General features: G+C 38.2%; 3 protein-coding genes and 1 long non-coding RNA gene across 7 annotated transcripts; 2 read left to right on the top strand and 2 right to left on the bottom strand.

Moving 5' to 3' along the window:
• Window positions 1-47,007: 47,007 nt before the first annotated feature.
• LOC308513044 lies at window positions 47,008-63,550 on the top strand. The gene is made up of 3 exons (XR_013995505.1): window positions 47,008-47,159; window positions 58,476-58,520; window positions 62,643-63,550. It is a non-coding gene; the product is annotated as an uncharacterized lncRNA (long non-coding RNA).
• Window positions 63,551-68,935: 5,385 nt separating this feature from the next.
• Window positions 68,936-94,421, bottom strand: PUS7L (pseudouridine synthase 7 like). The gene is made up of 9 exons (XM_081082828.1): window positions 94,003-94,421; window positions 92,055-92,980; window positions 85,036-85,195; window positions 82,921-83,113; window positions 77,875-77,973; window positions 76,131-76,212; window positions 74,018-74,298; window positions 71,019-71,072; window positions 68,936-69,844 (listed from the first exon to the last, which is right to left on the bottom strand). The coding sequence occupies exons 2-9, from the start codon at window positions 92,962-92,964 to the stop codon at window positions 69,518-69,520; spliced, it is 2,106 nt and encodes a 701-aa protein (XP_080938954.1). The 5' UTR covers window positions 92,965-92,980; window positions 94,003-94,421; the 3' UTR covers window positions 68,936-69,517.
• Window positions 94,422-94,601: 180 nt separating this feature from the next.
• IRAK4 (interleukin 1 receptor associated kinase 4) lies at window positions 94,602-121,795 on the top strand. Its single transcript, XM_081082829.1, has 12 exons — window positions 94,602-95,142; window positions 101,075-101,244; window positions 103,806-103,951; window positions 104,730-104,906; window positions 106,276-106,436; window positions 107,961-108,025; window positions 110,538-110,652; window positions 111,003-111,112; window positions 112,783-112,966; window positions 116,281-116,343; window positions 121,104-121,262; window positions 121,396-121,795. Exons 2-12 carry the CDS (start codon window positions 101,084-101,086, stop codon window positions 121,429-121,431), a joined length of 1,377 nt encoding a protein of 458 aa, XP_080938955.1. The 5' UTR covers window positions 94,602-95,142; window positions 101,075-101,083; the 3' UTR covers window positions 121,432-121,795.
• A 7,725-nt stretch (window positions 121,796-129,520) lies between these two features.
• Window positions 129,521-141,559, bottom strand: TWF1 (twinfilin actin binding protein 1). Of its 4 annotated transcripts, XM_081084901.1 has the most exons (10): window positions 141,444-141,553; window positions 139,515-139,592; window positions 137,154-137,332; window positions 135,861-135,956; window positions 134,473-134,577; window positions 133,644-133,664; window positions 132,740-132,865; window positions 132,313-132,463; window positions 132,062-132,183; window positions 129,521-131,667 (listed from the first exon to the last, which is right to left on the bottom strand). In XM_081084901.1, the coding sequence occupies exons 1-10, from the start codon at window positions 141,466-141,468 to the stop codon at window positions 131,497-131,499; spliced, it is 1,074 nt and encodes a 357-aa protein (XP_080941027.1). In that variant the 5' UTR covers window positions 141,469-141,553; the 3' UTR covers window positions 129,521-131,496. The 4 variants fall into 4 exon arrangements, with proteins under 4 accessions (XP_080941027.1, XP_080941028.1, XP_080941029.1 ...); XM_081084902.1 differs by lacking the exon at window positions 133,644-133,664; XM_081084903.1 differs by lacking the exons at window positions 133,644-133,664; window positions 137,154-137,332 and adding an exon at window positions 140,110-140,172 and having other exon boundaries at window positions 141,444-141,497.
• Between the last annotated feature and the right edge of the window lie 2,620 nt (window positions 141,560-144,179).

Below are 144,179 nucleotides of genomic sequence, written 5' to 3'. Positions count from 1 at the left end.
GTTCCTCTTTTCCCCCCCCCCATAACTCCCCTCCTCCCAGTTCCCGCCCCACCCTCTGCCCTCACTCCCCACCCACTATCCTCATCCATAGGTGCACGATTTTTGTCCAGTCTCTTCCCGCATCTCCCACACCCCTTTCCCCCCCAAGAATAGTCAGCCCATTCCCTTACTATGTCCCTGATTCTATTATAATCACCAGTTCATTCTGTTCATCAGATTATTTATTCACTTGATTCTTAGATTCACTTGTTGATAGATGCATATTTGTTGTTCATAATTTGTATCTTTACCTTTTTCTTCCTCTTCCTCTTCTTAAAGGATACCTTTCAGCATTTCATATAATACTGGTTTGGTGGTGATGAACTCCTTTAGCTTTTCCTTATCTGTGAGGCTCTTTATCTGACCTTCAATTCTGAATGATAGCTTTGCTGGATAAAGTAATCTTGGTTGTAGGTTCTTGGTATTCATCACTTTGAATATTTCTTGCCACTCCCTTCTGGCCTGCAAAGTTTCTGTTGAGAAATCAGCTGACAGTCGTATGGGTATTCCCTTGTAGGTAACTGAGTTTCTTTCTCTTGCTGCTTTTAGGATTCTCTCTTTATCTTTTGCTCTTGGCATTTTAATTATGATGTGTCTTGGTGTGGTCCTCTTTGGATTCCTTTTGTTTGGGGTTCTCCGCACTTCTTGGACCTGTAAGTCCATTTCTTTCACCAGGTGGGGGAAGTTTTCTGTCATTATTTCTTCAAATAGGTTTTCAATATCTTGCTCTCTCTCATCTTCTGGCACCCCTGTAATTCGGATGTTGGTGCGCTTGAAGCTGTCCCAGAGGCTCCTTACACTATCCTCGCATTTTTGGATTCTTTTTTCATTTTGCTTTTCCAGTTGGGTGTTTTTTGCTTCCTCGCATTTCAAATCATTGACTTGATTCTTGCGCTCCTCTGGTCTGCTGTCGGGAGTCTGTATAATATTCGTTATTTCAGTCCGTGTATGCTTAATTTCTAGTTGGTTCCCCAATATAACATCGAGGGTCTCATTAGTTTTCTTGTAGATCTCATTAAGTTTATCGGCGGCTTCTAAACAGTTCTTGAGAGACCTTAAAAGTGTGGTTCTGAACTCTATATCTTCCATTGACAATTTTGTCCTGTTTCTTTGTCTCCGCATTTTGTTATGCTTCCTTGGTGCACCCCCTAGTGGTCTTTGTGCGCAGTCTTATAGTTAAACCTTGATTGTTGTAGCTAATACCAGGGAGGGTTTGACCTCCAGGCCAAGTGGCTATGAGAATCAGCTGTGTCTGCAGTGAGGGAACTTCTGTCCTCTAGGGAGGTGCTAATCTAGCCTTTGCCTGAGGCTATCCGGCAAATGCTTCTGTGCAGGGCTTGGGCGGGGCGGGTCGCACAGGACCAACAGGGTGGGCCGGAGAGAGCAGTTATGGCGGCTCTCAGTCCTGTCCCCAGGGGCTCTGCCTCTCTGAGTCCCAGCACCCGCTGCAACCTCGGAGAGAAAGCTGCACTCGCTCTGACTGAAGCCAGACAGTCCCGCTTCTCCCGTTTGAGTCTGGGTCCCTAAAGACTCGCCTGTATCTGGAGCTCAGAGTCTGCGACTCCCTCCCGATTGAAAACGCCAACCGCGCCCTCCGCTGCCAGCCCGCTCCGCGCACTCCGCACCTCAGAATTTGACTTCAGCACTGCGCCTCCTCTGAGTGTCCGTACGCATTTCTCTTTCCTCCTAGTTGTAGGACTTCCACTCAGCCAGTGTTCCTGTGGTTCTGGGTGATGTCCGTTCCGTTTTTTAGTTTCACTTTTGAAGTAGTTGTACAAGGCAGCAAACTCCGGCGTTAACCTATGCCGCCATCTTGGTTCTCCATTTTAAATTGTACTGAGTACCTCTTCACAGATAGAGCAAACATTTTATAAAAACAAAATAATCCCAATTCCTCCCTTTTATGCCTTATATTATTGCTGCTATTCATTTCACTTATAAAATGCAAACTTAAGCATATATATGATAAATACGTACCTCACATACTAGAAGATATTGTTTATTGTTATTATTTTGAACAAATTATGTGTTACATCTATTAAGATTAAGAAAAATAAAAATGTATATTTACCTTCACTTCTGCCTTCTTGGATGTTCTTCATTTCTGTATAAAGTACTGAGCTTCTGACCTATATAATTTTCCTTCTCTCTAAAGAACTTCTTTTAACATTTCTGGCAAGGCATGACTATTTGTAATAAATTCTCTCAAATTTTGTTTGGCTGAGAAAGTTTTTCTCCTTCACTTTTGAAGGATAGTTTTGTAGGTTACAGAATTCTAGGTTGGTGGGGGTTTTTTCTTTCAGTACTTTAAATATTTCACTTCCCTCTCTTCTTGCTTGCATGATTTCTGAAGAAAATTTGGATGTTATTTTTACTTTCACTCCTCCGTAGCTGTTTTTCCTCTGAATTTTTTAAAGATTTTTTCATATTTCATTTTCTCGAATTTGAATCTGATATGCCTATGTATAGGGTTATTAGTATGTTTGCTTGCTTTGACATTTATCCCACCTTGTGTTCTCTGAGCTTCCTGGATGTGTGGTTTAGAGTCTTACATTAATATAGGAGAAATTCTCAGTTATTAATGCTTCATAACTTGCTCTGTTCCTTTCTCTCTTGTTTCTCCTGGAATTTCCATTACACATATGTTACATCTTTTGTAATTGTCCCAAAGTTCTTAGGTATCCTGTTCTTTCATTTTTTTTTTTTTTAGGTTTACTTTGTCTTTGTTTTTCAGTTTTGGAAGTTTCTATTGTCATGTTATAAATATCAGAAATTATTTCCTCAGCTGTGTCTAGGGTACTAATAAGGCCATCAAAGGAAATTTTCATTTGTTAGTGTTTTTCATCTCAAGCATTTCTTTTATAATCTTTCTTAGAATCTCTATCTCTCTGCTTTCATTATTTATCTATTCTTGCATGTTGTCTAATTTTTCCCGAAGTCCTTAACATATTAATCATACTTTAAAAATATTTCTGTTCTGATAATTGCAACATGCTTGCTGTATCTGACTCTGGTTATAATGCCTGTTTAGTCACTTCAACTATATTTTTAACTTTTAAAATGACTTGTAATTTTTTGTTGAAATGTGGACATGATGTACTGAATTAAAAGAATTCTGGTAAATAGGTCTTTAGTAATGTGGTGTTAAAGTATGGGGGAAAGGGAAGAATTCTATAGTCTTATGATTAGATTTCAGCCTTTTAATGTATCTGTGCCCCTGAACTCTGAACTTTACCAGTACTGCTCAATTCCCCCACCCCCTCAGATGGGACAGGATGGTTAGACAGGTCAGGATTGGGGTTTTTAATTACCCCACTTTATAAGGTAGTGTAAGTTGAAATAGGGTATTTCCCTTCTCTCAAATGGAAAGCTGGCTGACTAGACTTGTGTATTTTCCTTCTTGCTGCTAGGTTAGATTCTGTTGAAATCCATGTAATTAGGGCTCTAGTAAAATAGATTATTTTAGAGCAGACCTTACTGAAAAGAACAGAGTACTCTGGCATATTTCAAAATGGTTTCTTTTCTTCTTCTCCTGTTAGAAGCATCAGGAAATTTTTCTCCAGTACTTACTCTTCAGACCAGGTAGAGCTCCTAGAGATAAAACTCACAAAAGTATGTGACTAGGTCCTCACAGGCCTTTTAAATCTCAGACTTGTTCACACTGAGATTGCAGCAATTCATCAATCACAGTTCAAGTTTTTTTACCTTGGCACTGATTCCTGAAGAGGTTTCTGCTCATGGCTTTCTACTCTAGTAAATTGTGATTCTCTACATCTGCCTATCTGTCTCCACAATTTTGAGGATAGCAGTCTATCCTGTAATGTCACTTCTCTGATGGAGCTAAGAAATGCTGTTAATTTTTCAGTCTATTCAGTTTTTTATTTGTTAGAACAGAGTGGCAGTTCTAAGTTCCTGATGTGCCAGATCAGAAACTGAAGTCTCAAGAGAACCAAGATGGCGGCATAGGTTAACGCCGGAGTTTGCTGCCTTGTACAACTACTTCAAAAGTGAAACTAAAAAACGGAACGGACATCACCCAGAACCACAGGAACACTGGCTGAGTGGAAGTCCTACAACTAGGAGGAAAGAGAAATGCGTACGGACACTCAGAGGAGGCGCAGTGCTGAAGTCAAATTCTGAGGTGCGGAGTGCGCGGAGCGGGCTGGCAGCGGAGGGCGCGGTTGGCGTTTTCAATCGGGAGGGAGTCGCAGACTCTGAGCTCCAGATACAGGCGAGTCTTTAGGGACCCAGACTCAAACGGGAGAAGCGGGACTGTCTGGCTTCAGTCAGAGCGAGTGCAGCTTTCTCTCCGAGGTTGCAGCGGGTGCTGGGACTCAGAGAGGCAGAGCCCCTGGGGACAGGACTGAGAGCCGCCATAACTGCTCTCTCCGGCCCACCCTGTTGGTCCTGTGCGACCCGCCCCGCCCAAGCCCTGCACAGAAGCATTTGCCGGATAGCCTCAGGCAAAGGCTAGATTAGCACCTCCCTAGAGGACAGAAGTTCCCTCACTGCAGACACAGCTGATTCTCATAGCCACTTGGCCTGGAGGTCAAACCCTCCCTGGTATTAGCTACAACAATCAAGGTTTAACTATAAGACTGCGCACAAAGACCACTAGGGGGTGCACCAAGGAAGCATAACAAAATGCGGAGACAAAGAAACAGGACAAAATTGTCAATGGAAGATATAGAGTTCAGAACCACACTTTTAAGGTCTCTCAAGAACTGTTTAGAAGCCGCCGATAAACTTAATGAGATCTACAAGAAAACTAATGAGACCCTCGATGTTATATTGGGGAACCAACTAGAAATTAAGCATACACGGACTGAAATAACGAATATTATACAGACTCCCGACAGCAGACCAGAGGAGCGCAAGAATCAAGTCAATGATTTGAAATGCGAGGAAGCAAAAAACACCCAACTGGAAAAGCAAAATGAAAAAAGAATCCAAAAATGCGAGGATAGTGTAAGGAGCCTCTGGGACAGCTTCAAGCGCACCAACATCCGAATTACAGGGGTGCCAGAAGATGAGAGAGAGCAAGATATTGAAAACCTATTTGAAGAAATAATGACAGAAAACTTCCCCCACCTGGTGAAAGAAATGGACTTACAGGTCCAAGAAGTGCGGAGAACCCCAAACAAAAGGAATCCAAAGAGGACCACACCAAGACACATCATAATTAAAATGCCAAGAGCAAAAGATAAAGAGAGAATCCTAAAAGCAGCAAGAGAAAGAAACTCAGTTACCTACAAGGGAATACCCATACGACTGTCAGCTGATTTCTCAACAGAAACTTTGCAGGCCAGAAGGGAGTGGCAAGAAATATTCAAAGTGATGAATACCAAGAACCTACAACCAAGATTACTTTATCCAGCAAAGCTATCATTCAGAATTGAAGGTCAGATAAAGAGCCTCACAGATAAGGAAAAGCTAAAGGAGTTCATCACCACCAAACCAGTATTATATGAAATGCTGAAAGGTATCCTTTAAGAAGAGGAAGAGGAAGAAAAAGGTAAAGATACAAATTATGAACAACAAATATGCATCTATCAACAAGTGAATCTAAGAATCAAGTGAATAAATAATCTGATGAACAGAATGAACTGGTGATTATAATAGAATCAGGGACATAGTAAGGGAATGGGCTGACTATTCTTGGGGGGGAAAGGGGTGTGGGAGATGCGGGAAGAGACTGGACAAAAATCGTGCACCTATGGATGAGGACAGTGGGTGGGGAGTGAGGGCAGAGGGTGGGGCGGGAACTGGGAGGAGGGGAGTTATGGGGGGGGAAAAAAGAGGAACAAATGTAATAATCTGAACAATAAAGATTTAATTTAAAAAAAAAAGAAAAGAAACTGAAGTCTCTTATTTTATCAGTATTTTTAAAGAATATTGTCACTGGATATAGAAGCCTAGATTGGCAGTTCTTTCAGCACTTGAAGGATGGTTCACTGTTGTCTAACCTCATGGTTTTTTGTGAAAGACTAGTCATCACTCAAAGAATTGTTCCCTATATGAAATGTATCATTTTTTGTCCAGGCACTATAAGATTGTTTTTTAAATCTTTGGTTTCCTGAGGTCTGAGTATGATTTGTTTAAATTTGATTTTCTTTTATTTTATCTTGTTTAGGAGTTTTCTGAACTTATTAAATATGTACATTTTATCTTCTCCCAAATTTGGAAGATTTCCAGCCATTAATTTGTCAAAAGATTTTACTTCCCATCCACATGTTCTTATTCTGGAATTCCAATCACATGTATGATTGACCTTTTGATATTGTCACACATGTTTTCTTTTATTTTCTTTCTTTTTGTTCTTCAAGTTGCATAACATTTCCTTACCTGTTGTCAACTTCCTCTGTCATCTACATATTATAATGGAGCCCACCCAGTAAATTTTTTATTTTCCAGGTTCTATTCTATTTCATTTCGTTATATTATGGTTTCTAGTTGTCTGCTGCCAAACTTTATATTTATTTCAAGTATGTTTTCCTTTCTTCATAAAATAGTTTAAAACTTTTTTCTAATAATTCTTATATCTTAGCATCTGTTAATTATTTCCCATGGATAATAATCCAGGTTTTCTTGGGGGTATGATGAATAATTTTGGATTATACACCGGACATTGTAAATGTTGTCTAGACTCTAGTTTCTGTTATAATTCTCTGGTGGATGTTGATTATTATGTAGCAGGCAACCAACATGGTTAGGTTTAAACCACAGATTCTCTCTTGTCTTTTGTGGATGGTGGTTCAAATCTTGGATCAGTTTTAAACATTTTCTCTGCTTGTTTGAGCCTGTCCATAATAAAAAATGAGCCAGAGATATCTGCAGATTATACACAGACTTAAGGGATCTTCTTTTCTGGCTCCCTCTGCTCTGAGAATCTCTTTTCACTCACTAGGCCCCAGAAGCTCCTTTGCTGGTTTCTTCGATTGTAAAGATGGGCTTCCCACTGAAGTCCTTAGTCCCTCATGCATCCACTATTGATATGCTGCCTTGAGGCCAGGGCCCATACTTGGGGCAAAGTATATAAGGAGGGGGAAAAAGGAAAATACACCCTGTGCATTTACTTTTGACTCACTTTCTCCTACTTGGTTTATTTTGCAGAGTCCTCAGGTAGTCTTCCCGCCGCCCCCCCCCCACCAGATGTTTTAGTTATAATTAGTAAGAAATATGGACTATAGTCTATTTACATGATCATGTAGAACCTAGAACTCTTATCCTTACTATTTAAATTGTTTATTAAACTATGGGTCATGACCACTAGTGGGTCATATAATCAAGCTAATGAATTGTTGATTCACATTTTAAAAATTAACTGTGTTAGGGACTAGACTATATTATTATATCAGATTATACTAGTTACTAGGGGCCCGGTGCACGAAATTCATGCACTGGGTGTGTGTGGGGGGAGTGTCCCTCAGCCCAGCCTGCCCCCTCTCACATACTGGGAACCCTCAGGCATTGACCCCCATCACCCTCCAATCGCATGATTTGCCCCTTGCCCAGGCCTCTGAGAGAGGTGCCAGGCCTGGGCAGGGGACCCTCATTTCCCCCCATCACTAGTTCTGCCCCCAGCCCAGGCCTGATGCCTCTGGCCCAGGCGTCAGGCCTGGGCAGGGGACCCCCAGACCCCTCCGATTGCTGGCTCTGCCCCTTGCCCAGGCCTGATGCCTCGACCAGAGGCGTAGACCCCCATCACCCTCTGATTGCCTGATCAGCCCCTTGCCCAGGCCTGATGCCTCCACCAGAGGTGTCAGGCTTAGACAGGGGACCCCCATCTCCTCCCGATCACTGGCTCTGACCCCTGCCAAGGCCTGAGGCCTCTGGCCCAGGAATCATGCCTGGGCAGGGGACCCCCATCTCCCTCTGATCGCTTGCTCCACCCCCCGCCCAAGCCTGACCCCTCTGACCCAGGCTTCAGGCCTGGGCAAGGGGACCATCATATCCCTCCAATCCCCATCTCCGCCCCCCACCCAGGCCTGATGCCTCTGGCCCAGGCATCAGGCCTGGGCAGGGGACCCCCAGCCCCCCGCCCAGGCCTGATGCCTCGGCCAGAGGAGTTGACACTCATCAACCTCCGATCACCAATCACCGGATCGGCCCCTTGACCAGGCCTTACGCCTCCGGAGAGGTGTCAGGCCTGGGCAGGGGATCCCCAACTCCCCGCGGTTGCAGGCTCCGCCCCTGCCCAGGCCTAACGCTTCTGGCCAAGGCATTAGGCCTGGGCAGGGGACTCCCAGCTCCCCGCGATCTCCCGCTCTGCCCCTGCCCAGGCCTAACACCTCTGGCCGAGGCATCCGGCCCGGGCAGCGGGGTCCCGCAGTGGCAGCAGCCCCACGATCGTGGGCTCTACTTTAGGCCCAGGCAAGGGACCCCTAGCTCCCGGGACTGCCAGCTTCGACCGTGCCCAGCTCCCATCGCTGGCTCCACCCCTACTTCCTGCTATCACTGGCCAGGGCGGCAAAGGCGCCTGATTCTCCGATCATGGCTGGGGGGCAGGGCACAGGCGGCCCTGGGGCCGCCTGTGCCCTGCCCCCCACCTCTTAGCTCCCCCCTGGGTTTCCAATCACTGTCAGTGGCAGGGGCCTTCTTCCTGCTTTCCCTTTCGCCTCCCTGCATTGTGCCTACATATGCAAATCGGCCGCCATCTTTGTTGGCAGTTAACTGCCATCTTAGTTGGCAGTTAATTTGCATATAGCCCTAATTAGCCAATGAAAAGAGTAGCACCGTACACCAATTACCATTTTTCTCTTTCATTAGTGTAGATAGCATGTTAAAAAAAAGTAACTTGTTTTATAATTTTTTTATTTTTTTTTTATTCAGCACATTTTTGAATACCTGTTATGTGTCAAAGGCTGTTCTAGATTATGGGAATATAGTAATGAACATGCATGCTTTTAAAAAAATGATTGTGAGAACAAAAATATTTTTAAAAATTAGTTCTACATATACTATGTTAGACAAATAAAAGAAAAAGTCTTCCATATCTGTATAATATTATGTGTAGGATTTCTGTGGAGAATATTGGGAAAGTATGACCTCCCCAAGTTTACCACTCTACTGACATCCATGTGGTGACAGTTGCACCATATCACAAGAATCAGAAATCTAAGTTTTCTAGGCAGTGATCAGCAGCAAAGTGAATGGTAGACCAAATTAGAACTAACAGCAAACAAAAAGTAGGTACATCATGGGGTTTATTACAGGGCTTATGTAAACAAATTTCTTTCCCTCAAAAAATGTACTGGTAGTTTCACAGAGATTATTGCTGCTGATGATGATGTAGAGAGTTTATATCACATCATAGAATGAACAGCTAGAATTGCTAAAAATTCTTCTATCACTCCCACAGTCAGGAATTCTCTATTGACTACATTTATCTTTACAATGCAGGCCCCTTACATGATGCTTGGTCTCTCTCTTTCCTCTCTGCCATATTCTCTTTTTTGCTTCCTCCCCCACCTAATCACATTCCTGTGTATTTCTTATGCAAGACAGTACCGGTTTTCCTTTCTTCCACATAAACATTAGGACTCATAGCTACCCATCACCCTCCCCTCCCCTTTTCCTTTGCATTTAGAATCAGATCAAATTCGGAGCCTAGGTAGGCTGTTAGGAGCCCTATTTGGATCCCTGCCCTCGGGAAAGGAGTAGAGCAAGGCCCAATGACCCTCGTGTCCCCATAGTGCCCAGGAGGAGAGGGAAGAGACATGAGGGTATGGTTTTTCTCACTTCAAATGCCTCTGGCAATCTGTTGGATTGCCAACAACTAAATGGAGCGGAGAATTACATATGGTCATACATGAGAGTCCATATAGTCATGCATGGTTTTTCCTGTTCTAAATTTCATGTGTTATAGACATGCTTGTTTTTAGTAGAAATGCTACTCACGTATTTCTGAGATGGCATTAATATTGGGATGAAGGCCACACAGCACAGTTTCCCATTCCATGCATACAGCAGAGATGGTTACCTGAATACCTCCTTGGAAACCATTTCCTCCACCCTCAAATTTTTTTTTGGCAAGGCCTTAAGGCAACACTGCCAATTAATCAGTATTGAAATAGGAGATGAGTTGTATTTGCCCTCTCTACTTTTGGTCATGGCAAAAACTTTCCCAGAAGGCTGTGTTTTTGCCAGTTTTTACAAATAAATTTGCTGACTGAGAAAACAATGTCCATTCTAAATCTTTCAAGTGTCTCTAGGCACCATTTCCAGCCATCGAAAAAATTAACTGAACATGCGTAGCTTTAAAAAAAATGTACATTTAGGCAAACACAAAGATTCTTTTTAAAGAACCAATATTACTTCCTAGTCTACATCTATTTTGTTAAGGCAGATCTGGAAGCAATTTAGTAAATTTACTGCATGTAAATTATAATTAACTTTAGACAGAAATCATTTGGTGTGTTTTTTAAAGAGGTAGATAAACTCAAGGACAAGGAGATCAGGTTCAAATCTTAATCCCAAAGTTAAGTGAGGCAAAAAGAGACACAATATGTTATGCCAACTCTAAATATATGCTAGGCTGTATGAATTGCTATGTTACTGTCCACAATGCTGTGTTACCATTTCGCAGTAACAAAATTTTACACATTTATGGCTTTGATTACACAGAGATTTTATGAATATAATTTAAAATCAATCTGCTCAGTATGTAAAATTGAGATGAATTAGAATTTATACACCACAAGTACCAAGCCTGAAAATGCAATATCATATTTAATCAGCTTGTTAATATGAGTATCAGTGAAATTTGTTAAATAAAAATAACTATTCATAGGATGCAGGTGGATAAGTTGAAGCAGAAGTTAAAATTCTGCTTTTAGCTCTGGCCAGGTGGCTCAGTTGATTGGAGTACTGTCCCATACACCAAAATATTGCAGGTTCGATTCTCAGTCAGGGAACATACCTAAGTTTCGGGTTTGATCCCTGGTGAGGGCAAATACTGAGGGCAACCAATTGATGTTTCTCTCTCACATTGATGTGTCTCTCTTTCTCTCCCCACCTTTCCTCTCTCGCTAAAATCAATAAAAATATATTCTCAGGTGAGGATAAAAAAAATATCTGCTTTTAAAAATGGAGCTTTGGAATATCTATTCATATTCCCTAGCTCACAGATTTTAATGACTGAAGAATAGACCCTATGCTTCTATCTCCCCACCCAATAGATGGCAAGAAGCATGTAATCTATACTAATAAAAGGGTAATATGCTCATTAGACCAGGTCAACCAGCTATCTTCCGGATGTCCGACTTCCTTCCGGACAAAGCCATGGTAGTGGGGGCCGAGGCAGAGGCAGTTAGGGGCAATCAGGCTGGCAGGGAAGGGCAGTTGGGGGTGAGATCAGACCAGCAGGGGGTTAGGGGCAATCAAGCCAGCAGGGGAGGGCAGTTGGGGATGACCAGGCTGGCAGGGCAGGGCCGTTGGAGGTGATCAGGCCAGCAGGGGAGAGCAATTAAGGGCGACCAGGCTAGCAGGGGAGGGAAGTTGGGGGTAACCAGGCCAGCAGGGGAGGGCAGTTAGGGTCGATCAGGCAGAGAGGTTAGGGGCGATCAAGCAGGCAGGCAGGTGAGCAGTTAGGAGCCAGTGGCCCCAGATTGAGAGAGGGATGTCCTATTGGAGAGGGTGCAGGCTAGGCTGAGGGAATCACCCCCTCCCCCATGCACGAATTTCATGCACTGGGCCTCTAGTATAGTATAAAGGACAAAATAAGAATAATAGATCTTGAAATTATGTCACATATATCCAAAGTTGTTGTACTCCCCATATATAAATACCAGTATAAAAGTTCATCAGTGACCTTATAGCTAAAATTGATATAATAATAAATCATATCAGCGGGTTGTTTTGACAAATGAAGTGGGTTATCACAGAGAACATCACTGTTGCACTGAGGTATGTAGGTTCTGCGTGTTTGTCTAGACTTTCTTACCTGCTCTATGACTCAGGCTCACAGAACGGCCTTGAAGCACTCACAATTCAAAATGATCCCTCAGCAAATATGACATGCCATGGACTTTGAAATCTTCTTCTAAATCCTCAGATGCCAAGAGTTTGCCCTACACAAATGGACACCATTGAAACAAGAAGGAGGGATTCAGAGGGGGAAATCATTACATCTGCTGGAGTTAGAAGACACTGTGTTAAACAAAATTAAATAGCCTACTCACACAGAAATTTCAGAACTTTGACAATGTGAATCGTGAATATTAAAAACAACAACAATAATTTAAAAAAAACCTCACTCTGGCTGGCGTGGCTCAGTTGGTTGAGCATCATCCTGTGCACTGAAAGGTTGCTAGGTCGATTACTGGTCAGGGCACATGTCTGACATGATCCCTGATAGGGAGCTGATCAATGTTTTCTCTCACATCCATGTTTCTCTCTCTCCTTCTCTCTTCCTCTTTCTCTCAAAATCAATAAAAATAATTTTTAAAACAATAAAACACTCATAGACAGACAACAGTATGGTGATTACCAAAGAGAAAAGGGAGGTGGGGGGAGGTGGAAGAGGGGATAAATGGTGATGGGAAGAAACTAACTTGACTTGAGGTGGTGAACAAACAATATACAGATGATGTATTACAGAATTGTACACCTGAAACTTGTGTAAATTTATTAACCAACTTCAGCCTAACAAATTCAATAAAATGGAGGGTTCTAGTATTGTAGAATTTTCCAAATTTATGGATCACAAAGACACTTTTTCACAGAAGGTAACTACTGATGGGATGCTATTGCTCAAAGAATTCAGCCTGGGAATTCTAGCTTCCAAAATAAATGCTAAACTCCTAAGCACAAAAACCTTCCCAGCATTGCTCAATTCTATCTTTCTGTGATTCCCTGGCATCATCTTCTCTTTTAGTCATCTTCACCCTAGGTTTGTAACTGGCTCTGTATGCCCTGTCCTCTTCTCCCCCTCCCGCCCCCAAATCAACCCTTCCCAGTACACAAGAAACTATAGCTTATCACTCAAGACACTGGAAAAAAAATCATACTTTTCTTCTCTGAAGACCTTCTGGAATTATTTATTGTTCTTTCCTCTATACCAGTGGTTCTCAACCTTCCGAATGACACGACCCTTTAATACAGTTCCTCAGGTTGTGGTGACCCCCAACCATAAAATTATTTTCATTGCTACTTTATAACTGTAATTTTGCTACTGTTATGAATTGTAATGTAAATATCTGATATGCAGGATGTATTTTCATTGTTACAAATTGAACATAATTAAAGCATAGTGATTAATCAGAAAAACCATATGTAATTATATATGTGTTTTCCGATGGTCTTAGGCGACCCCTGTGAAAGGGTCGTTCGACCCCCAAAGGAGTCACGACCCACAGGTTGAGAACCGCTGCTCTATACCATAATTGAACATTGAACCTAACTACATTCTAGTACATTTCATGTGTAGAAAATTATTCATTTGTGACTATTTCCCTTACTAGATTGTGACCTTCTCAGAGGCAAGAATTGAATCTAATTCCTCTTTCAATAGCTAGCACTCAGGAAAGTTGCTGGCCAACACAGTTTCTTCTCAATTCACAGTAATTAAATGAAAGAATAACATAATTGAAGTTAAAAAGCACAAATACATAGAATTCATCAGTCAAATTTTGACTATCAATGATTAACATCTGGAGAGTGGAAACTGCAAAAAGGAAATGGAAAGGATTTTAGAGAAGTTACAAATGTCTCACTGAAATAGCTGGCTATTGGAAGCATGCTGACTAGAGAAAGAAGTAATTAAAGAGATGATGAAATGAGAGAATTAAGGGAAGTCAAAGGATTCATGAAAAGAGGCTTGATTAGTGAAGTTACTTTGAAAAGGTGGGAAGAGAGACTGTGGAAATAACATGCAAAAACCATAAAATCTTAGCAAGTTTGTGTGACAATGACAGGTTTACTTAGGTCAAATTGAAAATACTTTATTCTGTATGGGAATGAAGAATTCATAAGTTAATAATTTTGCCTATAAAAGTATGGTGCAGAATATCAGAAAAAGTATTTATTCAAATATTTACTTTAATAACTTGATAATTATTAATAAATTTTGCTTATAAACTATTTTAATTTGTATATTGTTTTAAAGCTGAAAATTTAGATTCCTTGAAATATCTGAGTTTATAAAATAAAACAGGTATAAAAGGCTTTTATCATAAATATAGGAGGGACATTGACAAATTAGGAAATGCCCTGGGTAAATATAATTAGAGTTGGGAAGATCCAGAAATCAATGGCATGTAAAAAATGGTTTTGAAGTATGTATGCATAATGTAAAAGAGAAAGGTCTTAAGAGGGGGCATAATATGTATCATCACATGTTTAAAGAACTTTTCTGGGAGAAAGATTATAATTCTGCAGGCTCCTAGAAGGTGGAACAAGAATTGGTCTGTGGTAGCCTCATTCCTGTAGGCAGATAGTGGCTTGATAAAAAGACAACTTTTAGCAAGTAGCACTGAATAACAAATTGGCTGTCTTGTGAGGTAACTGGCTTTCTGAAGGGAGAATTGTCTAACAAAACTGTCAAAATATGAGGATTTCATGATTATTTATGATTCTTGCATTGGAAGATGATTAGACTGCTAAAGTCCTTTCAAACTCAAGTTCTAGGTTCAATAGTAGTTTATGTTTAGAACTCTGCTTCTTATTTTAAACAAAATTTAATCAAGTCAATGATGTTAAGGACCAAAGTACATATTTTATAAGGTCCATTTTATTTTTAATGACATGTTTAAGCAGGTTAAAATATAAATACATTTTTTGAAAAATACTTGATTTTTTAAAGATTGGTCTTCTCAGCCATCCTTAATTCTTAAAAGGATAAAAAATATTAGTTACTGAGATTTGTTAAATGAATTTGGAGAAAATCCACTTATGATTCATTTAAATGAATTTGGAAGAGGTTGACTAATGTTTTTATACCTTCTGTCTAGACTAGAAGCTTAAAAAGCACACCTGTGACTCCCCAAGCCTCTGATAAATCATGTGTGGTAAGACAGTTTTGCACGAAGAATAAAAAACTCATCACCCACAATACCCACAACTATGAATATAGAGACGGGGGGTGCTGAGAGTCATCATTATGTTAGGAGTCCAAGTGCTATTTCCATGTGACGCCAACAGAGCCTCCAAGAGCTTTTGGCCTTTGTGTCAGTACAGAATGTATATTCCAGAAGTAACTGAGGGAGGGGTCATTGTGGAAAGGAAAAAAAGTGTGAGCCATCTGTTAGTTTCCACCCCATAAAACCTCACCACCCTTATTCATAAATCAATCCCAGGGGCCCTGCTTTTTTCTCTTCTCCCCTGCCACTCTCCTGCCACCAATATTTGAGGTTCTGTTACTCTTCCATTTTAATGTTTGGAAATACTGGCATTCAAGCAGTAATACTGTATGTATTCATTGTGTTTTAATCTACAATGCAATACAGTTATTTTAACATCTCATGGGGTACTTACTAATTTATTCATTTACTAGGAAACTGTTCATTCCAATTTTGCCACAATATAGAAATTAATAAAATGATCCGTTAAGTAATTTAAAATGTTGGATGTGATCTTTAAACTTTGTTTTTTAGCAGTTTAACAATTATATCAAAGAAATTGTTTTAGTTATTACCAATATATTATCAAATCTGAGGATCTGTGTTTAAAATAGCAATAAAGGGTCTGAATTTTACCCATTCTATCTCCCCAAAGCCCTGCCTTTGAATTGCCCATTAGTTCTAGAGACAGCTCTGTGACTTAACTGATGAGAAAGATATGTAAATAACTAATTCAAGGCAGAAATTGGGAATAGACACAGAGGAAAGATTAAAATCTAATAAGAGTAGGGTAGACAGAGGTAGAAGAGGGTATGGGGGATAAATGGTGGCTTGACTTGGGGTGATGAATATACAATACAATACACAGATAATATATTATAGAATTGTACACCTGAAACCTATATAATTTTATTGACCCATGTCACCCCAATAAATTCAATAAAAATGTAAAATAACAAATGAATAAATAAATACATACATGCATACATACATAATCTACCAGGAGTATTTGGAGAGACATTGCAGAAGAATTGACATTTGCGTTGTACACTTAAAAACAAGTAGAGTTTTGACTAAAAATTTGAAAGAAAAAAAGTGGGGAAAACGTAAGTGAAGGAAAAGTTGGAAGAAAATTCACAAAAGCTTAGATGTAGAAGTATGTTTTACAACCAAGTCACAAAAGGTAGACTCTTGGTTTTATTTCCTTAAAGGTCTCTATTTCTCCCTCACTCTATAATGGTCGTTTGGCTGGGAACGAGGTGGCACTGCACAGAGTAGGTTCACAGGTTGTAAAAAAAAGGCTTTACCTCAGCTCTGAGTAGGCTTGTCATCCCCAAAATAAGATGAGACAAGTGTATTGAATACAGGCAATGTTACTATAAATACACAAGCACTGATAGCTAAATTGCGAGAGTCATACAGAGGTAAAAATTTTATTAGCAAATTAGCTTTGCTCATTCTTCTTTACCATTGGTACACTAATAGTCACTGAAACTTTCCCAAGTTGATAAATCCAAGAGAATAAAAGATAATCAGATCACAAACCACTCTGGAGCTTTTTGCCTCCTGTATAAAATGAAGAAAAAAAGTTGTAACATTTCTTTACTCTCTTTATATAAATGCAATATGCACATATTCTCTCTCATCTTGTCTTTTTGCTTTCCCCCTTCCCTCTTGTTCTCTCTCTCCCCCTCCCTCTCTCGCCTATATAATAAAGAGGTAATATGCAAATTAACCTTCATGCCCTCACAAGATGGCTGCCTACAACCAGGCCAGCAGGGGGGTTAGTGAGGGACAACCAAATGACTGAACAAGCAGGCTGCATGGGGGGCGGGGGCAATTGGGGGAGACCTTACCGGTAGCAGGGGGCAGTTAGGGGTGACCAGGCCAGCAAGCAGGTGAGCAATTAGGAGCCAGTTGTCTAGGATTGTGAGAGGGATCAGGCCTAAACTGGCCATTGAACATCCCCCAAGGGGTCCCAGATTGGAGAGGGTGGAGGCTGGGGGGGATTGGGCCTAAACATCCCTCAAATTTTGTGCACAAAAATTTGTGCACTCGGGGGTAGGGGCGTCCCTTAGCCCGGCCTGTGCCCTCTCCCAGTCTGGGACTCCTCAGGGGTTGACCACCTGCTGGCTTAGGCCCGCTCCCCAGGGGACTGGGCCTAAGATGGCAATCAGACATCCCTCTGGCAGCCCAGCAGCCCTCGGGGATGTCCACTTGTCAGCGGGGAGCAGGCCTAGACTGCAGTCGGACATCCTTAGCACTGCTGAGGAGGCAGTAGAGGCTCCAACCACCACTGCTGTACTGGCAGTCATCAGCCTGGCTTGTGGCTGAGCAGAGCTCCTCCCATGTGAGAGCACCCTGATCACCAGAGGGCAGCTTCTGCATTGAGTGTCTGCCCCCTGGTGGTCAGTGTGTGTCATAGTGACCAGTCATTCCCAGTGGTTCTGCTGTTAGGGTCAGTTTGCATATTACCCTGTTACTATATAGGATAGAGGCCTGGTGCATGGGTTGGGGCCGGCTGGTTTGCCCTGAAGGGTGTCCCAGATCAGGATGGGGGTCCCTCTTGGGTACCTGGGCAGCCTGGATGAGGGGCTGATGGGTGTTTGCAGCTGGTCACACCCCCTTCAGGGTGGGGGTCCCCACTGGGGTGCCTGGCCAGTCTGGGTCAGCGGTTGAGGGCCGTTTTCAGGCTGGTGGGTGACTAAAGCTCCCAGCCTCTCCTTTTTTCTTTTTTTTTATTCTGTGATTTATTTACCTTCTATAGCTGTCACTGGAACTGAGAGCTGGCTCCAGCTCTGAGGCTGTTGCCGTCTGAAGGCAGATATCTGGGTTTGTTTAGATTCTATAATTGAAACTCTGTTACTATCACTGGCTGCTCTAAGCTCTGAGGCCGGCCTGGCTGAAAGCAGGTTCCTGGGGTTTGTTTAGGTTCTATAATTGCAACATTGTTGCATCCGGAGCTCAGAGCTGGGCTGTGGCAGGCGGGGAACCTTGGCTTCCTCCATCACTGGAGCAAGCAAGCCTCCTGTTCGCTTCAACTGCCTGGCTGCCGGCCGCCATCTTGGTTGGCAGTTAATTTGCATATCTTGCTGATTAGTCAATGGGAAGGGTAGCGAAGTTACGGTTAATTACCATGTTTCTCTATTATTAGATAGGATATATATAATATATTAAAAATGACATTTTTAACAACAATTTTAAAAAACTACCTAAAACTTAGACTAATCTGACATTTTTTATCCAAAGGTATTTTGTCTCTAAGTGAATATTCATATAGTATATTTACATATAGTCTACTAATTAAACTAAAAATATATGTCATATGTATGTATGTGTATCATTGTACCATATGATGTGGTTATGAAGAGTTTATAATTTAAAATGGCTGTCAAATGTGAGCCAACATCACTATTTAACCTGGAAAAAATAGCAAAGACTGCCAGAGAAAGAGAAGTCTGATAGGTCAGTTAGGTCAGTAGCCTTCCGAAAGCTCATCAGAACGCTCCTTGCCTCCAGTGTTCAGGTTCAGAGTAGTGATTAAGCCAAGTCTAGGGAATTCATTCTCATAGACAGTAACTACTCAAAACACTTCCTCAGGCCACACGGAAAAACAAGGTGAGTTCTCACCTCCCTTGAAGAAGTGGTGATCTTGAACCCAGAGTCCATAAGTGTCACATAGGACTGTCAGGACTGGTTTCATGGGGGGTGGGATTTTGAGGATTTGGCCCGGCCCCAGATAGACTACTTCCACTTAGAACTCTCAATCTGAATACTCACTCTCCTGGTAGGTTGGACTCCAGGCACTCACAAAACTTTGTTTTATAGTGCTTCTTAATGCTGAATGTTTGCAAGGAAAGTGAGAGTTGAACTATCCAAAAGCATGCGGATATGCTGATCTAATCCATTAATTAGAAAGTCCTGGAAGGTTAGCAAAGCACAAGGAAATGATCAGTTAAACAATCCATATGAATTGAATCTCAAATAATTTTGTATTTCATACACATAAGGACATTTGTCTTCTCTCAAACATGTTAACTGTTAACTTGTTAAAACTATTTGGATAGTATTATAATGGGAATAAAATAAATAACTTGACCTAAATTATTGGCAGTTGACTGTACTGTTATACCATAGGTCCTTACAATAAGATACTGGATACTCTGTTTATAGAAAATGTCATACATTTCAGAAAAGCCTTATGTAGTAATGTTTGTACCACTATAGAAAGGAAGAGGTCATATAAAAATTTTCATTCAGCAAATCTTAGCGGTCAAAATACTTGTAGATATCTTGAATTTTCTGACTCTGCAGGTTTTAACAAACTTTGCCTTATGTTCTTACATCTTGGACATTGCTAATGATATATATTCCTGGGAGAGATATTTAAATTGCACTGCAGCAAAACAAAGAAAGCCTTTCTAATCAGACAAACCACACTATAAACATGCTCTCTTGGAATTAAACTAAGCAAATTTTATAGAATTGTTGGATTAAACTAGCCTTTAATTATACCAGAACTATTAGTTCTGCGATCATTAAATTGTGGGTTGTCAACATTTCCTTTTAACTCCTTACATTTAGTAATTAATAACTTGATCAGAAAATTTTACTTTCAGCTAAGGCTTGATATGGAATGACCATAATTTAATTATGAAAGCAGTAACAACCTCAACTAAAACATAAAGAGCCAAATAGAATTTTCTAGAAAATCAGCTTTTATACCTTTTTCAATGCTTAATCTTAGATTGTTAGTACTTAATGCAGATTGTGCTCATATGTCATTCTTATGAAATCAAATTTAAAATCACTTCATAAATAAGAATTTTCTGTTTCTTTTCACATTTTTATACAGAAATGGTTAGTCATAGAGTAAAAATGTATTACACACACAGTGATTATAGAGAAAAATAGATGATCAATTTGTTATTTTAAAGTCACAACCAATGCACTGTTTAATTGATGAAGTAATTGGCTTTGAAGCTTTTGTGTGTGTTTTTTAAAAAAGCAATCATTTAAAGAAGACAACATGGTATTTGGAACAGATTACTATAACTTTTAAAGCAGAACTAATTTTAAATGACAGAATTCTTTCAAACTATTGTGGCTTTCTAGACAATATATATATATATATATATATATATATATATATATATATTAATTTCTTGTGAATACATGAATAAATTACATAGTCTCCCAATTAGAGTGAAGTTTGCCTGTATATATATTTTTCATTTTTATTTTTAAATTATTTGCATTGTTGCAAGTATTACAGATGTCCCCTTTTCCCCCCACTGACACCCTTCCCACTTCCCCCCAGGCCTTCACCACACCATTGTCTGTGTCCAAGGGCATAGCCCCAGTTAATATTGAGTGTGTATTTTTAACTGTCTTTAATGAGGATTATATTAAATATTGAATAACAGAAGAATGCAACTATGTCTGAAGGCAAGGGAAATTATTTTTTAACTTTTCTTCTCTATTGCCACAGTGATAAAGAATGTCTTATGTACTGACTTACAGAAATATTAACTGTCTTACAGTATTTATATACTCTCCTACTGTAACTATATATATAGATAGTGACTTAAATATCTAAATCTTATAAATGTTGTGCTTAAATTTTAAGTATGGCTGCCCTAAATTCTGAAACTACATAGTTAATTCAGAAAATTGAGTGAACTGCCCTAAATCATGCATTGAATGTCCCCTGTATATGGATATGAGGTGTACAGTTTGTGCTCTCTTCCCAAGGTCTGCCAAAGTTTCTTGATTGTATAGTTCAATTACTCAGCAATTTGGGGGAATTAATTAAAGATGGTAAAGAGAAACCCCCAGGAAGATATTGTAAAATATCCCAGGCTAAAAAGATTACGAGGTTTAGGCTTGACAAATGTGAAGTGACATCTGCCAGGTCCTTTTGTAGAAACAGATAAAGGAACTTGTTCATCAAGGAAAAAAAAGAATCCTCACCAGGAACCAGTGAGAGGAAAGACACATCCACACATCGTCTCAAAAGAAGCAAAGCTAAGCAAATGATTCACACTTATTGCTCTTAGGAGATGAAAGGAAATGGTTTTTAATTCATTTTTTGTAGACCACAGATAAGGAATCTTCTAGATCAAAGCCTACCAACATAATGGAAACTAGCTGAATACAAAGTAGATCTAAAGACAACTGTCAAGGGTTTAATGTGCAAAATACCCTGGCTATACTAGATGATCTTTAAAGACTCTTTCAGCTCTATTGTTATATAACACTATATTATGAAACAAGAACTAAAAGGACCTATATCTCTTCATGTTGTTAATTTCTAGTTGGGGGGAGGAGTAGATGTGGGGGAGTGTGCCCTGCCTAGCTATGTAAGACTGGGCTATGGCAAATGGCTGGAGTATTAGTATTTTTAAAATTATTTGAGAATTTCCAATGCTATATCATTTAAGGAAAGAATTCATGGGTTTTGAAAGGAAACCAAGATGGTGGCATAGGTAAACACCAGTTTGCTGCCTCGCGCAACAACTTCAAAAATACAACTAAAAGACAGAACAGACATCATCCAGACCCACAGGAAGGCTGGCTGAGTGGAAATTCTACAACTAGAAGGAAAGAGAAAAGCTTACTGAGACTCGGAGGAGGAGCGGTGCGGAGGTGAAATGCTGAGGTGCAGAGGCACACCAAGAGCAGGCTGGCAGCTGAGGGGGCGGTTGTCTTTTGCAGTTGGGAGGGGGTCTCAGGCTCTGAGCTACAATTCAGGGCGAGTCTTTGGGGACCCAGACTCATACAGGAGAGGCGGGACTGTCTGGCAACAGTCAGAACTCGAGGGCAGCTTTCTCTCGGAGGTGTTTGCAGCGATGCCGGGACATTGAGAGGCAGAGCCTCTGAGGGTGGGACTGAGAGCAGCCGTGACTGCTAGCCCCGCCCTGTTGATCCCGTGAGACCCACCCCACCCAAGCCCTGCACGGAGGCTTTTGCTGGGTAGCCTCAGGCAAAGACTAGATTAGCACCTCCCTAGAGAACCAGGAGCGAGTGTGCCCAGTGGTCAGAGTGGGACCATCCAGTTTGCACCTCCTCGGACCCTTAAAGGACACACTCAGGGGGCAGACTCAGTGAACACCAAAGCCCCATTGAAGCAAGTCTTGCCCCGGAGGCATGTCTCCAGCACAGAAGTTGTCCCACTGCAGACACAGCTGATTCTCACAGCCAATCGGCCTGGAGGCCAATTCCTCCCAGTGATAGCTACAACAATCAAGGCTTAACTACAAGACTGTGCACAAAGACCACAAGGGGGGTGCACCAAGAGTGTCCTCCTCAGGTAATTGGGGAGGCTGAACCACTGGACCCTAGAGGACACTTAGCACAGAAAACCACTTTATCAACACAGGGAAGCATAAAAAAATGTGGAGACAAAGAAACAGGACACAAATGACAGAAATGGAGGAAAGCAAACTACTGGATATAGAGTTCAAAACCACACTATTAAGGTTTTTCAAGAACTTTCTAGAAGCCGCTGATAAATTTAGTAAGACCTTCAAAAAGACTGGTGAGACTGCCGATAAATGTAGTGAGATCCTCAAGAAATCTAGTCAGACCCTCGAGGTTATGATAAAGGGCCAACTGGAAATTAAGCATACACTGACTGAAATAGAGGATATTATACAGACTCCCAACAGCAGACCAGAGGAGCGCAAGAATCAAGTCAACAATTTGAAATACGAAGAAGCAAAAAAACACCCAACCAGAAAAGCAAAATGAAAAAAGAATCAAAAATACAAAGATAGTGTAAGGAGCCTCTGGGACAGCTTCAAGCGCACCAACATCCAAATTATAGGGCTGCCAGAAGATGAGAGAGAGCAAGATATTGAAAACTTATTTGAAGAAATAATGACAGAAAACTTCCCCTACCTGGTGAAAGAAATAGACCTACAAGTCCAGGAAGTGCAGTGAACCCCAAACAAAAGGAATCCAAAGAGGACCACACCAAGACACATCATAATTAAAATGCCAAGAGCAAAAGACAAAGAGAGAATCTTAAAAGCAGCAAGAGAAAGAAAGGCAGTTACCTACAAGGGAATACCCATACGACTGTCAGCTGATTTCTCAACAGAAACTTTGCAGGCCAGAAGGGAGTGGCAAGAAATATTCAAAGTGATGAATGCCAAGAACCTACAACCAAGATTACTTTATCCAGCAAAGCTATCATTCAGAACTGAAGGTCAGATAAAGAGCTTCACAGATAAGGAAAAGCTAAAGGAGTTCATCACCACCAAACCAGTATTTTTTTTTTTTTTTTTTTTTTTTTTACAGAGAGGAAGAGAGAGGGACAGAGAGTTAGAAACATCGATGAGAGAGATCGATCAGCTGCCTCCTGCACACCCCCCACTGGGGATGTGCCCGCAACCAAGGTACATGCCCTTGACCGGAATGGAACCTGGGACGCTTGAGTCCGCAGGCCGACGCTCTATCCACTCAGCCAAACCGGTTCGGCCAAACCAGTATTATATGAAATGCTAAAAGGTATCCTTTAAGAAGAGGAAGAAGAAGAAAAAGGTAAAGATACAAATTATGAACAACAAATACACATCTATCAACAAGTGAATCTAAAAATCAAGTGAATAATCTGATGAACAGAATGAACTGGTGAATAGAATAGAATCAGGGGCATATAAAGGGAGTGGACTGGCTGTTCTTTGAGGGGAAAGGGGTGTGGGGGATGCGGGTAGAGACTGGACAAAAATCATGCATCTATGGATGAGGACAGTGGGTAGGGAGTGAGGGCAGAGGGTGGGGTGGGAACTAGGTGGAGGAGAGTTATGGGGGGAAAAAAGAGAAACAAATGTAATAATCTGAACAATAAAGATTTAATTAAAAAAAAGAATTCATGAGTTTTAATGACCAAAGGTGATAATTGTTGGGAAAATGTTCACTATGTTAATATTAATTGGGTGATTGAGTCTATTAAAATTTGTTAACCAAATTTCAACTACTAGGCTCATATCTTTATAATATTTTCCTCATTGTATTTCAGTTGTTTTGTGTGTGTGTGTGTGTGTGTGTGTGTGTGTGTGTGTTTTGTGGCTTTTTACACATGCAGAAAGGAATCTTATTAGTGGTGTTACCCACCAGTAAATAAATTGGTAGCTTTGTTTTGTGAAGACTTATTTGAATAGTCTCCTACAGTGATGAAAGTGTAGGGCCCCATAGCCCCATTATTCTAATCAAAGAATAAATAATCTTAAAGAGACAGATCTTCCTTATTCTGTGGAGACTCACTTAAATGTTCACCTAGCAGTGCCATGGTCCTGCCAGAAGCATGTAACAAAAGCAATTTTGTTTCTGAGGGATTTTTTTGAAAAGCTGCCCCACTCAAGTGTGGAGTAAGTTAGATACTTGGCAAGATCTGGAGGCAAGGAAGCCCCAGGATGTTTTTTACAAGAGGAATAATACTAGGGAAGAGCTGGAACCTCAGAGGGACAGACTGGACCTTTGGACTTCCTGCTTAAATAAAAGGGCTTAAATGCTGGGGCTTGGGGACAGGCTGGAGAGTGGTGCACAGGAAGGGCAGAGTAGGTGTTACAAACTCAGAAGCCCCAAGATGCTACACAGATAATTACCTGAGTGATGGCCACTTGAGGGTTTGCCTCATTTAAAAGGAGAAGCGGCTTATTTTTTACCATGAAAAAGTGTTTTCACCTAGAATTACCAGAAATTTTCATGGGAAAACTCTGTTTTTACATGAAGCCAATGTATTTAATTAAAACACTGTGAAGGCCATACCAAGAAAATCTACAGGGGTGGATTCATCTCAGAGTGGTTTGTAGGCAATGTCTGGTGTGAAGGACACTTTGGTTGCAAATGGACTATCCCCTCAACTAGACTGTGAGCTCCTGGAGGGAAGAACCTTGTCTTCAATAGCCAAAAAAATGTACCTATTATCATAGTAGTTACTTAACACAGAGTTTCAATTTACACAGTGTATTTTCATACATATGTTGACACTACTAAACAGTTCCCTTGTAGGGGAATAGCAAAGGAGTGTTTAGCAGCAGAGACGCGCTAGTTTCCTGATTTTCAGGGTCCACGGGGGCCTATGTTTTGCTTGCTCACTTGAAGATTTGGATGCACGTTCAAGTCCTCCATGCCAGTCAGAGTTCCTTTCTACCCCATTTCTGTCCTTACCTTATCTTCATTCACATTCACCCCACAGTTGTGGGAGGTGATGGGTTGTGGGCTTGACAGATAACAAATTAGGGAGCCTCAGTGGGATGGGGGAAGAGAGGGAGAGAGGTCACATGCCTTGGGTGAGCTCCTTCCTTAGCTTCCATTGGATTCAAAATCAAAATAAAACATCTTTTTTAAATGCTATTCTAGCTATCTCTGGAGTCTGTGCATTGAAGTCTTGCTACCAATTATTAATGGTCACCTCGCCTGACTAAGGAAGTTAGGAGGGAAAATGCCTGGACCACGTCTTGCCTGTGAACAATCTCACTCACAAACTATTGTGCATGGGATCTAACACATGATAAATGCTAAATAAGTGTCTATTAAGTACTATTAAGTATTGTGGAGCTTAGAAATATTTTGTTTTTGTTTTTATCAGGACTGACTTATTATTAACATAACTCATATATTTAGAAGACTTTAGTCAGTTTATGTTGTTTGGGCTCATATGGGGATAGGACGAAGGAATAATAGAGGAGAGAAATAATTTCTATATCATTGCCTTTTCTCACATCAGCAGAATGAAAATCTCCTGAGGATGCAGACCATCTGGCTCCAGGGAAACTGTAAAGCACACTGAAGCTGCTTCACCCGCAGAAACAGTCACTGCAAGCATTTCAGGAACTCTTAGCCAGTAGGTGAGGAAATTAAAGTCCAGGTGGCAAAGGAGAAAGTAAGAATGAAGATACACAATAAGTATGGCCATCCCTGAGGTACTTATAAGAGCAGTTGTGCTTCGCTGATCTCACTTGAAGGCACTAGAAAATGCTGTGATAAACTGTCCAAAATAAGTTCTCAGAAATTCTGAGCAAAATAGACAGGTTAATTTCTACATTACCTATTTTAAAAGATAAGGATGATAAAAAATTTTAGATATGTGCAAAGGACCTAAATAGGGAAAGAACAACAAATTAAATCCACAGAAAGTAGAAGACAGGAAATAATAAAGATAAGAGAAGAAATCAATGAAGTATAAAATAAACCTATAATAGAGAAAGAAAAACAAAGCCAAAAGTTCATTCTTTGAAAAGACTAATAAAATTTATAAATCTCTGACAATATTAACCAAGGAAAAAGAGAAAAATATCTAAATTACAAATATCACCACAAATGATTTATAGTCCCTACCAATATTTAAAGTTAAGAAAAATTAGCAAAAATTTTTGCCAATTAATTCAAGATTTTAAGTGAAATAGACACATTCCTAGAAAAACACAACTTACCAACACTGACAGAGAAGAAACAGAAACTTTGAATAGTTCTATATTTATAAATATATATATATATATATCTTCATCTATTAAATAAGATAAATAATAAGGAAAAATCCTCCCACAAATAAAAAAATCTAGTCACAAGTGGTTATTGGTAAATTTTATTAAACATTTAAGAAATAATATTAATTTTACCTAAATTCTTCCCCAAAATAGGAACTAGGAGACACTTCCCAACTGGATGAAATTTGATAAGGAAAAATAATTATGAAAGTAGATTTTTACAATAGCTTGGAGCAGTATACATCATCAATAAGCTTCAGACACACACACAACTTTGTGACTTTCAGAACATCTTTTTCCCTTACCCTGATTTTGAACTTTAAACAGAGTTCAGAAAAAGAGCCTTATTGGTATAACTCTATTTGTACGAATAAGATAAAGGAATTCACACATTCAATACTATTTATTGATCACCTTTCTTCTCCCTGATTTTTACCTGCTCTCCTGACCCTGTGCTTTACCCTCTATGTATATACAAACACACACTCATTTGCTTTCTTTCCTCAAAACTACTCCTGAGCCCTGTAATGTCCTCTGCCACCCTACTGCTTTCCTTAACCTTTCTTGAAAATTTAACCTGATCTTTGTCTCTAATTTTTCACATCCCATTTTGTCATCAGCCTCAGCAATCTGATTTCAAATGGTACCTCACCATTTAACTTCTCTCAGGTCACCCATGAACTCCAACTTTCCAAATGCAATGTAATCTTCTCAGTCTTGATTCTACTGGACCTTACTGGTACTGTTGCATCGACACTTAGTGTGCACTGCTTGTTGAAACTTGGCGCCCTTGACAACCTTGACAAAAATCCCTTTTGGCTTTCTAATCGTGTTTCTTCCTCTTTGGAGTCTTCCTCCTCTGATTAATTCATATTTTTCCTTCATGAACCAAAGGGATATCCAAACTACAGAAGTACAGTTCAAAACAGCCTTCAGAAATATTTAAAGGAATGCAAATGTATTGCATATATATATATGAGGTGGAACTGCTTAAATATATTTCTAAATAGATGCTCTGTTCAACTTTTACCGTATGCAATATTCTTATTTAACAGAATAATTTGCATGTCCATAATTACTACACTACAGATTTAAAGAAACTGTATCTTTTTAGTTGGTTTAATATCACGTACTATTTTACTGTAAATTGGCATGCCACCAAAAATTTGAAGGATTTTTTAAAAAGTCTAAAAAGTTAATATATCCTAGTATGCTATCAGAAATTCTAATTTAATGAATTTTCCTGAAAATGAATTAATTGGAATTGCTTCCAACTTTACTTTCCATTGAATTGAAACATTCTTAATGATTTTAAATGCATAATAGTGAGTTGTATTACTATCCTTAAAATACATAATGTTCAAAAGAGAAAATATATACAAGTTTAACTTCTATCTTGCTGTCTTTTGAAAATTTAGGTTCATCTTTTATGCTTGCAAGATAAATCACAATTTTCAGCGTTTAGAAAAGTAAGTGACAAGGCAAATAAGATATACTACCATTTTTCAAACCCTTCAAGCCAAAGCTCCAAAACAACACACAGACTGGGGTAGAGTCTTCCTAGAAGCACTTCACAGTTGGCTCTTTATATGCCCGAAGTAAAAGCACAATTGTAATCTCCACCTAATAGCCCAAAGCCTTTCCCTAATAGTCACTCTGGCCTGAATTAAACTACACATGAATATACAAGTCAATAATTAAAGAAAGAGTACAGAATACGGACCATAAGAGTCCTACTGAGATGCTAGAAAATTATGAGTTTTCTAAGGGCCAGAAAAGTATTTAAATTAAATTGCGCTTTGGAGGAAAAAGAGCTGAGCAGTTTCTGCATTTGTTAAACACTTATCTTGGATCAGAAGAGTATTAGTCACCTCATTATAACCTCCTAGTACCTTTTAAAGTCCAAATGTGTCCTCAGATTAAGAAGAAAATGTTGTATGAAAATAACCATCTGTAAAGTTAATATATAGGTTCTTGGTAGATTCCCTGAAAGCAGTATTTACAATCAAGCTGTGGAAATTTACAAAATACTAAAATATATGTTTAATTCAGCCAAACAAATAATTTTAGTTATTTGTCTGCAGATTGCAATCTCACATAGGTGGTCATTGAACTCATCTCATAATTTATATTCTCCTGATTAATGATTTAGTCAATTCCAAAATCAGAGACCATCAAACACCTAAATTTAGAATAATTATTTTAAACCTCCAAATCTTTCTAAAAATATTTTAAAACATTATTTAACAAAAAAATAGATTTTTATTCTTTAATTTGACTTTATCTCTAGTTTTTATGATAGTCCACTCATCGAGTGAATGTAAATTATTAAGGAATGAAAATTTTCTAAGTAGGAAAGAACTCTATGAACAAGGAAGCACTTAGGTGGAAAGGTTTAGCTTGGGTTTTTAAATAAATGCTCATGTTTTAAAGGGTATTTAGTTATTAAATTGAGAAAGAGTTTGTAATCCTTCACTGTATTTCAGTGTAAAAAAAAATGTCTTCACCAAACATGAGGCCCTTCTTATAAAGAATTCTCTCTTCCTATATAAAATGCCCCGCTGCCCTTTGGGTCACTGTGAAGACGGGGTCTGTGAAAGGCAAATATGTGCACTGCCATGTAACCTGATCCTAAGAAGGAGCTCACTAATTCCAATTCAGATAAGTCGTCCAGAATGGAGCACGTTATAAAACTGCCGGTGCCTTCTTGGAATGGGTCGGCATACTCATAGTTTCAGGACCAAATAAAGGATACCCCACTAGTGCCCATCGTGTCTGATTGAGGTAGATTTGAGCGTTTACGGGAGGTGTTTGGACTGTTTCCCATTAATGATAATACAAAGCACAAGAGGCAGCTACTGCCTCTGCCTCCCCACCCTCGGTTCACCCCTGTCAATCTTAACCTCAACAGACAGTCCTCTCAACTGACAGGAGCAGAAGTGCTCCACCATGAAACTCTATCTTTTGACAACGTCTTTCTGAAAATCTAGCAGAACCAGGATAAGATGAATGAGGCAGGGAAGAAAACTGAATCCAAGTTTCATCTTGCTAACCATCGTCTTGCCTTACTTCATCCCAGGTTTCTTGTCTGGCCCTGAGCACAGAAGAGAATGGGCTAAATTTGTCTCGAGTTCCCTTTCCTACCCTTTCAACTCCCACACTCCTCTCTCCCCATCTTCCAGGTCACAGCACCACAACCACCTTCAAAGCAGATCCCTGTTTCCTATTAAAATGGACTTTCTCAGTTCTCAACTGCAAAAAAACTCTAGTTCTTTCCAAATGGATAACTTGAAGCAGCAACTGTAATAAGTTAATCCATTTTAATGAAGACGGATAGAAAAGTCTGAAATGGCCCTTCATTCCCCACACCCAAATAAATACATTTCAGCAATAATTTGGAATAGTAAAAGCTATTTTCTGGCCAAATAAAAAAGGGAAAAACTGGAAGATTAGGTGAAACCTGACTATCTTCTGCCTTTTCTCCTCTAGTCACATAACATAGCTTCTCTCTTAACTCCCAATGTAGCACGCTGTCATAGAAAAAGTCAGACACCAGAGTTTGAGGCCCTCTCTGGAACTCACTAGGTGTATTTCCTAGGGCAACTCATTAATCTTCCCAAGCCTTAGTCCCATCAATTACAAATGGAGTTTATAAAAATATCTAAGTCATAAAGTTGTGTGGATCAGATTGGCTTTTATATAAACCTGGAAAGCAATAAAAAATGTTGCTTTTGTTATCTAATAGTCCTATCACAAACCCCAACCATCCCATTAACTAACTCTAATTTACCAGTAATGATTAGTTTGTAGTTTTAATTAGTAAGCAATCAGATTCTTGGCTGTCACACTTTAAAATTTATTACGGTTTTAGCTCTTTACAATTGATAATGTTTTCCTAATAAACTACATGTGATTCACTTTTCAGAATAAATAACGAGGCAAAAATAACTAAAGCAAGGCCTTGGCCTGTGGCCAAGCTGTTGTCATTGAAGCTGAGTTTGGCTTGTGTGAAGGAAAGATGGTTGAATTTTCCGACAGTTCAAAAGCTGAAATATAGCAACCTTTGGCATAGTTGTAGGAAACAAGGAAGAAGTGGAGCAGATCCCACCAATTTCCAGGAAAGTTATTACAAAAGAGGAGGTGAATAGTAAAGTTAGAAAGTCATGAAAAGAAAAGGTAAAATCACAAGTAGTGACCAAATCTCTAAGCAGGCTTAATAGTAGCTATGGTTAGTCTTGACGTGTAACTTTTAAGACAATGGTCACAGGTTGACCTACCCAGCAGCAATTACTGACAATACAATTACACATTTTATTGTAAAGCTTCCATGAATCTTTTCCTCACTGATTATTAATCTAAATAATGTTTTTGGCAATAAGAAAGTACAATGGCTGGCTAGCTCAAGGTCACACAGTCCTAGAACAACCTAAAGAACAGATTTCTCACAACCATTTTTGATGTTGCTAAAAAAAATGTTTTATCACAAAAATGTTATTCCATTCAAATGTCAAAATAAGTGAAGTTTCATTTTTGAAATAGAATCTCCTTTAGTTTTTCTTTTTTCCATAATAAAATCACTTATCTTGAAGGGTCATGAACTCATTTTATAAGAAAATACTTCATGCGGATTCATATCATCATCTGTGACTCATTCTCTTCTGAAAACATGCTATAAATGGAATAATACACTGACAACATTGCATTGACTATGGGGCATGATTTCAACTATTTTAAAAGGAGATAAAGTATAGAGTTGGATTAATAAAAAATGTGCATGAATGAGTTTCCTATAGCTTTTTATAAAAATGACCTCATTGTTTAAATAACATAAATTTATTTTTATGATATATTTTATCCAACAACTTCAATATTAAAAGTTATTGGTTTGATTTTTCTTTTTATTTCAAACTTCAGGTGGAACTTTTTTAACTGAGACCCAAGGATCTCTTCTGTATTTATTTCTGCTCTTTGGGCTATGAATACCATTGTACTTTTAATGGAAAATGGTCATTTTAGTTAAAAATATTTAACTACAGATTTTAGATTAATGGTTCAGGATTCCATTAACAAACTAATTACCTACCAAAACTAGTAATTTTTCTCCCAATAAGTAAGAAGTATATCTCTTCAATTCTTGAAAACATATAATGAATTTGCGGATGTTTCAGGGATAGAAGGGAGTTAACTTGGGTGATGCAAAAAATAGAACATCTGTAAGATTTTGGCTATGATGACAGAGTTTAAAAAAAAAAAAAAAGGATTTGAACCAAGAAAATAAGTAATGATACCAAATAGAGTGAATATGTATTATTCAAGAATTCCCAGGCTATTAGAACAGTGCAAATGTGGCCAGAAAAAAACTCTGTTAGGAGGTAGTAAACCCTTTTTTTTTTTTTTTTTTTTAGTTTTATTCATTTCAAAAGGGCCGGATCCGGCCCGCGGGCCGTAGTTTGCCCACAGCTGCCTTTTTTTTTTTTTAATTTATTGCTTAAAGTATTACAAAGGGTATTACATATTTGTCCATTTTATCCCCCCGCCCTAGACAGTCCCCTAGCCTCCCCTATCCCCCAGTGTCTTATGTCCATTGGTTATGCTTATATGCATGCATACAAGTCCTTTAGTTGATCTCTTACCCCCCTATCTCCTGCCCCCCAACCCTCCCCGGCCTTCCCGCTGCAGTTTGGCAATCTGTTTGAGGCAGCTCTGCCTCTGTATCTATTATTGTTCAAAAGTTTATAATGGTCTCTATTATCCATGAATGAGTGAGATCATGTGGTATTTTTCCTTCATTGACTGGCTTATTTCACTTAGCATAATGCTCTCCAGTTCCATCCATGACGTTGCAAATGGTAAGAGTTTCTTCCTTTTTATTTTATTTTATTTTTTTTATTGCTAAAGTATTACAAAGGGTATTACATATGTGTCCATTTTATCCCCCCGCCCTAAACAGTCCCCCAGCCTCCCCTATCCCCCAGTGTCTTATGTCCATTGGTTATGCTTATATGCATGCATACAAGTCCTTTAGTTGATCTCTTACCCCCCTACCTCCTGCCCCCCAACCCTCCCCGGCCTTCCCGCTGCAGTTTGACAATCTGTTTGAGGCAGCTCTGCCTCTGTATCTATTATTGTTCAAAAGTTTATAATGGTCTCTATTATCCATGAATGAGTGAGATCATGTGGTATGTTTCCTTCATTGACTGGCTTATTTCACTTAGCATAATGCTCTCCAGTTCCATCCATGACGTTGCAAATGGTAAGAGTTCCTTCCTTTTTAGAGCAGCATAGTATTCCATCGTGTAGATGTACCACAGTTTTCTAATCCATTCCTCTACTGATGGGCACTTAGGCTGTTTCCAGATCTTAGCTATGGTGAATTGTGCTGCTATGAACATAGGGGTGCATATATCCTTTCTGATTGGTGTTTCTGGTTTCTTGGGATATATTCCTAGAAGTGGGATCACAGGGTCAAATGAGAGTTCCATTTGAAGTTTTTTGAGGAAACTCCATACTGTCTTCCATAGTGGCTGCACCAGTCTGCATTCCCACCAGCAGTGCACAAGTGTTCCTTTTTCTCCACATCCTCTCCAGCACTTGTCGTTTGTTGATTTGTTGATGATAGCCAGTCTGACAGGTGTGAGATGGTACCTCATTGTTGTTTTGATTTGCATCTCTCGGATGATTAGTGACTTTGAGCATGTTTTCATATGTCTCTTGGCTTTCTGAATGTCCTCTTTTGAAAGGTGTCTATTTAGGTCCTTTGCCCATTTTTTGATTGGATTGTTTATCTTCCTTTTGTTGAGTTGTATGAGTTCCCGATAAATTTTGGAGATTAGGCCCTTATCAGATATGACATTGGCAAATACGTTTTCCCACACAGTGGGTTTTCTCGTTGTTTTGTTGATGGTTTCTTTTGCTGTGCAGAAGCTTTTTATTTTGATGTAGTCCCATTTGTTCATTTTCTCTTTAGTTTCAAGTGCCCTAGGAGCTGTATCAGTGAAGAAATTGCTTCGGCATATGTCTGAGATTTTGTTGCCTTTGAATTCTTCTAGAATTTTTATGGTTTCCTGTCGTACATTTAAGTCCTTTATCCATTTTGAGTTTATTTTTGTGTATGGTGTAAGTTGGTGGTCTAGTTTCATTTTCTTGCATATATCTGTCCAGTTTTCCCAACACCATTTATTGAAGAGACTATCTTGGCTCCATTGTATGTTCTTGCCTCCTTTGTCAAATATTAATTGAGCATATTGGTTCGGGCCGATTTCTGGGCTCTCTATTCTATTCCATTGATCTATATGCCTATTCTTGTGCCAGTACCAGGCAGTTTTGAGAACAGTGGCTTTGTAATACAACTTGATATCTGGTATTGAGATCCCACCTACTTTGGTCTTTTTCAGGATTGCTGTAGCTATTCGGGGTCTTTTTTTATTCCAGATGAATTTTTGGAGAGTTCGTTCTAGATCTCTGAAGTATGCTGTTGGTATTTTAATGGGAAGTGCGTTGAATTTATAGATTGCTTTGGGTAGTATGGACATTTTAATGATGTTGATTATACCAATCCATGAACATGGTATGTTCTTCCATCTGTTTATGTCTTCCTCTATATCTTTTTTCAACGGCCTGTAGTTTTCTGAGTAGAGGTCTTTTACCTCTTTAGTTAAGTTTATTCCTAGGTAGCTTAATTTTTTTGGTGCGATGGTAAACGGGATTGTTTTTATAATCTCTCTTTCTGAAAGTTCACTATTGGTGTATAGAAATGCCTCAGATTTCTTGGGGTTAATTTTGTATCCTGCTACATTGCCAAATTCATGTATTAAGTCTAGTAGCTTTTTGATGGAGTCTCTAGGGTTTTGTATGTATAATATCATGTCATCTGCAAATAAGGACAGTTTTACTTCCTCTTTTCCAATTTGGATGCCTTTCATTTCTTCTTCTTGCCGAATTGCAATGGCTAACACTTCCAGTACTATGTTGAACAGGAGTGGTGAGAGGGGGCATCCCTGTCTTGTTCCTGTTCTTAGGGGAAATGGTGTAAGTTTTTGTCCATTGAGTATGATGTTGGCTGTGGGCCTGTCATATATGGCTTTTATTATGTTGAGGTATGATCCTTCTACTCCCACCTTGCTGAGAGCTTTTATCAAAAATGGGTGTTGAATTTTGTCAAATGCTTTTTCTGCATCAATTGATATGACCATGTGGTTTTTTTCTTTCAATTTGTTTATGTGATGTATCACGTTTATTGATTTGCGGATATTGTACCATCCTTGCATCCCTGGGATAAATCCTACTTGGTCATGGTGTATGATTTTTCTGATGTACTGCTGGATCCGATTTGCTAAGATTTTGTTGAGGATTTTGGCATCTATGTTCATGAGGGATATTGGCCTGTAATTCTCTTTCATTGTGTTGTCTTTACCTGGTTTTGGTATTAGGGTGATGCTGGCTTCATAGAATGAGCTTGGAAGTGTTCCTTCCTCTTGAATTTTTTGTAGTAGTCTGAGGAGGATAGGTTTTAGTTCTTCCTTGAATGTTTGGTAAAAGTCCCCTGTGAAGCCGTCTGGTCCTGGGCTTTTGTTTGCTGGAAGCTTTTTGATGACTGCTTCAATTTCTTCCATAGTTATTGGCCTGTTGAGATTTTTAGATTCTTCCTGATTGAGTTTTGGAATGTTGTATTTTTCTAGGAATTTGTCCATTTCCTCCAGGTTGTCTAGTTTGTTGGAGTAGAGCTGTCCAAAGTATTTTTTAACAATCATTTGTATTTCTGTGGGGTCTGTTGTTATTTCGCCTCTATCGTTTCTGATTTTGTTTATTTGGGTCCTCTCTCTTTGCTTCTTGGTGAGTCTGGCTAGAGGTTTGTCAATCTTGTTTATCCTTTCAACGAACCAGCTCTTAGTTTCATTGATTTTCTGTATTGTTTTTTTGGTCTCTATGTCATTTATTTCTGCTCTAATCTTTATTATCTCCTTCCTTCTGCTCACTCTGGCGTTTTCTTGTTGCTCTCTTTCTAATTCTTTGAGTTGTAGAGTTAGCTGATTTACTACCATTTTTTCTTATTTTTTGAGATAGGCCTGTAGAGCTATAAACTTCCCTCTCAGGACTGCTTTCATTGTGTCCCATAGGTTTTGGATTGTTGTGTTTTCATTGTCATTAGTTTCCAGGATGTTTTGAATTTCTTCTTTGATTTCATTGGTAACCCAATCAATATTTAATAGCATGCTATTCAGCTTCCAGGTGTTTGAGTATTTTGGGTTGTTTTTATTGTAGTTTATTTCTAATATTATGCCATCATGGTCTGCGAAGATGCTTTTTATGATTTCAATCTTCTTGAATTTGTGGATACTTTGCTTGTGACCCAATATATGGTCTATTTTTGAATATGTCTTATGAGCATTTGAGTAGAATATATATTCCCTGGCTTTGGGGTGAAGTGTTCTGAAGATATCTATTAAGTCCATCTGATCTAGTGAGTCATTTAGGATTGCTGTATCTTTGCTGATTGTTTGTCTAGAGGGCTTATCCAGTGTTGTCAGTGGTGTATTAAAGTCCCCTACTATGATTGTATTGTTGTCGATCTCTCCTTTGATATCTTCCAGGAGTTTTTTTATGAATTTGGGTGCTCCTGCATTGGGTGCATATATGTTTACCAGAGATATATCTTCTTGTTGTATTGATCCCATTAGTATTATGAAGTGGCCTTCCTTATCTCTTGTTATGGCCTTCACTTTGAGGTCTATTTTGTCCGATATAAGTATTGCTACCCCAGCTTTCTTTTCCTTTCCATTTGCCTGAAAGATATTTTTCCATCCTTTCACTTTCAGTCTGTGTGAGTCCCTTCTAATGAGGTGGGTTTCTTGTAGACAGCAGATGTATGGGTCATGTTTTTTTATCCATTCAGCCACTCGATGTCTTTTGTTTGGAGCATTTAGTCCGTTTACGTTTAAAGTTATTATTGAAAGGTACTTGTTTGTAGCCATTTCTGTTTTTGTGTGGCTGTTTTCTTTCTGAGCTTTTTATTTCTTATTTTTATACCAGTCCCTTTAGCATTCCTTGCATTGCTGGCTTGGTGGTGATAAACTCCCTTAGCCTTTTTTTGTCTGTGAAGCTTCTTATTTCCCCTTCAAGTTTGAATGATAACCTTGCTGGATAGAGTATTCTTGGATTCAGTCCTTTGCTTTGCATCACTTTGTAAACTTCTGTCCATTCTTTTCTGGCCTGATGTGTTTCTGTTGAGAAATCATTTGACAATCTAATGGGAGATCCCTTGTATGTAACTTTCCGTCTCTCTCTTGTGTTTTGCTTCCTTGTCTTCTAATTCACTAATTCGGTCCTCCGCTTCTCCTAGTCTACTGTTGATACTTTCAATGGAGTTTTTCATTGCAGCTATATCACTCTTCATTTCTTCTTGGGTCTTACGTTGTTGATTTTTTCATCTGTTTCTTCTAGCTTCTTGCAGAGGTTGTCGATTTTTTCCTCCATCCGGTTTATGCACTCTAGGACCCTTATTCTGAATTCTTTTTCTGTCATGTTGCATGCCTCTGTATTACTTAGCTGCTTTTCTGGAGAGTCCTCCTTCTCTTTCCTTTGGGGGTTTCTTTGTCTACCCATGTTTGATCTCACTGACATATCTAGACGTCGAGTCGTTCAGTGGTTGCTCCCTTGGTGGCAGTGACTCCTTGGTCTGTGGTTGCTCTTCGGGCGGTTGCGGTAGCAGCTGCTCTTCAGTTGGCAGCAGCTCCTCTGGTGGGTGCTGTTCACAGCTGTGGTGGCTCTTCTGGCTGGTGGGGCAAGGTTTCACATACAGCTGCTGTTCCTCAGCAGAGGGTGTTGGTGCTCAGGAGGTTGCTTTTGCTTGGATCTGCTGCATTGATTTAAAGGCACAAAATACAACACAACAAGGCACCACGTACCAGGCACTATACACAAATATATTCACGATATTAATAACCCCAAATAAAGGTGACCACCTGAATTAAGAGAATTAGGGGATAAGGAAGAAGGAAGAGAAAAAGATAAAAGAGAAAAAAGAAAAGAAAAGTAGGGACCAAAAAAAAGGAGTGCAAAAATGAAATTGGGAAAAAGGAGGGGGGAAAATAAAAGCGAGAAAAGAAAAGAAAAGAAAAGAAAAAGAGCGAAAAGAGAGAATGAAGTGGAAAAGGGGAAGAGACATTTTTATATGAGGAGAATACTTCTATAGAACAGCCATTAATCCCAACAAATTCCAGCAACAGCTCCCTGGAGATGAATGCAAACTAGAAACAACCAATAATATGACGATGAAAATAGAATGGAGAACACTAATCCCAAAATAAAATAAAGAGAAAATAAAATGGCACTTTAAAAAAAATGGTAAAATGGTAGCAGTAATAATACTGGTTAAGAATAAGAAGGTAGTAATTAAAAGGGTAAAATCAGGTGATGGAAAAAAGAAGAAAGAAAAAAAAAAGAAAAAAAATTGGTTTCTTAGTTAAAAGGTGAAAAAAGGAAAAAAAAATTGCAGTAGTGAAGGTCCTTCGGTTCTTCTATTCTTCAGTGTGGCTCGCCTTAGACCTGCCAGGTATTCAGGAGAGTGTTGAGTTTCCCTGCGATACACTGTCCCTCTGTGTTGTAAACCACAGTCCTTATTTTAAAGCAGGCCGCATTTGTTTCCCAGACTGCCTTATTTTGTGTTTAGCAAAGAGTCAGTTTGTGGGTCAGCCTCTGGGTGGCAGTGTTCTGGGGTTGGCCTCTGAGGCTATAGGGCCTCTCTGTCCAGTGGAGGTTCACTGCCCAGAGCTGGCTGCGTAATAGTTAGTTACCGGGGCTGTGTTGTTGCTGGGATTGAAAATCCCTCTATAGGCCAGACCCTGTTAACTCCCAGGGACTGATCAGGTTATTTTAATCCTTGATCTCCTACAGGGTGGAATCTGGGTGTGGCTGTGCTCCTTGCCTGGGGGCTGGGGGGAGGAGTCTCACTCTCCGGAGAGGATGGCTGCCCCAGACCTGGGCTCAGGGGTGTCTCAGCACTCAATTTGCTGCCACCTCTCCCGGCCCCACTTCTCTCCTCAGTCTCTCCCCGGATTCCACTCCTCCGCACACTCTCCCTCTCTTCAGCACAGGTGAGTGTCTGTATCCGAAATGTCCCATGAACAGGATTCAGTAAAAACAAACAAACAAACGCCGGCCGCGGAAACGGGAAAGGCTTGGTTTCTGTAAGCTTCTTCTCTTACCGGGACTGCATGGTCTGGTCAGCTCTTCAGGCTGCCCCCTTTAGGCTCAGTCCTCCGTGATCACAGAACCCAGCTCTCAATTCTCCTGGCAGCGCCAGGAATCCCGCGGTTCTCCTTTCCCCTGTCAGGGGCTGTGCCTGTCCCAAGGGACGCAGCTGTCTGCCACGTGGTCTCCCTCTGACTCTCTGGGTTCAGAGGTCTGGCAAACTTTCCTGCCCAAATCCCTGGTTTTTTTTACCTTTCCAGGGGAGTTCTGCTCTTCCCAGCTGCAAACCGTCTCACCAGCTGAGCAATTTCGCCAATTCAGGGTGGATGTTACTAGTTTCAGCTGCTCACTCCATTTGCTCCGGGACAGGACCTGGGACGCGTCTGCCTATACCGCCGCCATCTTCAGCAAAAAAAAAAGGAGGTAGTAAACCTTTTGTCCTCTTTTCAGGTCCAGGATAAAAATACATCTAAGGCCAAAAGGAAAAGAAAAATCACAAAATACAGTTATACTATATGTTGTTAAAGAAACTTCAGGATATCTGAAGCATGACCTTATCATTGTGTATTGATATTAAAAACTGACAAGAAAACGTTGCAGAGTGGATCAGAAGTTGAAATGTCTAAAGACATTTTAGTAGTCATCATTATATCACAATGATGATATTATACGTAACTTGTTTCTCTGCTTATTTTCCCAAGTTTTCTTTAAAGTTTTCTAGATGATTTTTATAACATACATACTTTTTAAAGTATAAGAACATGGAGTTTTCTCGAGCAAAATGTTGGTAGTATGGTAGATTTATTTTTTTACAAACAGTGCCCTCTCTAAACTTGTTTTCTTTTTTTTTTTTTAATATATTTTATTGATTTTTTTTTTTACAGAGAGGAAGGAAGAGGGATAGAGAGTTAGAAACATCGATGAGATAGAAACATCGATCAGCTGCCTCCTGCACACCTCCTACTGGGGATGTGCCCGCAACCAAGGTACATGCCCTTGACCGGAATCGAACCTGGGACCCTTGAGTCCGCAGGCTGACGCTCTATCCACTGAGCCAAACCGGTTACGGCTAAACTTGTTTTCTTATCTAATTAAAATGCCAAGAGCAAAAGACAAAGAGAGAATCTTAAAAGCAGCAAGAGAAAGAAACACAGTTACCTACAAGGGAATACCCATACGACTGTCAGCTGATTTCTCAACAGAAACTTTGCAGGCCAGAAGGGAGTGGCAAGAAATATTCAAAGTGATGAATGCCAAGAACCTACAACCAAGATTACTTTATCCAGCAAAGCTATCATTCAGAATTGAAGGTCAGATAAAGAGCTTCACAGATAAGGAAAGGCTAAAGGAGTTTATCACCACCAAACCAGTATTATATGAAATGCTGAAAGGTATCCTTTAAGAAGAGGAAGAAGAAGAAAAAGGTAAAGATATAAATTATGAACAACAAATACACATCTATCAATAAGTGAATCTAAGAATCAAGTGAATAAATAATCTGATGAACAGAATGAACTGGTGATTATAATAGAATCAGGGACATAGAAAGGGAATGGACTGACTATTCTTGGCGGGGAAAGGGGTGTGGGAGATGCGGGAAGAGACTGGACAAAAATCTTGCACCTATGGATGAGGACAGTGGGTGGGGAGTGAGGGTGGAGGGTGGGGCGGGAACTGGGAGGAGGGGAGTTATGGGGGGGAAAAGAGGAACAAATGTAATAATCTGAACAATAAAGATTTAATTTAAAAAAAGAAAAGAAAAGAAAAGAAATCTAAAAAAAAGGAAAGAAAAGAAAAAGCCTGATAATTTAACAATAAGTTGGATTTAATTTTAAAAAAAAAAGAAAATTGGTTTAAAGATTATATACGTCTCTAAAATGAACTAATCTCATTAAAGCAAATGACCATTCTCTTTAATTTGGTTCACACATAATTGAGCATCTACTCTGTGCCAGATATTATTCTATGAGTTGAGGATACAAAAGTGAACAAATCAATAGAGTTTTTATTACAGTGGTAGGAAAGAGATCATGAACAAATGGGCAAGTTAAGTGTAGACAGGTGCTATGAAAAAAAAGTAAATAGAATAAAATGGAAAGGTATATACACCGCGAAGAAAATCTGGATACTCTTGGTCTCCTGGTTGTTTCTGGATACCTCGGAATTAACATTCCACACTACCCTCAATTTGGACTAAGGGTTCTCTAGCACAGAAAGTCAATAACAATATATTTTAAAAAAATACTCCAGCATAAATAATCATCCATGGATACATAAATTAATTAGAGAAAATACCCTTACTTCCATCTCATTAAGAGATGTATCACCAATAAAAGTGATTATTATATTAACCATTCATTTATCAAAATGTATAGTGTATGTTCATGTTTTTATCATTTTTGTATTCATCAAATATAATCATAATGATAATTTAATTCAGAAACTTTTGTTACTTAAAGCTTTATTGTCACAGGACATAGGACTTAAAAATGAAGTCCAGCCCTGGCGGGCGGCTCAGTTAGTTGGAACATCATTCTACACACCAAAAGATTGTGGGTTCCATCCCTGGTCTGGTCTGGGTGCATTTGGGAGGCAACCAAGCAGTTTCTTCTTCACATTTCTCTCTCTCTCTCTCTCTCTCTCTCTCTCTCTCTCTCTCTCTCTCTCTCTTCTCAAATCAATCTATAAAAATAAAAGCATAATATGCTAATTAGACCAAACATCCTTCCAGGATGAAGCCGAAGCCGGGGCTATAGCCCCGGGATTGAGACAGCTGCCACTGCTGCGAGGGAGGGATCAAGGCAGCCCCGTCTGCAAAGGCCTACTCTTGTATGATTTTTGTGCATCGGGCCTCTAGTAATAACATATCTTCGGGTGAGGGTTAAAAAAAATCCCAATTTATATACACATTTTTATAGCAAATGAGTGTGAGAGGGTGCTTGTTTTAGTTTGGATCTGCAAACAAGAAGCCTAAAGTGAAAGTTGTGAGTTTAATGAGGACTGCCAACGCAGGTAATCAAGAATAAAGAAAAAGGAAAGGGAGGCAGAGAAGGAGGGTGACAAATATACATGAAGGTCAGATTTGTTGTACCCAATACCAAGGAGATACAGGATGGGAAAGGAAAGCTATTTAACCTAACAATCTTGATCTTGAGCACATCAAAGCAAAAGTCTATGTGTACTGGCAAGGGGGTTGACTCTTCCCAGTGCCAAGAGGCTTGGACTTGAGACATTTTAGCCAATCACTTCAAATTTTTCTCTCACCTAAAGATACAAATTTCTCTGCTTTGTATCTCTTATTTGATGTATTTGGTATTCTAGAAATACATATATTCTAAGGGAAAAAATGTAGATCTAGTTTTACTCTTACAAAACAATTCGTTCTCCCAACTTTACATTTTGATACCATAACCAAACTTTCCAGTTCCTAAAGGAACAAAAAAACTAAATATATAGCCTTACAGATGTTTAATTTAAGGATTTTAGAACACCAACTGTTTCATTAATCCTAGACTCCATTCAAGTATCCAAAGCTCTTGAGTTATGAAGGGCATTTTCAACAGGAAGACAAATAATTACATTACCTTTAGTCTGGGCATCTGATCAAGGAGTTTCCTGTCACCTTTGAATTTCTATTTAGATTAACAGTCAGATAGATGCCCTATCATCTTTTTAATCAAGCTAAACAACTCTTCCATCAAGGTTACAATGAAATCAAAAGAAATGCAGGAACACACATTTTATAGGCAGGAAAGATGCAGGTCATGACAAAGTACAAGTAACTATTAACTCTTAAACTAAAGGCTCTCATTTGTTTAACAAAATTTTACAAAACTAAATTTAAAAAAACCACTAAAATGTACTTCAGGTATATCTTTCAGGCCTATAGCAATATGGTGCCAGTTTATAACTTAATTCACAACCTATATTAGGTTATAAAGCTCCATAAATAGTTTTGTGTTTATTATCTGGTACCCACCTAGTCTTCTTTGGCTACATCTAGGAAATGTTATGTTATTTTTACTGAAGTGCTACATCTAGAAATTTATGTTCAAAATCAAATTACATGAGTCATGTCTCTCTAGAAATTCCTAGTTAAAACAACTACTCTTTTAGCTCTTGCACTGTTAGACCATGGCAATAATTATAGAAAAGGGCCTTCCCCTCTTGAAATTGTCTCTAGTCTCAAAAAGCTGAACTTGAAATTTGAAACAGGAGTAGCATGAAGGTAAATGGGATGATTGGAATGAGGCAAATTTTGGTGTTTCTCTAAATGTTTCAACACTCTAGTGTCAGGAGATAAGCCAAGAGTCTTTGTTTCCCTACCTCTCAACCCTTAACTAATTTTTCATGCCAAAGGTCCCGTGGCCTGTTTCTTATTGAAAGATTGTTTAAAACTCCAGAGGTGAAATATTTTCTTGAAATTGTCCCTAGTTCCAAAAAGCTGAACTTGGAAATTATTTGTTGAAAAACTGAACAATTTTCTACTGTGTTTCCTGTTAAGTGGAGGCCTCTCAAGAATGTTCAACCCTCAGTAAGAAAAGTCTGGGTAGACACATCAGCTCTGGGTACATCATTATTTTTCAGGATGATTGGTGATTAACAAATGCATTATATCATCAACTTGCATTTATTAAGGGCCCAAATGAACATAATGTTATGCTGCATTCTGTATGAGGCAAGTTAAATAGGCACAGTCTCTACCCTGTAGGAGAAAATTATTCTTATTTATAAGAGAGCAGCATGATATAATCCATGGACCATTGACTGAGAGCAGATTTTACTCATCAGAATATCACTAACTTGATACATATCCTTTAGCTATTCCCAAGAAAAGGAAAATCAAGAACTGGAGAAATTAATCTTGTCTTTTGTCTAAGTATTTCAATAAAGGCTTTAAATCACTGCTTCATGTCACTAAGATGTAACCCAGCTACCATAAAATAAATTTTAGGGAACTATCTATTTCATCAGTAAATTGTGCTGAGTATAGCAGAGAATCCCAAAGAGTAGTAAACTTATGTTGATCTAAAACTACTATTAGGTGGTACATGAAAGAACATTTTAATAATAATATATGTAGGTTAACGTACATATTAGAAGTGATTTATGCATTTAATCCCTAAGTCTTTGATATAAAATTTCCTTTCAGATAAATTTACTAAAGTTTAAAAAGTGATCATATTTTTAAAATATATTTAATGGCATGCAGATATGGCAAGAATTGTGAAGGTAGAAAGAAAGATAATGTTGGGAACCATTGAATTAAAGTATGAATTTAACATGCAAGTAGCAATAGAATAATGCCAAAATAGTCTAGTTGGATTTTCACATGAATTGTCTTGTTTGAAGTTGTGATGTCATCTTTTTTCACTGAATCATAATAGCTAAAATACAGTCTAAGAAACTATGAATACATCAACACAACCTATCAAAACTGCTCATCAAGTAATTCAAAATGTACATAGTAAGAAAACAGAAACCATTACAATTACAATAATATAAAAAACAATAAAATACTTAGAAATAAATTTAACAAAAAAGTGCAAACCTTGTGTGCTGAAAACTATAAAACATCGTTGGGACAAATTTAATACCTAAAAGGTAGAAATATATCCTTTGTTCATGATTTAGAAGATTTAACATTGTTACTATGTGGTACTCCCCAAATTGATCTATAGTTTTAGTGCAATTCTAGGAAAATCCCAGCTGGCTCTATTGAATAAGTGGACAAGATGTTTCTAAAATTCATAGGAAATTATTATTTTATAATTAAACTGTATATGTTAATAACCTATAAATAAAGGTGCCAAGAAATTATGTTCTTTAAGTAAAAATACTTGCCTGCTAAACTGATAAAATTATTATATAAATTCACACACAGACATACACTCTTCAATTTTGTGTTTTGTAATATAGGTTATGAGAAGCTCACAAGGGTTATAATATGTGAGTTAGTCATTAGATTTTATCGCATTTGGATTTCTGTTTGAAATAGTTTATTTACACTGGCTAATCAATACACATAGGATGACTGGACACAATTTAACATGATTCTTTACAAGAAGAAAGTTCATTAATCATTCCCCTTCCAGAAAGAGACCTTATGATCCTTTGTTAGAAAGAAAACAAAAGAGCAATTGCTAGGTTCCAGCCCGTGGACTGAAACAGGCTCTGCAGGCACTCCCCAGCTTCCGTTCTGTGATATAACAAACCCAGTGCTTAGCCCAAGAAAGTCCATTAAGTCAAAATGTGGACCAAGTGAAGTATACAGGAATCAGTAGCAAAACTCCCACAAAGTCCATCTGTAACAACACTGTGGAGTGACCAGAGGCAAACCTACACAAATTTAAATACACATCAGGGCATCTCACACAGGCCACCTTCAAGATTCCAGACAGGACCCTATCAATGTGGTCACATGGTCATTTGTGTTAAGCTTATATTTTTGTATTCTGATTCTTAAAGAAGAACCCCCTCCCTCCTATGTCAAATAAACCTCAGGCCCCCACAAACCTAAACACACCACTGGTCTTCACTCTTCTGAATATCCTTTCTACTTATTTATGTATTTTGGGAAACTTCCCTCTACTGTTGGCTCTGTCAGCTCCTCCTCACTCCTGGGTATCTGCCTCCCGTCACCTTGGTAAGCCAAAGGAAAGAAGAGAGGGACTAATAACTTCTAACTCATTTAAACTTCTAATTTTAAAAAGAGAAGAATAGTTTGGGGAGAATCCCAATTTATTGCATGAAGTGTTAATGTCTAACATTGTGTACTACAAAACACATTATCAACATTATAAATTCCTGGCTATAACAGAGGAAGAAACCAAGAAAGCTCTCTTTGTATTATCATCCACCCTTATTCTAAAATACAGCTGCTTCCAGAGGCAAAGAAAGGAAGGGAGTGGGCAGCAGATGCCTCAAATTGTCCTTACAGTTTTATTTTGGTTACATTTTCATAGCAAGACAGATGAGAAAAATGTTAAGATTAATAAATAAAAATAACAATTTAATAAATGACATCTGTTTGAAAGTAACCTTAGAGATGTCAATCTTTTCAAGTGTGAAAGCATTCTCTCTCTCTCTCTCTCTCTCTCTCTCTCTCACACACACACACACACACACACACACACAACCTCTAAGCTTCTCTTCACAAAGTAAAGTATAAATTGAGCAGAGTGCTTTGATTGGGGGTTGGGACGGAAGAGACTGTAGCACATTTTTCATCTCTTGTAAATACAGGTGCACACACAAAAAAAAAAAACCAGAAAATTGTGCAGAACAAGTGATACAAATAACAAAATAAGAGATCACCAAAGTTGAAACATTCCTAAATTAATATTTACTTTAATCTTATAAAGGATAGGTTTCTGGGCATTTCCTCATCATTTTAAAATATATTCACAATATGCAACTATCAAAGAAATGTATGATCTAATATCCATTCAGTGTTGTAAAGATTTTCTCCTGCAACATGTTTATGTCTTCCTAATTCTCCTTGATGCTAGCCCAACCTCCTGATAAATTATGCTCATCAAGATTCTAGTTCATATGGTTTGTTTTGAGGAAGTGCCCTATTCTCTCTTTTTTTTCCTCTCTCAAAGCAGTAATGTAGGAAATATAAAATTACCTAAATGCAACTTTACTAAAAAGCTTTATTTTAATTTCAGATAATTTTAAGCAATTCATGTTCTTTATACTTGACCTGGCTTGGTAAATAAATAATTAGAAATGATGACTAATGTTTAACTTTTACTATTTACTTTTTTTCCCTATGCCTTATTTCAAATATATTTTTATTGTAAAGTTGACAAGATACACATAGTAAGTTATATTTTGTAAATACATTGCAATTTTTATATTAAAAATTTGCAGTGACTACCCTACAATATTTTCCAATGACTAATCAAAATAATTACATCCTTTAATCTTTGTTTTCAGAGCATCATCAACCTAAAGTCACTCACATACAGTGGTAGAGAATCATTGCCTCCCAACAGTCCTTCTCCTTTTCTTCCACAATGAAGAGCTTCTGACATTTTATTTGGACTCAGGGATGCCCAGAATATGAACTGCATTTCTTGGTCTGTCTTGTAGCTCAATATGACATATGGCTGAATTCTAGCTAATAACAGGTAAGCAAAACCTTGCTTTTAAAGTAACTGGCCCACACCTTTTGCTCCTTTCTGGTTTCATTTTTCCCTTCCTGTCTTTTAGAATGTGGGTGGAATTGCCAATTATAATCATCATAAATGTTGGGAATGGAAATCTATGTATGGCAGAACAAGACAGGAGGAATCTGGGTCCTGAGGACTTTGTGAAACAGGTCTCCCTTACAGCATTGCACTGCCCATTTTGGACTTTTACTTGAGAAGTAAATAAATTTCTTTCTTAATTAAACCATTGTTATTTGGGGGTTTCTGTTGCTGGCAACTGAATATTACCATATCTGATACATGATGATTGTATCAGCTAATATTCTGGGACATTAGTGCAAAATACTAAGATCTCTGTCTAGCATGTATGTCCTGTTAAAAGTCTCAGTAGAGATAAACATTTTGAACACTATTTACAAGGTTCATAATGGCAATGAATTGATAGTTATGTTTGATATTGAAAAATGCATACCTGAATTTACTACTGCTAGATACAAAAAACACAGTAAATATACTCAAGGAAAACACTTCCTCAGGTTTGTTTTTAGAAATAAAAACTTTGCACATGATTTTCAATAGGCGTGAGTTTTTCAAATCATTTTTGTTATCAATTGGCCAATAATTCAGCTCCCTCATAATTTTGAGGGGGAAAAACAAATATACATATATATGAATAAATAAAATAATGAGGTCCAGAAACACGTCACGAAAAATAAATAGTATGGTTAGTTGAACCATTCATTCATTTATTCAATGAACATTTATCAACTTTCGGTATATAATTTCTTAGGCTAATTTATTCTTATACATATAAATAAGTCTGTGCCAGGGCATTTCATTTTATATTTAAAGAGAAGTAACTGCTTCATTATTTTACTGAGAATTATTATACTTGCTCTTTTAAACTTATAACTAAAAATAAATCAGTCCTAGCCAGTTTGGCTCAGTGGGTAGAGCATCAGCCTGCAGACTGAAGGGTCCCAGGTTGATTCTGGTCAAGGCCATATGCCCGGGTTGTGGGCTCGGCCAATGCCCAGTAGGGGGTGTGCAAGAGGCAGCCAATCATTGATTCTCTCTCATCACTGATATTTTTGTCTCTCCCTCCCTTTCCCTTCTTCTCTGAAATCAATAAAAATATATTTTAAAATAAATAAATAAATCAGCTTTGTTAAGATCTGCTTAAAGCCTGAGTTAATAGTATAGTGAGGATATTTAAACCATTCTGATTTATTGAATGAAAATTCCAATAGTTATGTTACCATTCCATAATTGTAGATAATTTAATGTATTAATTCATAATAAGTACGTTGACATGTGAGCAGTCATCATTCTTTTGATTGACTACTTGGTGTTATTTTTGATTAAATTACAAAGGCAGTACACTGAGGAAAACAATAATCTTCTTCTTAATCATAATGTGCACGTTGTAGAATGACTAATTAGGGTATTTAACCAGAGCTTAGTTTGAAACAAAAAAGGATAAGGGCTACAAGAGCAGAACTAGGAATGTAGTTATAAGAAAGTAAATGTTAAGGTTGTGACTAAGAAAACCTAGCCAAGCAAAAATCCAAGTCAAGAAAATTAACAAAGGCAGGCCAGAGTTGGCAAGTACCTTGGACCCTGATTACAAATCAGATAGATGTGGCATCTGGGAGGACTTGAAGCCATGCTAGAAAACTGAGATAAAAGATTAGAGATTCTGGGCAATACAAGTTCAGAAACTCAAGCCAATGAGTTTAGCAGTAAGGTTTCAGGTTCCCATTAGATGACTCTGAGCAATAGGCCTGGGTAAAAATGGGGTTTATTATTGAGCTGAAGAGTCTGTAAACGTTGAGCTTCCTGTAAGTTTAGCTCAAGGCCCGAATTTGTCTCATAGCAAGAGACTGACCTGAAACTTCAGATATCCTTGCCTGGGAAGAAGGAGTGAGAAAATAAACAATAAGGTAATTCGTGATATAGGAATCCCAACTCTAGGTATGTTAGACTTTCTTGAGCTAATTTATGAGCATGACAGAGTTTTATTAAGTACAAGACAATAAGAGTTGTCAAATGGATTCCTTAAAGTGAAGAGGTAGGCCAATTTATGAAAGCTCTGATACTACATTATTTTTTAAAATCCTCACTGGAGGATATATTTGTATTGATTTTTAGAGAAAGAAGAAGGGAGAGAGAGAAGTGTGAGAGAAACCTTGATCGGTTGTCTCTCCTATTTGCCCCAACCAGGGAAGAAACACAAAACCTAGGTATGTGCCCTGACCCAGAATTGAGCCCATAGTCTTTTGGTTGATGGGACAATGCTCCAATCAACTGAGCCACCCAGCCAGGGCTGATACTACATTCTTACTTTGGCAGAATTAAGAATTGCTTACTAGCCTTGTGTCTTCCCAAGGATAATGCATAATTTGTGTTATTATTGGGAACCTAAAATAAGACATTTGCTTGCAAATGTGAGAATATGAAGTTTTACTCTTTAGGCTCTAGCCTGATAGCCAAACCCTGACAGGAAAAATCCTTCAACCCAAGAAATTGAGTCATCTTGGATCATAACAGCCACATGAATGCTACCATGAGAAAAAAGCAATTAGGATTCAGAGGCTTGCAATATCATAAATTCCCTACATCAACACAGAGAAAAAATACTTCAGGTCTTTTATAGACACTGACCTTATATTAAATATCTACATATTTATCCTGATGTAGGATTTTAGTCTACCTACGTTTTCATATAAATTTTTATCTTACCCAAATGTTACCTACTAATGAAATTCCATCCTCTTTTAAACAAAACAAAATTCTAGTGGTTTTTTTTTTAAATTTAGATTTATAAAAAGAGGCAGAGGTGAAACTTTTTTTAATTTAATCCATGTAGTATTTATAGAGTGAACTCTATATAGGTGTGATTATTAACAGATAATTTTCAACTCATTCTGCTATAGTGAGTGTAGAAAAAAATAGTGAAGTTTGAACAAGCAATAGATAAAGAAATAATGCTATAAGATTAATAGGACAAGATTCTTCAAAGAAAAAAAAAGAGAGACAGAGAGAAGAAATCTAAAGTAAAGGGATAAAATTACAAATGGGCCTTCGGACAAGCTGTAAGTACTCCAAGCAATGAAGGATGATTGAAGACTTGAATTAAAAACAGATTCAACCAACAAGAAACATATTTTGTAAGGAAGGACAGATGTAATGGCTTGAGGGGAAGAAAGGAAGTGAGCGATGGAGCAGTGAACATGAAAGGGTGACTCAGCTATGCAGTCACAGAAAGGTGATCAAGAGAAGATGAGGTTGGAAAGTACAAAATAAATCGAGACTGACTTTGCAAGTCAAGCAGGAAATTTCAAAGTTTGATTAGATTTAGTGAAATGGTAGCTAATACATAATGAACTCTCTCCTGTTCTTAAAATTCTTGAGGTGAGAAGAGGGGAAGTTTGAAGATAAATGAACAGGGAGAAATTCAAAGAAACGAACAGTTGTCTCCAAGTAAAAAAGCCTAAGTAGGAAAGATTGCAAGCAAGAGACAACTCATCAATCACCTAATTTAGGTGATTCATCAGTATGCAAAGTTTGAGTGAGTGGTCTTAAGTTCAAGCCTTGACTTGAACCTCTTTTTGTGTATATGTGATTTTTTAAAAAATATGCTTATTATTATTGTTGTTATTATTGATTTCAGAGAGAGGAAGGAAGAGGGAGAAAAAAATAGAAACATCAGTGATGAGAATCATTGATCGGCTGCCTCCTGCATACCCGCTCCTGGGGATTGAACCCATGACCCGGGCATGTGCCCTAACAGGGAATCAAACCATGACCTCCTGGTTCATGGGTTGACACTCAACCACTGAGCCACACCATCTGTGCACTTGGCTCCACTTCTTGCAATATTATCTCTTGCCAGCTCTTAGTTTCTTTAAGAACAAGGTCTTCATCTATAAAATGAGGATAGTAACATCTACATATATAAAAGCCTAAGTGACAGAACGACCGAACAACCGAACAACCCGAGTGATCGCTATGATGCGCACTGACCACCAGGGGGCAGATGCTCAACACAGGAGCTGCCTCCTGGTGGTCAGTGTGCTCCCACAGCGGGAATGCCACTCAGCTGACCCACCTGTCCCAGTGGCCCACCAGCCTGGCAGCAGCCTCTCACTCCCTCAGTAGTCCAGCTGGTCCAATATCCGGAGAATGGGCCAAGCACTGACAGACCAGCAGTGCCAGCACAATCCCAACAGTGCCGCAGGCCTCCTGGAAGTTGACCTTGGGCACCACTGCCACTTCCTCTCCTAGATGCTCCGCAAGGAAGAAACGATATAAAAGCGGCCTCCAGGTGGCTCCCGATAATCGACTTGAATGTCAGCAGGACAGATCTGGAACCCAGGCTGGCAAGGGCATCCCACTGCTTGCCCAGAGGGCTGATCTCGTCCTGGGCTCCCCCCCCCCCCACCCCTTTGGACGGGCACCAGATGCAGGATTCACGGCTGGCAAGCACCACTGCAGCGCAAGCCTCTCCAATCAGGACTGAATGGGCTGGGATAAGGGAGAGCAGCAGGCAGGAGCAGTAGGCGGCATTGGACTGCCGGTTTTGACCAATTCCCACAGGCCTTGCTGAGGGACCCAACCCATGCATGAATTCGTGCACTGGGCCTCTAGTATATTTAATAGAATGTTATCAGGATTAAATCCAATAAATTGTGCTAAGGTGCTATATAAATGATATCATTATTTTTTAAAAATAAGAGCAAACATTTATTGTAGAGTATTTTTAAGCAGAAGAGGAAACTATTTAGAGAAATTAAGTGACATGCCCACAGGGAAATAGTGATAGAGCAGGGATTCACCCAAGGCATTCCAACTAAAGAGTCCATGATTCTAAATACTTGGTTATACTGCCTCATTCCCTGGTTTCAGGGAATTTGCAACTGAGTTGAGGGGAAAATAGTGGAGTGCTGAATAATAAGACAACAAAAACCAATGTCACAAAGGAACCCATGATTCTGTGTTAAATGACTTTTAGAGACAGGAAGGTTTAACCTGGAATATTTTTAGGAGACCTACTAGTTAAGAAAAGAGTTGACTGCCCTAACCGGTTTGGCTCAGTGGATAGAGCGTCGGCCTGTGGACTGAAGGGTCCCAGGTTCGATTCTGGTCAAGGGCATGTACCTTGGTTGCAGGCACATCCCAGTAGGGAGTGTGCAGGAGGCAGCTGATCGATGTTTCTCTCTCATCGATGTTTCTAACTCTCTATCCCTCTCCCTTCCTCTTTGTAAAAAATCAATAAACTATATTAAAAAAAAAAAGAAAAGAGTTGACTTATGCTTATGAGGATGATTGGAACTGGCTAATCAAAATGAAGAATAGAGATTTTTTACAAATAGCAAACAAATGAGGCTAAACATATAAGGCATAAATATTAAGATTACTTAGTACGTTTATGCTAGAGAAAGCCAAAAATTATAGTGTCATAGAAATTTAAAATGCTGCTTACATTTCATTGAAACAAAGCAAAACAGCTGCAAATAATAATTCAATTCCAACATATAGACTATAAGTCTTAAAACAATTCATTATTTACTATTTAAGGGATGGTTTGAAATAAGTGACTATGAGATACACTAACCAGAGACCAAAAATTAATAAAAGAAAATGTAAGCCAAAATAAACACATTAATCTTTTCAAAGAAAGTATTTTATCTTTAGACAAAGTAATACTATTAGGAAATAACCTTATTTTTAAATAGTACTCCCTGATTTTAATGCTTTAAGGCTTAATAAAGTTCTATTCGGTTTTAAAAATGCTTGTTTTATTAACCTTTAAAGAAATTAAAGGAAAACTTAATCTAAACACTTTTTTATACTATTCATAAGAACTGTTAAACCTTATCACAACATGATCTTACAAAGTGTAAAACTGTATTGTATCATCTCTACTTATTTTGGGGGAATTTTAAAAAGCATTCAGAGAAAAAACACAAATATAAACTGTATAAGAGAAGAAGAAGCTGTGCTTAAGTTAAATAAAATTTACAAAAGCTTTAAGGTGTTTTTAGGGAGTACAGATCTAGAACAAATTCCTGCCCTCTTCATCTCTCTGCATCCTTTCTCTTTGTTCTTTTGGCTCCTGGCAAAAGTGTCAACTGTGAACACTATGTCTGTTGTCCTAGAAGTGTAAGGAATATTGTTCAGGATGGTCCCTGGGCAACTTTTGGGTAAGACACTACCTCATTATTACCAAAACATTTCTTCCATTAAAGCATTTCTTATGACAATGCAAACAGTATCTGGCAAGAATACTATCTTCTACTATTAAAATCATGATTTAATCTTTATTATCAGCTTAGCTATCTATTTTCCTGGTAGGACTTATTTCCCTAGAATATTTATTTGTGGGAATGAAAAGTTAGGGAAGACCCTAGTACAATGATGGCGAACCTATGACACGCGTGTCAGAGGTGACACGCGAACTCATTTTTTTGGTTGATTTTTCTTTGTTAAATGGCATTTAAATATATAAAATAAATATCAAAAATATAAGTCTTTGTTTTACTATGGTTGCAAATATCAAAACATTTCTATATGTGACACGGCACCAGAGTTAAGTTAGGGTTTTTCAAAATGCTGACACGCCGAGCTCAAAAGGTTCGCCATCACTGTCCTAGTATGACTTACATATATTTTAGGATTCTTTAGTAACAAAAACCAAACCTGGCTTACTTAAGTCAAAAGAAAGTATAATAAAATAAGTATCTCCCAGGTTCTATGGGAGAACTGAAAAACAAGGCTGGAAAAAGTGAAAACAGACAACTCAAGAAGGTCTTCCGGAACTGTGTAGCCATGACTGCTGAGATATGAACAACCGTTTCTTCTCTCTTTGCATCACGTCATTCAAGAGTCAGTGTGCCAGGAGAACAACTGGTTAGCCATATTTAAGTCTCTTACCTCACTCTACCTCACTCTTGATAATACTGGGGAAGGTCAGAGAAAGCATTTGGAAAGAAGAGACAAGTAACTTATTTGGTTTCTTTTGCAGGAGCAAACCAAGCACTTGGATTTCAATCGTGTCAATACTACACACAAGGGAGATTTAATTTGAAAAGAGCAAATCAGGGTGTCCTTGGAAAAGGGGAATAGAGTCTTGGCATCAAAAAAAAAAATCAAATATCATGGCTACAACAGAAAGTCTTTATGGAAGGTTCTCAGGTGAAGCAGCCCTGGATGCCCAAAGGCAGTGCCCCAGAAAGAAAGAAAGAACAGCTGCAAATGCATTTTCATTCAACACAATCTGTTGAAACAACTCAGTTACAGCCATGGTGGAAATGACTAAACATGGACTATATAAGCCAGAAACCAAAACCCAATAAAGATGGTATGCCCAACAAAGCTAACAGCATTAAATAGAAATGTAATGGATAGACCAAAAATATACTACTGGATACCCTCAGTGTCTCCTAGGCATTACCACCCTTTTTACACCCCCCCCCTTTTGCATCCCCGCCACACACACACACACACAACACACACACACACCCCTCTGAAGAAGACTGACCACCTTTAGTGTTTCCAGAGTGATCCAATGGCCTAAGCCCTAAGGGAAACTCCCAGCTGATTGTAAGACAATCACTTTCATGTTTTCTTTGAAATCAAAGTTAAGCACAATTCACTTATTTTATACTTAATGCCAAGGAATCCTCATCTGTAAGTACCCAGGCTAAGTAAATTGTATAAATTCTCCTTTGGCTTCTCAATACCTGAAGAACAGAATCCCTGGCCTGTAAGACCCTACGAGATCTGACTGGGACCTTTCTGAATCTTATCTCAGCATGTAACCCATTGCCTCCATTACGCCAGTCTTCCCTTTTTCCCCTTGAATATGCCAAGTTAATTTCCTGCGCATTACCTGGGACTTGGTACTCCCTTTGAAGGCTTTCCAATGATTCTTTAAATGGTTGGACTATCTAACGCTTCACTGTTTGGTTTCAGTTGGCACCTCCTCAGAGAGTCCTTCCCTGAATTCCCTCTCTATAGTCACTTTCTATTGCATCATTCAATGTGTTTCTTCTGTAACACCACTATTAAAATGTATCTTTTTTATTGTTCATTGTTTGCCACCTCCTCCTAGAAGAGTCCTTTTTTGTTTTGTTCATTGTTGTTTTCTACTCTTAGAAAAGTTCCTGAAACACAGTAGGCACTCAATAAAAAATTTCTTAAATGAATGAACTAATCTATGCAAAGCATAACTATTTTATATCTGGAGTTTTTTCTGTAAAATGGAGACAACATTGCTGTGGAGGTCAAATAAAAAAAGAGCTCTTTGATATGGTATTATTACTAACGTATAATTAGTTGTACTTTAAATATTAGAGATAGAAATGTTAAGTACTCAAGTAGTTACCTACCAGGCTGTGAACTCCTCAAGAACAGGGACTATATCTATTCTTGTTATCACTTGTTATTTTATGCCCAGTATAGTGTCTGCCATGTAAATATTTGTTGAATGAATGGATGAACCAATGAATGAGCAAAGCATCTCTCTACCTCCAGAAAGACTATCATCTAGAAGGAATAAATGTAGTTGTAGTCCTTCATAAGGGATTACATAAATATTATTGTGTCCTTTCTTCATTTACTTATTCGTAAGAATTCTTGAATACCTACTATGGCTAAGACTGTTTACAATGCAGAGGATACAATGATAAGTACAAGTAAACCAACCAACACATAATGTTCCTGCCCTCATAAATCTCATTGTATGTTGAGAGAGACATTAATAACCACAGAGATAAATTTATAGAGCTTCAACTGAGATAAATGCTAGGGAATGGGTTTGAATTACTTTGGAAATTATTATGTGTAACTATTTAAACCAGATGTTATAAAGCTTTCCAGACAGAACATATATTTTGGTTATTAAAGAAAATAACTTATTGAAGCGGGAGCTGGATCCAGGACTACACTAAATAAATTCATATTTTTGGCTCATCCACATAGGTTTACTAAATTAAATTAACTACAGAGCGATTCACATGTTCAAATATTTGTTTCCAGAGTAAATGTCCTCTGTCTTCATCCTAAGGTTGCCTTTAAAGTCACCTATATTTGAAATGTCTCTTCATGCGTTCAAAATGAGTATTTCCTCTTCTTAATGTGTTTTAGCTTGAATTTCTCCTAATCTGATTTTAAGACCATAACTCCTGGTTTCTGTTTGCCTTTGCCTTTGTTCACAACTTTATATTCAACTATTAATATACTAGAGGCCCAGTGCACAACATTCGTGCACTTGGAGGCGGCAAGGGGCGGGGGCGGGGGGGCGGTCCTTCTGCCTGGCCTGTGCCCTCTCACAGTCTGGGACCTCTTACGGGATATCCAGCTGCCAGCTTAGACCCACTCCCCACTGCTCAGAGGCGGGAGAGGCTCCGGCCACCATCACTGCGCTCGCCAGCTGTGAGCCCAGCTACTGGCTGAGTGAAGCTCCCCCTGTGGGAGTGTACTGACTACCAGGGGGCAGTTCCTGCATTGAGCATTTGCCCCCTGGTGGTCAGTGCTAATCATAGTGACCAGTTGTTCCTCCATTCAGTCAATTTGCATATTAGCCTTTTATTATATAGGATTTGTTTTAGATGGGCCTGCTGCAAACAGTGTAAAAGTATCAAGTGTTATTTCTTTCTAAGAAGAAAAAAAAAACATTTCTGGAATTAAGCCAATTTAAATGTATTGATATGACATATATTTGGTCTAATTTGTATCCGATTTTTTCCATTGACAGCTTGGGTCAAAAGCTAAGATTGACAGTTTGGGTCATACAAGAGATTATTGTGCTAGCCAGTTTGGCTCAGTGGATAGAGTGTTGGCCTGAAAGGATCCCAGGTTCAAATCCAATCAAGGGCATGTACCTTGGTTGCAGGCTTCTCCCCAGCCCGGGCCCTGGTTGGACTGTACAGGAGGCAACCAACTGTTATGTTTCTCTCAGATAGATGTTTCTCTCTCTTTCCCTCTCTCTTCCACTCTCTCTAAAAATTAATGAAAAAATATCCTCGGGTAAGGAGAGAGAGAAAAGAGAGAGAGAGAGAGAGAGAGAGAGAGAGAGAGAGAGAGAGAGAGAGAGAGAAATATTACTGAGGGTAATGCCTGTCTCACCTCACAAAGGTGAGACAGCAGAAGTAGGCTAGGAAAGCTTTCAGACCTTGGAACTGGTCTGAAACTTAAGAAAAGAGAGGGGGGAAAGCAAGGCCAGTTGGATAGGAAGAGCCTCAGACCAGTGCATCTCTGAAAACCAGGGTGGCCAGTCCTAAAGGGGAGCTCTAGGGAAAAGACTGCCCTTGGAGAGCCTCATGGGCAGACATGGCCAGGCTCTGACATCCATGTCACGCTAAGTCACTGGCTGGAGTAGCCGGCAGAACCTGTCAGCTCCAACGCTGCGGTGCATTCTGAGGGGCTGCAGCACAGGCTGTGTGCTAACCACAGGCCTCCCAGCAGGGTCACTCTTGAGAAAATATGAGTAAAAGAGCTACATGGCTGCCAAACACCTCTTACAATATTTTATTCATGTATAACCTACACACAGTGAAATGTACAGGTTGTAAGTGTACACAATCTAAGGAGTTTTGACAAACTTATAAATCCATTTACTCCATCCCCAACAAGAAAGAGAATATTTCCTTTACAGAAAAAGGTTCCCTTGGGTCCTTGGATCCCACCTCTCTTTCTTCTGTCCCTCATTGCCACCCAGCCATGCTCCCCTTTGCGCGCACACACACACACACACACACACACACACACACACACACTGTTCTGATTTTTATTACCATAGTTTATTTTGCCTGCTTTGAACTTCATATAAATGGAATCACAGCACATGTTCTCTTTTATTTCTGGCTTCTCATGCAATACAATGTTTTTGATATTTATCCATATTGTCATATATATCTTAAAATTTTTATTTCATTGTATGAATATACACCATTTCTTCATCTATTTTCCTTTTATAGAGATTTGGGTTGTTTCCAACTACTGGCTATTAAGTTACTATTAACGTTTTTGTACATCATTTTGTACATTTTTTATGGACATTTCCATTCATCTTTGATACTGAGGATTGGGATTACTGAGTCATACACTAGGGTATGTTTAAATTTATAAGAAACTGCCAGTTTTCCAAATCATTTGTACCATCTCTTACACAAACATCTGGCTGTTTTGACTGATATTTAATTAAATTTATATACCAATTTGGGATGAACTGACATCTTAAAAATATTGAGTCTTCCAATGATTGTCAGATTACTCTTCATTTTCTTAGTTTATTTTTCTTTTCTCTCAGAAATGTTTTGTTCTCAATGGTGCAGAGAACATGTAAGCTTTTGTTAAGTATATTCCTAAATATTTTATGCTTTTAGGCTACTGTAACTAGTATTGCATTAAAAATTTTTTGTTCAATTATTCATTGCTATTATACAAAGCTGACTTTTGTACATTGACTTTGTAATCTATGAACTAGCTAAAGTCATTTATTAGTTCTGCTTGTTCTTTTCTCTTTGTAGATTCCTTTGTGTTATCCATGTGTACCATCATATTGTCTTCCAAAGGTAAAAACTTAATTTTTTCTTTTCCAACTTTACTTATGCATTTTCCTTGCTTTATTGCACTAGGACCTCTTGCACAATAGAAGTGGTGAGTGCAGACATCAGTACCTCTTTTTTGATCTGCAGAAAAACAGTTCAATATTTCACCATTAAGTTTTCTTTTCATTGTGGATATTTTCTTGCTTCATTTAATATCTTGGGGTTTTTTTATTTTAGTTCCAAGACTAAGTGTAAAGGCCCACTGTTGTTTCATTTATTTCTCGGACAGTACAAGTTCCTTCCTTATTTGACGGTTGGAAGGAAAGGCGGTTGATTCTGATTCTTTCTAGGGTTTGATTTGCACTTAGGTCAGCCCACAGTTTTAATTAGGTTGAGTTCACCAGCCTCTCTGCTTAGCTATGAAGAATTCATTTCACCCTAGAATTCAGTTCATGAAGCCTTCCTTGCATACAAAACTCTTTTACAATTCCATAGAAAAGTATCATTTTTATTTTGTTCCAGTTTCTTGTTACCACAAACATGGTCTTTTATATCCTTTTATGACCTGCTAACATTTTGTTATTTTCCTATGTATGTGTTTACATCTTCAAATAATTGGGTGAATTAAATTTAGTCCTCCTTATATTTTTTGTCCTTTATTGTTTTTCTAATTGTATATTTTTTGTGTGTGTGTCCTTGTTTAAACCTCATCTTCGTTTCTCTGATGGTTTTGCTATTGTCTTCTGCATCTTCCTGAAATCTACTCTCTCAGCTTTCCTCTTCTACTTCTGTCATCTTATATTTCCTATGTTCTTTTCTTCCTTATTCTATTGCTATTTTGTTGTCTTCCTTCATAGAACTGTTTTCTTTAACAACAAAACAATAATAATAAAAGTGCTTGTCACAAGCTTTACCTTGTTTATGGCGACTTTTACACAGTCTGTTGACAAATGCTGCTGCCATCTTTCACGTTTATCTTACAGTATCTATGTCATGACTGTACCAGTTTCTTCTGCATTGTTGTATGAGCTGAACTTTTCTGGACCAGCTAATTGCACAAAGTTCTTGGTGAGGAGAGACCAGGATATTCTTTCATGATTTATAACCCAAAAGATTCTCTCTTCTGCTTCCCACAAATAAAACACATCATTGTGATGCTTCGTTTAGCCCCAAACCAGGTTTAGCAAATTTCTGCCACCAGCCTAGCTAACTCAATTCCTCAAACCCTTCCGAACAAGAGATATAACGTTTTCTCTTTCAGGTAGCTACCTTCTCTTCAGAAAAAGCATTTGCCCCCTGCTTTTGAGATCTGCTGTTACTGAACTCTCTTCCTACTTTTTTTTACTTCCTACCATGAAACTTCTTTCAGGTCTCAGCTGCTCTTGGTAGCTAGCTCTCACATGTAAGTTTGATTATATTGTTTGTAGGTTTTAAAAAAATTGTTTTCCTTATTGCTTGTGTATGATTTCCAGGAGGGGGAAAGCCCACTTGCATACCACATTCTTATCAAAAGTCACCTGAAGGTGCTTTGGTAGATACCTAAGTTTTGTGGGTTTTTTTTTAATGTATCTTTATTGTTGAAAGTATGACAGATGTTCCTCTTTTCCCCCCCATTAACCTCCTCCACCCCGCATCCATGAGACCTAAGCTTTATTTAACTCATGTCTTATAAGACTTGTTGTTTAGTTTACTCTCTTGGATAACATTAAACCAATTATAAAAACAGTAACCATGTACTTAAAATGTTGAGTTCTCTAATTTGTTTTATTAAACACATGTGAGATATTTTCCAATAGCTTCTACGAGAAATCCTATTCCACTGCAATTACTAGAGAAATTCAGCTGATTATTAAAATACTTTACTTGATTAGTCATCTAGAAAGTGACTGTGCAATAAATTAAGCATTTGAACATTGCAGAGAAAATTATAGCACAGCTCCCAGCTTTTCTTACAGCCTTAAGACATGAAGAATACCTAGTAGAGTTGGATGAGCTAGGAGGGGGTTATAAGTACAGGGATATATTTCACTGTGAAATTAGAGTAGGCATTGAAGTTGAAGGCTGGCTCCCAGTGAGTTTCCTTTTGGGAACTCTAAGCAACCATCAGTACAAAGGTCACAGAAGTATCTTATGAAGCCAATCATTTACGACTTTTTGTGGCTATGGAACTGATCAAGTCAGTTGTCAAATGCAGAATGAGAGCATGGGGGCATGAACCCAAAAGAAAGAGAAAAGTAAAGGAGAAGCACACAAGGAAATAAATATAGGTAGCCATATGTATATACATATTATATTTTCTAGTACTTGTGGTTTTTTTAATATAGCCTTAAAATGCAGAGTGATTAAATGAGGACCTTTTCCTTCATACTCTTCCCCTACCTCTATCTGGTTCTACAGTGTTCTCCAACCTTTTACCCTCGCATGTAGAAATCACACAAAGTAGCCTGGAGAGGATTTAGAAGGTATGAGTTAGTGAAAAGTAATATTGCCCTGATATAAGAAAAACAAAACTACTAGGGAAGGTATTAAATAGAGGATTTATATAAAGTTCTATAATACAGTAGTTCCAAATTTTTAATGAGAAATTCCATCTCTAAGAATAATGTATAATAATGGATTTTGAATGTGAAATAGTTACACACACTTCCTGGTCAAAACTTATGATCAAAAGAATAATAAGTGTTTGTGACAGTGCCCAGAACATAGTAAATGCTATATAACAACATAAAATTTTATAGAAAAAAAATTTAAATCTTTTTTATAATCATTCAAAGTTTACAGTACTTGAAATTATGTTTGAAGAAGCTAACAACTCTATCTATTCTAGAATAATTCAATGTTAAAACCCAAAACACTAATTCAAACTGATATGTGTACCCCCATGTTCATTGCAGCATTATTTATAATAGTCTAGATATGGAAGTAACCCAAGTGACTATCAATAGGAGAGTGGATAAAAATATTGTGGTACATATATACAATGGAGTTGTGGCACATATATACTATGGAATATTACTCGGTCATAAAAAAAATCATGAAACACTACCATTTGCAACAACATGGGTGGACCTACAGGGCATTATGCTATGTCGAATAAGTTAGACAGAGAAACACAAATATCATATGATTTTATTTATATGTGGAATCTAAAGAATAAATAAATGAACAAAGAAAATAGAAACAGACTCATAGATACAGAGAATAGACTGCTGGTTATTCAAGGGAGGGCTGGTGATAAAAATGAAGGGATTAAGAAACAAATGACTCAGTTTGCTTATAATTAAACACATATTTGCTGCTTTTCCTGTTCATCATTCATTCCTCCACTTCAAGCTGATGTGGATCCTTTACCTGCTGCCTGAAGTGTTTTGGTTTTTTGTTTGTTTTAATTTCCACTAGTGAGTCACTACATGGTTGGGAATTTTATCAGTTATTTTACTATATTCTATCATTGCTCTGAAGAGTTAGCAATCACTCTCATCATTCCTTGAGAATAATCATTCTCTGGCTGCTGGTAAGCTTTTTTTTAAGCCTTTTATTTTTATAACAATATAATTTACTAAGGAATGATTGTGATATTAAGCATTTTTATTTTTTAAGTATATTTTTATTGATTTCAGACAGGAAGGGAGAGGAAGAGAGAGATAGAAACATCAATGATATGAGAGACTCAGGGATCGGCTGCCTCCTGCACACCCCCCAAACAGGATCGAGCCTGCAACCCAGGCATGTGCCCTTGAATGGAATCAAACCTGGGACCCTTCAGTCTGCAGGCTGACACTCTATCCACTGAGCCAAACCAGCCAGGGCTCATTTAAGCATTTTTAAGCCTATTTACTACATGTCAGGCACTGGATGGATGCCTGAGGCATCAAGATGAATGACCTTAAATAGTAGATGAGCCAGATATTCAATCAAATAAGTATATTGTGATGTGAGCAATGAGATAGTAGAGGCATATACAAAGTGTTATGGGTGCATGATTTCACAAACAAGACTTTTAACCTAAACAAAGAAGACATTCTGCCAGTGGGAATGAGAAGTTGAGGTGTGTACTGTGGAAAACTTGCTGTATTAGGAAAGAGCAAACAGAGCTGAAATAAAGGCATGTTTTTTATTTGTTTGTTTTGTTTTGTTGTTTTTCAGGAAAAGCAGCAGATGAAGCCATACTGTGCTATGTTTAGAAATTTTGACTTTTACTCCATAGCCACTGGGAAGCCACTGAAATATTATATGCCATAAACACAATAACAATCAGACTTCTACTTTAAGGAGGGTAACTGACATGGAAAACAGATAAAGTGTATACATGGAAAACAGATAAAGTGAAGCATGGAGGCAGCCAATTAGAAAATTATCATAATAATCAAAATGAGAGAGAATATGTACATAAACTACACAATCATCAAATGCTTCACTATGAAATTGAAGTTTTATCTTTCATGCTTGGGAGAATATTCTCTGAATCTGAATGACTGCTTCCCAGATTTTCTAATGGTTCCTAACTATATGAAATGTGCACTGTTATAATCTACGTTCCATAAAAATTACTAAATTTCCCTTAAGATATGTCATGGGAAAATGTAACCTAAATTAATTCCTTTTGAAAAACATATGCAAAAATAAAGCCATTGTATTATAACCTAGAAATATTACAAAGGTTATTTATAGAGTCTTCCTCTTCCCCTTTTAGACAAGAACACTGGTCCTTTATGGTCAGGAGTGGGGGTGGAAACAATAATCAGCAAAGAGTAAAACCCTGTTGAAGTGAAAAATTCAGAATCTTGACTTAACCAGTCTAAGAAAAATGCCAGTAAGGCTTATCACAAACGGGTGACTTGGAATAGAAGCATCAAGAATTGAGTCGTAACCTCTCCACTCCCCACCCCATCCTGCTGCTCAAACACCCTCAGTTAGGAGTGACCAGCTTTGATCTCTTCCCTTTAAAAACAACCGAATAGCTCTTGTTTTCACTCCATGATAAAATTCCCTCCTTGTAACAGGGCTTTATTTCTACATTGGCATTTGATACTTATTAAAGAAACTGACAACAGAAAAAAAATGTAATGTCTTATATTTTGTAGTATTTTCCAATATGTCTAAATTTAAATAATTTCATGGGTATCCTGACTTCTTTCCAGGAGTAAAATTTTTCTTTAATAAGACAGGGTTTATGTACACAGGCAAAGTAAATTAGCTCCTGCCTCACAGTTGCTAAGAAAACGAATTGCTTAAGAAGATTAGAGTCATTTTCTTTACTTAAAGGTATTCCTGACAACCCACACTGAAATTACACAAGATTAACTCCATTAACACCATTTCCCATTCTTTAAACTAGTAACTTCTAGAAAGCAGCATTTAGACTGAATAGTTCAAAGCATACTTTAAGAGGAGATCTCAGATGCTTAGAAATGCTAATATAAGTATCATTTAAGGATTCAGAATAAGGTTCTGAGAGGTCAAGCAACATTATTGGTTATATAGTGAGCCATAGTGAAATGGAAGAAAGCTGCTTGTTTTTTGTCTTTGCCATTTAGTCTGTATTTTCTTTATGTAGACAGCATTTCAAATCAAATGATAGCTTAAAGGGTATAACACTATAATCCCTTAGAGGCAGGGATATTATCTGATTTTGTTTTGTCTTTATAGAGTGCCTTTCACTTAGGGGCACTCAAATTTTTGTTGATTATTATGTCATATATTTGACACTGCTTTGTGGTTTATCAAAAATACATAAAGCCGAAGGACTTCTATGCAAGCATATAAGCCTAACGAATGGACACAGACACCAGGGGGGTGAGGGCATGAGTGGGGAGGGGGACAATGGGAGGATACACATATGTAATACTTTAATCAATAAAGAAAAAAATTAAAAAATACATAAAGCAGAGGGCTTAAAAAACCCAGATTAAAACAGTACCATGAGATATCAAGCTATCTCTAAGCATCTTTCTGAATCTGAAAGCAAAGCCATAGCACAGGCACTAAAATTTACACTATTTTTGTTAACTATTGTTATGCTATTGAAATGTGCAATGCACAAATATCTCTCTCTCTCTCTCTCTCTCTCTCTCTCTCTCTCTCTCTCTCTCTCTCTCTCTCTCTCTCTCTCTCTCTCTCTCTCTCTCTCTCTCTCTCTCTCTCTGGCAATATATTGGCCTGAGCCAGAAGCATTCTGAAAAAAATGCAAGCGTCATCCATCAATTGCTGTACCTGACCCTCTCTGCAACTTAAGTATTCTTCAAGGTTTTTAATTGCAAAATTAATACAAAAATCTATTCTTGTTTAAAAAAGCCAAACATTTCAGAAGTAAATAGGGGGAAAATGAAAAGTCCTATTTTCCTTATTACTCCCCATATTTTGCTCCAACCTCTTTTACTGTCCTTATATTAATGCAAGAAAACTCTGCATTGTGAGACAGGGATTCATTTTCTTTTTGGTCCTTTAATGGTAGTTCCCAGGTGGAAAATATACAATGAGGAACACTGGCCAAGATCTTTCTTAAAGATCTTAATTTGAATGAACTGCTAAATTCCCAGGTTTAGAAATAGCTATTTCCACTAACCATAAAATAAATCTAAGTGTGCTGAATTATAATTACTTTATGTTAAGACAGAATAAGATCAGATCTCAAGGGAAAGTCATTAACCATTTAATTGTAAAACTGTTCATCAGAGAGCACAGTGAGGTAATATCAATGATAATAAAACTAGCTGACATTTATTGAGAATTAACTAGATGCCATACCCTGATCTTATTGTGTCATAAGATTTTCTAAAATAAAGGTTCAGCAGTGAAATTTTAAGACATGGCATGTGATCATCAGTACGTGCGTTCATAATATCTTGAATTTGTATATTTTCCATTATTTTGTTTGATGCAATACTGCCCTGGACTGAGAAATGATTACTGACATTACTTCAAATCTGAATTCACAATAGAGAAGTTCAGTGGGTGGGTAAAGCCACAGACTAATGCAGTGGTGGGGCCCCTCTCTGAGTTCAGGCTCTCGAAGCTATGCCAGCATTTCCCAAACTTCAAGCATTCTTGTTCTGCTGCTGGTATAGCTACACTAGTATTTCCTTAATGCCTTTAAATGGATTCCCCTCCTTTAAAATTAAGCTTATTTTTTAAAGAAACATCATGTAAGTGGAAAACTTATATGGATTATTTGCCATAAATAAAAAAAAATAACTAGAAAAATAAATTCAATAAAACAAAGCAATCTTACTAAATTCTGACTGATATTGTTGCCTGCTGGTATTCCTGAGCCTGAACCCTGCACTGTCTGTTCAAAAAGTACATCAGCAGTGCCCTAGCCCAGTGGTCGGCAAACTGCGGCTCGCAAGCCACATGCGGCTCTTTGGCCCCTTGAGTGTGGCTCTTCCACAAAATACCATGTGCGGGCGCGCACGTACAGTGCAATTGAAACTTCGTGGCCCATGTGCAGAAGTCAGTATTTTGTGGAAGAGCCACACTCAAGGGGCCAACGAGCTGCATGTGGCTCGTGAGCCGCGGTTTGCCGACCACTGCTTTGGCTCAGTGGATATAGCGTCGGCCTGCAGACTCAAGGGTCCCAGGTTCAATTCCGGTCAAGGGCAGGTACCTTGGTTGCGGGCACATCCCCAGTAGGGAGTGTGCAGGAGGCAGCTAATCGATGTTTCTCTTTCATTGATGTTTCTAACTCTCTATTCCTCTCCCTTCCTCTCTGTAAAAAATCAATAAAATATATTTTAAAAAAGTACATCAGCAAGTGGTAATGACATATGTAAACCAGAATCAATCAGCTTTCTCCTTGTCTTAAACAGAATGATTGGTTAAAGAACTGAAAGAGAATTGGGAAAAAGGCAACTCTCTCCAATGTACTTTTTAAATGACATCTAATATTATTCCAGGTAAAATTTCAAATTTTGCCTGTGATTATGATACAAGTCCCAAGATATTCTGGAAAATACACCAAAATGATTTGGAAATTTCCTGAAGGATCAATCTTCTTTATTTTTATTTTGGTCTTAGAATCTCAAAAGGAATCTTGTTTCTCACTACTCCAATATACCAAATAATAAATGGCAAGTAATATCAAGTTGGTAGGAATGAAAGTTATTAACCAAAAAACTTATTTTCAGAAGGCAACTGTTAGGTAGATGATAACAGTGCTGATTTAGGAAGCACAATTAAGTTCAACCACATACTTACTAGCTTGTTTGACATTGATAGGTCAGTAAACCACTCAGTATTTTCTCATCTACAAAAACAGGAGAACACTACCTATATAACTCATGGGTACATGAATTAAAATGAGAGAAATGCTTGGCACAACAAACACTCAATAAACGCTATTTGTATCAAAAGTTACATATGACTTTCAGCTTATTATAACTCACAAATATCCAAGTGTTTTAATCTAAATAAAAAGATCTCCATTTGTTTTACCTTAGTAATCCTGAGGCACAATGGCTCAGTTTCAGATACAACTTTGAAAATTAAAATTCATCCTTCTGAAAGCCTAAAATGCCCCAGAAAAACTGATCATTAAAAGCCTGGTCATCATTTGGTCCAAAATATCTTAAAAGTCTTAAACTAAAAAAAAAGTAAACATGGCAAATGTTATTGTTATACAAAATAATTATCCACGTGTACAGTGTCTGAATACATTTTACAATGGCTTGAAACTAGTGACCCTTTCTTAACACATGGCCAAAGTAATAGAAAGATAGCTAAAATTATAGTGCCATCTACAGGCAAAGAAACAAATACCAATGACAGCACATTTTAATGCTTTCACATTTTCTAATTGCTGCTACTCAATGTTTTTTTAAAAAAAATGGGATTTAATAATTTTTATAATTCATTTTATGATTATAGTGACATAATTTATTAATGTATTTATATAATTTGTATTTTATATAAATTTATATAATTTATGTATTATATAAATTTATATAATATAGTAAAATAAAACATTTTCTCTAAAATTTTTACTATTTAATATATCATCATTGCCATTAAAATAGAGGCAATTTTAAAAATCCATGGAACAACAATCATCACTTTTTGTGTCCCACCTAGACTTATTAAAATATATGACAAAACAAGAACTTTTTAGCTTAAAAAAATCCAAAAACCCTATCATCTCAACAGAATGTCATTTTCATCTTTGTTTGTTGTTCCTTTCCAATCTATGTCTGTAGACATTTATTTAATAACAAGTGTCAGGCACTTTTCTAAGCTGCTTTACATATACTGACTCAGCAAATCATCACAATAACCCTAACAAGTAGGAATATTACCATCCCCACTTTATAGATATTGAAGCTGAAGCTCATAAAACCTAAATATCTTTTCCAAGGCCATGCTGCTGTAAATGGCTGAGTCAAGGTTCAAACTGGGGGATTTTGTGTCCACTATCTATGCTTTTAATCACTATGCTAAAATGTCTCTCCTTAGAAAAAGCTGCACTCAGTGTATGGACCGCATTTGTAATATATGTTCTGCTTTTAAAGGGTAACATTTTCTCATAACTAAAACTATGATCATCATTTTTAGTAATTAACATGTTTTGCCATCAAATTGATAGATCTCATTTTACTTACTTTTGTTATCTAATGCTGGACTTTCAAACTATTTCTAATTTCTTTCATTATATATAAAAATGCTACAATAAGCAAATTTTGCATTGTATGTAGCTCGTTTCCTTCTTTTGCATTTTATTTTCTTATGCTAATATTCCCAAAATGGTTTGACTGACTTAAAGTATATAGAAGTGACACATTACTGATACATAATATATACTGCTTTTTAAATTTTCATTATATAAAGTTACCAGAGCCCTAGCCAGTTTGCTCAGTGGATAGAGTGTCAGCCTGCAGACTGAAGGGTCGCGGGTTTGATTCTAGTCAAGGGCATGTACCTCGGTTGCGAGCACATCCCCAGTTGGGGGTGTGCAGGAGGCAGCTGATCGATGCTTCTCTCTCATCAATGTTTCTAACTCTCTATTCCTTCCCCTTCCTCTCTTTAAAAAAATCAATAAAATATATTTTAAAAAAATAAAATAAAGTTACCAGAAATTAGAGACTGCTCGGATCTTCCTATTTCCCCCTAAATTTAATTTATTAATATAAAGTGGTTAGCAATGGTTTACTAGTATGATATGAAATAGTTAACCTAACAAATATTTAAATTTTTAAATGGGTCAAATGTTTTCTTCCTCTAGCAACATAAAAGGTAGAGATAATCCAATTATTTGTTGCTGAGGAGATTGGTGCTATCTTGATTCTTTAAGTGAGCCTCAAAAAAAAAAAAAATCAGTAATATACTCAAAGTCACTAGTAAGTGTCAGGCATGGAGTCAGCCCAGATCTGCCTGACTCTAAAAATCTACGCTTAGATAATGGGGGGAGGAGGAAAGGGATGGGTCAATGTATGACAAGATAAAGAAGTTGTATAAAAAATTTATTTCAATCTTCATTGAAGATTATTTACCTCATAAAAGGGTAAACTACCCCGAGGTAGCTATCATACAGGGATTACATTTCCCTGATGTATTTTTCTGATCAATAATTTCAAATATGAAAAAATGACAATAGCAGTTAACAAAATGATTCATCTATCTTTATCTCCAACTACATGCTTTCATTACAATCTGGTTTCATTTATATTCTAAGCAAGAAGCTAAAGGATAGAAACATTACTCTAAAAGCATTCTTTAACTGTTATCTTACAGTATTATATATGCTCTCCATAGTCCAGAAAGATTGCAACTTTTATAACACAATAAAGGTCACTGAAATGTCAGATAATAGATAAGAAGCACAGGCTTTGGAGTCTTCAATTCAGCCCCTGACACTTACTAGCTTATATGTCTTCTGGAATGTTAGTAGCAAATTCCTACTTTATTGGGATATTGCTTAACTAAGGGAGATAACAATTATAAAACTCCTAGACATGGCAGATGCTCAAACAAATTTTAGCTCCCTTTCCTTTGAAGAATGACAGATACATGGAATATCAAGGATACTGGTTTTAAAAGTCATGCTTCATTATTTCCCTCAGACAAACAGTAGCATAACATGAAGCGTCAAGATCAAAAGAAATCAAAAGAGATAAAGTCGCTTCATCAATGTGGGAACCTTCTGCTTTGACATCAATATCATGTTCTTCTATTAGTTGGTATGACAGATTGCGGGGTTGTTTCAAAATCTTTCTATAGCATCCTGGAACGTTCAGTTTCAGAGTAGGTACTTTAAACCTACATGTCTGTAGTCCATCTCTGTTAAGTACTTCCTGGTACCACAGCCCTACTTTGTTCTTTGGGTACTGAACATTGTATCCAAGCACTGGAAGAACCACCTGCACAAGGGAAGGGGGCAAAAAGATACATGAAACAGCCTTCAGAAAAATCAATGATCAAATTTTAAATTTACTTTTATGACTGGGTCCTAGATCTGTAAAAACAGTCTCAGAATATAAACGTACAATCAGCCTAAAACATACTATTGAATACCATACTACTTTATTTTTTATGCTAGCAGACAAAGAAAAGAGCTACCTAAAATCAAGAAGGATTAATAATAAACAAGATAACCAATTCAAGTCAGATATTACTAGACAAACCACTGCTAAGGTAGAAGAGATGGAACAAGAAGTTTAGGTACATTTAATTAACTAACAGACTTAATCTCTGTGCAGTCATACAATCCTGAAAGCAGATTCTTTCTGTAACAAAGAGTACCCTCTACTGCTCAACTGGTATTTTAGTTGATAATTTCACATCCCTCTTACTAATTTAAAAACATGAAAGCAAATAGCGGACAGCAAAAGTAATGTTTATTTTCTCAGCCGCTGATGAGTAGATACTGCATTCTGTGGGGTTTTCCTCCTTTACTGATGACCTCTAGACATTTTTCTTGAACAGTACCAGAGGGTAGTCAAAAAAGAAACAAGGTAAAAAACTCAAATCCACACAATATTAATGTCCAAATTCATTAGGCTAATTGAAAGAAGCCAAACACAGAAGGCCATCTATAATAATAAAAGCATAATATGCTAATTAGACCAGACAGCCAAACGACCTTCCGAATGTCCGTCTGGATGAAGCCAGGGCTGTCAGGGCCGAGGCAAGCCGCTGTGGCTGCGAGGGCCGAGTCCCTTGCACGATTTCGTGCATCGGGCCTCTAGTATACTATATGATTCCATTTATATGACATTTTTTAAAAGGCAAAACCATAGGAATAGAAAGTAGATGAGTTGTTGCCCGGGGATGGAGATTGACTACAAAGGGCACAGGGAAATTTTGAGGAGAGATGAAACTATCTTGGTTGTTGTAGTAGTCATATGGCTGTATACATTTATGAAAACTCATATACATGTAAACTTAGGAGAGTGAATTTTATTTTATATATATATATTCTAAATTGGAAAGTGGTAAAAAAAAAAGTGGGGGGAGGGGAACTGGTCACATTTTTCTTTTGGAGACAATGTCTACATTTAGATCTAAGTGATACTAATTTTTAAGCAAATTTACCTGATGTATTGCATATGCATTAGCCGATTCCTCTTCTTCAGTTACTAGGTGAACCTATTTTTAAAAAACATGATGAAAAATATGGATGATTCTCAAATGTTTCAAATTTCTTCAATTTTCCCTAATTTTGTTATGTAAAATTTGACTCCTATGCTGAATATACATATATCCAAACAAGACCTTTTCACAGTTTATTTCTGGAGGAGCAGACTACATAAAAATTAGAATTATTCTTCCTGCTTTAACCACTGATAACTGAAGTTGGCACACACAGATTTTGGAGGGCAGCTTAACACGTCTTTACTTTTACCTCAGTCACCAACAATCTTTTTCCAAATTACAAAGTTGTTCTTTATTATGCTGAATCAAAAATCTACTTCTGTCCCCAACAAATATCAGACTCTATGGGGAGTGGTGTTTCTCAAAATGTGCTTCATAGAACAGTTACGGGTATCACATGTAGGAGGTGTGTGATGTATTACATTTGAGAAATGTTGCTGCAGGACATCACAGAATAACTAATTTCTCTTGCAAAGGAGAGCTCAAGTTCAAAGGCAGCAGCATCATTCCACAAGGACTGACAGCATCTCCATCTTCCTAAAGCACTCATCGTATATGATAGTGTCCAGATCGCTTCTAAATCTGCTTGCTTTCTCCTTGATTCTCTACCCTTATCAATAAAGTTCCTCCTCTTTTTTTGGTTTTTCATTTGAGTTGCTTATTTTTAGGTAAATAACCTGTTTAACTGTGATACTCTGAAATGGATATAAAACTCCAGGTGTGATCTGACCAAAATAGATGGGGTTATGATCTCTCCTGTATCACTTCCAGCTTTTTGTCTTTCACAAATTCATAAGCATACCTACAATATTGTTATTTAAATAATTTATGAAAATACCAAAAAAAAACATGGTCAAGTACAAAAGACCATGTTTTGCCTTAAGAGAACTCTCTCCAGGTTAATATCAATCTACAAACATGCTTTTGCTATATGGCTGCTCCCCAAATATGAATTCACCTGTTTAATTGTGCAACTCACATTTCTCTAGCTTGCCCATAAAAAAAATTAAAAGAGAATCTACCAAATGCCTTGAAGTAAAGTTATACTTGTTAGGCTAGTAATCCTATCAAAAAGGGAATCAGATTCGTTTCCTACCATTTTTAATTATAGATGTACAACATTACATGTCCTATATACTAGTACCACGTCTTAAAAATCTTATTCTGCTTTTTTCCTTTTCCTAATTTAAGTTTTGAGCCTCTAAGTCCTGCCTGTTCTTTTCTCAATGCTAACTAATAAAGCATAAATGATTGGCCTTAAAATTATAAACAATTTTTGCTGCTGATAAAAGGAAACTTCAGGATATAAAGGAGAAAATGTTCTCTTTTCTCCTACAGCTCCGAAAGGAAAAGCTGATACAATTCTGACCACGAAACTCCTTACTAATGTTATGTTGAACAAAGAAACCTACAAGACGCATGTATTTCAGAGATCATTGCTATATCTTGTCAAAGTAACCTTTAACTTCTGCAAATCTGAATGAAAAAATGGTTGACTTACTAAATAATATACTGCCCAGGTAATATTTAAATGGACAGGTTATCTAGAAGGTGTATAAAAACTTAGAATTTTTCATTATTTATTAGAAGAGGATCACTGACATTTCTCTTCTTCCATTCACATAAGTTAAAATAAAACGTAAGATACTGCTAGGTTTCTTTCTACACAGTTTCAGTCGGTGTCTGTTAAATGACCATTCTTAGTAATTTATCATCCTAGTGATTACTTTCTTACCTAAATATTCAAAAGTCATGAATATTGAAATGATAAAACTTAATGAAATAATAAAACTTGCTCAGCCTTTACTACCTCTTTTCTGGTAGCAAATTTTCCAGAGAGCTCCCCTCCCAGATCTCAGATGCAGTGAGGGTGGGACGGTTTCAGGAAGGAGTCCTGGCAACACCGGCTTACGAATCACATACTCCAGTCCACAGCTATGGGTTTGGGGAATTGTGACCCAAGCAAGTCACACCATTCTCACTGAGACTCAATTCCATGGCTTTTATTAAAACTGTTGAGGTAAAAAAGTCCTCTTTTCTGGAGAAGTTGTGAGAAATAAGTGTAGAGTTGCTGATAACCATCTTGCCATTAAAGGAATAAAGTTTAAGCCAGACTGAGAATGAATCTAACAGAAAATCAGCTGACAGTTAAAGAAAATGAGGGATGAGGTAGGACATTGCCTAAGACCCTGGATACAGCTGGGCCTGGATCAATCATGGGCTTCCAGGTGTGAGGGCCAATAAATTCCTGTCTGCTCTTTCTTATGTTAGTGGGAAGTGGGGTTCCTTTATTTGAAATGAATATAAATGTCTCTAAGACATTGTTAAAAAGTAAACAAGTTGTGAAATTGCACTTATATAAAAGAAACACAGAACATTGCATGTCCTATATACCATTATAACAAAAATCTTTTTCTTTCATATTTTAAGCTTTTAGCCTCTAAGCCCTATCTTTTCTTTTCTCGGTGTTAACTAATAGAATAAAAATCTCCTTTCCTGTGGATATTTATGTGAAAGCATAGAAAAATATCTAGAAGGACACAGGCCCAAAAACAGAAGTTGGTTTTCTGGAGGCAGCGGAGGAGATCACAACAGAGTCATGGCAAGGGTAACAGCTACATCTGCAATGTTTTGGTTTTATTTTTAAGGAAACTGTTTTGTGCATTATTTGTAATCTTTAAAAGAATGTGTTCTTCAAAGGAAGTTTTACTATCTTTGTACCTTTCACTTAACACCACTGACTATTTTATTTTTTTCATTTATTGACATGTATTGAGCCTCAGCTGACAGCAGAGTAGAAAAGGAGATGAGCAAATATAAGTTAAAAAGAAATAAAATTCATATTCAGGTTTAAATTGTTTCTAAAATAAGGGCTTCAGAAAATTAGTGTTCCTGCTAAGGTAACTACTCTTGGGAAATCCTGATCAAATGACACTTACTTTATTATTTGGGAATTGCTCATCATCACCATCTTCATCCAAACAGACCAAATCACCCTCCACCACTCTTGATCCATAGGTTGCAAGTCTGTAAGATACGGCCTCATTCCAAATTTTGCTGCTATATGCATGAATGTAGAAAATGCGCATAGAATGAGGAAAGGAGAACCAGGCCTGGATACAACCCTCCTCGGTCATGCTAAAGCGATGCAGTGACTCCAACAATGCTCTCTCTCGAACTTTGAATTCTGGCATCAATGAAAGTGTGCCTTTAGCATCCTCTGCAATAAGGAGAAAATCAGTTAGTCAACCACTTTCATTTAAAGGCCAGTTATAAAGACCTTTATTATGCTTTCTAAATGAGAGTCAATGAATTGCTGCTCTTTTACACCTGAATATGAAGATATTCAGCACCAACTATAAATCTAACTACACTTGAAGAATTCTTTTTTTAAAAATAAAGACCATTAATCATATGAGCCATTCACATTCCCAGCTTTAAAAAAAACAACAAAACCAAAAAAAACAAAAACAGCCCAGCCAGTTTAGCTCAGTGGTTGAGTGTCAACCCATGAACCAAGAGGTCACGGGTCGGATTCCCAGTCAGGGCACATGCCCAGGTTGTGGGCTTGATCCCTAATAGGAGGCATGCAGGAGGCAGCCAAAGGAAGATTTTTCTCTCTCATTGATGCTTCTATCTATCCCTCTCACTTTCTTTCTCTCTAAAAATCAATAAAAACACATTAAAAAATAACAAAAAGTACAGTAGTAATTCCTACTTCAGAATGAAGATAAACTAATTTACAGTTATTAGAGGACTTCATAAAAGAGTATTAAATAAACCTCTGAACCTAGGGATTTAAAAAGAGCTATTATGGACATTTACAGAGAATTGTTTGAATAAGAAAGGGTGATGTCTGGATTCCTAAAGCATAATATTAGGTCTCGCTGGTGGGATGCATTTTAAAATTAGGGACTCTACTGTAAAGATGCTGATGCCAACAGGGCCTTGGAATCAGCATTTTAATAACTGTATCAGGTTTCTTATGAACATTAAAGTGTAAATATCATTCAAATCATTGCCATAAGGAAATTATCTTCTTTCAATAGAGACAAACAACTCACTTTGAATTTTCTTTGGTATCACTTAGATTACTCATAACAATTTGAAATGCCCATATTATTTATAGACTGTGCTTTGGCACAAAAATATTTCTCTCCTATGAATAATTACATGTTTTTATAATATGTACATACTTAAAAATAATGGAGATTTTTGAAAACTGGAATCATTTATTTTAATATTAGTGAAATTTAGTATGCACATGTATGTAGATCACAGATTTGAATGAATCTAAAATGGTATGGTTGCTGTTATTATTACTTAAATACAAGTAAGATTTGTTCAGTATTTAGTATGTGCTAGGCACTATTTTAAGAGCATTACATCTTTTATTTCATTTAAATGTCATAATAGTCTTCTAGGTACTATTATTAGCTTCATTTTCAGGTGAAGAAACCAAAACAATGAGGCTAAATCATTGCACAAGCACATACAGGTGGCAAGTACTAAAGGTGAGCGTTACACTCATATAAATTGACTCTAGAACCCACACTCATAACTAGTTTTCTTTAGTGTTTCCTATTAAGCATTCTGCATATATATCATCCTATTGAACTAGAGTTTTCAAAATCAGTAGTCAGGGCTGAATGGCAACTAGACCAGAACCAATGCACAAAGTATCAGACATAACAAATGTTCTTTTATTTAGTTTATTTTTCCATCTCCTCTAGTTGTAGTGAATTATATACTTCCATCAGTACCAGTTTAGAATTGGGAACTCCTATCTCCTCAGAGGATTTAGGCCAAGAAAAACTAAGATGCCATCTCTCCCTTCCAACCTCCCTGCAAGCAAGATTTAGAACAGACAAAAGGCCTTAAGATCGGATCAAAATTGGAGTACATGGGGCATGTAATAAAATGATTAAATATAGAATATATTAAAATCTATTTCTTATCACACTTATGTAGTAATGAATGCCCTTCTGCTGACATAGCATTTATATTATGTATCTGCATGGCTATGTATGGGGTAAAGGAACTTTTAAATACCAGTTTGAAGAAAATATTTCTTTGCTTTATTTACAGGATCATCCAAATCTTCCGGTGTAAGAAATAATTTTACAGCCTTCACCTTTAAAAATCAAGCAAGCAAACACATGTTACATAAAAATGACAAATTACTTACTTTAAGAAAAACATGCCTCTTCAAAGAATAGGCATTTAACAAATGCCTATTTGATGCTACAATTTTATCTTTAAACTTCCAAAAATTAAATAGTCAATGTTGCCCTAGCTGGTTTTGCTTGCTCAGTGGTTAGAACACGGCCCACAGACTGAAGTGTCTGAAGTTCGATTCTGTTCAAGGGCTTGAACCTCGGTTGCAGGCTTGATCCTTGGCCCCAGCTGAGGCTTAAGGGAGGCAACCAATCAATGTGTCTCTGTCACACTGATGTTCCTCTCTTTCTCTCTCTCTCTCTCCTCTCTCTTTCTTTCCCTCTTGCCTCCTTCCCTTCCACTCTCTCTAAAAATATCAATGGAAAAAATATCCTTGGGTGAGGATTAACAGCAACAAAAAATAATCAATGTTACGTTTAGAAATAAACTTCTATACAAAGCAAGCTTATATACAGGTTTAAAATATTGTGGACCAGAAAAAGTGCTCTCCCATATCTTCCACAGTTCTTCTTCTGTCATTCTTTACCTCTATTATATGAGTACAAGTGTGAAGTAATGACATAAAACTCAAACTTGACCAACACACACAACAAAAATAGGGAAGAAAAGAAGCATAAGGGAATGGTAAGCCATTAATTACATTCATGTTCTCAAGTCTCAGAATTCATTAGTTTTAAAAATAATTGCCCAATTCTTTTTTGAAATTGCCAACTTTAATATTTTCTTTTAAAACCTAAATAGATGAAAATATGTTCTTAAAAAAAGAGACATCTACTAGTTCCTGTATTTTATCACTGTCTCTAGAACTGTGATTTATTTCTAAGTATATGTCTTTGAGAGGCAATACTGACTACAAATTTGCAGATGTGGTCTGCATCATTAACTGTCAACTGTATTTCCACATACAAGACAATATTCACATGCACAATGCTTCTCACAAGTGCTGTTACTATTCTTTTCCACTCAAGAAAACATACTATAACACAAATGAGTATGGCACTATCATATGAATAATCTTGCCTTTGTGCAAGTATATAATTTTTATAGATTTGTAAGTTTTGCATATTATGTGCACTTCATGCAGTACAAAACTATGCGTATGCATATAATATGTAATTATATATAAAATATAGACTTTAAATGTAGATGTAATTTTAATAATTGGGCAAATGTGGCCTCTTATATGTGACATTCATTTATACTAGTAGTTTCATTTGAAACTAATCAGATAATTTTTCAAATCTGCTGTTCCCTTTTTAGTCTCTAGCTTTGGATGAATTCCTATCTTTTATATAATTTGATACCAGATTTCTAAAATTATAGGGTATTACTTTACTCTAAATCTCTTATCCAGTTCACTCAGAATGTGGTCAGTGTTGGTCAATTCTCTGTTCAGTCTCAAACAATACTGCACATGGCACACAGTTGGCTTTCTTATAGTACGATGCCAAGAATCTAGTAGCTGCTCAATATATGTTCAGTGATACAGAATATGGTATATATGTGTGTGTGTGTGTGTATACATGTGTATATATGCTGGGCTAAGAAAGCAAGGAGCTGGTTTATGAGTAAGTGCAACTGTGAAAACAAAAAAGATCATATTTTTAAGAATACGTACCATTTCACTCCTCAGCAAAGCCAATCCAATTTGATCTGTGTGAACTTTCCTTCCTATCCCAAATCTCTGCGGCCCATAATAATTCACAAACCCTTTATGCTACGAATAGAAATAAATCAATTAATTAAAAGTATATTGGTAGGGACTGCATGCTTGTGCCCACCCCCCCTCCAAAGTCATATGTTGAAATCCTACCCTCCGATGTGATGGAATGTGGATGTGGGGCTTGGGGAGATAACTAGGTCATGAAGATAGAGCCCTCATGAATAGGATTAGTGCCATTATAAGGAAAGGCCACGAAGCTAGCTTATCCTTCTTTCTGCCATGTGAGAAAACAATGAGAAAACCATGTTGGCACTGTAACTTCATGCTCCCAGCCTCCAGAACTATGAGAAATAATGTTCTGTTATTTAAAAGTCACCCAGTCCAGGGTTCTTTGTTATAGCCCTGAACTAAGACAAATAAATACAATTATTGCATCAGAATATGTAATCAAATCTTTCTCTTCATATTTATTTTAATAAAGAATCCTGTAATCAGCAATATACAAATGGGGACCAAATGGTCTGAGAGATGCTAGACAATTAAAGAATAAAAAGGAGAATTATAAATGATTAAAAGTTAGAAAATAAGCTGAGTGAAAAAGCTTTTAAAATGTTAGCTTTTCATTAACATTATTGAGGGGTTTCCTGGGATGTGGAACTTTTGGTGCTAAAATGGGGCAAGTTCTGGGAAAACTGGGATGAATTAGTTACCTAGCATTGTATCTGATCTTTGCCCTGAGCTCTTTCTGAATTTGAGATTCTGCTGTCTGGACATGTTTGGAATAAGAAACAGATTTATTTTCAAACCCAGTTCATCTTTCAGCCATCTCAGTTTCTGAAAGCCTGGGCCAAGACAATAACACGGTGTCACTTCACCAAGAATAGAAAATTTTAATTTATTACTACAACCATTTAAAGACATTGGTCAGTGGTTAAATATATTCTCACAAAGGAAACACCAGGCCCAGATGGTTTCTTGAAAGAGTCTTCCACACTCACTCTATGAAAGAAGTATCTATTTATTCATTCAACAATTATTATTGAGCACCAACCCCAGGACTGTTCAATAAAGATGCTAAGACAATTTGTTATTGGCATGGTACAAAAGGCACCCTTACCTCATGCTATTCACGAAAATCAATTGCAGATAAAAATAAGCACTCCCTGTATTAAATCTCATAGTTAACATTTTAACTATTTCAAATTTGAAAAAAACAACAACATAGGATAATATCGCAGAATAGCCAGAAGAATTTTAACTACCTCTTCTAATTACTTAGAGTTGGAAATAACAAGGTTTATAGCAATGAGAGACACGACCTTCTAAAACAAAACTTCAAAGACTTCTTACCAGTATTTTCAGGGCTTCTCAACTCCCTTCCCTTATTATGAGAACTAAAGAAAAGTTGGCTAATGCAACTATTATTCCAAATGGGGATTTTTATAATGAGCAATTACATATCCATAAGTACCAAATGAGACAGACAATAAATGCTATCAGAGTTTAGACCCCTCTTTTGGTGTTCTGAGCGTCCAATTTCAATGTGGAGAGGGAGTTCCCACACCAACAAGCAATTCTCTGACATCAGTTGTGTGCCCCACCATTCAACTCAATTCTGACAATATCTACTCAGAGATAGCATCAGATGCTAAAGGTTAAGTGGTCAGTCATACAAGATTGCCCACCCCCACCACCTTCAGAAGCCAGGTCAGTCACAAACCCAGGCTGCACATGTGCTTCTGATGACCTGCTGTGAACTGAAGGTTACAACAAACACTCCTTGGACTTCAGACACCAGCCGATAGTTCAGGTTGTTACCTGTACTTCTGACCAGCTTGCTTTAAATTAGAAGTTCCCAAGACCCCTACCTCGCGTTCCACTAACTTGCTAGAGAGGCCTGCAGACTCAGAGAAACATTTTACTGACCAGATCACCAATTTATTATAAACTCAGAGTTATGTGACCCAGGAATAGCCAGATGGAAGAGATGAATAGAACCTATGTGGGAAGTGGTGCAGAGTTTCTATGCCCTCTCCAGGTGGACCAATCTCCCTGCTTATTCAACTGGAGTTCATCAGTCCAGAAGCTCTCTGAATGAACCCTTCTTTTGGGTTCTTTTGGGTTTTTATGGAGGTTTCATTACAGAGGAATGATTAATTAAATCACTGGCTGCTGACAATTGATTCCACTGTCAACCCCTACCTCCTCCCAATTCAGGGGGTGGTACTAAAAGTTATAACCCTGTAATCATAAAGTTGGCTCCATATAAAACCAGCCCCCATCCTTAGGGTCTTTACGAAAGTCACCTCATTAACACAACAAAAGACAACTCTATCACTCTCAACATTTAGGAAACTCTAAGGGTTTGGGAACCTGTGAGCCAGAAACTGTGGATGAAGACCAAATATATATCTGAAAAATATATTTTAGTCATATGAATGACCAGATATATATTTCTTATAAATCACAATATAGCACCTCCTTCCTTTTGTAAGAAAGATTATTTTAATAACAGTGTTTCAGGGGTGAAAAGAATTTTAGGTAGGTCTAGAAAAAAAAGGAAAAACTGTTAGGCAAGATAGATAGCTGCTAGGGCTGGAGGAGGGGAAAGTGGGGGCGGGGGGGGGGTGCTTATCTCACCCACTGAACAAAGAAGTCAGTAGTCTTGGGACTTGCCAAGATAAAATCGCCAGATGTTCTTATACATTCTGGGAAAAGCCACAACAATGCAAAGTGGGACCTTGAAATCTAGTCTATTGCTCAAGGTATCTGGCAGGGGAACCTTGAAACCCATAGGGGGGAAAGTACAGGATGTCCCTCCAAAATACATATACCATATATATAGTATTTATTAAAATACTTTTCATTTTCAAAATGTAATAGGAGCTAGAGCTATCAGCTGTTAAAGTGTGTATACATTTGGGGGGGAAACCCTTATAAAACCCTTGAATCCTCACCAAGCAGGGCACTCAAGACTAGCTGAGCTGCCCATTTGTGCTTTATGCTTTATAAATTCGATTGCTTTGTTTCCTTAATAACTTCATTTACTTTGTTCAATACTGCTTTCTGTCACTAGTCTGGAGAGAGAGAGAGAGAGAGAGAGAGAGAGAGAGAGAGAGAGAGAGAGAGAGAGAGCGCGCTGAGGAGGGGAGAGCCCTCTCAGACTCAAGTGGCTCCTCCGGTAACAAAACTGCACATGGAGTATAAATTAAGAGAAATCCTATACACAGGTGAGTGTGCTGGATTTAAAAATCTTTAATTGGAGGATATTTTCCTGACTCTAAGACATAACATTGATTAAAAAACAGTTTTTGTTTGTTTTCCTAGGGGGGAGGCATAACATTGTATAAAAAGGTCTTCATGCCAAAACCGGTTTGGCTCTGTGGATAGAGCGTCGGCCTGCGGACTGAAAGGTCCCAGGTTCGATTCCGGTCAAGGACATGTACCTGGGTTGCGGGCACTTCCCAGTGGGGGATGTGCAGGAGGCGTCTGATCGATGTTTCTCTCTCATCGATGTTTCTAACTCTCTATCTCTCTCCCTTTCTCTCTGTAAAAAATCAATAAAATATATTAAAAAAAAAAAAAAAAAAAAGGTCTTCATGGCCAGAAACTTAGATAAGTTTTTCTCAATGTTAGGTACAGAATAGAATCATTTAGGGAGTTATTTTTTAAAATACTAATGCCTAAACTGCATCCCCAAGTGTTCTTATTTAATTGTTTTTTTTTTTGGGGGGGGGGGGGGGCGGTGTAGAGATTCACTGCTGAGAATTTTTTAAGCCCCGCACACTGAGAATTACTGTCCTAGATAAGGAGCTGGCAAACTACTGACTGCCAATGAGTAAAATCTGGCCCAACACCTGTTTTTGTAAATAAAGTTTCATTGGAACATGGCTATGTTCAACCATTTACGTATTGTCTATGGCTGCTTCCACACAATAGCAATAGAATAGTTGCAACAGAGACCATATGCCTACAAAGTAAAAAAATATGTATCACTGGACCTTTATAGAAAAAATTTGCTGGCCCATAGTCTAGACCAGTGGTCGGCAAACTGTGGCTCAGCAAACCACGGCTCGCAAGCCACATGCGGCTCTTTGGCCCTTTGAGTGTGGCTCTTCCACAAAATACCGACTTCTGCGCATGGGCCACGAAGTTTCAATTGCACTGTACATGCGCGCCCACATGTGGCATTTTGTGGAAGAGCCACACTCAAGGGGCCAAAGAGCTGCATGTGGCTCGCGAGCCGCGGTTTGCCAACCACGGGACAATCTGATTGAAGGCTATGGTTGTATACATATATTTAAGTGCCTGGCAAATGTCATTTAAAAATACATAATTTTTTTACTGTAAGACATAATATAATGTATATGTCATTTGTATATATGGCAACAAAATTCAAAATTAAATTGAAAAGAAAAAAAGAATATGTATAATTCTAAAAGATTATTTTCCAAATCACCAAAGATTTCTGAAAAGAATTACTAAACAAAGTTTCCAAAAACATTAATCCCTTTCCCTAAAATATTACCCTATATGGGAGATGCTGAAAAACATTCTTCTTAGTTAGCTTTATTTTTCCCCATCTCTGGGAAACTTTACACATTTTATTTTTTAAATTATATTAAAGTTGTTGTTTAATACAAAAATGTACTAAAAAGAAAATTTAAAAATAAGCCAAATGGCCCTAAATATCATTTAAAAAAATAATTATACAGGCCCTGGCCAGGTAGCTCGGTTGGTTGCATTGTCGCAATATGCAAAGGTTGTGGGTTCGATATCTGGTCAGGGCACATACAAGAAGCAATCAATGCATACATAAGGAAGTGGAACAATAAATATCTCTCTCTCTCTCTCTCTCTCTCTCTCTTTAATCAATAAAAAATTATACATGTAAATAAAAAGAAAAGGTAAAAAAGAAAAAGTTTATTCTCTCACTTCAATGTAAATAGAGAGACTATCAAAATGTTCCTATAATGCTCTTTTAAAATTGAGTTTTCTTACCTTAACATTTTCTATTGCCTCCAAAATTCTCTCTCTCAGGTTTGCAGAATCATTTACTTGGTTTTTTAAATTTCTGATGACAATATCAAAGTGATTTCCTTTGAGCTGACCAAGTCTAAGGGAATCATCTACAGACCGAATATTAAACACATTCATTCTTTTCTTTTTAATTTCTTTTTCAATATCTTTCAACCTATAAATGATAAATAATATAGACTCAGTTAAATCTTACATTAAAAGATATTATAAGTTTTGAATGACAGTTGCCAGGTAATCACTTACATCATAACACTAAAACAAAAACTTTTTCCATCTTCCAAAGTTAATGTTAATTCAACAAATGTGCACTAAAACCCCATTATTATAGGATTATGTTAATCAGTTATTTTAAAAAACTGGGATATATATTCCTAATGTTATCAACTCAATCTATGTAGACTTTTTGACTTTTTAGTTCAAGTGATATAATTTCTTAACTGTTCTTTTGCTCTTCTTATTCTTAAATTTGTTCCTTTCCTCTCTCTTCCTCCAACATTAATAAGAAAAACTACTAGCACCAGAGGATTTCCCCAAAATTATGCTCTGAACTCAAACTTTCCATTCTTCCCCAACATCTAAAGAATAGATCCCAACTATTTGCATAACTTTTAAGAGCATGTAAGAACTGATGTTAGTTGTTCTTTACATTCATATTTACTGTAGTTCTTAATGTTAAACTGTTTTATCAGACAAACTGTTTAGCTTATTACCTCTCCAAATATAGCTTCAAATTTTCTGCATTGTCTAAAACCTTATTATTACTTGACAGGTCATTAAAACACCACACCCATAAGCCAAATCAAAGAACTCTCTCCTAGGAACCAATAATACTTGTCTTTGGGTAATTAAAAACCAGCTTTTGGGGACCCTTTCCCACTCCCCATGTGGGAGTCCATTCTGTGGGACTCTTTCCCTCTCCCCATGTGGGAGTCTGTACTTGTTCAATAAATCTCCACCTCTGCTATTAAAAAAAAAAAACACCCCAGCTTTAACATCAAATACCTTTTAACATCTAAAGTCCTTCTCTCTTACCTATACTGCGCTTTTGATCATAAAAACAAAATTATATACTTTTTTTGGCCCCTCATATTAGAGCTTAGAAGCATTCACCTGCAAATAGTGCATACTTAAACATCTATGACTAAGGATTATACATCTATATTACCTCAAATTAGGTTCAATTTTGGCCCAATGATCAACTTTTTGAAAAGAAGCTACAGGACACAGATTTAAGTACAATAATATTAATCACAGTATTATTTACAGTGAAATATTGAAACAAATTTCTATTTCCAAAATTAGGGAAAAGTTAAATAACTTAGCATAAATAATGGAAATAATTTTGAAATATTTCGTGACATAAATTTTCTTAAAAGGATCTTAATTTGATAAGTAAAATGTAAATTGCAAATACAATATAATTTCCACATATATAAAAAGTCTTTGTACAATGTGTATATATAGGATAGTCTCTGAAAAATACATGGAAGGTATTTTTTGTGGCTCAAAATATTATTGTGGTTCTTTCTGAGTAATGGAATTATCAGTGACTTTTAATTTCTTTTTTATATAGCATTTTTTTCTATTTTCTAAATATACAATAAACATGTCTTTCTTTGACAATACCAAAAATACTTTTAATAATCAATTGAGCTCAAGAGAGGCTAAATTTGAATGCTTTACTTTCTATTTAGATTTATTTTAAATATAAGGAAGCACAACAATAAAAGTATAAAAGTATTATAGTAAGTAGGAAAAAAAGATTTGTAAGACACTGTCCTGAATATAAATGCATATTTGAATATAGAACAGGATTTTAGAAACAATTTGATCATTTAAAATCAGCCACTTCTCAAAGTTAAAATTACCTAAATTTGCAATGTAAATTTACTAGAAAACTATATAGAAAATAATTATGTTATCAATGCGGAATGTGTTGCTCAATAAGTCTATACTCAGTAAATTAACATTAACGAGGTTTATATGCTCCTAGAATTATTCAGAGTTTAATCCTATATTTTCTTTTTTGATGCAATAAGAAAAAAATTTATCTCTTATCAAGTAATGTTTTATTACCTCTCTGGAGTCACTTTTCTAACAACCATTGCTTGATAGGTGATGGCTTTCTTGTCTTTAAGGCCTGCATAACTAAAATCTGAAGGAATCAGACCAAGTACGACAGCTAAAAAACCAATTGCTTCAAACATTTCTAGATTTTCTTTTTGTAGGGTAAAGGCTGGAAAAAAAAATCCGAGGTTACAAAAAAGGCAGCTACCACACATCAAGTACATCCTTAGCAGACTAACAGATTAATATAATGAATCAAATCATTAATTTAAATGAGTATTTTTTAATAAAAATACAAAATCAGTGTCATAGATTTCAGTGGTCATTTTTAAAATGCCAATTGGCTCATTAAAGGTTTATAGAAAAAAAGTCCAAATTCCTTAGTTTGACATTCATATTAGGCCCATTCTCCCTTTTCAGTCCCCACATGTGCCACTTCAATTCATATACCCTATAATACTGATAGAGAATGTCTCATAATCCTTGAGTGAACTAGAGCCTTTCACAGCTTTGTACTTTTGCACATCTGAGTTTCTCTGTCTAAAATATATGTTCCTTCCACTTTGTTTGCCATACTTCTATTCATTCTTCATAATCCAACAGCAGCAGCAGTCCTCCCTCATATTTTTTCCAGGTTACCAACTCTGAATGCTCCCAAAGCAGGGATCATGTGTGTTTTATCAACTATTATATCCTCAGCTTAACACATAAGTATTCAAATACTTGTTGAATCAATGAATAAGTGAACTCCACAAGGAGATGATTGCTTCATCTTGCATGTCTCCACAAATTGTCATTATCTGTCTCATGACACTTAATACCATGTATTAAAATGTATCTCTTTATGGTTTATCCACCCCATAGACTTAGAGTTCCAGGCCAGCAAGCCAGTGAATAAAACAATGCATGCTTCATAGTAGATGGGAGTGAGATTGTGGCGATGAGAAGGAGGTCCAAGCCCACCAAAAAGGCCCCCAATACATTGACCTATATACCCTGCCAGCATTGACAGTGACAAAATACAGCAATCCTCAGTTCACCATATATACCTATAAGATATTTCAGCCCTGGCCGGTATTTCTCAGTGGTTCTAGCATTGACCCACCGACCAAAGGGTCACAGGTTTGATTCCCAGTCAAGAGCAGGTTCCATCCCTGGCCCTGGTTGGGGTGCATTTGGGACGCAACCAATCTAGGTTCATAGGTAGATAGGTACATACATACATTTTTACATCGTTCTACTTGCTGGGTCATGTTTATGTTTAATGTCCATTTTTCTTAGAACACTCTTCAGAGAGGCCCATAGCTGCTGTTTAAAATTACAATTGCACACTTTGAGGGCAAAGTGGGTTTACAGTTATTTGTATGGGAAATAATACAATGATTAATAAATAACAATCTGTTTATATAAAACCCTAATATGCAACTAGACCGAATGGCGGAACCGAACCGAACTGAACAATTGGTCGCTATGATGTGAGCTGACCACCAGGGGGCGCGCGCGGAACATGGCAGGTGTTGGCAGCAGGCAGCAGAGTGCGGAACATGGAGGGCATCAGCTGCAGCAGGATGGTGGAGCAGGTGAGCGGGGGGCGCCAGACCAAGGCTGGGTGTCGGTCGCTGTCATCGGGGTAAGCCTCTAGTAGTTACTGAAAATTCTTTGCTCCCACGTGCCGTGGTCCTGCCCAGAGCTCGCACCTGCTGCCAGTGCTGGAGCCGCTGCTCACACCCTCTGCTGGCACCAGCCCCACTCGCACCTGCAGCAGGTGCCAGAGCTGCCACTCGCACCCGCTGCCGGTGCCCAGCGCCAGTCCCGATCACCTGGCACCGTCAGCGGGTGCAACTGCTGGCCCCAATCACCCCTGAGGGCTTCTGCACCTCCCCCTGCTCCTGAGGGGTGATCAGGGCAGCAGACGCTGCTCGCACCCACTGCTGCCACTGGCCCCAATTGCTCCACACAGTCCGGGGGTGCAAGCAAGGCCGGCACCATCAGCGCATGGAAGTGGCGGCTGTGGCAGGAGCAGGGCTGCCAGCAGACAGGGGACTGGGGACCATGGCAGGAGGGGCCAGGCCCGGATGCTGAGGATGGGCCAAGACCTGCCCCTGTGTCCACCGCAGCCTCACGGCCCACAGTTCCTTTCAAGGTGCACAAATTCGTGCACTTGGCCCCTAGTGCAATAATAAACTTCATGTTCTGTGTACTCAGAACTGCAAACCTACTTTTGCCCACCCTGCATATGAAATAGCTAAACAAAGCTTGTAATATCCATACTTTGGAACATCATGTAGAATTTAAAAGAATGGGGAAGAGCTACATGTTCTTTATATGTCTATGTAAATAATCTCTAAAAACAGAAATAGCAGGATTCAAAAATACACATAATGTATATCACTTATGTGAAAGTTTTAAAAATCTGCAATGCAACGTAGTATATTTTCAATGTTTCAGTTTTTATAATAAAAATATATTTATATTTTTACCTAAATCCTTAAGAATTGTTAATGTGTAAAACTATAATTTCTGAAGAATATTCAAACACTGTCCACTATTTTCAACTTTTTTTTTTTATCACTAGGGTCATTAATTTTTGTACCACCATAACAGCTTCCTAGATTCTCCAAATTTTCTATTACAGCAGTGATAAATTAAATGTACTATGACTCCTGTTTCTTAAAGAACTGATAAAAGAAGTAGAGGAAAGGAGAGGATCATACAAGTTAATTCTGTGTGCTAAATCACAATTTGCTTTTACACTTTCAGGGTATCTTGACCAATGGATTTGAATATAAACCTCTGATTTTAAGTTAGCTGTTTTATCAGTTGTTTCAAATAAAATAAAATAAAATTAAATTAAATTAAAACCCTACATTTAAAATGTAGAGATTATAACCTCAGAAATAGTTTAGCCATTGTCATGATAGGATTAATTATAGAATTTAAATAAAATAATCTGGGAAGAAAGGTCAATAAAACAAAAATGATCCCTGCTTTGGGAGCATTCAGTCTTGGAAAAGAATTTGAGAAAGAAGTGCTGCTGTGGTGGGGCCTGAAGAAGGAATAGAAGCATGACAAATAGTCAAAGCAATAGAAAGATCAAAATATCAAATATTTTCATATCTGTCCATAATGTTTTCTCTTTTTCAACTACATGCCTGTGTGAACTGAATTCTGTTCATTTGCTTCAGTCAAAACAAAATATTACACTAGACTGCAGGAAAAGAAATGAGAATACAGCTGACTTTTTTATGTCAGATATTAGAAAGATTTATAGAACTATAAAATAATACAATCCTCACTAATTTTTAGTTGAAAAATATGATCATTTTTCATTAAGTGAGGAGAAAAAGATCAAAAATATGAACAATGCAATGGCAATAAATACATACCTGTCAACAATTCAATCTAAAAATCAAAATAAATGAACAAGGAGTGTAATGACCAAAAAAAAAAAACCTGATAAATAAAATAGAACCAGGTGGTCAATGGGAGGAAAAGGGGAAACATATGTAATACTCTCAACAATAAAGATTTAAAAATAAATAAATAAAATAAAAATAACATAAAACCAGAAGCATGGAAACATGGAACAGACAGATGAATCTCAGAGGGAAGGGGAGTTGGGGGCTGGGGGGCGAGGGGGGGCGGAGATTAACCAAAGACTTATAGGCACATAGGCATTACCCCTGGACACAGACAATAGGGCGGTGAAGGCCTATTGGGGTGGGGTGGGATCCTGGTGGAGGAGGGCAATGGGAAAGAAAAAGGGGAGGACATCTGTAATACTCTCAACAATAAAGATTTTAAAAAAGAAAAATTAAGGGCATTCAGTAGAAACCACAGAAGGATCCTGCTATGATAGTAGAACTATATATGACAGGCTTACAGCAATGTTTACGCTCTACCTCCTTTAATAAAACTCAAAATGAATCCTCAAATGTATCTGCAAATTACTTCCTACTTGCTAAAGCAAAGTTCAACGCTCTTTAAAAGAAGACAACAAAAACTGGGTACTCAACAAAGTAACACACAATGTTTGACCTAAAAAAAATTACTAGACATGCAAAGAAGCAGAAAAATATGACCCATACCCAAATAAAAGTCAGGCAATAAAAATATACCCAGAAATGACAGAGATGGAATTAGCGGACAATAGGTCTTTAAAAATAAAGACCTAGTCAAAATAGGCTCAAAGATTATAGGAAAACGTGAACGTATAAGAAATTGAAGACCTCAGAAAAAAACAAATGAAACTTCCAGAGCGGAGAAATGCAGTATATAAATGAAAACTGCATTAGATGCTTAAATCTTTCATAAAGTTCCTTCTTCAATAATGTGTTCTAGCAAAAGAGTATGGCGCCGTCTAAAAAAAAAGTAAACATAGACTTGCCATTTGATTCAGCAATTCCACTTCTGGGCATACACCAAAAAAGGCCCTGAAAACAGGGACCTGAAAATATATTTTTACAGCCATGTTCATCGCAGCTAAAAGAGTGAAACAGCCCATATCCATTGGCAGATGAATGGGTAAACAAAATGGGTTATCTTCTTACAATGGAAGATTACTCAGCCTTAAAAAGAAAAAAAATTCCAGCACATGTATAACATGGATGAACCTTGAGGACTTTAACCTAAGTGAAATAAGTCAATCACAAAAGGGCAAATACTATTGTATAACTCCATTTACATGAGATATCTAAAGTATTCAAATTCATAGAGACAAAAAGCAAAATAGTGGTTGCTAGTGGCTGGGGGGTAGAGGTGAATGAAGAGTTAATGGGAATAAAGTTTCAATTTGAAAAGATGAAAAAGTTCTGAAGGTGGATGGTGGTGATGCTTGTACAACAATATGAATGTACTTAATGCCAATGAACTGTACACTTTAAAATGGTTAAAATAATAAGTTATATGTTACATATATTTTACAACAATTAAAAAATAAAGCTTTTAAAATGTTTTTATTGAATTTTTAGAGAGGGATAGAGAGATGGAAACATGAATGAGAGAGACACATCGATCAGCTGCCTCCTGCACGCCCTGACTAGAGATTGCGCCTGCAACCCAGGCATGTGCCCTGACTGGGAATCGAACCAGGAACCTCTTGGTTCATGGGTTGATGCTCAACCACTGAGTCACAACAGCTGGGCCAAAAAATGAAGTTCTTTTCGAAGTGTTTCAAAGTCCTATTTTTTGATAGAACTACTTATTAAGGGATTTTTTTAAAAGATGACCTACTTTTGTTGTTACAAAATTTGGGATAGGCAATGTTTATCTCTTTTTCTTTGTTCTTGGACTTGTAGGTACACTGGTTATCTTCATACTATCCTCTGGTGAACCATCAATTCCTCCCTTTAACGTATCCCTCCAGTCATTCATAGTTTTTGTAAATCTAATGTAAACCAATATGCACAAAGTTTTCAAAATTTTTTTGGTTTAACTCAAATTAATACGTTTAGAATTTCAAATAATAAAAATCTATAGATGCTTAAATCACTATAAGCAATTCTTCCCCCTACATATAAAGCTAGCTTTGTTTTCCCTTCTAAATAGATCAGCATTTATTGCATGCCTCATGTGTCAAGTCCTATGCTAGCAGCTTTCTCATGGAAAAGACAAGTCACACAACCAGACAGAAATTTTAAGGAGAGAAGGCACTAACATTTGAGTAACTATTATGCATTAAACATTTTCATTAATTATTTCCTCTAATATCACTGTGAATTACAGTTTATTACCCCATTAGAATATTATTATGAATTATACTTTATTATTACCCCATTTTAAAAGTACAACCAAAAGTTAGGAATTAAGTAACTTGCCCATGGTATTATTTTTCTCCATTTTTTACATTTGTAGAAACTAAGTCTTAAAGATATTAAAAAGTTCATAAATATTTTTATAAAATAAAATCATAATGTAAAATAAAACCCACACAGTTTCAAGGCCCAAACTCTTTCCATTTACACCACCGAGTCCCTATAAAGTACAATCTTATTTCTGTTGCACACACATCTGGACAAATTTGGGTTACTGTTTTATCTGAAATACTTTTCTATATAAATTTATAAAACATGACCATATGAAACATCTCCCATCCCTCATGGAGGATATAGGCCAATTAAACATGGTCAGCCAAACTTGTAGAGTGAGATTTCATCAGTTCCATCCCTCCTAGGAATTGAATATATCCCCTAAAACAGCGATTCTCAAAATGTGGTTCCCAGACCAGCAGACAAAGCACCACATCTTCTAAATCATAAACTCTGAGAATAGGACTACAGAAATCTGTTTTAAGAAGCCCTTTTGGTAATTAATTATAACACACGCTAACATCTGAGAACCTCTTCTTGAAAAGATGGACAGAGCCAAAGGAAGGAGCTCCCTGTAAGTTTTCAGGGTTGTGAGGTTCAACTGTCTTAGAATACAAGGTATTCTCTTTACTTTCCCCACCATAGCAAACATACAAATACTTAATTTTAATTAAGATAACTTCCAAAATATTACATCAAAATTTACACCAGCCCTAACTGGTTTGGCTCAGTAGATAGAGCGTGGGCCTGTGGACTGAAGGGCTCCAGGTTTGATTCCAGTCAGGGGCACATGCCCAGGTTGCTGGCTCCATCCCCAGTAGGGGGCATGCAAGAGGCAGCCAATCAATGATTCTCTCTCATCATTGATGTTTCTATCTCTCTCCCTCTCCCTTCTTCTCAGAAATCAATAAAAATATATTTTAAAAAGAATTTACTCCAATAAAACTAACTAAATACAAAATAACTGCTTCAATCTTACATATTTCAGACTGTTAACTATAAATGTCTGTGTTATCCTATCACCAATAGGGATTATTTCTACAAATTAGTGTAATTTTAAAGTCTTTATCGCCCATTAAGAACAGGCCCATATATTTTTTTTCAATATCCCTCTGGATAAGTCCATTCAATTCATTTGAATTATTCAGCTTTCACTGTTTTTTTACTGTCACAGTTTGAATTAAGCTTATCAAAGAAAATGGTAATAATTTATCAAATTACCTGTGTATATAACTTTTCTTTCCTGGGATTCAACAGACCTTTTCCTGTGCTTGTGTGCTTTTTCACGAAATCTTACCGTTATCACTGTATTTGGATTACCAGCATTGTAATTAGCTTCAGGAAAAGATTTGGTTTCCACAAGATTTCCAAACTTTTTGTTGACAAAATGGTGAACAGCTTTTCTGTGGTCTTTGTTTGTATCAGGTTTAAAGGTAAATTTGGAATTTTCTTTCTTTGCATCCAAGTATTTAAAAAAGTCAGATGCTTCTTCTTCAGATACCAAGTGACAGAGTTCTTTATACTCAAGATTTGGTTTTACAACAATTTCACTGTTTTTTCCTACAGTTATTAAAAAAGGGAACTTCTGCCGAATAGCACTATGCAAAATCGCCCTCCGGTTTTTGTCAAGGATTCTGCCCAGTGAGAATTCAGGAGACGGTCCAGTCAGCTCACTTTCAGAATTCCATTTCTCTTTTATATCACAGGCAAACTGATCCAGTAGTTCATTAGTTTTTTCATCCAACAAAGAGCCTAATGCATAAACTTTTTCTTCTTCACCTTTGGAAGTTCCATCATGGATAGCATCTTCCTTTTCTGAACCAGACTGATGATTCTGGTCATCATCGGAGCACCGGACCAATATACTGACTTTCTGGTTGCTTCCCTCTTCAAAGACTAAATTTTGCAGACCTAGTTTGGTTTTTTTGGCAAAATTATTTGGCTCAGGCAGTCCTTTACTCATCTTGTAAATAAGTTCATCAGTGGCCTTATTAACTAACTGTCCCCGCTCATCAATCTCAATAACAACAAAGTCACTTGGCGAGCTTTTTATGGTGCCATGAAATCCGACATGATCAGTAATGAAACATAAAGAACTAAACCTTATTCTAAAATCTGTATCCTCTTCCATTCTTAAATAACAAGGCCTACAAAAGAAATAAAAGTTTCTTCCATTAGTTACCAGAAAGAAAAGTTGCAGCTAGCCAAACTAAATGTTTGCGGCGTTTATTTAATTATCTTTATCCCTTACAATCCGTAAGAACAAGAACCTTGTCTGCCTTACTCACTGACTATCTCATAGTTAGAACACTGTCAAGCACATGTGGGCAAGCAGTCAATAGTGATTGCTGAATGAATGAAACGAGTACCCAATAAGAACTGGAAGAGTGAAGAGGAAGAGAGATGAAGTCTGCCTCTGATAAACCAGGAAACACATAATGCCAAGAAGTGGCCATCTGAGTTCACCTCAACACTGTCCAGGCGATGGAAATGATGCCCCGTAGAATCATACGCAATGTCAGACAAAATACGCTATGTGCTAGAAACCCGAACAGCCCAAGTTCAGAGCAGCAGGAGAAAGCGTCTCCGAGCCCCGTTCTGGAAAAGACGGTTGGGTTAGTGACAAACTATGGAAGACACTTGATGCCCTGCCAAGGCCTTAGCATCCACTGAGGGGTCCAAGGACGGCCGCGGGAGGTGTTCGGGTGGGAAAATGACACCGTCCCCGGAAAGATGGTTTAGCTCGATGGCTGCGGGCTCTGAGCAAGGCACACCTGATGAAGAGTTAGGAGCTGGAAAGCAGTGTCACCAAGAGCACGGCTGTAAGCCTGGCCTTGGAAAGAACAATGCTGCACTCTTTCCCCAGCAAAAGGAAGGACGGAGGCATTCTAAGCTGGAACAACTTGGGGGGGGGGGGGCGGGGGGGAGCGTTTCCATGAGGGAGTGACAACCAAGCAGCCTGGTGAGAGAGGGTCCACGTGGAGCTGCGCACCAGGTTCCTCAGCTGCAGATTTGCTGACGAGGGTGCCGGGTGGAGAGGGAGAGGACAGTTTGACACACACACACACACACACACACACACACACAGTTGGAAACAGCTGGTTGAGGGCAGATTCCGGCAAAATGATAGAAATGGAGGCAGGGAGCGCCTTTCCCCTCCTGCTCTTACTTCCCTAGACGCCAAAGCTCGGCTGAGCTCACTCCTACATCCTAGTGCCGTCCCCAGGCCACGGAGCTCACGTCTGCGGCGTCATGCGCTGCGGCGCGTCCAAAAGTGCCCCAGACCCCGCCGGCACCTCCACCTGCCTCTCCCTCCCCCACCCCCGCCTGCCCAAGGCGAGATATTGGCCCAAGTCGCCTCCTCTTGGGGGTCGAGAGTAGGGGGCCCCAATGCCAATCACGTCATCGCCCCACACACAAGCCCGGGATCGCGCAAGGAGCCGGACCCCGTCTACCTCACATACAGGTGAAGGCGTCCACCGGCACAAGCCAGGGCGCCTGCCGGGAAACACAATATTTAGCCGCCGACAGTGGCGTATTTAAAGGGACAGGCTCCGACAGTGGCATATTTAAAGGGGCAGGCCCCCCACTTAAAGTAGCGCCTCACGCGAGACCTAGAATTTCTCACGTTGTGGAGCCGCCTGAAGGCTCGGAAAGGCAGGGAGGGCGGGACTGAATGGAGCCGGGGCGGAGCCTACAAGGTTGGGTCCGCCCCGCCCCGCCCCGCCCCGCCCCGCCCCTTCCCAGTGCACTGGCTCCCCCTCCGCCGGCTCAGCTGGGCAGGGTCCGTCCGGCCGGTCCCCGCGCTCCGCGCTCGGACAGGTAAGGGGTTCAGGCTGTGTGCGCCTCCTTCCCCGCAGGTGGTCGGAGGTCCGCTCCGGCCACCGACCCTCTGCCCAGGGTTGTTGAGGGACCGTTTCAAGTCGCCTTGTCTTCAAAGTGAGAAAAGTTGGAGAGGAAGTAGGGCGCGTGGGCAGAGCTTGCTCCACAGTGAACACTGGGGTGGGTGCTCGGGCATCAGAAAGTGCGGCGCACCCCAGAGGAACCCGGGCGAGGAAGGGCCTCGCCCAGCGGCCCCGGGGCTGGGCCGGACCCCGCTCCCCGCTCCCCGCTCCCAGGGGATGTGTTCCGAGAACCCGGCTAGGAAACCTCTTCCCCTGAGAACCAGGAAGTGAGGCCAGCACCCTGCCGAGATGCTCGGACGTGCAACGTGCAAAGCATTGCTTCTCCAGGAGAGTCGAATTAGCTCGTTTCTCCTGCTTCCAAGCTCCCAGGAAATTAGAAAGTCGAGAGGGGTTGTGGGGATCAGGTAAGTGCAATGTCAGACTGGCAAAGTGTACCTGATAAAACAAGGCTGACAGCATCTGAAAAGCTTGGCTGTATTCTCAGACCTCTCATTCCTGCTCTCGGTAGACCCTCACCACCATGCTGAAAACTGAGCTTAAATACAGCTCTGTACATTTATTTTTTTTAATGTGATATAAGAATAACTTATGCCATAAAATAATTATCCCTGCATTTTTTTGATCACCTGTTATTGACAGGACTAGGTCCTTGACGTTTGCTGATTTTAAAGCTAATAGCAACTCTTAGGTATTACCATCTCTGTTTTGCAGATGAAGAAACCCTGGTCCAGTGAATTGAGTTATTGCGCTGGTCACAGCTCGTTTGTGGAAGAGCTATATTGGAACCCAGGCCCATGCAACCTCAAAATCCATCTTCCCTCCACCTCTCAACACTGTCTTCCTCTGACCAGAGTGCTAATGAAGCACAGTCTGAATTAATTCGTTTGACAAGAATTTTTTTTTAATCCTATCTGGGGCACAGTCCGTTGTCTGTTTCAGAAGGTGCATATGAGTGGGAAGGCGTTGGGTTCCACAAGCTGACACTGGTTTTAGTATATTTCTCAGTGATCAATTTACCTTGTATTCTTGTCTGAGTTGTCTTGTTTGATAATGTGAATGATGTTCCTTTACCATGAAAATCAATGGTATGGGAAAATAGTCATGGAGATATTTATTTATTTATTTATTTATTTATTTATTTATTTATTTATTTATAAGCAATATGTCCCATTGCACTTCCATTACTCTTAAGTACACTAAAGTAAAATCTTGAACAGTTTGAAAGAGGTGATATTTAAAAAACTTAGTTTTGCACAGATCACTTATTTTCACTATTGGTGATGCAGTAAAGCAAATGAAAGAACCACCAGAAAGTTCATTTTCAAGAGATAACCACAGTTAACATTTTGGTGCATATTCTTCCAAATATGTGTTAGGGGTGATATATGAATGTATATTTACAGAAGAATTTTAAATTTTGAGATTTAAAACTTTAAGATATATATATGTGTGAAGGGCTTGTTAGAAAGCCTTCCTTTTTCTGGCATCCCTATGTCATCACCTCTGCTAGAAATCTGGGTGCTGTAGAGCTGATTTTAAGATAGACTGTTTTTATTCTCAATTCCCTGTGTCTTAGCTCTAGCTTTTAGGATTACTAAGCAGTTCTACTTTTATGAGCTTTGTCAGTCACACAGTAGAAATCTGAATAAATAAGAAAAAATAATGTATATAGAGCAACTGCAAAATCTATAGGCTTTTAGGATTTCTTTTTTTCTTTTTTTAATATATATTTTATTGATTTTTCACAGAGAGGAAGGGAGAGAGACAGAGAGCCAGAAACATCGATGAGAGAGAAACATCGATCAGCTGCCTCCTGCACATCCCCCACCGGGGATATGCCCGCAACCCAGGCACATGCCCTCGACCGGAATCGAACCCGGGATCCTTCAGTCCGCAGGCCGACACTCTATCCACTGAGCCAAACCGGTTTCGGCGGATTTCTTAATTTAAAAAGAAAAATCAGTCTTTCATTTAACACAAATATTGTGAGTAGCTGCTAAAGTTGAATTTTGTTGGATCTCTGTCCAGAGAGCAGATTGTATAGGAGATAAGGTAGACAGATCTATAATAATAAAAGCATAATATGCTAATTAGACCAGACAGCCGAATGACCTTCCGGAAGTCCTTCCGGACAAAGCCGCAGTGGCGGGGCCGAGGCAGAGGCAGTTAGGGGCAATGAAGCAGGCAGGCGAGTGGTTAGGGGCGATCAGGCAGGCAGGCAGGCGAGTGGTTAGGGGTGGTCAGGCAGGCAGGAGAATGGTTAAGGGCAATCAGGCAGACAGACAGGCCAGTGGTTAGGAGCCAGCGGTCCTGGATTGGAGGGATCGGGCCTAAACTGGCAGTCGGACATCCCCAGAGAGGTCCCAGATTGTGAGAGGATGCAGGCCGGGCTGAGGGACACCCCCTCCCCATGCACGAATTTCATGCACCAGGCCTCTAGTAAACAATAAGTTATGATAACTGCTTTAATAGAAAAACAACTAGGTGACAGTTTGAAGCAAAAGACATTAGGGAAAGTCATAGTTCCTTTTGCTTTGGACTTGATGGGATAGTAGACACTTACCAGGTGGCCCTCAAGGTGCCGGGGCAATTCTTTTAGTTAGCTCTAGATGACCTTACCTCCTGCTTCACAGAAAAAATAACGATGTGTGGGAATTCTTTCTCTCCCTTCAAATATACCTGTACTCAAACCTCTGCTTCCCTCTTGCTAGATTCAGAAGAGGTTTCCTTCTGTTCAAGGCTGACCTCTTAACCTATACTCTATTCACTATCCCCTTTGTATCTTCATCCAAGGTTTAAGTCTTGAAACAAATATTAAATCAGCAGTTCTCAGGGGATGGTTGGGGTCTCTCAGTCTCTTTCAGGAAGTTCATAAGATCAAAGTCACATTCAGAGTGAAAGATTCATTCAGAGTGCTATGGATTTTTGTGAATAATATATAGATGATATATCTTGTTGACACTATTACAGATTTCCACCACCACCACCCATCCCACCTCTACACAGTCCCTCCACCCCACCCTCACCCCGGGCCTTCACCACACTATTGTCTGTGTGCACATGGGCTATACCTCTATGTCCTCTGGCTAATCCCTTCACCTTCTTTCATCCAGTTCCTTCCACCCTCCTCCCCTCTGCCATCTGTCAGTCTGTTCCATGTATCCATGCCTCGGTTTCTATTTTGTTCATTAGATTCCACATATAAGTGAGATCATATGGTATTTGTCTTTCTCTGACTGCCTTATTTCACTTAACATAATAATCTAACAAAAAAATAGGCATAATTGTGATTCATTCCTACCAGACGGCTATTGTGTTGGCTGTTGTCATTTTTCTACTTGACAATCTAAGGGTAAAGCAGTCAGTGCTCCTGACTAGTCAGGTATTCCACGTTTAAAACATTCTTGCGGCACACCAGTTGAAAATTGCTGTACTTGGTAATAGGAGCTACAGAGAAGAGAAAATCTTTGTTTTCAAGTTTTTCAGTCTAGCAAGGGATAAAACAATTATGAAGGATAAATGTTGTAATAGGTGTGTGCAGAGTGTGACGAGATCCAGAGAAGGAGCATCAAGCTGAGCCAGTCTGAAGGAGCTGTCTTAAGACAGATTTGGGTGAGGTGGGAGAAGAGAAGAATGAGTGGAAAGGATTAAGGATAATTCTCTCCCATAAAAAAAAAAAAAAAAAAAAAATCCAGGCATCAGTAATAGCACAGGAGGGCTCAAGCGAGGAGTTTGCTATGGCTGGATCATAGGATACATGCCATTAAGTAATAAGAGATGAGGTTAGAGAGGCAGGCAGGGCCAAATCATCATGTGCCTTACATACTATGACAGGAGTTTAAACTTTGCACTGAAAGGTACAGGGGAGCCATTTCAGAGTTTTCAGGAAAGGTATTATGTGATCTTACTTGGTTAAGTGGATTCCTCTAAAATGAAAAATTGAAGGGAGATCAGTTTGAAAACTTTGTAATAATCTAGGAGAAATGAAAACCTGGAAATAGTATACAATCAAGGAATGGAGAAGAAAAGATTAAAAGATTTAGGAGGCCAAATCAAAACAATTGAATGAGAGATATGATAGAAGAAAGAAAGAAGAGTGAGGGAAGCAAAGAAGCTGATTCCTGGCTTTTTTGGCTTGGCCAATTAGGTAGATGGAGGAAATAAGTTCTGGTCACATTAAATGTAAATACCTACCTCTGTCATCATCTAGGGGAGATGGCACTAAGTAGATATATGCTCCAGAACTTAGGAGAGAGATTTAGGTAAAGAATATTTACTATATGAGCATTCTCACATATTAGTACAGGGGTGGGCAAACTTTTTGACTCGAGGACCACAATGGGTTCTTAAACTGGACCAGAGGGCCGGAACAAAAGCATGGATGGAGTGTTTGTGTGAACTATTATAAATTCAAAGTAAACATCATTACATAAAAGGGTACGGTCTTTTTTTTTTTTTTTAGTTTTATTCATTTCAAACGGGCCGGATTCAGCCCGCGGGCCGTAGTTTGCCTACGGCTGGTCTAGAGAGTAGTTAAGGTGGTAAGCCGTAGGGTTTGGCTTAGTAGAGAATGAATTGTGATCAGATAGAGCTGATGGACTCAAAAAAGGTAGAGGCGTACAGGGAAGAGCATGTTATGTAAAATGTTGGTGGGATAGACCATATCTTTTAATGCTACACAAGTTATTTCAGTAAATTTATATTTCTTCTACCAAAGAGTATTGCATAAATATTTAATAGAAATAAATACTGACTGGTAAACCTATTTTAAATTGAAAAATAAATCTCTTTTATTAATAGATTTCATTCCTGAATTTGTTCACAGTATTTTTTCTGAAAAAAGTAAACTTTTTGCTCCTTTATGTAAATTTCACTCAGAAAATGTCAGTATCAGGTAAAAAAATATAATTTCTTAATTGATATTATAGGTAGAGAAAAAAAGCAAGTCCAGAAGATAGACAAATAAACCACAATTTTAATTTATTCTTTAGATATTAATTATAGTTGACCCTTGAACAATGCAGGGATTGGGGTGCCGACCCCCACGCAGTTGAAAATCCTCGTGTAATATTTTACTTTCTGCAAGTTTAACTACTAATAACCTACTGTTGACTGGAAGTCTTTTATGCACTCTAGGACCCTTATTCTGAATTCTTTTTCTGTCATGTTGCATGCCTCTGTATTACTTAGCTGCTTTTCTGGAGAGTCCTCCTTCTCTTTCCTTTGGGGGTTTCTTTGTCTACCCATGTTTGATCTCACTGACATATCTAGACGTTGAGTCGTTCAGTGGCTGCTCCCTGGGTGGCAGTGGCTCCTTGGGCTGTGGTTGCTCCTCGGGCAGTTGCGGTAGCAGCTGCTCCTCAGTTGGCAGCAGCTCCTCTTGTGGGTGCTATTCACAGCTGTGGTGTCTCTTCTGGCTGGTAGGGGGAGGCTTCACAGCTGCTGTTCCTCAGACAGAGGGTGTAGTGCTCAGGAGGCTGCTGTTGCTTGGATCTGCTTTCCAGGGGAGTTCTGCCCTTCCCGGCTGCAAACCGTCTCACCAGCTGAGTAATTTTGCCAATTCGGCATGGGTGTTATTAGTTTCAGCTGCTCACTCCATTTGCTCCGGGACACGACCTGGGACGTGTCTGCCTATATCGCCGCCATCTTCCGTCTGGAAGTCTTAAAGATAACATAAACAGTCAATTAACATATTTTGTATGATACATTTTTGTGTTAGATACTGTATTCTTACCACAAAGTAAGCTAGAGAAAAGAAAATATTACTAAGGCAATCATAAGGAAGAGAAAATACGTTTATAGTGTTTATGGAAAAATACCTATATATATAAAAGCCTAAGTGACCAACCATTCGACCGGTAGCTATGATGTGCACTGACCACCAGGGGGCAGACATTCAATGCACAGGCATGGAAACATGGAACAGACTGATGAATCTCAGAGGGAAGGGGGAGGGCAGAAAGAGATTAAAGATCTTATATGCATACTAGAGGCATGGTGCACGGATTCGAGACCAGTGGGGTCCCTCAGCCTGGCCTGCACCTTCTCGCAATCTGGGACCCCTCGGAGGATGTTGGACTTCTGGTTTCGGCCCAATTCCCGCAGGTCAGGCCGAGGGACCCCACTGGTGCCTCTAGTCTACATATAAGTGGACCTGCACAGCTTAAACCCCTGTTGTTCAAGCATCAACTGTAGTTGACTTTGGACTGTTCCTTTGTTATAGTGTATGTAATCAGTTGCCAACAATTCATATGTTATAGCAGAGTGAAATATAAGCTTATAAATATCATCACTAAAACTACTGTAACATTTTAATGAGAATTTTTTCTATTATAGGAATAGAAGATGAACAAACCAATAACACCATCAACATATGTACGCTGCCTCAATGTTGGACTAATTAGAAAGCTATCAGATTTTATTGATCCTCAAGAAGGATGGAAGAAGTTAGCAGTAGCTATTAAAAAACCATCTGGTGATGATAGATACAATCAGTTTCACATAAGGTAATGTATAAAATTCTTTTCCTTTTTAAATTATTACATCACAATCTAAAATGACTAATAGGTATAAATGCTGTCTAATATTGCAGTTCAGAAAATAAACCTCTCCCCAGTGGAGATAATGGTAATAAGTACCCCCTCCTTGTTTTGCAATGTTTGCTTCATTAAGCTAGGCTAATATTGTGATCTTGCAAATAGGTTTTTGGATTAGAATCCAGATTCCCACTTTTATTTTGGTTCTGTTTGGCAAGCCGAGGAGTATAGTTCAGTCTGCTTTACACTGTCATTTCCAGTTTGAAGTAACAAAAATATTATAAGAATTGCTAGCACAATTCTGGAACCTAAACTTCTATGTGTATGAATCTCCAATTCACTTTAGCAGTGTATTTTGGGATTTCAAATGGGCATTTCCTAGTTGCTCATAAATGTATACATCTATGAACAGAATTTTTATTTCTTAGCTAGAATTTCTCAACACTGTCTTCAGATAATTTCTATTCTTTCTCTCTATTCATCTCTGCTAAATTTAGTATAGAATATAAATACAAATTTTATTGTGGTCAGTTATTTCAGCTCAAACCTATATCAAAATCTGTCTTTAGAAACAAGTGGAAAAGAAATGTTGCCCTGGCCAGTCGGCTAAGTGGTTAGAGCATCACCCAAGCACCAAAGAGTCACGGGTTCAATTTCCAGTCAAGGGCATGTCTTGGTTTGCAGATTTGATCCTCTCAGGCACATGGATGCATGGGAGACAACTGATCTCTCTCTCTCTCTCTCTCTCTCTCTCTCTCCCTCTCCCTCTCCCTCTCCCTCCCTCCCTCCCCTCCCCTCCCCTCCCTTACCCTTCCCTTCCCTTCCCTTCCTTCTTCCCTCCCTCCCTTCTCCTTTACTTCCACTCCCTCTAAAAATCAACGGGAAAAATATTCTTGGATGAGGATTAACAAAAATAAGAGGAAAAGAAATGTATTTGTGATTTTCAGTATTTACTTAATAAAGAACCTAAAACCATGGCTCCCTTCCAGGAAATGTTTCCTCATATGAAGGATGAACATCTTAAATTACTTAGAAAAAGCTTCAGTTCAGAGCTTGCCAGCCTATTTTTTAAGATAGTTTATTGATATTACTATTAAAATCTTTGGAAGATGAGACAGTGGTGGTGAGAGGAAAAGCCCTTCTTTGCAGAATAATGGCAGCAAATAATTATTGAAAGAATGATAGAATTAGAAAGTTATTGATTTACAACTACCAATGAGTAATTAATTCATACAAGGCTCCTCAGTGACTGCTAAAAGAAAAACCACAAAGTGAAAGGTTATTGATGAGCAAGACTGCACAAGATTTGAAATTATTATCCACAGTTTACTTATGAATTATGAAGGGAAAATAGAGAAATTTCTCTATAAAAAGAGAAAAAAATCTGAAGCATTCTTTCTTAACCAAGGAATCAAACTTTGTGTTACCAGTAATGGTACAAACTGCCATTATGTGCCTCCAAATGTAACACACACGCACATAGAGAGAGAGAGAGAGAGAGAGAGAGAGAGAGAGAGAGAGAGAGATGAGAGAGATGGAGAGAGACAGGGAGAGAATGCATGCAAGAGCACAAACATGGCAAAGTGTTATCAATTGGTCAATTGGTGAAACTACATGAAGGGTAAACGGTTGTTCATGTTATTACTTTATTTAGAATTTTTCAAAAAGAAAAGTTTTTAAATGTTACTTTTCAAAATTAGTTTTTAAAGAAGTGGGAATGCAAAACTTATGTTTTTAAAATTTAATTGAAATATAGTAAAGATCAAAGGAATACTTCTCCAAGTTTATGTATATTCTATTTCTTTAAGCAAGTTTGTTAAAAATCATTTGACTAACAGAGTTAATATATCATGTAGGGAAGTAATAGAGCTTTGTAGGTTGAGAGCACACTCCTATGTCAAGTGAAATCGGAATTTGGATCTTAATTTAGATACAGCTTATTGACTGTGTGGCTATGAGCTGCTTACTTTACCTCTCCATGCCTGGCTTTTTCATTAGTAAATTAGTATGATATTCATAGTGCCTGTCAGAATAAAATGGTTCATAGTGTACGTCCTGTGGTCCACTGAACAAATACTCAGTAAGTGCTCGGTATGTGTTAACATATTATCACCTTCACCATCTTTTTTCCTTCTGCTTATTCTTTCCTATTTTCTGTAATTCTTGCTGGTTTTCATTTTTTTTTAATATATTGTAATTGATTTCAGAGAGGAAGGGAGAGGGAGAGAGAGATAGAAACATCAATGAGAGAGAATCACCGATCAGCTGCTTCCTGCACGCCCCTTACTGGGGATCTAGCCCGCAACCCAGGCATGTGCCCTTGACTGGAATAGAACCCAGGACCTTTCAGTCCACAGGCTGACACTCTATCCACTGAGCAAAACCAGCTAGGGTCTAGCTGGTTTTATTGTCCCTTTTTTTTTTTTTTAACATTATATGCAGTGCTGTCAGAGAACGGAACAGGGGGATTAATTCCTATTTTCATGTTAACTCCCTTTACATACTAATTTTGTTTCTTTGTTGCTTTTAAGGAGATTTGAAGCATTACTTCAAACTGGAAAAAGTCCCACCAGTGAATTACTGTTTGACTGGGGCACTACAAATTGCACAGTTGGTGATCTTGTGGATCTTTTAATCCAAAATGAGTTTTTTGCCCCTGCGAGTCTTTTGCTACCAGGTAAACTGAGTGTGGCTAGGGCATCAGCAATGAGGGTGGAAAGACAAGTGGCAGAAATAGGACCATTTCTTCTTACTCTGCCTTTTTTCTCATAGCAGATGAACCTGACATTTGAGGCTCCTTTTCATTCTTTCAACTGTCCCCAACTCTTAACAAGCACCCCAGACATAGGGCACTGCAGACTTGCTTGCTGTTAAAGAGATGGAGGCTTCATGATTGAGTCTGATCCCGCCATTAAAGTAAGGTAGTTTGGTGCCAGTAGGAAGTTTAAAAGGATGGGAATTAGATATTATTTGGGGGATTTTTTTTTTTAGCTCTTTTTTTTTTTTCACCCTCCACTTCCATGCCAATAGGACTCTGTGGTCATGATTTCTTTACACTGTATACTGGTGGGTTAGTGTCTTGTTGCCTTCCTCATAACTTTACCTTTTCCCTTTGATGTCATTTACACCAGTGGTTCTCAGTGTACATCAGAATCATCTGGGGTTTCTGTAAATGGGTAGCTTTCTGGGCTCTATTACAGACAACATTATTGGAATTCTGGAATTGGGTTCAAGTACTTCAGAGCTTCTGATGCAGGTGACTCATAGGCCATTTTTTAAAACACTGCCTTACCTATCTTTACCAAAACAAAATTCTTACTAGGTAGCTTCTTGTGTGTGCTGTGAGAATATGGGGCTAATGTTGAAACTGGAATGATGTTAAGTGAACCAAGTCCTAGATTAACTTTTTCACTATTTCTATGGAAGGACAACTTGTGTCTTACTTCATTTGGCAGATGCTGTTCCCAAAACTGTTAAAACACTGCCTTGTAAAGAAGCTGTAACAGTTGAGCAGAGTCAGATGCCTCTCTATGATAAAGACAGGTCATTTGTGATACCTGTGCGGAATCCTGAACAAAATCATATGCCACCTGACTCCTCAAGTACAGAAAGTTTAGAAGTTAGTGATACACGTAAGTAACATTTGCAGTGCATTCCACTAGGGCAACGATCTTTAACCAGTGTACCGAAAGAATTTTTAAAACATGCAATACTTGACTGTTTAGTCAGAGGCATTAACCTCTTTTTCCTTACATTGTCAAATTTAAAAAATGACAACAGCCAATACAACAATAGCCATATGGTGTGAATATATCAAAAGTATACCTATTTTTCCTGGCCAGTGTTGCTCGCTCAAGGGTTGGGTGTCGAACCATGAAACACAAGGTCACCAGTTCTATTGCTGGTCAGGGCACATGCCCGGGATTGTGGGCTCAATCCCCAGTAGGGGGCGTGCAGGAGGCAATTGATTGATGTTCCTCTCTCATCAGTGTTTCTATCTCCATCCCTCTCTGTCTCTCTCTAAAAAAATAAATATAAAACAAAAAAAATTATACCTATTTTTTTTGTCAGAATGGCAAACTTTTTTTTTGTATTTTGCAGAATTTTATTAATTAGCTTATGTGTGCCGTGAGGTGAACAAGGTTGAAAATTGCTATACTGGTGGCTTGTCATTAAGACCATTACCACTGCCCTAACTGGTTTGGCTCAGTGGATAGAGCATCGGCCTGCGGACTGAAGGGTCCCGGGTTCAGTTCCGATCAAGGGCATGTACCTTGGTTGCTGGCAACATCCCCAGAAGGGGGTGTGCAGGAGGCAGCTGATCCATGTTTCTCTCTCATCGATGCTTCTGACTCTCTATCCCTCTCCCTTCCTCTCTGTAAAAAAAACAACAACAATAAAATATATTTTTTAAAGGCCATTACTACTAAAAACAAATTCCTCCTTTTGTTTGTGCACACTGGCAAAAGCTCTTGTGTAGTTCATCCCCCTCCTGACTTACTAAGCACCATCTTCATTGTATAAGTCACCATGTTATCAGTGAGTAGAGGCCATAAGTAAATATTTTCCTAACTTGAAAGGTTTATTTTATGAAGAAAACAAGTGACTAAAACTTTTATTTAAAAATTGTTTTGCTCCCTAACTGGTTTGGCTCAGTGGATAGAGCGTCAGCCTGAGGACTGAAAGGTCCCAGGTTCGATTCCGGTCAAGGGCATGTACCTTGGTTGCGGGCACAACCCCAGTGAGAGATGTGCAGGAGGCAGCTGATCAATGTTTCTCTCTCATCGATGTTTCTAACTCTCTATCCCTGTCTCTTCCTCTCTGTAAAAAAATCAATAAAACATATTTTAAAAAATAAAAATAAAAATTGTTTTGCTCTCCTCATTGTGCCTAATCCAGAGTAATAAATATTAAAATATAAAATACTTAAATTGATAAAATACTGGAATTACTAAAACCACTTTTTTACTGAAGCACTTTTCCCCTTTATTGACATTATAGGTTTTCACAGTTTTTCATTTTATGAGTTGAAGGATGTCACAAATAACTTTGATGAACGCCCCATTTCTGTCGGTGGCAACAAAATGGGAGAGGGCGGATTTGGAGTTGTTTATAAAGGCTACGTGAACAACAGGACTGTGGCTGTGAAGAGGCTTGCAGCAGTAAGTTTTGTTTCCAGGGATAAAAAGATTTAAAGGAAGAGTTACTTCCTAGTGTGCTATAGAATAAGTTTTAAATTAATCTTTAGGAAATATATTATTTGAGTGCATATTTTCTTTAAATAAACATCATTCTAAGCTGGTAGTCCTTAACATTTAAAAATCTGTTGAAAGCTCTGGGTCCTATCTCTACCCAAAATGTAGTTATGCACACATACACAGCATTATTCATACAATTATGGGAGATTCACAAAATAAAGTTGAGAACCCCTGTTTCACACAGTGCTTCATGCATAATGAAGATTAAAATAAGATACTAAGAACATTTTATTTTTTTTTTAAGTTCTTTTCATGTTTAAATAATTTATTTAATGTTTGCTACTTGTGTGTTCATTTTAATACATAACACACATATCTGTCAGACATGAAAAATAGTGGTCTATTTAAGAGGTTTTAATGATTGACAATATTTTTTGAAATGCACTTTATGAATATAAATATTTCTAAAGCAAAGAGAAAATAATTGAGTAAGTAGACACAATGAAATTCTGAGCAAAAAGTATGACTAATTTTTGTTCTTCAATAAATGAATACAACCACTGTAAAAATATATGTGTGTATACCCAACACACACACTACAGAAACATTTCAAAGTGGAAATATTTAGTGCACTGCCAAAGTGCTACAATAACTGTCCTCCATAGACATTCACATGCAAACACTATTGGACTAATAAACTAGAGCAAGTATTAATTAGCAGAACTCCTTTGCAAAAATGTTTAAAAATGGAAATAATGAAACCGAAATTTACTTCTCATCTGAACAGTATAGAAAATAATCTATTATCTGCGTCACATCACATACACACGAATTATCTAAGCTCAGAAAATAACTTCTTACTGTACACACAGAACTGCAGTCTTAAGAACATTTTATAAAAATAACTTTCTTGTACTTTCTCATTTAAAAATAAAGTTTATAAAATGTACATTAAAAAATGCAAAATTTCTTTTCTATATCCTTTGTTCCCATTTCTGTTAGGGTAGTCATCTTTTACTTATTGATTTGTTATTTTCTAGATTTGTTGTTATATTTTTTAAAATATCAATATAGTACATATTTATATGACAAAGAGAGTCACCCTGTTATATATGCTAAAAAAAAAAAAACTTTTGCAGGTTTTATTTTTCTTTTTGCCTTTAAATTCACATGTTTTCTGCTCCACAGAATTTTTTTCAAAATGTTTATGCAGTAAAGTCTCATATAATTTTTTTTCACTCCCACAATAACTCAGTGAGGTTTATATTTTTACATGGTTTATAAGATTCTTTTCCTTCCACTAACCAGCCATGGAACCTTGAGCAAATCACTAATATTTCTAGTTTTCAGATGTTCTATAAAATGGGGAGAATAATGCCTTGCTATTTTAAGGAAAGCAGTATCAGCCAATTGATCTCTTTAGCCATGTTCTAGCATTAGGAGCCTTAGGGTTATTGTATTGTGTTATATTATATATTATTTTTTCAGGTGGTTGACATTAGTACTGAAGAACTGAAACAACAGTTTGATCAAGAAATAAAAGTAATGGCAAGGTAAGTTTATTTGGTGGTGTGGTATAGTGGAAAAGAGCATGGCAAGGAATGAGGGATCTAGTTTCTTACCCAAGGGTACTGTGAACAAGTGATAGTTTCACATATATACAAATGAAATAAAGGATTTAGATTAGAGCAATTTAAAAATTTTTGACTACAATTCCATAACTACACATACCCATATGCCTGTAGATTAAACAGCAGTCATTATTTTAAATCATAGCAAAGTTACATAGACTTGCAACTTCCTTCCATTATCATGTTTTCTGCTCCCAGGATTTATGAGAGATAAATTGTAGATATAAAAAAAAAGTATAGTATAATGGGCTCTTAGCTATAAGTTAATACCCATAAACCAGGAAAGTGTTATATACCAGAGTGTTTAGAAGGTCTTGACCCAGTATGCTTGAAAATTGTTGGGCATCATCAGGAAAAGTAACAGAAACAAATTAGGAAATTTATTCTAATAATTGTAATAATGGATACTTGAGTTTACATAGTGTACAAGACACTGTACAGTATATTTATGTGCATTGTCTCATTTAATCCTAACAATAATTGTTATAACCTCCCTCCAACATTTTTTTTCCTCACTGAGATTTAGAAAGGTCACATAGCCAATAAATATTAGAGCTGGGTTTCAAATACAGATCTGTCTGATTCCAGAGCTTGAGCTTTTGATATGAATTTTATTAGACCCATTGCTATAAATCCCCAATTCTAGTTGCTTAACCTCAAGAAAGAAATAATAGACTGGAATTAATTTATTTACAGTAAAAATAATGCATAGTGATAATAAAAATTAAAACACTTTTACAATTTGTTCTCATTTCTACCCCACTCTCCAATCCTAAAGTAACTTGTTCAAAGTAGGTAATCTGAGAGATATAGGAAAATATTTTTAAAATAATAAAAATCACCTCTTAATTATATCACTCAGAGATAACCACTGCTAATATTTGATGTACTTTCTTCATGATATCTGCATAGCATTTCCCCAAGTCATTAAAAATAATTTTAAAACATTTTAAATTATTGTATAAAATTCTGTCATATATGAGGATTATGTTTTGTTTAATCATTGCCCTAGTAGGTTTGTTTCTGATTTTCAGTATTACGAATTAAAGCTCCTTTAAATCTCTTTGTACATAAATCTTTAAATGCAACTCTGCTTATTTCATCAGGATAAAGTTTTAGAAGAATTATAGTTCAGAATGCATGAACTTTTTAAAGACTTTCCAAGTATATGTCCAAATGGCCTTATATATTAGTTATGATAATTAATTCTCTTATCAGCAATGTATTACAATTTCAGACGTCACTGCTACATCACCACCATTGAATATTATTACTATTTTTTAATAAGTACCAATCTCTGGACCTTACTAGCAGAATAACCTTAGCCACATTTCTTAACACTCTATCCATTAGTTTTCTTATCTATAAAATGGAATAATAATAGTTCCTTCATTATTTTATTGTGAAGAATAAATAAACAAAGAGGGAAATTATTTACTATAATGCCTTATATACAGTATAAACTCAGCAAATGTTATCTACTCACTTCTAAAATGTGCTAATTTGCTGGAACATGGAGAATTTGTCATTTTAATTTGCACATTATAAAATATTTTTGAGGATAGACTGATTTCAAATAAAACTCTGATTTGAAATAACGAAATGCTAGAATTATAGATCATTTTGAATGAACAAATGAGTAAGCAAAGGATGGAATATTTACCATGCTCTAGGTATCTGTCAAGGCTCTCATATATTTGCTCATTTAATTCTCACAGCATCCATGTTACATAGGTATTATTATCCACTTTTAGCAGGCAAATTTGCTGAGGCTTGGTGAATTGTTAATTTGCTATAGTTCACATATCCAGGAGGTGGCAGAGCTGGACTTCAAACTTAGCACTGAACACAGCCAGTTTTCTTTCTGCTGTATCACATATGTCTGCAGTTTTGTTATACTTAGCTCTCTTAGTTTTTTTTATTCTCACATATATAAAGAAACTCAAGTTAGTTTATAAATAATCAGATATGATGAAATACACAAATGTGTAGATTAGATGTGAATATAGATCAGATGTCTATAAATCAGTGCTTTGGATGTGTTAGAGCATTCTTGAAAGGGTCTTATACAGGTTTCAACGGACTTCTTGAAATCTTATTCATGCTATAATTGAAATTGTGCTAAACAAAAGTAAACATTAGCTTAGTCCTTAACCAAACTATCACAAGTTCCAGTGGTCTGAATTATTGAGATTTTACTATAAAATAGAAAGGTTTTGCTTCTAAGTTGATCAATATTGACTAAAAGGGGAAGTGTTTACAGAAGATTATCAAGTTATAAGAAACATATATAAGCATATATCATATTATGATATCAAGCATATTATTTTCTTGATCTTTTTTCTATTAAAGCTCTAAACTAAATAACTTCCAACCTACAGCTGAATATATGTGTGTATCATAATAATTTTGAGTGAAAAATTATTTGTCACAGGTGCCAACATGAAAATTTAGTAGAACTACTTGGTTTCTCAAGTGATGGAGATGACCTCTGCTTAGTATATGTTTACATGCCTAACGGTTCATTGCTAGACAGACTGTCTTGCTTGGTAAGATATTTGTTCATCAGATTTTTGGCTTTCTGTTTCTTTGTTGGATATTAATATTCATCTTGTGACAGGATCATTTAAAGTGCATCAATCTTAATATTTTTCCCGCTCTATGAAAATTATACATTTGATATGCAAAAAACTGGGGTTGCCGCTCTATTAGGTGATCATCTAAAATGTAAAATATTAGTCAAGACTAGACTTTGAAGATGCTCTTACATATTTTTATTGTCAAATGAGAAATGCTAACCCCTGCTTAAAAGTTGCTTAGGAACATTTTCTGTTATGTATTTACTGTAGGTATTTTTATCCTCCTAATTTTTGAATTGGTTTGTTTCTTACTTCACAAGGATGATACTCCACCACTTTCTTGGCACATGAGATGCAGGATTTCTCAGGGTGCTGCTAATGGCATCAGTTTTTTACATGAAAACCATCAAATTCATAGAGATATTAAAAGGTAAATGCTACTTTTGGAAAAACCATTTTTAAAGAATAATTTTCCCTCCCTCTTTCTGTTCACTATGCACATGCATGTCTTAATCTAGAGCACTCCAAGATTATAGATGTCCTTTTTCTCCCCAGTGTTCTGCCTTTATTTAGACCCTGGCTATCTATCACTGACTTTATTACAAACCCTCCTAATCAGCCTCTAACCTGTCTGTACCAGTACTTACCTATTCACTACTGCATTGCCAGGTTATGGCCCGAAAGATCAAGCCTGCATACCAGTTTATTGAAATTGGTTTATGTTTTCTATCACTATTACATGGTGCTCCATTTGCCTGAAATGCCTTTCTTTCTCTCATTTAACCATCAACTTCTAATAATTATTCAAGACTAAGCACATTTTTCCTTGGAATTTTCTCCAGTTCTTTTATTCATATAGTTGTTCTATCTGCATTTTATATCTAATATCATCATAATAGTGTATTTATTGGATTTTTAAAAATTATGCATGGCCATAGCCAGGTGATTCACTTGGTTGGAGCATCCTCCCATACATCAAAATATGGGTTTGATTCCCCGTCAGAGCACATACCTCGGTTGTGGGTCATGTCAGGGAGGCAACCAATCAGTGTTTCTCTCTCACATTGATGTTTCTCTCCCTTCCACTCTCTCTAAAAATCAATAAAAATATATCATCAGGTGAGGATTAAAAAAATATTTATGCATATATCTTTGTCACAGACAAGATTTGAAGATTTCCTCCATGTCCAGCACTGAGCTTAAATACTATAATATATAGGGAGTCCTCAGTAAGTTTTGTAGAATGAAAGTATGAGTGTATGAGTAAATGCATATAATGAATGAAGGAAGATCTTTTAGCTGTATTCTTTCTTCTTTGAAAGATTTCAGATAGTACAAAAAAGAAAAAAGAAATGAAAAATTGAGATACTTGGGTTGGAAATTTGTTTTTAAATGAATTTAGAAATGTTACAAAAGGAGTTAAGAATGGTGCTTTGGCAGACCTTAAGGGAAGTGACCCTGTGATAAATTCTTTGTAAAATAATGAAAATATCTCTCACTAATGTGAACAGCATTATTTCAATTTTATTTTCTTAATTTTTTCTTAAGAAACAAAAGGGAATATAAGACAGTCATTTCTTTTAAGCTTTAATCTGAAATCTAGGTTTATTTACACAAACTTCAGGCTTTTATGATGTATATTATAACATGGTATACTCTGTAAATACATACATACATACATATATTCATACAGCTATTTAAGAAACCATATAACTTGCCTGAAAAGGACCTGGAGAGTATTATGCTAAGTGAAATAAACCAGTCAGAGAAAGACAAATATCATATGATCTCACTAATATGTGGAGTATAATAGACAAAATAAACTGAGGAACAAAATGAAACCAGAAGCAGGGATACATGGGACAGACTGACGGGTGCCAGAGGGTTAGGAAGGGGTGGGGGGTGACTGGATAAAGAAGGTGAATGGATTAGCTAAAAAACGTATATGCATACCCCATGGTCACGGACAATAGCGTGGTAAAGGCCAAGGGATGTGGATGTGGAGGTGACTGGAGGTGAGCGAAGGGAGGATATCTGCAATAGTCAACATTAAATATTTTTAATAAATTTTTTTCTCTGCAAATTTTACATTTTTTTCAGTGCAAATATCTTACTAGATGGAGACTTTACAGCCAAAATATCTGACTTTGGGCTTGCACGGGCTTCTGAGAAGTTTTCCCAGACAGTCATGACTAGCAGAATTGTGGGAACAACAGCATATATGGCACCTGAGGCTTTGCGAGGAGAAATAACACCAAAATCTGACATTTACAGCTTTGGTGTGGTAAGTTTCATATCTATACTAATAATAGAGGAATATGCAAATTGTCCGGGACACCGTCACAGTAACAGTAACAATCAAACAGCAGGATGCTTGGGGCGACAAGGCCAGCGGGGGGGCTAGTGAGGGACGACAAAATGACTGAACAGCAGGCTGCGTGGTGTGACCAGGCTGGCAGGGGGACAGTTGGGGACGACCAGGCCAGCGGGGGGGGGGGGGGGGGGGCGGCATTTGGGGGCAACCAGGCCTGCAGGGGAGGGCAGTTGGGGTGATCAGGCTGGCAGGGAAGCAGTTAGGCATCAATCTGGCAGGCAGGGGAGCCAGTTAGGGGACGATCAGTCTGGCAGGCAGAAGCAGTTACGGGCAGTCAGGCAGGCAGGCAGGTGAGCAGTTAGGAGCCAGCAGTCCCAGATTGTGAGGGGGTCCCAGATTGGAGAGGGTGTAGGCCAGGCTGAGGGATACCCCCTCCCATGCACGAATTTCCTGCACCGGGCCTCTAGTCCTATCTAATAAAAGCGAAACATGGTAATTGTCGTACGACTGCTACCCTTCCCATTGGCTAATCAGCGAGATATGCAAATTAACTGCCAGCCAAGATGGCGGCCGGCAACCAAGCAGCTTGAAACTAACATGAGGCTTCCTTGCTTCAGTGACAGAGGACTCCAATGTTTCCCGCCTGCCTTGCCGGCCTCTGAGCCTGCAGTTTAAGAAACATAGTTACAAATATAGAAGCTAAACAAAACCCCAGAAACCTGCTTTTAGCAAGCCGGGATCTCAGAGCTGCAGTTATACATTGTTTCGATTATAGAACCGAAACAAACCAGATGCCTGCTTTCAGGAGCAGAGGCCTAAGAGCTGGGGCCTCAGAGCTAAAGCTGGCCTAGAATAAAAAAAAGAAAAAAAGGAGTGGATGGGAGCTTCCGTCACCCACCAGCCTGAAAACAGCCCTCAGCCCCTCACCCAGACTGCCCAGGCACCCCAGTGGGGACCCCCACCCTGAAGGGTGTGTGACCAGCTGCAAAAAGCCATCATCCCCTCACCCAGGCTGGCCAGGCACCCCAGTGGGGACCCCCACCCTGATCCAGGACACCCTTCAGGGCAAACTAGCAAGCCCCACCCATGCACCAGGCCTCTATCCTATATAGTAAAAGGGTAATATGCCTCCTATCACCAGGATCAGCAGAGCTGCAAGGCCTCCCAGCACCGTGATCAGTGGAGCCGAGAGGCCTCCTGGCACTGGGATCAGCGTGACAGGGGGCAGTGCCCAAACCCCCTGATCGCCCTGCGGCTCTGTGTGTGACAGGGGGCGGGGCCACAACCTCCCTATCCGCCCTGCTCTGTTTGTGACAGGGGAAGGCGCCCCAACCCCCTGATCAGCCCTGCTCTGTGCCTGATAGGGGGGAGCTCCCCAAACCCCTGATCTGCCCTGCTCTGTGTGTGATAGGGTGCAGCGCCCCAACCCCCCCACTCCACGGGCCCTGCTCTGTGTGTGATGGGGTAAAGCCATAACCTCCCCATCGGCCCTGCCCTGAGTGTGACAGTGGCGGCACCCCAACCCCCTGATCAGCCCTGCTCTGTGGGTGATAGAGGGCGGCGCCCCAACTCCCCTATTTGCCCTACTCTGTGCATGACAGGGGGGAGCTCCCCAACCCCCTGATTGACCCTGCTCTGTGCGTGACAGAGTACGGAGCCCCAACCCCCCTGATGGGCCCTGCTCTGTGAGTGACAGGGGGCAGCGCTCCAACCCCCTGATTGGCCCTGCTCTGTGCGTGACGGGGTGGCGCCGCAATCTCCCCATCGACCCTTCTGAGAGTGTGACAGGGGGCAGTGCCCCAGCCCCCCAATCGGCCCTACCCTGAGCATGACTGAGGGTGGCATCGCAACCTCCCAATCCGCCCTGCTCTGTGCATGACAGGGGGCGGCGCCCCAGCTCCCTATCAGCCCTGCTCTGAGCCCGACCAAGGGCTGCACCTAGGGATTGGGCCTGCCCTCTGCCACCTGGGAGCAGGCCTAAGCCAGCAGGTCATTATCTCCCAAGGGGTCCCAGACTGCGAGAGGGCACAGGCCGGGCTGAGGGACCCCTCCTCCCCCCCCCCACCCCCCCGAGTGCACAAATTTTTGTGCACCAGGCCTCTAGTATATATGTAATCAGTAACAATAATCAATCATTCTGGTAATAATTATGAAATTTAAGTCGAATATTTTGAATACACCTGCCTTGCTTAGCTCTCTGTAAACTGTTCACTTTAACCTCTGGTTATATGAGAAAGTTATAAAAACTTCTCCAACTTTGTAAAGCGTTTATATTGATTTCTGAAATTACTGCATGAAATTATTTTTGACTACACTATCCTCATGAATTAGTATAAAACTTAACTTAAATTAGTGCATAAAATAAATGTCATACATTATATAATTTAGTGTCATATTTAAAAATGAAGTATTTTTTAAAAGAAATATGCTTTGGCATTCTTTGATTTGCCAATCTGTTCCTGATAACTTAAGATGGAGTGAGGAGTGAGTGGGGGTGGTTGGAGAAATTGGGTAATTCACCATTAGATTCCACATATTAGTGAGATCATATGGTATTTGTCTTTCTCTGACTGGTTTATTTCACTTAGCATAATACTCTCCAGGTCCTTATTTTTCATATGTGTTTTATATATGGAAATTTAACATCATAGCACTGTGAACTTCAGGTATAGGGCAGTGATGGTGAACCTTTTGACCTCAGCGTGTCAGCATTTTGAAAAACCCTAACTTAACTGGTGCCATGTCACATATAGAAATTTTTTGATATTTGCAACCATAGTAAAACAAAGACTTATATTTTTTGATATTTATTTTATTTAAATGCCATTTAACAAAGAAAAATCAACCAAAAAAATGAGTTCGCGTGTCACCTCTGACATGCATGTCATAGGTTCACCATCACTGGTATAGGGTTTGGGATATGCCTAAAGTTTAGAAAATAATATTCTCCTAAGAACCAAAGAAATTTATTCTTATGAACAATTCCCTGCAAAACAGGGAAAGGTGTGTCCAGAACACGTTGAGTGGAGCTGATTGTTTAGTAAGTTGCCAAGAGCAAGAAATGCTTGTGGGGATGGGTGGGATCCATGGTGTCAGTGAAGCTTCAAAGGATGGTGAGAAATGACCACAGCTCATGTTCTTTCTGCCTTGGTGCCTAAAAGACATAATGCAGTGTGTGAAAATGATTAACCAGATTTCATAATCAAGATTCATAATTCATTCTAGTTTCTATATTGTTGCCTGGAGAGTGACATTAATGGATTTGTTGTTTTTTATCTTCATAGGTTTTACTAGAAATAATAACTGGACTTCCAGCTGTGGATGAACATCGGGAACCTCAGTTGTTGGTAACTGAAAGATTCATTTTTTCTCTAGTCCTTTTCTCTTTGCATGTATAATCTAAATTTATATGGATAAATTTGGCATCTAGAAATGTCATTTTCTCTTGGCAATTATATGGTGGCATATGGAAAGAGACTCAAATATTCCTAATTTCAGCTCTACCATGAAGTATTTGTGAAGCTTGGAAGAGTCACTTACATATTTTGTATTCTAGTTTCTTTTGTGAGTAAATCAGAATAGAACTATATGATTTCTGATGGCATCTCCAGTATATTTTTAGTTGTTACTTTCAGAGTGATTACTAACAGTCTTTCAGCTCAAAGGGGAAAAACAACATGGCTTTCATCTATTCAAATTTGTATCAGAATAGAATTCCTAGCAAAAATTCTCTATCCATTTCTATTATGGATTATTTTATTTATAAAGTTATCATAGAAAACATCACCTATGTGTAATAGTAGACATTCATTGACAAATGAGTTACATAAATAGGCTAACTGAATGTTAAAGCTATGGGAAAATTATGCCATGCCCCCTTTTCCCTATCTAGTAAATTTTAAGAACTTAGAGGCTCTTTTTATAAAACTGAAGATTTATAGAAATATCTGCTTCCATGTATAAGGTTTTCTTAACATTAGTTAAATAACTTCACTGACTTTTCTAATTAACGTGTTCTAATGGGACAAACCAGTGTGACAAATTCAGACAATGTCTGTATACCAGATTATTTTCCCAGAAGGGGATTAGAAAGTCAAAAGGTATACTAATATATGCTCAAGAGCTGAGTACCATACTCTTTTAAGAAAAGCCATGAGCAGTCAAAGAAAGAAAAATACCACATGATCAAAAGCATGGATGGAACTGTAGAGCATTATGCTAAGTGAAATAAGCCAGTCAATGAAAGAAAAGCCATGAGTACAATCCTATCTAATAAAAGAGAAACATGCAAATTGGCCATACCTCCGCTACACCAACAAGCCACGCCCACATGCCAATCAGGAGTGAGTATGCAAATTAACCCAACCAAGATGGCGGTGGCCACGGAGCTGGAGCGAACAGGAGGCTTGGGTTGCTCCCGGTGATGGAAGAAGCCCAGTTTCCCACCCACCCTGGCCTACCCTGGCCTCCACTCAAGGCTACAAAGTTTCAATTATAGAAGATAAATAAATCCCAGATACCTGCTTCCCTCTGCTCAAGGAGGCGCTGAAAATAAAAAAGAGCTGGGAGCTTGGGTCGCCAGGAGCCGTGGCCAGCCTGAAGATAGCCATCAGCCCCTCACCCAGGCTGGCCAGGCACCCTAGTGGGGACCCCCACCCTGAAGGGGGTGTGGCCAGCCTGAAAATGGCCCTCAGCCCCTCATCCAGGCTGGCCACACCCTCATGGGGTGAGGATCCACGCTGGAGGGCTTGGCCAGCCTGCAAACAGCCATCATCCCCTCACCCAGGCTGCCAGGCATCCCAGCGGGGACCCCCATCCACTGGCAGTGGTTCTCAACCTTCCTAATGCCATGACCCTTTAATACAGTTTCTCATGTTGTGGTAACCCCCAATTTCATTGTTACAAATTGAACATAATTAAAGCATAGTGATTAATCACAAAAACAATATGTAATTATATATGTGTTTTCCGATGGTCTTAGGCAACCCTTGTAAAAGGGTCGCAACCCACAGGTTGAGAACCGCTGTGGGGATGTGGCCAGCCTGCAAACAGCCCTCAGCCCCTCACCCAGGCTGGCCACACCCTCATGGGGTGAGGGTCCCCACTTGTGGGCTTGGCCAGCCTGCAAACAGCCATCAGCCCCTCACTCAGGCTGGCCAGGCACCCCAGTGGGGACCCCTACCCTAAAGGGGGTGTGGCCTGCTTGAAAACAGCCTTCAGCCCCTCACCCAGCCTGGCCAGGCACCCCAGCAGGACCCCACACCCTGAAGGGGGTGTGGCCTTCTTGAAAACAGCCCTCAGCCCCTCACCCAGGCTAGCCACGCTCCCCCAGTGGGGATCCTCACCCCATGGGGGCATGGCCGGCCTGCAAATCACCACAGCCCCCTCACCCAGGATGCCCCATGCCCCAAGGGAATCCCTACCCTGATCCAGGACACCCTTCAAGGCAAACCAGCCAGCCCCCTCCCATGCACCAGGCATCTATCTATACTAATAAAAGGGTAATATGCTAATTAGACTGGGAGACCTTCCAGGAGACCTTCCGGACGTTCTTCTGGAGAAAGTCGTGGTGGCGGGGCCAAGGTAGAGGCGGTTAGAGGCCAAGAGGGGAGGGCAGTTGTGGGTGATCAGGCTGGTGGGGGGCAGGGCCATTGGGGGTAAGCAGGCCGTCAGTGGGGGTCAGAGGTGATCAGGACAGCGGGGGGGGGGGGCAGCTTGGAGTAAGCAGGCCAGCAGGGGGCAGTTGGGGGCGAGCAGGCCAGTGGGGAGGGAAGGGGGGGCGAGCAGGTCAGCAGTGGGGGTTAGTTGGGGGTGAGCAGGCTGGCAGAGGAGGCAGTTGGGGGCGAACACACTGGCACGGGATGCAGTTGGCGTGATCAGGCTGGTGGGGGGGGGGTATTTGGGGGCAAGCAGACCGGCAGCGGGGGGCAGTTGGGGGCAAGCAGGCCGGCAGGCAGAGTGGTTAGGGACAATCAGGCAGGCAGGCAGGCAGGCGAGTAGTTAGGAGCCAGCAGTCCCGGATTGCAAGAGGGATGTCCGACAGCCGGTTTAGGCGTGATACCTGTAAACCGGCAGTAGGACATCCTTCGAGGGGTCCCAGATTGGAGAGGGTGCAGGCCGGGCTGAGGAACATCCCCTTCCTCGTGCATGAATTTTGTGCACCGGGCCACTAGTATCTATATATTACAATATTGCTACAGATTAAAATTTTATATTATAAAGCTACATTATAAAGCTTTCCACAGTTTCCTGGATATGAAGTAATGCAATATTACATGTTATATAATACTTCACATTAAAGTATATTTAGGGAAATAATGTTATTGTAAAAGCTATTATTTTTATAATGAATTTTTTACCATGGTACACACACATTTAAAATTCTCTGTCTCATTGGTGGTTGGTGGTCAGGAAAGAAGCCCTGGCTGGAGATGCAGTTTTTGAGCCATTAGTGTACAGGCATAGATAAAGCTTTGGTTATGGATTGAATTATACAGAGAAAGTGTGTAGATTAATCGTACAGGAGGACAGTTAAAAAACCAAGTGTTTTGCTACCTTACATTTTACAAGGCCTACGTCTAAAGGCCTAAAATTTTCCATCTTTCCACCTGAGACTTCTTTTCCTCCTTCAAAATATTATAAAAGCCTCGAAATTTGGGTTTGAATAAGGATGTAATACAGAAAGACATAGAGTCCATCTCAGTCACAAGTTTTATGGATCCTCAAGTAATAGTGAAAATCATAATACTTCAAGGAAGATTATACTCTCTGATTTATTCTTAAGGTTTGAATGTGACATAACTATAAAGTAGTAAGATTTTAATGCAAGTGTAACTATATCACTATATTATGCTATTACCCAAATACTTTCAAAATTTTTCTTTTAGAAGTTTCTGGAGACTTTATAGTCCACCTCACAAAATAGTCTTTACCATCTGTATGTTTCCTAGCACTGCCGTAAAAAAAAAAAAAAAAAAAATTACTGCACACTCAGGCTTAAAATGACAAAAATGTATTCCCACAGTTCTGGAAGCCAGAAGTCTGAAATCAAGGTTTTGTCAGGGCCCATTACTCTGGAAGACTCTAGGGGAGAATCTTTCCTTACCTCTTCCAGCTTCTGGTGGCTGTTGGCATGCCTTGACTTGTAGCCACATCACTCCAGTTTCTGCCTCTGTGATCATGTTGTCTTCTCTTCTGTGTCTGTTTTCTTCTTTCTGTCTCTTATACAGATGCTCGTCATTGGATTTAGGGCCACCTGGGCAACTTAATGACATCCGCAAAGACGGTTTTCTCCAAATACAGCCACACTCACAGGTTCTGGGGATTAGGACGTGGATATATCTTTTGGGGGCCACTGCTCAACCCACTAGTCCATCATCCTAGTCCTATTCCTCTCTCCCTATTCATTACTTTTTCACCATGGCCCTGCCTCCCTTTTCCTCCTTCCTCTGTCTCTTTGATTCAACAGTTTGAGCACTCACAGAGAAGTTTGAATGAAGGGAGGGGAGTCTGTTTTCAGAAGTTGGAACTGTGTTATCAGGAGCAAATCAAGAAGCAGACCATCCTGCACTGGCAGCATAGTAAGTGCTGCAAATGGGAGCATGACAGCAGTTAGCTCAGTAGCATAAATACAAAAGTTAGACGGCAAATGAAAAGTACTTAGGAGATAGGTATGTATGTATGTATGTATGTATGTATAAATAAATAAATAAGGTTTCTTCTGTATGTCTCCAGTTCTTAACAAGGTTATAAAAGTAGAAAATAAAATAAGATTACAGCCCAGCTGGTGTGGCTCAGGGGTTGAGCGTTGACCTATGAACCAGGGGGTCAGGGTTTGATCCCCAGTCAGGGCACATGCCCGGGTTGTGGGCTCGGTCCTCAGTAGCGGGCTTACAGGACACAACCAATCAACTGTTTCTCTATCATAGATGTTTCTCTCTCCCCCCCCCCTTCCTTTCTCCCTCCCTCCCCCTACCTCTCTGAAATAAATAAAAATATATTTTTTAAAAAGTACATATTATTATGAAGTAGATTAAATAATTAAGATTTATGTTCTGATTTTTTTCACTTTCATTTGCAACTCAAAGTTTTAACACTTGTTTTAAAGCTAGATATTAAAGAAGAAATTGAAGATGAAGAAAAGACAATTGAAGATTATGTTGATAAGAAGATGAATGACATTGATTTCACTTCCATTGAAACTATGTACTCTGTTGCCAGTCAATGTCTGAATGAAAAGAAAAATAAGAGACCAGACATTAAGATGGTATTAATTTTTTATACTTATTTAAAAAGTGAAGGAGGTGGGATTTGTCATTTTTTCCTTAAGTGTGCATTTCAAAACAACTATTTAATACAGTTCTTTCTGTTTTGTTTTTTTCTCTCTGTCTTTATAAAAGGTCCAACAGCTGCTGCAAGAAATGATGGCTTCTTAAAACTTTAGAAGAATAGACTCTTGGCTTTTTAATATACAGCTATCAAAACCATTTTCTAGACTAAATGTTCTGGTAAACATTCTTTTTTACCTTTAACAAAGCAGCATGATGCAGTGTAGTGGTTATTAAAGCTTATGTAGAACCCCCAACATACAGAACAAACAGAAGTAGAGCTGCCATATCAATGCTTGGCCTGAACTTCTTAGTGTCACCCTCCATTCATGCAGTAATCCCTTGAAACGTCTTCTTGGAACCTCACCAAACACAATTTGAAAACTACAGGATTAGCAAAAAAGAGGACTGGACTATAGAATGAAAAGGCCCAACTCCACTACTAATTTTCTATAAAGCTATGGTCAATTTCTTCGCTGCTTTGAGCTTTGTTTTTTTCACCTGTAGCATTGGATTATACTTACTGTACCTCTCTGACAAGTAGTCATGAAAATCAAAGGATGCAGAATGTTTACAAAGTACTTATAAAGTAATATAAAATTTAAATTTTATATAGATGATTATAAAACTTTTACAGTCATTAGTTTATAGGGTCGTGTTCACAATGAGCTCTTTTTTTAATTTATTTTTTTTATTTTTATTGATTTCAGAGAGTGAGAGAGAGAGAGAAACATCAATGATGAGAAAGAATCATTGATCAGCTGCCTCCTGCACACCCCACACTGGGGATCAAAAGCACAACCCAAGCATGTGCCCCAACTAGGAATCGAACCATGACCTCCTGGTTCATAGGTTGATGCTCAAACCACTGAGCCATGCTGGCCAGGCCACAGTGAGCTCTTTTAAGCAATTATTCACCACAAGCCAAATATTCCCAGATGATATTCCCGTGATATGGCCATAATTAGATTATGTTACATAGCAAAGTTGATGGAATTTTGCAATGCAGTTAAGGTTCCTAATCAGCTGACTTTGAATATCAACAGGGACTGTGCTGGGGGGCCTGACCTAAGGTGAGCTCTTGCAAGAAGTCTGAGAGATTCTCCTGTGGGCCTTGAAGAAGGAAGCTCCCATGTTGTAAGAAGGCCACATTGGCTAAGACCTAAGGGTGGCTTTCAGGAGATGAGAGCAACCTTCTGGCTGGGACTTTAGATCTATAGCCACAAGAAACTGAATTCTTCTAATAGCCTAAATTAGCTTAGAAGAGTAGTCCCAACTAACACCAAAATTTTGGCCTTGTGAGACCCTCAGCGAATCTAGCTGAGCTGTGCCTGTACTTCCTACATACAGAACTGTGACATAATAAATGAGTTGCTATAAGCTACTAAGTCTATGGTAAGTTATTATGCAGCTATAGAAAATGAATGCAGATATTCCCTTGATGATTCTCCCATGGTGATATACTATCATGTTCACAAATTCTGCTCGTGCTCAAGGGGTTGATAGGGATTAAACAGTGTGTATATATACCAGGTGGTTGCAGTGTACTGACTTTCACTGGATTTCTCTATTTTCCTCAATCACTTCTCTTTTGTTGTTTGTTCTACTACAGAGAGTGAGAAACCTCTGGATAGTAGTGATGAATTGATTTGTTTAAATGACTTTTAATAATTTCTCCTAAGTTTAAAATTTTCAATTGGTTTACATTATTTGAAAATTGATTTTTCATATTTGGGTGAGCAGAAGGAAGTAATTTACTTAATCATGAAAACTGGCTTATAGAAAAGCTAATATGTATAGAAGAAATGCCGAGTGGCTGCAATTATTCACTCGTTCATTCAGTAAGCTTTCTATCTTTAGTTCTTTCATTAACACACTCAGAACAAGAATATGTACAGTCAGCTACAGTATAAAACGCTCATCCTCTATATTGTACCGTTAAGACCTTCCTAAATGTTTTCCTGGGAATCAAAAATAACACATCTTTCTAATCACCTTGTTAGCTCAGTATTTAAGCAGAAAGAAACATTTGCTAGTTGAAAAGGAAAAAGAAAAATAAGTAAAATGACTTAATTAAATCAACTTCAATGGGAACCCACATAATTTGAGGCTTGATATGATACTGAACATAATTATGTTATTTTAAAATATAATTAACTATTTCTTGAAATAAAAGCATTTACATAAAATTACATATTTATATGTCTTATTGTAAACTGTTACCAAACTATACTCAAATTTTTAAGAGTAAACTGTATTTTTGATTTTGAAATTTTTGTGATGTTATTTGGTAGATGTTTTCATTCCATCAAATGGAATTGATATCAGATTTACCAAAATTAGACATAGCTCCCCCACAATAAGACTGTACCTTAACTCTTTGGGCAGCAATAATACAGTAAATCTAAGACTCAAAAGTATCACCACACTGTTTCATATTTTTGCCTGATGGCATCTGATGCATCATGGACCACTGAACTTGTGTGATTCACTCAGCTATGGGACTGAGCAGCAGAGGGGTTGTCCTCAGCTCACACATGAACATGACTTTCACTAAAGTTCTGAGAATAATGTTCAGGCTATTTGTACCGTTTCCCTCAGGCAGAAATGAAAAATGTGGGGTGACATCTAGTTAAAGCTTTTTCTTAACTTCATTTGGAATACGCTTCCCCCTAATTTTGTATAGAGGCAGAATATTTTAAACAGATTTTTGAAAAAAACTTTTGACAGGTTTTGCAAGTTTTGATGTGAACTTTTAATGTTTCCTCCAACAACTGATTATGCAAACCAATGGGCAATGACAAAAGTGGTTGAGAACCACCCACAGACCCCATTTCCAGAAAGAACAACTGTTTTTATTCCCATGTTTCTGACCCATTGGTTTGCTAGTTAGCCAACTCAAATTTTTAAATTGTATTTACCTCAATATGAGGAGCAAGCAGGTAATAAGAACAATTAGTCAGTGTTTTGCTTTATTTTTCTAATATATAATTAAGAGAAATTTAAGACATTCTAAAGCATTTACGGCTCTGTCCACTTTTTGGTTCTGTAAAGATATAGTAAAATGGCCATAGGTCTCAGCCATTTATAGTGCTATTATTCACTTTCAAAATCAGCATATATTTTATTTTTCCAGCTTTATTGTGGTATTCTTGACAAATAAAAATTGTATATAGCCTGGCCAGTGTGGCTCAGTGGTTGAGCATCAACCTATGAACTAGAAGGTCACAGTTCAATCCCCAGTCAGGGCACATGCCTAGATTGTGGGCTCAATCCCAGGGGGAGGGGGTGTGCAGGAGGCAGCCAATTGATGATTCTCTCTCATCATTGATGTTTCTTTCCATCTCTTCCTCTCCCTTCCTCTCTGAAGTCAATAAAGTATATATACTTAAGGTATTTAACTTGATGGCTTAATATATGTATAAATTGTGAAATGATTACCATAGTCAAGCTAATTAATAAATCCACTTCATGTAGTTACATTATTATTTTATTTATTTATTTATTTGGTATAATGATAGAGGGATTCACTCAGCTAGGAAGCTTTAACAACACCCAAGCTAAAATATATATATAATTAAAAAGAAAAGACTATCAGTATATAGTATCAGGAATGACTAGAATATACTTTAGCTTGGAGAAAAGAAATAAAAACTTAAACTGAATCAAGTTCTATTTGTGTGTTACTGGTGTTATCAAAGGCCTTTAAGGTCAGCAGTGAGCCAAGAATAAGACTTCATCATAATGTTTCTCCTGCTGTCCTGGGGAAAGGAATATTGTGTTCCAGATGATGTCAGATATTTTTCTCTACTGGCTATTCATACATCAGGGAAGTTTGGTGAAGATTTTTGTGAAGGTCATCCAACCTGTTTTCCCTGCACTAACTCCATGCTTAGGTAGCAGCTTTTGTATTTTGACTTATTATTTCTTGCCTGGATTTGCCTTTTAGAAGGTAATGCACAGTGACAATCTACATATTACAACTACATATCAGTTTCTATTGCAGAATGTCTTTTTATGATTAACAGAATCACACTCTGGTTTATACCTAAAGCTTTTGAAAGTTTAGCATGAATTAAATCTTTAGAGACTGATCATTTCAGGCTGCAATGCTGAAATCCAAGCCCTAGACTGTGGGACCCTATCTCCAGCTATAGCCATTCTAAGAGCCAAATGGTACCTCCACCTCTTTTAAGAATTAAAAATTAACTAATGCTATGGTGGTAATCATTTTACAATATATAAGTGTATCAAATCAACACAGTGTACACCTTAAACTGTTCTACCCCTTAAACTTATGCAATCTTTTATGTCAGTTATAGCTCAATAAAACTTGGGGTGGGGCCAGCACCGGTTTGGCTCAGTGGATAGAGCGTCGACCTGCGGACTGAGGGGTCCCGGGTTCGATTCCGGTCAGGGGCATGTGCCTGGGTTGCGGGCACATCCCCAGTGGGGGGTGTGCAGGAGGCAGCTGATCGATGTTTCTCATCGATGTTTCTAACTCTCTATCTCTCTCCCTTCCTCTCTGTAAAAAATCAATAAAATATATTAAAAAAAAAAAAAACTTGGGGTGGGGAGTTAAAAATTTAAACAGGGTCTACATCTTTAGCACCTCAGACCATTTATGAAAATGTCTCAAAAATGAAACAACTTTTATTATAAAGAGATGCATTTCCCCATCATATATTTTAGAGGAAGAGTAGCATCCATCTTTATAGTGATAACAGAGTTTGACTATCGTAAGTTAGTCTCCTTAAAAATTTTGAAATGCTGACCAGTATGTTTAAAAAAACGCACAAAACTCAATATCACTTTCGTTAGTGGCATTCTTTGGTGAAATATTCTTAAATCAATTCATAAGTTAGCAGAGGGAACATGTGATAATTTACTCTGTTAAACATATTAGGAAGCCTTGCCATACAACATTCTATTTTTTGGCCAAGAAAGATCAAGAATATCTGCCTTTAAATATTTAGACCTCGCAAATGTCAAAGGAGCTCTGAAAACTCACCTTTCCATAAAAACAATGAAAAATCTGGCAAAAATGTTCAGAATTGACTTTTTCAGAACTGGAAACTAACCAAAGGCTTGCAGCAAACAAGAAAAACCAGCTGAATCTCAGTAAGAGCAAGCTCTGTGGCATGTTAACTTATTCTAGTCTCTCATTCTTTGCTCAGTGGTAGCCTTGAAAAATAACAGCCCACATTCTTGGTACCAGAGGGAGAACAGAGCTGGAGCTTTTTCAAAGCCTTATTCTGAAAGAAATGTAATTATTTGATCTCTCTGGCAGTTCCCTGGAAGACCCCATTCAAAGGCTTCTCTTTATTTGACCTAAATCTCACCTAGCACTAAAAGCCTCTCCCTGGAGTCATTTGTCAAAAACATTTACGGCAAATATTGTAATCACAGCTGTCTGAGGTGATAAATAACAGTTGGGACAAACAATAGGCTAACCAAAAAGCTTAAAAGAAAAAGCTGAGGAGCGAGATATCCATTACAGCTTTGAAAATCCCCGACATATTCCTGGGAACCTGGAAAGCCATGTACGTGTGTAAGGCCATGCACATACTCAACATAAAAAGGACCTGAGAAGGCTCTAAGCCAGTGGTTCTCAACTTTCTGGCCCTTTAAATACAGTTCCTCATGCTGTGACCCAACCATAAAATTATTGTCGTTGCTACTTCATAACTGTAATGTTGCTACTGTTATGAATTGTAATGTAAATATCTGATATGCAGGATGGTCTTAGGCGACCCCTGTGAAAGGGTCGTTCAACCGTCAAAGGCGGTCGCGATCCACAGGTTGAGAACCACTGCAAGCTTTACCTCTGGCTGACCTTCAGGCTCCATACAAGTAAGTAGTAAAGACTAAGGCAGAGTCTAAACTGCGGTGGAAGGTCTCTTGACATGTCTACAGAGCCCCTTGCAAATACTGGGAGATTTATTGGTTATAGATGTTTAAGGAAGTTTGGCCATTCATTAGCTAATGATGAATCTGAATACAGATTTCAGTGGCCACACATCATAAAGAAAACAGACTTCACAGAATTAGTTTACTTAAGTCACCAAAAACAACAACAACAACAAAACAGCAAGTCACTAATAATTAGCAACCACAGCAAACATTGGGGAGGGGACAGCGTCTGATTACCAGAATTGCCACATTATATTTTTTAAATGCTCACTTTTCAACAAAAATGGCATAAGAAGAGACAACCAAGTATGGCCCATAGATACCCAGGAAAAAAAATCAATAGAAACAGTACCTGAGGAAGCCCAGATGTTATACTTACTAGACTAAGACTTTGAATTGTCTATTTTAAACATGTCCAAAGAGCTAAAGGGAATTATATTTAAAGAACTAAAGGAAAGTACGAGAACAATGTTTTACCAAATAGAGAACATTAATAAAGAGCCAACCAAGGGAGGAGAGCGCCATGGGCTAAGACATACAGAGGCTAGAGGGCAACAATAAGGACCAGATTTTATTCTGTATGTCACCACAAATCATAACCACTTTATACCAGTATATGGTAATACTCATGAAGTTTTCTGACTGCATGGAAGGAAAATATTTTATTCAATTTACATCATTTAATTCAAACTGTACCCAGTTGTGTCTACACATGAATTATTTGTGGAACTGATTCCTGGGTCTACCTAGTGTATCAAAATATCTGGATATGAAGCCCTAGAATCAGGACTTTTTATAATGTATGGCTGTACAGTATTTGCAAAAAAAAAAAAAAATGTGAGGATACACCCAATTACAATATGTTAATTCCGAGTAGAAATCCCTTAACTTTTATGAAGTGTTTAGTATATCAGCCCTTTTAAGGACAATTCTCCATCTTTTATAAAACCACTACCAAAGACATTCTTTTTGTAAGATAGCCATAATAAGAATGAATTTGATACAGAATTACAGAGTGTATTCAATCCCATATAATAAAGAGGTAATATGCAAATTAACCCTCACACCCTCACAAGATGGCTACCTACGACCAGGCTGGTATGGGGGTTAGTGAGGGACGACCAAACGACTGAATAGCAGGCTGCATGGGGCAACCAGGCCAGCGGGGGGGGGGGGGGGGGGGGGAGAGAAGCGACCTGGCCAGCAGGGGGGAACAGTTGGGGGCGCCCAGGCCAGCAAGGCAGGCAGTTGGGGCTGACCAGGGCAGCAGGGGGGGCAGTCAGGGGAGTTAGGGGCAACCAGGCCAGCAGAGGGAGGCAGTTGGGGGTGACCAGGCTCGCAGGGGGAGCGGTAAGAGGCAACCAGGCTGGCGGGGGGGAGCAGTTAGGGGAAACCAGGGTGACAGAGGGGGTGCAGTTGGGGGCGACCAGGCTGGCAGGGGGAGGGGCAGTTGGGGGTGATTAGGCTGGCAGGGGGGGCAGTGAGGGGTGACTAGGCTGGTGGAGGGTGGGGGCAGCTGGGGGCAACCAGGCCGGCAGAGGGGAGCAGTTGGCAGCGACCAGGCCAGCAGCGGGGGCAGTAAGGGGTGACCAGGCTGGGGGGGGCGGGTGGGCAGTTAGGCGTGACCAGGCCAGCAAGGGGGGCAGTTGGGGGTGATTAGACTAGAAGGGGGGGTCAGTGAGGGGCAACTAGGGGGGGGGCACTTGGAGGTGACCAACCCAGCAAGGGGGGCAACCAGGCTGGCACAGGGCAGGGGGGTATAGTTAGGGGCAACCAGGTTGGCAAGAGGGGCAGTGAGGGACGATCAGGCCAGCACACAGAGGCAATGAGGAGCAACCAGGCAGGCAGGCAGGTGAGCGATTAGGAGCCAGCGGTCAAGGGGTCCCGGATTGGAGAGGGTGCAAGCTGGGCTGAGGGGATCTCCTGCTTCCCCATGCACAAATTTTGTGCACCGGGCCTCTAGTATTTGAATAAGCTGGTTCCTTAAGAGCTTATCCAGTATGTTGCTGCCCTATTGTACTGGGTGTTTCTATGACAATGGGAATGTGTAACTCATGGCATTTCCACGATTGCTGCAACAGTGGAAAGTTCTCATCTAAATGAAGCACTCTTGATTCAACCTGCGTAGGTTTTAAACTACTTAAAGTCCTTTTTGGTTTAGACAGGTTAATTAACAAATGAATAAATGAATGGGATTTCTAACCTATCACCAGGCATTGCATTATGTAGAATCATCCAAACATTTAAAAAAAGGTTATACTAGAAAACCAACTTAGTACACAAATTAAAGAGAAAAATTTTTTATTGCAATATAAAATGCACTTATAAAATGTCCACAGAAGACGTAATTCTTCAATGCTATATAAATTTATTGGGAATATGTTATTCACCTTCTATTGTTATGATGACACCACCTAAAATATACTGTAAACGATGAGTTACACTCTATAACAAATGCATCACTGATTTTTCAACAATCATTGGTTTAATAATAATTAGTTTTAAGACTCTATAATCACATCTATATTCTGGAATGTTCATTTACTTTCATGTAGTGTAGTGGAATTTAGAGTATAATTGCACATGGATAGTACAGAAAAACATTCACTGCTAAATTATTTTATGACAGATGAACAATCTTCCTGACTAAAAACAACAGCTTCAGGATTCTCAATGCAGGAATTTGTGTGTATGTTGTGTCTATGTGTGCACCCATGAAACAACTTAAAATATATCTTTAGTAAACAAGTGCAACATTACTGATTATTTTGCACAAACATAATAGTCTGATTAATTGTAAACAAACAAAACCCCACACAAATACTTATTTAATTCTAGGAAAAAAATCTGTCAACCTATAATTACTCTAATATGCTTTACTCGAACACACATCGAATTTCTGAAAGGTGCATATATTACCTTAGGTAATAATGTGTAAAAGTGAGTGTTTTGTATTTTATACTATGAAATGTGCATTTCTGATATTGATTTACGCAGCATAAAGTTTAGATCAAAAAATTCTGAATTCTGGATCCCCACAGTTCATTTAGAAAACACCTCCAAGTTATGGCTCTCGCAGCAGGTTTAATAGATTAAACATGATGAAGTGTTCTAGCTCCCTCTATTTCAAGTATCAAAGAAAAATGAGGCTCAAAATCTCGGTAGGTTGTAGATAAAAATGCAAAGCTTTGGAAAACAGTTAAATGTGTCTTGAAATAAGATAAAAATCGAAACAAGATTCTTTAGTGTTCATTCTTTAGTGTTCATTAGGCCAGGTACTGGGACTTTAAAACAGTTTGGTTAAATCTGAATATTTGCTCAAAAATGATAGAGAACACAATTTTCCTATAAATATATGGTTTTGTAGAGAAATCAATCTTGATGTTTTCAGTATTACTGACTTTAAATATTTGCTTTGGAATTATATTAAATCTACAATATTACATTCAATTGAACGTAAATATTTGGCCTCACACTACTTACAATGAAATGACTTACTTTTGAAATAGAAATTTTTAAAGCATTAGAAAGAGAATGTACTAAAGCTGTATAAACATGTCTTTCAATGACATGAGAAATCCTGCACTACAGAAAATATCTTGTGCCCTTAAGGTTTCAGAGTGAGCTGATCTTCTGAAATTTTAATGCCATTTAAAAAACCAAAAAGTGAAATAGAAGACTGCTGCAAGAAAGCACTGTTTCTAAAAGTTGCAAACATGATCCCACTCTGAGAGTTAGCCTGCTCCTCAAAGTAAGCAACTTTCCACCTCTTCTTAGGCACACTAATCTTCAGCTTAGAAAATAATCTAACCTGATTCTTTTTTTTTCTTTATTGATTAAGGTATTACATAATCCTTAAATAGTATGAATATTTTAAGGCCTTTCTCCCTTAAAGAAAAAATTTTGTCTCGCTAAATAGTAATAGGAAGTACATCTTACTTTCAGACATTAGACTTTCTGGAATTGGCCCAACTGTATAAAACTTGAAGAATTCTGTGACAGTGTGGAATCATCACTCTGAAAACAGTGTGACAAAATTAAACATCACTATACTGAACCCTTTTCTAGCTTTAACTCAAAAATAGAAATCATGAGACTTCTATAACATTAATTTTAAAAACACACAGAAGTGAAAAGTGCTATTTTTCAAAAAGTTCAAATTTTTTCTCTACTACATATCAACATGGAATGATTTTAGTTCTCCTGTACTAAAAGTTGGACTTTTAAAAAACTAGTATTGTAACACTTAATATAATGATATTAATCAGTAGTGGCTTCAGTTTCAGCTGGACCCCTAATTAGTCTTCGAATTCCCCTTTTTCCTGCAGGACCTTTAGGTTTTGCAAAACTTTGTTTATGTGCGTGCTGCTTAGGGTGTACTTCTTCATAAAGGAAGTCCGCAGTCAGCTCATCACCATTGTCTATCTCAATCTATAAGAGAAGAAATTAATTAAGAGTAATGCAAAATGAAAAGTACACCATGCAAACCTTAATGAGCACTTGAAATGTGGCTAGTATTATTCAGAAACTAAATTTTAAGTTTTATTTAATTTTAATTTCTATTAAAATTTAAGTAGCCACATGTAGTTTATGGCTACATATTAGAGAGTACAGATCTATAGGGAGATGGATCATGATAGGAGTGGAGGAGATCCTAAGGATTTATGATGAGAACAAGAAAACACTTCTATTTATAAATCACAATACATCATGAACTACATGCAAAGGCAATACAAATCTAGCAAAAATTGAAAAACTTTTAAATAAATAGGTAGGCATTAGATAACTATTGATAAATTACATAAATAAGTAGGTAGATAATTACCTTTCTAATGACATCCATTTGTAGTTGTCTTTCTACAATTTCTAGCAGAGGACTCTTGCAGCTAGAATACAGCATCCGTTCTCTTATACTGCATGTATATCCAGGCATTGAATAAATAAAAACTGTGTTAAAAAATAACAATAAATACAATTACAGCATATCAATTAAAGCAAATACTAAACCTCATAAAACTATAAACAAGCCTTCTGGGCAAGAAATAAGTAACATGTTAAAAACAATGTGTCACATACCTATAGACTCCAAATAGTCTCCTTCATGGGAATGTTTATACAGAAAGAAATGGTAACGTGCTGAATCCTTGGGAATCCTCTTTGGCAAATCTTTTAGTTCTGTATTTGTTGTGTTGGCCAAAATTATTATTTCATTTTTTATGTCTATTTCCTATCAATAAGAAACAAAGTATACTCATTAAAACAGATACAAAGATATTTAAAAAATGATAATTAAAATACTAGGAGATAAGGGGAAACATACAGATTTAACTTTTTCACATGAATGTATTATATATTGCTTTTATAGTTGAAAAATATGGGTAAGAACAATCAGGAAGCAAATAAAACAAATAAAAAGTTGGAAAATCTATTAAAAATAGACCTTCTCTAAGCCATAAGCTACCAAAAAGAGCAGTCATTTCATAATAATCATTATATGTCTTACCAATTGCACATAGTTGAGCTGCCTGTTACTCAATTTTTCCAAAGCTTGAAAAGCTTCTCGAGAAATAGGAAATGCCACTCCTTGCAGTGTTTGATGCTTAGTGTCCACACTCACGTCAGTCTGTACCTAAGTATGACAGATTTAATGTACGGATAAATTTTCAGCATTTAGCAGTGTCATATGGCAGATATAACAAAACCCCACTTCTATAAAGTGTCATTCCACCCTTGCCCATTTCAATGTAATTAAAATGAACACTTAAAACACTACGAACTTAAAAAGCAAGTAATTGTTCACATTTGTTAATGTCCTGCTAGCACTTTGTCAACATGCACAGTGCATGACACATCTTTATGAAAATGTGGGGAGTGAATGTAAGTGTTAATGGGTTTTAGGGGTTTTTATTTATGTTTGGCACAACTGCAGTGAGCTACATAAGCTCTCTGAAGTGTCTTCATTTTACACCTTTAATTATCAAATTTTACTTGATAAGATTTATGGACAGTAATATATATATATAAAATATGTATAGAGCTTTATTTTGTTCTGCTAGACATAAAATGTAACACAAATACCATGCACTGAATTCAAAGGAGTACACACAGTATACAAAGACACACACACAGCTCAACAAAGTATACTACTGCAGAAGTTCCAGACTCAGAGCTTTCATTACTAAGAACATGGGTGTACATGTACTGGAAGAAGAGTACTTCAAGAAAGCTTTCAATGCATGTTTAAGACTTTTATACTCAATAACTGATAGCTTATATAGGGTCTCATTTGCAGTGTTGCAACAAAAAATCAAAAAGAAGTTTTACTTTAAAAAAAAAATGAATGGAGATTCTACAGCATAAATGATATTGGATAATGAAAACATTATAGAACATGTGCAAATGCATACCCCAATATGATCCTCTGGGTTCTGATTGCAAGGAATAAAACAAACTATCAAACTCGTAAAAAAAAAAAAAATCACATAAAAGTACCTACTCAAATTACCTGAGTTAATATAAAAATAGATCCTTGCTATCAGGTTAAAGAATATTCAATCGCTTTCCAGACTTATTCCTATTAGTCTGTTAGTCAGACTAATGAATAGTAGTTTCTGCTACTTGTTCTTTTTTTTTTTACTTGCTCTTTTCTATAAATTCCAGTAGAAATATAGTAGCTTTTCTAACTTCTAATTAGAATGAATACAGTAAACACATTAAAAAATGATAAACAATAATATGGAATTTATTAACTCAAATATGCTAAATAAGTATATACATATAAACACCATCTAAGTAGTGTCCACAGAATTTATAGAGCTTCTAGAACTCCTTAACCTCCTATAGCATTTGTATTTTATTCTCTTTAATCACCACTATTCCCTGACGTAACATAAAAAAAAAAAACCACCTGCTTTAAGGAAAATCAGTAGATACAGTATTCCCTGCACTAAATGGGTAACATACACTTTTCTCATTATTTAGTATCTAAAGTACAAAGTTAAAAACAGTTGTGCTTCTAACAGGAAGATTTACTCTTCTGTCAGATACATTATAAAGACAAAAGAAAGCTATTTATGAAAATGACGTGAAGTTTAATATTCACTTTTAACCTTTTTCCTGAAAACACATTGAGCATAGTCTTGTCTCTAAACTAAACGGAATAATGTAAGCCACCTAACCTATTTACTGTCTAGTTATCACTTAAAAGCTTGCAACGGTTTCAAAATGGCAACTTACCTCATTAATTTTAATCTGTCGTAATTCTTCCTCAGCTGCAGTCAATGGGGCAGGAGAGGATTGTGACAGCAAGTATTTTTTATATCCATGTAATGATACATCTTCCTATAAGCAAAGAAATGCACTACTATTAGTTATTCTCTGGAAGTCACACCTCAGTGAGGTTACTCAGAACAAATTGTCAATTTAACAGAAAAGAAAATGTTTTCATTGAAATAAAACTATCAAGAATTTTACTATTTTTCCTTATTTTTTAAATCCTCTATTCTATAGGTTTCAAATTTAAGGGGAGAATCTACTCTTCATTTCCTAAAATTTTATAATTAACAAGTCTTTTTATGAGCGTGCTGGTGGTGATGGCCAGCCACATGATGAACCAGTCATGCTGTAAGTCTAAAGGACAATTCTCATTAACCTACTGGGGAAGCCTGCCCTGTAATTACTTAACAATCAACATATCCAGACTATAAATTCTTATTATAATGACATAATTTCTCTATAATCATTCATAGAGAATAATAAAAGTTCTTATTTCAAAGAAAAAAATATTCCAGAAGTCTACTTTTTATCAAAATTTTGTGGTTTGGAAGACTGAGAACAGAATTAAAAAACTAGGCCATTTTACAATTAATGATGAATAAGCAAAGTAATCCATTTAATCTTGTATTCTACCCAACAGATTATATTACTTTCTAAACCAGAAAAAAAGTCTAGACAACAAAACTTGTTCACACTGGGACGGTGAGGGTTGCCCAGGGTGGGAATGGCTAGGGGTTGGGGGAGGGTGGTGTCAATCGGAGAAAAAGGAGACATATGTAAAACTTTAGACAAGAACAAAATACAAAGAAACACTATTAAAAAAGAAAACCCTGTTCAAAAAATATATTTCAATTTCCTTTTAAAACAAAGTAAATTCCTAATCATAATTTAACTAATTTAAATACATTAATCAACCCACTAATTATCCCAATTAACTATCAAATCAATTTACCTGCCTCAATGTTCTGATTTAAATAAAATAGTTACTGCTTCCACAACTTGGGTATAAATGTCCATAATATCTAAAAAATATTTTATCAAGTAATCTCTAATTTTTCTGAGTCTATTTCACTATCATTAAAATGAAATGGTTGAACTAAATGAGGGGTTGAACTAGAGTATTTCTAGGGTATATTCTAGTTTTTGAAGTCTAACTAAATAGATTCCAACGTATTTTTTAAAGGATAATTATGTATAATGTTTCAGTTAACTTAGCTATCATATGAAATATAACAATATTTTCTCTCTTATTCTTATGTTTACAGATTCATCAATCCAAATTCATATCAATTACCCATTAGTTAGGAGTTCTTCCATCAGGTATAATTATAAAAGTATAAGTTTTGTACCTTTACTGTTCCAAATACTTCATCTTTAATGTGGCCACCTCCAAACTCCTTTTTCAGAGTTGCTCTTGTTGCTGCATACAACATTTTTTGACGAACCTATTAAGTTGTGAAAGTTTGCTTAGAAGTTTATAGATAAAATCTACTATTACAAAAGAAAGCACTTCCTGAATATATTAAAATATTCAAGCACATTCAAAATAAACTGGACTACAATACGCTAAAGTATGTGTCTACAAATAGACATTAACACCAGTGTCTAAACTCACGGCTATTAAGGCAGATTTCAATTTATGTCATACTTTTCAAAAAGTGGAAAACAATCTAAATTCTTATAAATTACTCATTTTTAAAAGTATAAAATGAGTTCAAGAAAAAAGAACCCTACTTAAAACACTATTTTAAAATATGAGGAAGAAAAAACTGAAATGAAGTAACTTTGCTACTGACATATTACTAAAAGCAAATCTAGATTAGACATTACTAATTAAGATCAAATATTCATAGCATATCTATGGTATACATGGGGTATACAAGGGATATATGTGATATACCTATGGTATATCCATAGAAGGGAAACATAAATGAAAAGAACTACAATATATACTATAATTAAAGACTCTAATAACATCTACAGAAAACCAATAGAAATTGTCAATCAACAGAAATCATAATTTCATAATCCTGTATGGTCAAATCCAGTATTTCTTTCAGATAGGATATATAAAATTAAAGAGGAGGATGACTCTTGAGAATGATATCTAGATAACTTTAAAAATTGTAGTTTTTCTACAAGAAACAAGAGAATTACTGTTTAAAACATTAGTATTATCCATATATTAATTTTGTCTTTTGTTTTATTTAGTCAATCTATTTAGTCAATTTTAACTTTACTAAAAAAACAAAAACAAAAAACAAACAAAAAAACACAACCTGTATCACTTGAATGGCAGTTGTTAAAAATATTTAATGTAACGTTCAATTAATTCTCAGAATTATTACAATTATTACTCTCAGACCAAAGCAGTTAGCTTTATTCTTTAGAGGTCCATAGTAATTTATAATTGCTTCAGGTTTTAAAGTTCAAGTCATTAATAATTATACTGATTTCAAGGGCAAGACTTCTGAATCTAAGCACATTACTCCTAATTCCACATTACCAATCCAAGGATTTTCTCCATGATCATTCTCTTCTATGGAAAATGATCGTTGCTTCCTAACTTTCTCTTAGCCTAGAAATATTTCAGAAAAGAATTCTAGCATTGATGTTAAACAAGTTACAAAAAAGTTACTTACATGAGAATGATCTGGAGACCATGCAATGAATATCCACTCATATCCCTGGGCATTCTGAGAATCTAACCTGAACAATATATAGCACGGTTGCTTGTCCTCCAATAGGGGTAAAACAAAGGAATCATAATCCTTATCCCAGGAATCTGAAGGCTGACTACACGATCCAATCACAAGTTTCTCTATAAAGGATAAATTTTTTAAAGATACATAAATGGTTTGAAAAACCAAATGATAGAGTAACCAAGAATAGAAGAATAAATTTAGTTATTTCTTGATTACTATTATTCACATCAAAAAGTTGAAAGGAAAATGGGTGCTACCCAAAAAATTATTATGATATAAAGTAGTATTAAAAACAGATACAAAAATGTTATGACTAGCATGGTTAAAATAATGTTACTTATTAAAAAACTCAAGAAAGGAAAAGATAAAAATGACCATAAATACTTGAACTGGATGGCTGAAGAATGGGTGGTTATATTTCCTAAAATGCTTAATATATTAAAGTATATTTAAATAAGTGTACTACCACTCAAAAGATAATTTCTGAAATTAACAATGAATTATACAGTAAGAAATATTAAATAAAACCAGGTTTAGTTCCTATCTGGCCATAATGCTACAAATTTAAAATTTGTCCACTTTAAGGCACTATGTGACAGAATCATGTAAAAGTGTAAATGTACTGTGCATAGAGAATCTCTTGCACATATATACAAAGGTGTTGACTGCAGCATTATATAACAACAGAAACTGAAAATAGCTTAAAATATTATCAATAAGAGAATGGACATACCATATGTGGCATAGTCACATGATAAAATTCTATTCATAGTAGTAGCAGTTATTAAGAGAAGATGGAGGTATTTGTTATATTATTTATTCTTTGTAATTTCCTTATTGAAAAAATTTTTTCCAGATAAAAATAAAGTAAAACCAGAAAATAATGATTTAGGAAACTGTCATTTTCCTTCTGTAGAGATATTAGTCAAGCTTTACCATTTTACTTAGTCAGTTAAGAAATGATTGTTTAAAATCAGCATTTCTAAAATATGCTGCTTTTCAGTTTATTCTTGTTCAATGTGGTAATATATGTAGAACAACTGCATATTTTCAAATTATTCTAGCCTTTTTAATATATAAGTAGAAAATAGAGAGCAAATTATATTTACTTCCAGTTTATGAGAGGACAAGTTATTTTTCCAAAGCAAAATATTTCAAGGCATTTAAGAGATGGACCTGGAGAGCATTATGCTAAGTGAAATAAGGCTGTTGGAGAAAAACAAATATCACATGATCTCATTCATTTGTGGAATATAATGAACAACATAAACTGATGAACAAAAATAAATCCAGAGACATGGAAGCACCAAACAGACTGTCAAACCTCAGAGGGAAGGCAGGGAATGGGGGTAAGAGATCAACCAAAGGACTTGTATCCATGTATATAAGGATGACGAATGGACACAGACAATAGGGGAGTGGGGGCATGTGCTGGGGGGTGGGAGAGGTCAACGGTGGAAAAAGGAGACATATGAAATTGGGCTAATGATGTATTTTAACCTATTCATTTGTGATTAAGTAGTTATAAAATAAATTGTTCAAATTCAAAACTAGCAGAATTAAAATATTCTTCCACCCAACCAAATTTTCCCTGCTTACAGATTTTGAAAGATCAACTTAAAGTCTGTTACGTTCTCAGAACGTTTTCCCAAAAGAAGAAAGGGGAATCATTTCTTCAGCATCGATTGCAGTCAAGTGGAGAAAACAGGAGAGTTTGAAATCCTCTGTCTCTACTTCAAAACTAACTTTACTGAATAACTATTCACAAATAACTATATTTTGGATAATCCCATTACTGATTTCCATTCCAGAGGTGGAAGTCCTGACATTAGAAATGGATTGGCATGCAGAAACCGAGACAAAAAGTAAAAGAGGAAGGTGTCACAACAAAAAACATCTTTCTTGCCCTAGGCGGTTTGGCTTAGTGGATAGCGTTGTCCTGAAGAGTCCCAGGTTCGATTCCGGTCAAGGGCACATGCTCCAGTTGCGGCTCGATCCCCAGTAGGGGGTGTGCGGGAGGCAGCCAATCGGTGATTCTCTCTCATCACTGATGTTTCTATCTCTCTTCCTCTCCCATTCCTCCCAGAAACATCTTTCTTTTTCACTGAAAGTTCAGAATTCAGAAGGTAAGCAGAGGCCCATGGGACACGCCCAAAATGTACAGGATCCAAGTTGGCTAAAGGCAAGCTTTGAACTTGCTTCACATTTATAGTTCAAGTCACTGACAATGACTTATAAGTTTAAAATCTAACCCCCAGTAATCCACAGATAAGCAATATATAAAAATGTTTAACTAACCATTTTCAATAGATATTTTCAGAAGTCTGTATTTTCCATTTCTTGCTCTGGCAAAGATATCTTTAACATCTTCACTTGCTGTGGAAAAGATAAAAAAATATAAACCTATTTTTATACTTATGTATTAATACTTTCTAATGCTATTTAAGTGAGGAAAAATGAATTATAATACAAAGCAAAGCATCCTGAGTACATAGCATTCTCTTCTTATCAGTAATTTAAACACAGTGGACACTGTATACAGCTAATAAATATAAATATATTTTAAAAGTATGTTAATGCTAACTTGTTTTAACTAGATAATTCCATAGCAGAACGAACACTGGGCCGGTGTGACTCAGTTGGTTGGAGCGAGACCCGGAGGTGTCTCAGGGCTCCATTCTGGGTCAGGGCACATACCCAGGTTGCCGGTTTGTCCTGATTGGGGTGCTTACAGGAGGCAAGCAATGTTCTCTCTCACATCAATGTTTCTTTCTGTCCCTTTCCCTTCCTCTCTCTAAAATCAATTAAAAAATAAAATAAAAAAGAAATCACACAGGCAGTGAATATATTCGTCAAACCCAATAATGAACAAATTACAATTTTGAAAAAATACCTTTATTGCTTCTTTGAAAAAAGTTGAAAACCTGCTTTCGTTCTCTTCTACTCCAATTTCAAGCTTATGGTAAACAAAAACACCTTTATCAATTTTCTACATTTTCTCATTAGAAATAACACTGAATATAAGCTATCCTACCTCGGCGAAAGAAAAAGCCAATAAAACCCATTCAAGCTTTTACTTCTGGTTACATTTTTCTAACTTGTATTCTCCCAAATGCTGGAATAAGCTCACTGAGCAGATACCTACTTAAAAATCTAACCCTTGTGTTCCCATTAAAGCTCCAATTTCGTTCTTGGGTTGCACGCTTGACAGCACGAACCACTACAGTATTTAAAGCAGTGCTTGCGAGAAGGCTCAAGCGTCAAAGTTAAATCATGACATATTTAAATGTCAAAACCATCGCGAACAGATAAAAACAACGCTTTTAGATTTGAAACTGTTTTGTTTGCGTGTGTGTGTGCGCAGGGCAGGTGCGGGGTCCTGTCCAGGACCCTTAAGAACAGAAGACAATGCCATGTTCATCTAGGCGAGGGGAAAAGGTTCGCGGCCGCTAACAGGAAGGGCTTGTGTTTCTGGCGGAACTCATTAAGCGATCTCCAGTAACCCCGGGATATATTATTTGGCCGTGACGCGGGCAGCGCTTGCAGGCTGCCCGTTCTCCGACACGGACGGGAGGCAGCTGTAACTGCACATGCAACCGCCTGCACGGCCACTAAAGGCGGCCACGCAGGTCGGGCGGCCCAGGTCCCCGGGGCAGTAACTGAGAAAAAGAGCCCAACACCCCACACTCGGGGTTTCAGAACGTATTTCATGTTCCCATTTGGGAAGAAAATATGGAAGAGAGTTTGGAAACTCTCAGTGGAGACGAAAACCATGCCAACATTTTTCTCTTTATAGTCAAAATCCTGTAACAATCTCCCTTGGACCGTAAGAAGGAAAAACTCTCCGTCTCTCGACAGCAAAAGGAGCCACCGTCGCCTCCACCTTCCCGGGTCTTCCCACCCGATCCAAGGGGGAAAGTTGGGCTACGGTCGGGGCGCTGGCAGGCACGCCCCCTGCCCCCGGGCCGCCGCGGACGCCCATTTCCTTCGCTCCAGCGAATTTCGGGTCCGTCGGCGACGCGGCGGCAGGGCCCGGGTTGGGAGGGACGCAGGCCGGGAGCGCCCGGGACGCGAGAGCGCGGGGAGGGACGCACAGGCCCGGCTCGCCCCGCGGGACAGGCTCCTCGCGCTCCCGGCCCGACGTCGCCCAGCTCGGCCCGCACCCGCCCGGCTCGCCCGGCGCCTCCCGGGAGTCCCTTCCCCGCGAGCCGCGCCGGGCGCCGTTACCTTGGATGCCGGTCTGGTGGGACATGGCGGCGGCCGCGGGCTCCCGGCTCCGGCGCTGAGTACAGCGAGCGGCCCCGGCCGGCGACTCCAGGAAGTGGAGACTCCCAGGCCGGCCCAACGCGTCATCAGCCTGCGCCCCGCGGCCGCCGCCCCGCCCCCGCGGCCGCCGGCGTCCCCGCGCGCCCCGGCTCCCCGCGCGCTCCCGCCGGCCCCCCGCGCGCCTCGGACCCCGCGCGCTCCCGCCGGCTCCGCGCGCTCCCGCCGGCTCCGCGCGCTCCCGCCGGCTCCCCGCGCGCGCCCCGCCCACCCGCGCGCTCCCGCCGGCGTCCCGCGCGCCGCCCGAGCTGGGGTGGCGGGGCTGCAGTCCCATGGCCCGGCCCCCGCGCCGGCTCCCTGCCCGGGGTCCGCCCTCGGCATTGGCCCCGCTTCCCCCATTCCACCTGGCGAAACACCACGGAGCCGACAGGTGGCTTGGCCTCCAGCGACCCTGCCGCCACCGCCGTCCGCTGGTTCTCTGCAGAAGGATGCTCAAGAGCAGCACTGACCGTCTCCCTGAACCTGCGTTTGCAGCTTAAAAAACATGTGCACAATATTTACACTTCCTGTGATCTGTACGCATTAATGTGAAAGGTCACTGCCAGCCCCGTTTTTAAAAAATGAGAATTAATATATTAGAGGCGGTCTCCTATCACATTTTCCCACGCTTTTAAATTAATTTAATTTTCTTTTTTTTTCAGTTGGGTTCATTTAGAGTCCAAGTTTTGCTTTTCTCTTCATTTCAAAGAGAGCCACTGGGAGAGAGAGTATTAGCTGACTTAACTACCCTGGTCAGTTCCCATAGCAAACTATAATGCTCCGCTTAAGATTGGCCCATTTATTGTTTAGTTAAGTAATTATTCAATATTTACTTGATAAGTTTGCAAGATAAGAGCAGATCATATTTAAAATTCTTTTCCGTTTTTTATTTTATGAGCACGTGTTTCCCTTTTTAAGGATAGTTTTAGTAATTACTTTTGTACTACTTTTCTGCCATTCCTAGATTATAGCCTTGGGTCTTTTGTGTCTAGGGTCTTGGCATGGTAAATATACAAAATTACAGTCTGCTTATCTTTGTTCAGGCCAATAAGGGCAAGTTAAATCACTCTTCAAATACAATATATTTTTAATTAGTGGTTAACTAGCAGGCAGGCACTTGTTTTTCTTTAGAAGGATCACAGCAAACATAGTTGATGTGTTCTGTTTCTTGTTATTTAAAACTCTGTTTCTCAAACAGATCTTCATATTCCAGAATAAGAAAAATTTAATCTGAGTTTTATGACTTGTTTGAATTTAATAAATGTGTGTGTAGGGGGGAGGCAGTTCATTTTAACCATATTCTTCCTGACACACAATAGTTCACCCTGATTTACTAGTTTTGATCGCATTGTTGAGCAGAGAAAATTGTAAAGTTCATTTATAAATTGTTACTAGATTCATGTCCTGGTGACTAGGGAAAATTGCTTAAAGAAATTGGCATTGCTCAAAAGTACTGATGAGAAAAAAATAACTCTCCCATATTTATGATTAAAAAGGACCACTGTATTCTCAGCTCTGACAAGAGGGGGAAGTTTAGTTAGGGTGGGTGGGATCACTCTTGCATCCTCAGGAAAGTGCTTATTTTCTGCCACTATACTAGTTTGACTTAAAAAAAAGTTGCTGGGACCATGGATGCATTGTTTTTAAAATGGCAAAGGTTCTTCTGAGCAAAGAGGGAATCTGAGCAGGGGAAAATATTTGCTAAGCTATAAAGAGCATGGCCGAAATGGTCTTTTTTACTGTCCATATAGTTAAATAATTTCCCCTGTTTTACTATATTCTGTGTATATGTAAAAATGGGTTTTTGATGTTTTCATAGGATATTATTTCATGAAAATGTCTATGGTTAATATCGACAATGCACTTAAGTCTTACTAATTTATTATGTATGATGTTTATTTCACACTGGGTTAAAGTTTGGCTCTGTACTAACTTTGGAGAAATGTTTTATTGAGTATATAGAGTGCTAGTGATGCATACTTTACTAGTGATGCATATATTTTATCTTGCTTCTTTAATCTCTCTTATAACTTAAATTTGATCCCAATCATATTTCTCCCCTTAACTTGAATTCCTTTTATAAAATACATGTAACTTAAAATGTATTAGCTTAAGCATTTTAAAGTGCACAGTCAAATAGTATAAAACGCATCTCACCTTGTTGTGCAACTTTTTTCATCTTGCAAAACTGAAACTATCCATTAAATAACTCCCCATTTATACCAGTCTCACAGCTTCTAACAAACAACAGTCTACTTTCTGGCTTTATGAATTGGACTACTTTTGATACCTCATATAAGTCGAATCATTCACTATTTTTTTTGCATTTGTGACTTGTTTATTTCATCTAGCAAATGTCCTCAAGGTTCATCTGTGTTATAGCATGTGTCAGAATTTCCATCCTTTTTAAGGCTAAGTAATATTCCATTATATGTATATACCACATTTTGTTTATCCATTAATCCACTGATGGGCACTTGGGTTCCTTTCACCTTTTGGCTATTAGGAATAACTAGAGGCCCAGTGCACAAATTCGTGCACAGGTGGGGTCCCTCGGCCTGGCTGGCAATCAGGCTGATTGGGACCCGCCAGCCAGACGGGAGGGACCTCAGGAGGTTGGCTGTGGGAGCACACTGACCATCAGGGAGACAGTTCCTGCAT

Source organism: Myotis nattereri (assembly GCF_964212035.1).
Source record: "Myotis nattereri genome assembly, chromosome: 2".
NCBI classification, from domain to species: Eukaryota; Metazoa; Chordata; class Mammalia; order Chiroptera; family Vespertilionidae; genus Myotis; species Myotis nattereri.
The sequence above is the reverse complement of the archived record's forward strand: the minus strand, read 5'-3'. Positions and strand labels throughout refer to the sequence as shown.

Bases quoted from the DNA above. Each gene is read 5' to 3' on its own strand.
- PUS7L (XM_081082828.1), bottom strand. From the start codon at position 92,964: ATGGAAGAGGATACAGATTTTAGAATAAGGTTTAGTTCTTTATGTTTC. The intron at 77,974-82,920 runs GTAAGAAAACTC...TTCTATTCGTAG, and splicing joins AGGCAATAGAAAATGTTAAG to CATAAAGGGTTTGTGAATTA. The intron at 76,213-77,874 runs GTACGTATTCTT...TGATTTTTAAAG, and splicing joins CTTTGCTGAGGAGTGAAATG to GTGAAGGCTGTAAAATTATT.
- IRAK4 (XM_081082829.1), top strand. From the start codon at position 101,084: ATGAACAAACCAATAACACCATCAACATATGTACGCTGCCTCAATGTT. The intron at 101,245-103,805 runs GTAATGTATAAA...GTTGCTTTTAAG, and splicing joins TACAATCAGTTTCACATAAG to GAGATTTGAAGCATTACTTC. The intron at 104,907-106,275 runs GTAAGTAACATT...TTGACATTATAG, and splicing joins TTTAGAAGTTAGTGATACAC to GTTTTCACAGTTTTTCATTT.
- TWF1 (XM_081084901.1), bottom strand. From the start codon at position 141,468: ATGTCCCACCAGACCGGCATCCAAG. The intron at 134,578-135,860 runs GTACAAAACTTA...CTTTGCTTATAG, and splicing joins AAGTATTTGGAACAGTAAAG to GAAGATGTATCATTACATGG. The intron at 131,668-132,061 runs GTAATTATCTAC...CTTCTCTTATAG, and splicing joins AAATGGATGTCATTAGAAAG to ATTGAGATAGACAATGGTGA.